At 31.8% G+C, this 144,179-nt stretch overlaps 2 protein-coding genes and 1 long non-coding RNA gene across 4 annotated transcripts; all 3 read left to right on the forward strand.

The window, feature by feature from the left end:
* Positions 1 to 18,207: 18,207 nt before the first annotated feature.
* On the forward strand, positions 18,208 to 69,534 carry LOC132746476 (uncharacterized). Of its 2 annotated transcripts, none has more exons than XR_009627984.1 (3): positions 18,208 to 21,866; positions 56,333 to 56,502; positions 69,452 to 69,534. It is a non-coding gene; the product is annotated as an uncharacterized LOC132746476 (long non-coding RNA). The 2 variants fall into 2 exon arrangements; XR_009627985.1 differs by lacking the exon at positions 18,208 to 21,866 and adding an exon at positions 55,864 to 56,000.
* Positions 69,535 to 106,226: 36,692 nt separating this feature from the next.
* LOC132746478 (uncharacterized) lies at positions 106,227 to 117,204 on the forward strand. Its single transcript, XM_060735653.1, has 2 exons — positions 106,227 to 109,070; positions 114,264 to 117,204. The coding sequence occupies exons 1-2, from the start codon at positions 106,466 to 106,468 to the stop codon at positions 116,846 to 116,848; spliced, it is 5,190 nt and encodes a 1,729-aa protein (XP_060591636.1). The 5' UTR covers positions 106,227 to 106,465; the 3' UTR covers positions 116,849 to 117,204.
* A 12,875-nt stretch (positions 117,205 to 130,079) lies between these two features.
* On the forward strand, positions 130,080 to 137,338 carry LOC132746477 (toll-like receptor 4). Its single transcript, XM_060735652.1, has 2 exons — positions 130,080 to 130,248; positions 131,393 to 137,338. The coding sequence occupies exon 2, from the start codon at positions 131,406 to 131,408 to the stop codon at positions 134,010 to 134,012; it is 2,607 nt and encodes an 868-aa protein (XP_060591635.1). The 5' UTR covers positions 130,080 to 130,248; positions 131,393 to 131,405; the 3' UTR covers positions 134,013 to 137,338.
* Positions 137,339 to 144,179: the final 6,841 nt, after the last annotated feature.

Here is a 144,179-nt window from a genome sequence, read left to right on the forward strand (position 1 = left end):
AAGTGGATAGGAAGGAATTTTTTTAGATTTTTTAAGTTTTTTAGTGCTTGCCTATAATACAAAACATTGACAGTTAAGGGCCATAATTCAAATAAAATCTTTGACAGAATTACCTTCTCCTGGACATGTTTGGGAATCATGATTGTAAACAAGTATTCCAACTTTCAAATTAATATCTCAAACAGTTCAGTCAAAAAGTGGACTGGTACTAAAAACTTAACCAAGATTCTAAGTCGATAAAAGGCCTTAATTTTTAAAACAAATCCTTGACAGAGTTACCTTCTCTTGCGTACAGATGGGGGTAATGATGTGAAATAGCATTAAAAGTTTCAAAGCAATATCTCAAAGGGTTAAGGCAAATAAGTGGATTTTACCCATATTCAATGTATTTTCTAAGTCAAAAAGGGGCATAATTCTGTCAAAAACCTTGACAGAGTTATGTCCTCTTGTCTGTTGATGAAGGTCGTGATGGTAAACAAGTATGGTCAGTTTCAAAGCAATACCTCCAATGGTTTTGAAATAAAGTGAGGTGGTACAAAAAACTTAACCAAGCTCAATACACTTTCTAAGTCAAAAAAGGGCCATAATTCTGTCAAAAACCTTGACAGAGTTATGTACTCTTGTCTGTAGATGGAGGTTATGATGGTGAACAAGTATGGTAAGTTTCAAAGCCATACTTGTAATACTTCTGAAATAAAGTGGGGTGGTACGAAAAACTTAACCAAGGTGTGACGCCAACGCAGACGCCGACGCCGACGCCGGGGCGAGTAGGATAGCTCCCCTTTTCATAGAAAAGTCGAGCTAAAAAGGCATAATTATCATGTTGGATTACGCCCCGTTCATTTATTGATGTGAAACAAGGATGTAACCTCGGAGTGACTTGAAACCTTACAACCTAAAACTGACAGTGCCACATCAGAAACATTATCTGAATCAGTACAAGTGAAATTATATGAGAAACATGCACCTTAACATTAAGTGAATTAATAATTTGCGAATATGATTTGTTTTGATATAATGACATTTGTTTTATAAATTTACGAAATTTATGCAGATTGCAAAAACAGATAAAATACTCTGATTTTAATCTATACTGAATGATGAATCTTCCCATCTTCTGTGAATATCTTTATAATACATATGACTTTCAATATGGGTAACCTCTTGGTTAAATAAACATATTTATTTTAGTTTGAATGTGATGCAAACTTGAAGCAGCTACTGAAGATCGCTTTTGTAACTAACCAGCACTGGCGTCAATTTTAAGGGAGCATGGTCATGACCACTGGCAGTAAGGGCTAAAATCATTGATCCTGGTTCAAGGGTTGAGAGGTAAAGACCTGAACCAGTCACGCTCACTGCTCCCATATGTATGTTATTTTAATATTTCAGCCATGTACTTGTATGGTAGAACATGAGTACTAACATTACTACATCTTGCAACTGTCAACTTTTGAATGGTCATTAGCAATTATGACAACAAATGGTGATTTTCTACCAAAATGTCAATAGAAAGCTAAAAATTTTAATATGACCTACCAATTTAGACTTATAATTTATGAATATTCAAATGAAGGAATTCATTGCATTATGCATTGGCTATTGCCAAAAGCTTAAAAAGAGGAGAGAAAAAAACAACAACAAAAAACCTAATTTATACATAAAAACATCATTTTCTTTGTACTATGGGAAAAAGGAATTTCTCCCACTATTAACTGAAAGAGGATACGATTATCTTCAAGTGTAATAATGAGAATGGGAAATAAGTACTTTGATGAAGTATTCATGAATATATCGCAGCAATGTGATCTTGAATACTGATGAGCTTTAATCATTGTATACAACATGTCCAGGAATAAATATCAATGATTTCTATTTATAGTGATACCTAAAACTCAATTCACATTCCTCTTGTACAGAAAATCTTGTGCACATAGCAGATATATTGGACGTTCAGGTTTGAAGATTTGATAAGATTTAACTTGTGTGATACAATTAAACAGTCCTCAACCAAACAATTATGTGGAAATGTTGTTAGGACTGGTGTAGAATCTTAAAAAAGAACTGATTTATTAAGTTCAACAGCCTGAAAATGTATGAATCAAATACTTCAACATTTTTATGGGCTTAACCGGCCATGCAATGGTAAATATAACTATCCTTCAACAACAACAACAACAACACCACCAGAATCATTACCACTATGCACTTGAATAACTTTCTAATATTAGTAATGAATTTCATAAATATAATACACAATCATTTTCAAGATTTTGAAATGAAAATACATATACTATATACATGTATAAATCCAATTTATAATAATCTCTATATCTAAGACACTCCAGTCAACTGCATGAAAATGCAAACTACAACTTTTTCACATCAATATTAAAATCCACTCCAATCATTATCTTATGTCACATATAAAAACTTTTCAATATCTTTTTTGGATTTTCCCCCACACGATAAATAAGTAAACGTAAACAAGTATCTCTCATTTAATACCAAAAATAGGCCAGTGTTCATCCAATAAAACAAGCTCTCAATGACTTGGAGTATACCAGTATACACAATTCAGTAAGTAGTAAACATAAAATATATAAACATTATAAACATATCCATTCATTTGTTGCACTTACAACGACATGTGTTACAAACAATTTGCTATAGCAATCCAAATAATACCATTATTACGAAACTCTGTAGTTTGCAATCCATGACCAAAATCGTTAATTTCCGTTTTCGAAGAGCTCCAATAAAAGATTTTCGTTAAAATATTTAATTCATTTCATTCATGTGCTGAATTAAATAAGACTGATATGTGTGACTTAATAAATATATGTACAAATTTCTATATTTCTGTTTAATTATATATTCAAGGATTCTTAAGATGTTATGTGTTACACGAGTTCAATAACCAACACTGTCACTGAATTTCTTGAATGCAAAGTGATAATTTAACCTTGGTCATCAGTATAAAGCCTGACAAACTTTACATTTTCATCTTGATATCCCCAAAATTGATAATGGAAAGTTCCAAATACTGAAGCTAGACAAGTCCATTTAAGAAATCCAGCAAGTTTATAAAGCATCCACGCCGACTGACAATGATCTGCATAGTTCACTTAAATCTAAGTCAGTAAATATTTTGAAAATTTTCCCTTAAAATAATGAATGGTTTAAGTCCATATTGAAAGAGATGGACTTGACTCACTATCTCTCACTGTATCTGATCATAATAGAAGAAAACTTTATAGAAATTAACCTCACAAAAGCATAATGCTCTAATGCACATTTATCTAAAAGATCATATTTTTATTACCACATGTTGCCTTGAACAATTCACATGAACAATTCGGAAACCATAGCGACAGCAATAAGAATATTTTTCCTTAAATAAATTTCTGTTTGTTTTTGTTTTTTTTTCCCTGCACGTCTTGGTACAAAATAAAATCGTAACTCGCATTTGTTTCAAAAGTGTATTGTCATTAACTTACAATATAACATTTGTAAATAGAAAATTATATAACAGAAATAATTGTACAGTACCTTAAGCACGCACTGATCTTAAGTTAAACCTCGCCTTAATTCCCGATGATATGTTTCTATATTTAGACACAAACTTTTTTTTTTCCTTTTAAAGTTTAAAATTTCTATTTGTTTGAAGCTCTGTACCCCTATTACAGGAAATCATAATGACAGGCCTATTATCAAAGGATGTGCGTATGTGGGGGCTGAACAAATTACAGTCATATTCCTCATATGTAATTACACCTCAAAATAAGAGAAAATAATTAATATATACAGCACTTTTCTTGTGACAGACAGTAATAGATTTGACATTTTACTTTCACTATCCAAGTACATAAAAACAACTAGTTTCAAGCATTAATAGCAAAGTCGGACACTTTAGTGTTAGTTAGTGCTATTTTATTTTTTTCTACAGAAAAAATTGAAACAATAAATTTTTAATGCAATTAATTACCATTACATGTCTGCCATGATTTTTTTCAAAAACATGTAAGGCCAATTTTTTTAGAAATTATTTTCAATACAATAAAAATAAACGTACCGTATTGTGTCCATGACCTTGGTTATTGGATAAACCTAGGAATCATGAGTCAGATACATCTAATTCAAAGAAATTTGAGACTGTAACTTCAAATTTATTATGCTCTAAAATAACTATATTTTATTGGCATTATTCCTTTATCTTTGTCATAAACTGCAAAAGCCAATGATTTCGTGAGCAATTTAAGTAAAGAGTTAGATTGTATAAATTTATAGCTATTTTAAGGTTCATCATTTAGCTTGCTCTAACCCTATAAACCAGCAAAGAACAAGATCAGCCTGCAGTACATGATCGGCAAGTGTAGTGTTTGCTCTTCAGTCAGTACTAAATATTTTGCATTTTTCCCTTAAAGGAACTTAAAGTACCAGTGTATGAAAATAATGTGACTCAATCTCTATTAATAATTGTTAAATTCAAGTTTTACTTGTTGTTTTTGTATTTTTTAGTTGGGTTACCCCTGTGAAATAGTGTTCTTGAAATCATGAACTTTTCAATACATTTAAGAACAGTTCATGAACTGGTCCTAAACAGTTCATAATGATTGTTCAAGAACTTATGTTCATGAACAGTTCTTCAAGCTTGTTCATGAACTGTTCATTGACATAAAAAGAACAAAACCGAATTCTTTAAAGGTTCATGAACTTAGGATCATGAATTATTGAAGAACTTTTGATGAAAACCATGGGTTCATGATTTGTCCTTTAATAATGTCACAAACTATTGAAGAACTTTTCATGAAAACCATGAGTTCATGATTTGTCCTTTAATAATTGCTGAAATAGAAATGATTACTGCTCAAGAACACTTGATGACCTAAATACATTGGTTAATGAATTTCTGAAGAACTTTTGATGAAGACCATGTGTTCATGATTTAATTGTTATTAAATAACTACAGAAATAGAATGATAACTGGTCAAGAAAAGATATAGACCTGGGTAGATTAGCACAGGCCCAAAACATTTTTTTGCATAAAATAAAGACATCAGTATTTTTTTTTTATTGCTTGACCATGGAAATTCAATCAGTCACTTCTTTAATAAAATTCCCCATTTTTTACTCAACCAACTCATCTATCTATATATTGGATACTTATACTGACGTAGCAACACAAATTTTTTGGAAACTATGGTAGCTTTGTTTGAAATTCAAGTGCCTGTTGGGCTTAAAATAATAGGTTTGTGAAATAAAATTTGTAGGCCTCAATGTTTTAATTGTAATTATTCAGTCATTGTCATACATGCCATAACGTCCCGTGTGTCCGGGACAATCCCGGAAATAAGGTGTCTGTCCCGGAGATGATTTATGTCCCGGTAAAAAATCTAAAATAATCTACATTGAAACAAGAAATTTTACTTTTTTATATAATTTTATTGTGAAGTTTTTGTAAACTTATCTAGAACCCTAATAAGGAATGATTATCCCCTAAGTGGCCTAACAGCTTTGCAATGGTGACACTTATCCTTTGATTGGTATATCAACGGTCCCCTTCCAAATAACAATTATCGGCAATAATTTTGATCAAATAAAAGATTAATTACCCCAGTGAAGGTGTCATACACTGGCCAACTGGCCATTATAAATAAAATTTTATTAGTGGTCAAACACCGTGAAAAATACGCGCTAAATATGAGGTGATAAAAGGGCCTGTCTAAAACGCGGACGCCTTAAGCGGACAATATAAACATATAGGGAAAACGCTGACAATATAGACAAAGAGGAAAAAAGCGGACGATATAGATATATAGTGTTGACTAATTGGTGATGATTTTGGGCATTGATGAAGTTTATAAAAATGATGTGTAATTGGATTTATGCTTTAATATATATAAAAATATAATAAATTAGCAAATTGGGAGAAATATTAAAGTAATTTATGATTGAATGTCAATGAATTTTATATTATATTTATATGACACATTTTCGGAATTTCTAAATATTAAAAACTAATATATGAAACAAATGGATCAAATGAATGTCTTTAGAATTATAATGATGGTACTAAATTGGCAACAGCTGATATGTAATTAAGGATATGTATTTCATTTTAGCATTGTTTTTGTCTGTCTTTATGTGCAGTAGGCGGACAAAATTTTTGTTCGCAAAATAAAAAAAAGCCTTGATTTTTCAAAATCAAAAGTTTGTAAGAGTAATTTTTAATCATAAATTATTGATATAAATAAGTAATGACAGGCTGTTGTTTTTTTTATTGATACAATATAAGCAAAAGCGTGCTGCAAATTAACGGTAATTATATAAGTGTGAACAACACGCTACTGATTAATCGTGTCGGCACTTAGCTAGAGATAACATGATACGCATTTTGCGGACAACATAGATATATAGGGAAAACGCTGACGATATAGATATAGAGGAAAAAAGCGGACGATATAGAAATTTAGAGTAGACTTATTGATGATGAGGTGGGAATCGATGAACTTTATAGAAATGCTGTATAATAGAATAATATATTCATATACGTAAAACATAATGGCAAATAAGATAATATATTTTTTTCAAATTACGAATGATACTAAATTGACCACATTAAAAAAAATAAGGATAAAAGCTTTCATTCACATTTGTACAATGATTTTTGGACAAAAACACGCTTATTTATAAATTCATGTTTTTAAGGTAATTTTAAAGTTTAATGGTTGTTGATAAAAAGAAAAAGGCATGCACGTATACTGTTGTGACGGACACGTGTTGCAAATTAACGACAAGTGTCAATAACATGCTACCTAATTGAACCTGTCCGCTCTTTGCCATATTTTGCGGACAATATAAATATATAGAGAAAAAGCGGACGATATAGATATAGAGGGAAAAAGCGGGCGCTATAGATATAGTGTAGAATGATGTGTGAGATAAAATTATAATAAAACAGATAATGATAGTGTATAGTAATATTGTGGAGTAATAAAAACGAAGATAAAGGATGAACTTCATTGCAATTTTATTTAAGCAATATAACACATTCGTTACATGAATTTATTTTACACATACAAATAATAATATCAATGTAACAACTTAATATATGTATATAGCTATAAAGAATATAACAATCACATATTTTAACAAAATCCCTTACTTAAGACAACAATATTAAATAGACAATGTAATACACGTTTATAGGAAAAACGATGGCAATATATACAAAGCGGAAAAAATGCTGTCCAAAAATATATTACATTTAATTTATAATAAGTATTGTTTTAAAATAATAACTATAATTAAATTAATATTTTTTTAATTAAAAATTATAAAATCAAAAATTGTATTTTCAGACTGCAAATCACATTGATCTTAAAGTGAATCTTAATAAATGTAAAATGTATTATCAAAAAGTTCGTTTTTCCTTTAAGAACATAAAGAAATCAAGTTTCTTTCTTTGATTTTTAATCTTCTACCTTTCTTACATACAACTATTGTTATATACAATTTTCCGAATTAACAATATTTTATCAATTTTATCAGTTAACATCTGAAGTATATACCTTGGTGAGCTTTGATGAATTTTACGACACAATTGTTCTATATCTTTGGCAAAACACAATGGTGATCTACACCCAATGACGTTGGCTCCAACAACCAGGACCACAGTCTGCAAAAAAAAATTTTTTATTTACTTAATGTAAAAAATATAAATAAAACTAAAAAATATTATGAATTAAAGTAAGTTAATTGATATAAATTAATTATATACATGGTAGAAGCCAGATATTTTTTTATTCATAACAGTTTCTATTCTCCCGTTCTATACATTTATTTCGTCAGCGTTTTCCTTCTATATCTATATCGTCCGCTTTTTCACTATATGTCTATACTGTCCGCATTTTCTGTAGCCACTTTATTAATTGTACAAGGGTGAGATGTATGATTACTTGAAATATACAAGTGTCGGTGCGTGATTAAGTCAAATACACAGGTGACACGTGGATACTTTAATTAGTTGATTGGTATTTATAGCAGAAAGTTTCTTTTATTAACTTAATGGATAAAATATAAATAAAACTAAAAATATTATGAATTAAAGAAAGTTAATTGATATAAATCAATTATATACATGGTAGAAGCCAGATATTTTTTATTCATAATAGTTTTCTATTCTCCCGTTCTATACATTTATTTCGTCAGCGTTTTCCCTCTATATCTATATCGTCCGCTTTTTCACTATATGTCTATATTGTCCGCGTTTTCTATTTCGACTTGATGAAATATGGTATAAAGTATCATGTGTATGATTAAATTAAACACGTGCAGGATTATATCAAATATACAAGTGACACGTGGACACTTTATTTAAATAAAAAAACTGGAATCAGTATATACATAAATATATAATTTATACATTTCTTACTGTTTTATTGTCTGGTAGAACATAACATGATTGTTCAAGAAAATTCATATCTTATTCAGGTTGATAAAGATTACAATGGGGAATATCATTGATATGAACTTACCGAAAAATATGGAGCAACTTCAAAAATGTCCTCTTCGAAACAAAACTGGCGTGTTTTATATGTCAATTAATGTGCAATATAGAAACAAAAGTAAATTACAAATCATAGTAAATTGTATATTTTGAAAAGAATGTCAATCTACACTATATATCTATATCGTCCGCTTTTTTCCTCTATGTCTATATTGTCAGCGTTTTCCCTATATGTTTATCATGTCCGCGAATTGCGTATGCAAAGTGTTCAAATATATTCAAACTTATTTCTTGTGCCCTTATTTAGTTTTCCGCACGTGACTGTTGCATATTTTGTACTGGTTAATTAAAAGTTATTAAGTCAATTAACATGAACAAATAAAAAACATAAATTTAAGAATTTGAACAAATAAATAAACTAAAGTCTTTTTTAATTATTATAATAATTACACCTTTCAGATATTACTTTATAAAAGCCAATTATTAGCCTTTAATATGAATTTAACTATGCTCAGTCATTTTACACTATATATCTATATCGTCCGCTTTTTTCCTCTTTGTCTATATTGTCAGCGTTTTCCCTATATGTTTATATTGTCCGCTTAAGGCGTCCGCGTTTTAGACGGCGCCGTGATAAAATCTACAAGATTCAGTGAATGTTTCAGGTAAACGACATGGCTAATTGTCATTACTTAACATATCTTTATTCTATTCTGTGTCTGATTGAATTAACGATGCCTAAATACTTTAAAAGATAGAAAAACTGTTAATAATTATTGACATTCTGACTTTGTTTATGGTGTTATTAAATTTGCAAGTTGTAATTACCGGTAATAGGGCCTATAGGTTGTATGCCACTATGTAAATTAAAAAAAAATACGTTTGCTGATCAATGCCCCACCTTCAAATGAAAAGTGTCTCGGAAATGAGTCTAAAAATTATGGCATGTATGGTCATTGTATTGACGGCAAAAACAACGGAATTACACGAAATTATGAGAATCGAGCACATGTTGCTGACGTAGTACACAGGTTTATTGCGTAGTAAACAGGTTTATTACGTAGTACACAGGTCTATTAAGCGCGCAATATTCAATATTCAAAGACGGCAAAAACTTCGTCTCATATCTGATATCATCTCCCCAATAAAGACATACAACGAGGAAAGTGAAATTGCTCAAGCATATTATCAGAAGAAGACCTTCAAAGCTGCAATCGGTGAAATTCACTGTGAGTATTATCATAAATGCACCCGTTGATTTTTTTTCAAACAGAGCCGGCGTGTTTATGACTCCTCCAAGAAAAAAATGAAGAGTCTATAATTATTTTAATGAACTTTCTTCACTTCTAAAAGCATTATTTTGTAACAATTTGCCGACTGTAACAATAGAAATAATAATTGTATTTCCAGCTCATTCTTAGTTACAGTTTAGATACTTCAACCTTACTGGAAATATTGCGTAAACGGACATTTGTCACATATTTTCGCGACTCGTTTTTATTTATTTCTTTATTGTTGAACAGGATCAATATAAAATGAATAAAAAACAAAGCATCGTTGAAGATTGAACATGGTTCGATCTGCTTCCCTGCAGGAACTTATTTGCTAATGCCTTCTAAAAGATAGAATCTAGTTTAAAATAGTTTTTTGAAAAATGCATGGCAACAAGTCTTTTTTATCCATAGACAGTTCAACACCCTGGTATGCTGACAGTTCACAACCTTAGCCAATTTTCCTTTATATCAGAAAAAAGTTTTTCATAAAGAGACAATATTTTCATATCACCATTATTTATGTAGTTTTATAATGGAATATGATCAACAAGGAAAATAACACATGACTGACTGTATTTTTAAAGCAAATAAGATACATCCAAAATTTTAATTGGAACAGAAATCACGTTTTCTGTTGTTGTTGTTTTTTTTTGTTGTTTTTTTTGGGGTGTGTTGGATTTAATCTCTCTATATATATAATATTATAGGTCCTGCTGACAGTGTCAAATGTGAAAGTGCATCGAAAATGCAGGAACTGCTGGGGGTTGTGTGGTTGAGGCTAGATCTGACGGGTAAGCAATATAGTTGAGGTTACAAGGACCCAATTTTACAATTGTCTACAGTAGAACCAGATATTTTTGCATGGCAAAATTCCTAGAATTTTAATTCAGTCTAATTTCACTAGTATTAAAATTCGCATAATTAGCATTTTCTACTTAAATATTAATGAAAAACTTATATACCCTGATATCGGGGTATAAAAATAGGTTTGAAGGGTACTATGGAAACGCATTTTTTCGTAACATTTGTGTGATGTTTAAAACTGTCATTTCAAACACAAGACGTTATATTGTTGTTTTTTTTGTTGTTATTTTCAAACTAGATGGGAGGATGAGTGCAGAAGCCTGCGTAGAAAGATTCGACACATGGAGGAGCCAATTACTGCTTTAGAGAGTCAGAATACAAAAGTGGAGGACCCTGAATTATAAGCTGTGGAACACCTTAGTGATACTCAAGAAGTCTTGGTTACAATAGCAAAGCCTATCTTCACTGTGGAGGAACTTAGAACCCACTCTAGGACTGGAAAGATGACCAATAAGTGTAAGGATTCCCGGAGACCACCACTTGAACCCTCGAAACTCAGCAATCTTGAAAGACTAGTGAGGAGGAAAACCGGTGTATCAAAAGAAGTATTTAATAAAAAACTAGAGACTTTGCGAAAGGTCATCAGAAGGAAATAAATCACAAAATAAGTGAAACATTGGAAACTGTTCTAATTTCAAGTTCTTGATTTTTGCACTTTTGAAAATCAGCAAGCTGTATTGAAGAAACTATTTCTTAGTTCTTGTTAAACAAAGATGTGTAGTTTTTAAATTTTACAAGCAGTTTTACATGTTTGTGGTTTACTTTTGAACAATATAACTTAGAGCTTATGTTGAGTACATATTGTTTAGACTTGTTAGTCCACAAATTGATAGGTATCATCTGTCTGCTCTGTTCTTGCATTTTTCATGAATGTGAAATATATAAATGTAGTTTAGGAACTGTTCATGAACTGAAGTTCTTGAACTGTTCTTGTACTTTTCGTGAAGATAAAATGGCACAATGAATTTGCACTGGAAAAAGTGCTAGAAAAGTTCATGTAGAGGTAAAATTCATGAACAGTTCATAATTAACTGTAAGTGAACAGTTCATGAGCATTTCATTGCATTTTGTTCAAGAACAGTTCATGAAATGTTCATGTTTTATTGAGTCATGAACTGATCAAGAACATGGGACAGTTCAAGAACTAGGTGTCCTTTGAACTTTTCAAGAATTTGTGCCATTTTGTCTTCATGTACATCCCATGAACTATTCATGAATCTAGGTCATGAACTAGAATGAATACTTCATGAATTATTCATGAACTGTAAGCATTCATTTCACAGGGGTATGTTGCACCATCACAGTATACAGGTCAGGTGGCAACAAAAATTCCAGCTTTACTTATGTTGAGGAAGATCTAAAGTGTCCTTTTGTGCCTTGTTTTAGGCACAAAGCCAGCTGAGTAGAACTACTGATGTTGCATAAGCTAACTCGCAGCATAGCTAAATTCTTACATGAAAGAATTTGAAGATGCTCGTGTGGCTCAAAACAACAGTGGTGAGAGGAAAGTGGTTTGAGGACAAAGACCTATGAATGCCCCAAATTGTAAGTTTGATTAAACCCTATAAGCCCTAAAGTAGCAATTATAATGAAATCATATATTGCATAAATGGAATATAATCATGTCAGCCAGAACTTCTTTGCAATCTCGGAACAACTCTCTGCCTCCATTTTCATAATGAAATGAACCTAGCAATAAAATAAAACTGTGGTATTTCAAACAGTGGCTATCATTGCAATCTACTGTAATGAATATCTTACATAAAAACTTCCGCAATAAACTATAACATATAATGTCCTTTCTACCAGTTGTTGTTGCCAATATTTGGCTCTAGGACTATTTGGCAAGACGTTCAAAATCATTTATCTGGATGGATAATTACTATCTAGTCTTATATAAGTTGGAGTTAGCATGGTGCTGGAAATATAAAATCATTATAAGACACCTGCTGTCTATAAGTACAAAATCTGTTAACTATATTCTTCTTACTTCTCACTATTGTTAATGACTTAGTATGCATGTGGTTTTGCATGTGTTTTTTTTCCAGGTACTTCAGTCTATAATATTACCCCAGCAAACACCATCCTATTACGAAAGAAAGGTTTATCAATAGAACCTGGAACTCGAAACTCGGCAAATGTGGGTTTTTCCCAGCTAATCTGTAAGTAACACTACCTGTCACTAGTCAACCTGTTGCGCTTATTTTCGAAGCTTAACTGTAAGTTTATTTGTACCTACAGATCAGCCAGGAAAAACCCAAAATATTCAAATATTCTTTATTCCGGAGTAAGTCTATTTCCATGCATTATCTTAAAATTACATGCACTATATACAAATATAGGTTCATCTCGTTATAATCAAAATAAGTTACTTAACTTAACAATATCAATAATGTCTTATGATGATTTGTATAACCTGCTTTTCCTGCTAAAAATTGAATATCTAAATAAAAGTGGACTTCAGTTTCTCGAAAGGTTAAATATGTTATTTTATGACAAATCATTTCATTATGATTTTCAAATAAAAAGAATTAAGGTGTAAAATAAAATTTGCCAACAATAAAATACATAACCAATAAAGAAACCCCTCCATACCTCAAAATTTACCAGTCTGCTCAATTTCTATACTTAAGTAAGTGATCGAGGCGAACAATTTGTTTCCCAATCTTCTATTTTTAGAAACGAAAGTCACACACACGTTATAAATAGCTCTCGGGACGGTGTTTTGAAGAAGGCTTATAAGTGATAAGATGCACTTTTCCAAGATAAAATTACAGAAATACTTTATTTTGAAACAACATAGAATTGTTTTTCCAACAGAAAATAAAAGCTGAAGGCCGCTTTAATAGATATCAATTTATGATAAACAACCTCAAATTTAAACTCTGATGGATAATATCATTAAAATTTATTTTTCTTGTATGGTTAAATGACTTGTATTAAAGAACACTGACCTTTAATTTTCAAATCTTTTAACAAGTTGGTAAATCATTTGTGAACATTAGACATAACAGTTTATTGAATATTAAAACATTAACTTAACACATAATAAACATATATTTATTGAAATAACAATTGGTATAAAGATTAAGGCAGGTTTGTAGTTAAATCTATAATTAGGAAGCCTTTAAATTATCAATAAAATCAATCATTCTATTAAAGACCTGATCAATAGGAAAATCAATTGCTGATCAATGCCTGGAGGTGATATTACCATAGACAAGCATTTTCTAATTTCAAAACACAAATACAAGACCTTTTATCAATTTCCTCACATCCTGTGCAGGTAATAATTTATTAGACAATCAATCAAGCAACAGTTTTGTGTTATCAAGATAAAATCAAAAATTACATTTTCAAAGGCACCCTCAGAGGTTTTTTATAAGCATTTTTTGTACAGATGCGTCCTTAACTTTGGAAATATTTATATTGTTAAGTGTCGAAACCCACTCTAATGTCCGAATTTCATTACTTTGTAAATATGTAATGTAAATAAAGTATAATAAGATTCAATTTACAAATATTTTAAAGTTTTGATCCCCTCTCTTAGCTGCTATACAGTATGACAACGGAATGATAAAAGATAAATTTCAATTTGAGAGAAGACTGCTCACATAGATTTGGCAATCGTGAAATGTCTGCAATACAAAACTTGACAATATCAAAGTCTCTGAGGAATTTAGAAAATAAATGAAGTTCTCTTGAACATGGATGGGTAAGAATGTTAATGAATAATATATCTTTGCCTCTTTCTCAATATAAATTTTGGCTGAGTTGGCTTGAATTTGAATTTGGCTAAAATTGTCTGAAATTGGCTTTTAAAGAAAAGACCGAAACTATTTTTGATGTTATATGGTCTGGACAAATCTTTCAGATCAAAACGATCCTCAATTTGACTCTGAGTATATTTCTTTATTTAATTTCAAGTGTTCATAATTTTTTAACTTTTGCATATTTTTCAAATAGCTATGTGTCCCAGTTGATCTATAGACAACAAGTAATGTTTTTTCAAGGCATAACGGCATGCACATGAGACTTCTAAATTTCACAAAAATTTAATGAAACAAATGAATTTTCATAATCTGAAACTGATAAATTTATATCCCGTAGAAATGATTTCATGTCATAAAGTACATTCATTTCTCAAAATACGTTAATTAACAACCAATTATCATTACACTACCATCATATCATTTAATGGAATTTATCTTTAATTCCAGCATATTAAATCTAAACTGTTTTAAATGCATTTTAATGACCATTATTCGATCATTATCTATTTAATTTCCTATAAAACCCAAAGAATATAAATCAGTAATCAATGTTTAAAATGTCATTTAATTAAATGCGCTGCATTGCCAAAGATGTAAAATGTTAAAGATAAATCAGTAAACATGTAATATATATGCATATAGATCTGAGAAATCAATCACTTTCTTAACCCTTTCCCCCATGAACATATTGTGAAAAATGGCCATTTTCACTGAAAAGCCTCCTCTTACAAGTTCAAACTGCTATGAAACTATGAAAAATGCTTCAATACTAATCAAACTTGGCACAAATGTTGACTGGACCATTGCCTTTGTAAGGACATGATCAGTCTTAAATTTCCTGTAACCATGGCAATGAGGGGACATCACAAAATTGCCAAAAATCACTATTTTGCCTCAATTTTTTCCATCAAAATTTATTTCAAAGTGCTGCAACTTCTCAAGGGATTGAGATAGAGTCAAAGGCTTTTCAGCGTTGGTTACACGTTACCTTATGATCGACCTGGGGTCATTTTAAGCCTCTCACAAGTCCAAAATTTTCTTGGCGATGAAGGGGACTCTGCCCCCTTCTGGCAACCCCCCAAACAGAAGGGGGCACATCCCCCTTCTGGCAACCCCCTGATGTATCTTTTGGATGGGGGGCGGCGCCGAAAAAGTGCTCACTTTTTTTAGCAACATTTCTCAAACGAAAACATGTGTTTGGGGCCCAAATAGGACATTTTTTCACTATTTCAGGCCGAAAAAAGGTGGGGGGGGGGGGGGGGGGGTAGTCGAAAGTGCGTTGTTTCGCGTATATGAGGAAAAGGGTTAAGAGAAATTAATTTAAGGCCAGGAATAAAAACCAGACTTAGGAGCTGAGAAAGGTATGTAACTCAATGTTGCATTTATTCTTCTCGCTCTCTCTCATTTGTTATAAACAGACACAATTTCTCTGAATTTTCTAATATTAACTTGAATTAAAATATCAACAGACTTATAATAACTAAGCCTTTACAAATCAAGTATTGTTTTAAGTCAGAGGTTCTGTTTACTTATTTTTAACTAGTACTTTTCTAATTAGGAAATTTTAATATGGTAAACATTAAACAAAATTGTGAAAATATGACAATCGTTTTTAAATGTTTACTTTTTTTCCAGAAGATATTAAACAGTGTTGTCAATAATCTTAGAAAAGGCCGATATTTGTGTCTATTTAATAAAAATGATCATATTGCAATTCCGGGTCTCAGCAAAACAAAGAGTTATGTGCATCACATGTGATTTGAAACACATCAAAGCTCCCATGATCTTACTTATTGAGAACTACTTGTAAATGCTGTCTAATCAAGAGCTACATTAAAAGTTATTTATCATTATAAGTATCTCAAACAATGCAGTTCATGCAATTACGAATATTTTCAGAACTAATTTTTATCCAATTACAAACTGATTTCTTAATTTTATAAATATTTAAAGCTTATTTCTATCTCAATTAATTTATGATTGTTTTGCCAGCACCATATCTTAATTAGAATTCTTGATTATTTTTTTGTCAATTGCAAAGACACATTGAAACTGAAGACTAAAATTCCAGTTTATTCCTTAGATGACAAACACCTTAGATGCTTTTTTTTCGCTGTGCAATATTTCAGAAAAGAGCACAATAAAAATGTATAGCTTCCAAGATTAAACTTGCTGATATGAAATAACAATTCAATTTCCATTAAAGGAGTCAAAAAAAAGCCCACTGTCAACCATGACGGCCAACTGGAGTTTCACCTTAGCCACAGATATATCCTCAATATTCTGGATAGAACACCTTTCCAATAAAGTTATGAGTCAAAGACCTCTAAAAACTAGCAAACTTCATTCTCTTCAATCTAAACTCAATTACAATGCTTAATATAATTTAGCTGGGATGAGATGATGGTACCTATAAATAATTGATTGAAATTTCTAAGAAACAGTTATGAATCAGCAACCACAAGCAACTGTTTTAAACTCCTTACACACACACACACAACTGGCAGGTCTTAGAATCTAAACAATTGATGATAAACTTCTCAACTATTTTCTAAGATAAATGAAATTTATTTTTTTATCAAATTGAAAAATTCAAAATCACTGAAATTTTGAAGTGGAAAAATTTGGCACCAGATAAATTTACAGTATGTACCAACTGCAAGATCATCATAACAAAAGCACTTCTTTGTGAATATTTGCTAATTTTTGTATTTTCAATTAATAGAAATAAAAGGGCCGTTAAACTCTATTAACATTAAATCTGGAGACATTAAATGTAGAAATAAATGTACGTGAGAAAATACAATCTGATACCCCAGATGATGAATTTGAAATAACTGAAAGACAATTTGCATACAGTTCTTCCCTCATAAAATTATCAACTAACAATAATTATATTATGAATGCCATCAAATGTATATGATTCACTTAAGTGCAAGCATTTATAGTAGCAGTCCAAATTACTGACCAATAAAAATTAAGTGCTCAATATTAGAAATATACATATAAGAAACTTAAGCCCAAAAAAACCCCACTCATTTTCATCCCAAAACATATAAGGATGCTTTGAAATGTAATATTGAAGAAAAAAAATCAAAAATTGGAAATACATCAATCACGTCTAAAAGTGGACTGGTTTATGACAATTCCTAGATTCCGTCTAGACCTGTCTTTAATCAAAATGTTTTATGGTCACATAATTCCACACACACTCACATAGAATACTGAAATTCCAGCTAATTTTCTGCTTTCCAAAAAAGTAGAAACAAGAAGTGATTAAAACAGACAAGTTTAATCCTGAAAGAAAGACATTTATGTTTTCTGGCACTATCACAAATATTTTTAATATCTTACAGTTGTCGGTCTTTTTTATATTCTAATCACTATTTCTGTACTTCAAGCAAAGTATGAAATAGACATCTATGATTACAATTTCTCTAAAAGCATCATACACGAATATCTACTTTAATACTTCTTATAATAACACTTAAAGAAACCAAATGCAATTGGACTATCAACTTCAGTTACTTTAAATTCAAATGTTTGTATGATTATTAAATATAATATAAAATATGAGCTATAAAAAAAACAATTTAAATATCCAAGATGATGCATTATGTCTCACATTCCTTAAGAATTCACTTAAGGCAGATTCAATAAGATTCCTTATTAAACTATGAATTGATATACTGACATTTATAATAGCCTATAAATTTAACCTGCAGTAACATTTCCTTTAAATAAACATAGCTAATATGAATTCCATATGAAATTGTAAATTAACTGAAATTTCCCCAAGTGATAATAATCTGATACTCTCTAATATATTAAAACACCAACATTCTCTATGAATTGATACACAATACATGCCCTATGAATTGATACATTAACATTCCCTATGAATTGATAAACAGACATTCCCTATGAACTGATACACAGATATTCCATATAAATTGATACAGTGACATTCCCTATGAACTTATACACAAACATTCCCTATTAACTGATAGTCAACAACATTCCCTATTAATGGATGCATCAACATTCCCTATTAACATATACACTGACATATACAGATATTCCCTATGAATTGATACACCAACATTCTCTATGAATTGATACAATGACATCCCTATAAATTGATACAACGACATTCCTTATGAATCAGTACACTGACATTCTTTATCAACTGAAACACCAACTTCCCTATGAACTGATACACTGAGAGTCCCTTTGAAATGATACACAAACATTCCCAATGAATTGATACACAGATATTTCCTATGATTTGATGCAATGGCATTTCTTATAAATCAGTATACTGACATTCTTTAACAAGTGAAACAGCAAGATTCCCTATGAATTGACATTATCAACATTCCTTATGAATTGATACAATGATATTCCCTATGAATAGATGCACTGGCATTCCCTATGAATTGATACAATGACATCTCCCATGAATTGACACAATAACATTCCCTATGAATAGATCACTGACATTTTTTATCAATTGATACAATGATATCTCTATTAATTGATACTCCAACATTCACTATTAACTGATACAGTGACATTCCCTATGAAAAGATACACTGACATTTCCTACCAATTGATTCACCAATTTCTCCTATGAATTTATACACCAACATTCCCTATGAATGGTTACATTTGTAGTGTATGAAATGATCTAATGATCCAATAAAATGAAACATTATTTTACGTAATCTATAAATTTAAACAATTACTTTCCTGAAATTTCAAATGTAATTTTGACCCTGAAAATTCATTAAAGTACTATATACATAATACATTTTCAAACAATAACTGACTTTTATTAAACTTTGCTATAATTAGCATTAACTTATTTCATTATGACCTTTACTCTTAACTGACCCCTAGAACTTTTATCTTCACTAACAAAAAACTTTCATTTCCAAGAAACTTTGGCTTGAAGAGTCACCTTCAGAGATACTGAATTTCAATCTTAATTTGACCTGCATTTGACCTTTAAAACCATTGCTATAAATAGTCTTAATTTTGACCTTTACAACCATTACTTAACTTATAAATAATCGTTAATCTATTTAAACACCTTTTCAGGATGATCAAAACGAAAGTTATAAATACACCTGACCTAAATCATACCCTTGCGTGTTGTCACACATATATCTCACAATCTTCAATAGCTGATATAAATGCAAAGCCACTAATCTATCAATGAATAAATCAAATTACAATATCTGAAAATGATCTGATAGTAAAAACACCATTAAACACACAAAATTCCATTCATAACACATTTTTTGTTTATCCAATGCTGCTAAATATACCTGCCACAGAAAACAAACAGGTATGTTACTATTCTTACATAAAAACTATGGAGTATATACTTGATTCCTATATAAACACAGTGTTTATGTTTGCCAATAATGCGTACATCCCACTTTCATTAATAGAAATAAGTCCATCTACTTAATGACGTAAAATATTCATAAAATATTCAACTACTACTATTCACTGAATCGTATCCCTTTTATAAAAGATCTTTCTTTTTTTTAACTATTCATATGAATCCCTGACTTTTACAATTAAAGTAAATCGGTGGCGATACTCTTTATTGATATAAATTTACTCTACCCTATATAAATTTTTTTTTAAATCAGTCCAATCTGGAATAAATATCAGATATTTTTCCACAATTTGTAATTATGCATGTCCGATGGGATAAATCATCTTGATTAACAGAAGCTTGGATCACCTATACTTCTCCGTTAGATTTTGCACTGTTAACGGGAACTTTTTTTTTAAGTAGACAACACTTTGATACATCCGACAATAATCCTCGGGAGCTCAATAGAGAATCTCAGATTGACGTATCTCTAATGAAATAATATAGTAACTCTTGTTATGTCCTCGAGTTCGCACGTTCAAACTGAGCGAGCTGACAGTATCCTATCCAAATCAGGAGGACAGATTTTCTTGATATTACTTTCGCTACTCTGTGCCAAAACCTCCAACATTGAAGAGTATTATGGAATGTATTGCTTTTTCGCTAAAATACGGAAATGGAACCGCTGTATGTGACGACATGTGATTAATATAAGATTCTGGAAAAATTATTGAAGTACTATGTTGTCTAAATTAACTATCAGTGAATTTTGAAAAAAATGTACATCTAAAAGGATTAAATATGGCAGTACCAAGAGAAGAATATATATATCTAGCCACATTCATAATGGTAAGCAATTTGAAATTATCTACATTATATAGTTATAGTTGAATAAGATGAAGTTTTCTTACTCGTTTCCTTGGCGATTTATCATGATTTATATAAGGTGCAATGTGAAGTTTTTTACTCTCTGTGGAAACCACTTTGTCTATAATAATGCATTTTAAATAGTTCTGACAATTTCCCTGAAGTGTTCATACATTATCTAACATCATCTATAATATTCTGGCACTTTCGAAAGCTAAAGCTTTTAGTCTAATTAAGTCAATCAATAACATCACTGACAAAATACATATAGCATATGAAAACGATGTCCTATTATAATGCTTTATCAAAATGATAACAAAGTTGTCAGTGATTGGGCACTATCTGAGAAAAGTGCCGATAAAAATTTTCCGTAAATTTCCAATCATTTCAGGCAATTACATTGTAATGTTTCTTAAGCCCCTTGCAATGTCAAGCTTTAACACAATCTAACTAAAAGATATTGGATTTTAAATCCTCTTTAAATGAGGAAAAATCTTTCTGAAATCCCGTCAAGCAAGGAAAAAAATAACAATAACAAATACATTGTTATGACTACTTTATTCCTGGATGCTTTTAATGTGCGAGTTATGGTCAAATCCAATGATTGTCACAAAGTCAATATATCTAATCATTTGCAATACTTTCTCCTTTCACTGGAAAAAATAATTACACCTTATTCAATACACACCAACAAGACAAAATTAGATCCAAGAAAATAAGATCACGATCCAAGTCATCCAGAAGAACTGTATTATAGCAAATGCAAGCTTCCAAATCACACAGATTCAATAATTCCATACATAATCCATGGGCAAAAAATTGCAACAATTATAATGCACCTTTATAAATGTCCTTAGCATATTAATTACATAAATGATTACAGGTGGAAAACGAAAATGAAAAAAAAAACAACAACACGAATATCTACAAAATAGACCAAATCCAAGACACTGAAAATAACAGTTGAATCTTCAGTAATGTGTTGGCATTCAGTAAGTGAATGTTCAGTACAATACATTGTTATAGAGATACCTAGTTACCGAGAAATCTTGTTATTGCGATTATTCTTAGGATAACTTACATTCAGGAAAATCTACGCTGAACACACACTTGCGGAAAAAAAAATAATCAAGAAACCTGCGATGATTAACAAATTTACTGATACTGTTTTTTTAATCAAACAGGTAAGTACATTGTAATTACATCTTTTTATTTTCTCTGATTTTTTTTTCTTAAAAATTTCTTTTTAAACCTTGGTGTAATTTTAGCCAATGAGAAATAAAAACCAAATAATGAATTAAATTGATTTATTTAACCTTATTTCAAACAGAAAGATTTTGTTTATAATTTTAAAATATCTATAAATCAAAGTAACAATAAAATTATATAATTATATTTAGCAGAAAATTCATGTTAAAAGATCCATTATAAGCCTCTAGTTATTTATATTAATAATATTAATTAGAAATTAAATTTCAGAAATAAAATTTCTTCTTTGCTACTTTAACTGTAACTGAACTGCTCAATTTTTATAATGGACATAACTTGCTTAAGAATTGAAACAGTTCCTTAGATAGATGCTTTTCATAAAGCATTATTACCACCCCTGGCCGTCCAGCCATTTTGTGGGTCATTCCCAATATGTCATATGCTTAAGATAAGATAAAAGTCTCTGATAATTCTATCATCTTTATGAAAACTGATACAAATTTTAAACATATTTGTGTTATAATATTTTCCTTCATAAGTATAAAAGAATCTGACAATTCACCAAAATCAACTGTTTATATTGATTTTTTCGTATTTTGTCAATTATATTATACATAAGAATATTGACCACCAAAATTGCTTCCACTTTTGGCACAGGAGGTAAATACTGTAAAATTCCTCAACTGAATTGAAATTGTAAAATTGATTTGTATCATAGTTTACAAATCATCGTATACATATACATGCACAGTGCATTAAATGGAGTGCAGTTATTAGATACCCACACTCCAGAGCATATGCGGTCATTTTTGCTTGGGTTTACTTTTTGGGATGGCAGAGAAAGGGAAAGCAATAGAAATATCATATTCAGATGCTCATTCATTGGTTACTTTTTTTTTCTGGAGTTTCATGTTGTGACAACAGGGAACATGTTTATATGTTTGACTATGATACAAAAGAGGAAGGACATCAAAATACTTGGCTACACCCCTCGTACAAATCAGATAGCCTCGTGTTTCGATATTCTTTCTATTATATAGACATCACTTTCTTCACATTGCTTTTTTTTTTTTAATTATACATTAAGCATCATAATTAAATGAAAGAACTTAACCTAAAATGCTAGAAAGTATTAAACTTAACATTATTAAAGCATCATAATTAAATGATAGAACTTAACCTAAAATGCTAGAAAGTATTAAACTTAACATTAAGCATCATAATTAAATGATAGAACTTAACCTAAAATGCTAGAATTAAAGTATTAAACTTAACATTAAAAGTGAAAAAAAAAATTTACTAAATAATTTTATTTGTGTTGGCAGTGGTTTTTGTACTGATCAGGGGAAGTAACTGATGTGAAGCATTTGTGCAATGATGTTTTAAGGCTGGCCGGACTCAAAGTTGCTCAGCAGCTGACTTAGATCTAGCTTTTATTATCTAAATTTACAAGTATGACAATATGTAAGAAATTATCTCCCCTACATTAGATAGTACATTTTATTATCTCCCTTGCTGTTTACTGTCGGTAAATTTGGCTGTATACTAATATGATTTCTATTATATAAAAATCTAATCACATGAGACAATCAACAAAGACAATCCTGTCTATACGTAATTTCCAACACAGGAAGGAAATATCAGAAGTAAATCAGGGGCTAAAATAATGCAGAACTGTGGTAACAACCTTATGCAATACAAGTAAGTTAACACAGTATTGCTTACTTTTTCTCAACATAATATGCATTTTACGACATTCTTTTCAAAAAAAATTATCTTGTACATATTGCAATAAGTATTAAATGTAAAATTTCTTCATGAATAGTGAATAAATGTTACTTTTTTTGTTCGTCATTTTTTTCACTAGAAAAACGATACAAATACTTTCAATATATATATCAACAAAAGGTAACTATATTATTTAAGACATTTTATGAAACCTTCTTAAATAAAAACTCACGTTTCCTTTTTACTGAAAAAAGAACACTTCAAATTTTAACTAAAGGTCATTATAAGTTATATTAAATCTCAGATACCTTTAAGATTTAAAGCTACCATCACTTAAAGGAAAGATGGTTATTGTATGATCAATATATAAAGTCTATAATATATATATTACATATTATATACATGTATATTATATATTATATATGTACATTAAGCTGAAAAATGTATTTTTTCATAACACAAAATGACATTTAGTTCAGCATCTAGCCAAGAATACCACATAAATCTCTCTACAAAGGATGTACATGCATTCCAACAAGGTAAAGATCCTTGTTTCACATTCTACTACCATCTTCTGCAGACACCAGCTATTATACAAAATGTACTTTCCAAGGTTACTGGACCAACACATTATCTTATTAAGTTTTCTTTCTGTAACGTTATTGTACTGTTTTTAATTTCAAATTGGTTCATTTTTGGCTTAAAAGATGGCACATCCGTTAAAAGAGTATCAATTTAGCAACCGTCACTGTTGTCTTGCCAAACTTGGCTGATACCGCACATTAATTTCTCAATTGCCTCTGATACCAGACCAAGAATTACTTCACAACACACAGACTTACTTGCTCCCCTTCAGAGCTGATAAATGTGATAAGCAGGCTCCGTGTCTAACTTTTTTATTATTAATATTGGCATAGGTTTGCCATTGATGTCCCCTTCACAAATGACGTAAAGGCTATCTTGGTTGACTCTGTAACAAAGGCATTATTTCGTGTAATGTCCCCTTCAAAACTGATATGCATGCTCCTTGCCTAACTTTTTAGTACTGGCATAGTTTTGCCATTATTATCCCCTTCACAAATGGCGTTTGCCCTTCTCTGTAACAATGGCATAAGTCTGCCATTGATGTCCCCCTTCATTACTCAGATATACTGTCTTTAACCTGAATCTTTAATGATGGCATAGGTCTTCCAATAATGTCCCCCTGAACAACTGATATACAGGCTAATTGCCTTGCCTGACACTAACAATGGGGCTGGCATGCCATTATTGTCACAATTACCACAGATATACCGGTCTTATTACCTCGCAATGGCTCAACATTGATGGCACTGTGGTCTACCAATATTGAACAACCAACGATAACACATTATGATAACACAGGTATAAGTATGGATACATCATGTTAAAATATTACCTGATATTTTTATGGAACAATAAAAGAAGTAATAAAACCGGCTCAGTAGATCTTTTCTTATTATCTTTCCTTATCATTACATTGATGTTCTAAGACCAAAAAGGTATCCATAAAACTGAAAATAATTAGGCACATGTTTTTTTTTTTGTTTCAAAAGATCCCTGTTTGCATCATTTTTTTCTTCACTCTTTGAACATTGCATCTAAAATCAAATTTAGTTCACTACCATTTTAAAAAGGAATAGGTACATCAGAGAGATAAAGGGGGATGCCCTTATTAATACAAAGGGTGTTCAGTGAGGTTATTTGATATGACAGGATTAGAAATATTTTCCTGACATTAATTGTACATGTATACCATTTGATGACGGTCTGAACCTAAACTTGTGTGCAAATTTTCTGATCACTCCCTAACTCTTTTTTTTAGTACAAAATGACCCAAAAAGTGTCATGCTGACACCTACACTAGGGAGAACATGTACATGTAGGGTACTGAGCCCAACTATTCTTTAAAAAGTCTAGCTAAAAATGTATGAATTTTGTGCTCTTTTACAACAGGCTTTTGACACTTTCTAAACAAAGGAAACATGACAGTCTGATGATTAAATAGTCTTTAAGATTCAAAGAAAACTGAGCAAATGTTTTGAAGTTTTACATCTCATAAACAACAAAAATAACACAAGAAGCTTTTTGAACATGGTTACACCATGGTCAGTAACCTTAATGACCATGGTCACACCATGGTCAGAAACCATGTTTGTGGCCATTTAACATAACATGGTCAACCATGGCTTAACCATGACCTGTGAGCCATGTTAGTTCATGTTATTTCATGATAAAACATGATACATTTCACCTGGGTTAAGCACTTTCTGCATGCAATATTATAATTATTTGCCAATGGCATCAAATCAGTTCATATCAGTCCTTGTTAAATTTAACCTTTCACTAAGTTAAAGTGTTCATTTACAGACTTATAATTACGAAAATGTCAACAAAAGAGGTCAAATCATACTGTGATAAGAAAATGGCAAAAAAAAGCATATTTTATTATTATTACAATGTTTTGTCCAAAATTTTCACAGATTTCACAGTTCCCTTGAGACTTTCTAGAACTTCTTGTTATAGCATGAAAATGCTAATTGCCCCTGTCAAGAAGTACTTATCAGGAAATATTGCTGCAATTAGCACCCTCTGATATTTCAATATTGGAAAACTCATTAACAGGGTCTATCCTGTCAACAAGAAACTTTCATGATGGAAAATCAAAATAGAGAGTACTTTTTCACAACTGAATGCCAAGAACACCCCTTTCTTTTATTGCTCTTAATTCATTTTTTATAAGTTAAGTTTCTTTAGAATGATTGCAGTTAAAGTAAGTTACGCATGCAATTATATAAAAATAGTGCAAGCCAAATGTTCCTCCCCTTTTGTGACATATTGATTTATACCCTCTCAGTCTTTTTCCTCCCGAAATATGCAAATAATTTCCAGTTGACACCATCACTAATTTGTTCACTTGTCAAGACTGCCAGGGCTCCTATCATTAAAGAGGAACAGCTTTCCTAACATCCTAACAAGATTTATTCTTGAAAATAAACATTCTTGGTCATGAAGAAAACCAATTTATCCTATAATAAAGGAATTACTTCTATATTAAGAAACCAATCTTAAATAAATGTAACGATTAGACATTGAATATAAAAGACATGGCTAGTAGATTATAGGGTTAAATGAGTTCCATATTGTTTTAAGTAGTATATAAGTTATGAGATTGTAATTTTGTGACTTCCTAGATTTTCATTTTGTGGTAGGAAGGACACCAAGTTTTATTTGGAGTTTTCTAAATCAATATTTTAGATACCAGTATTTTATATTTTACTGTAGCAATTTAACTAATTTTAAATTTCATAGAATTTCATTTTATTTGTTAAAATATCTCATATGTTTTGAGAATATATTATTGTTTGTTTTATGGAATTGTATGGCTGTTAATTTTATTTTAGTTTATATCACTGTGTACAATGTCATTGAATATATTTATAAAATAAGCCATCATTGCTATTGTTAATTTACCAAACACATCTTGTTCATCAGTATAATAGATGCAGTTTGTCCCGATGAAGATGTTTTTTACTTTCCCAGGTGCAATGTTCCCATAATTTCCCAAGATCAATGATCTTATTGCAGAATACATTACAACAATTGTCTGCATGTCTGTTTTTTGTCTTTAAATTTATGTTCTTTTAATACCTTATGGTAGCGCAATTCCTGGTCATACAGCCAAATTTGATTGGGAAACCAATTACAAGTTTGGATGCAAATGAATATTTTTGTTGAAAAAAGACACTATGTTATTTTAAGTTATCATAGTGTTTTGATGCAGATGAATATTTTTTTTGTTGAAAATTTAGGATGCTATGTAGCTATATCATATTACAGTCAAGTGTCCAATATATAGTAATGATGGTGGGGGGAATTATAGAGCAGTGACATTACAGTGATACTGGCCAAAACTATATTAAGTAGATGCAATTATTATAACTTTATCGCTCACATAAATTAAATAAATATAGCTTTGTTCCATCTTTTAACAATTTCGTTAAAAACTTTAAATCATCAAGAGTTTTGTCAAGATCATTCAGTAAATTTTTAAGGGGTTTTCATTTAGTGTTTTAGAAAAATGTCATTTTCAAGGGTTTTTCAAGACAGTCATGAAATCCAAGGGTTTTTCATAAGTTTGTGAAACATAATAAAGTGTATGTCAACTTCTCCACAAATGATATGAAACACTGTGAAAGAATAGTATAATAGCTTAACACACACTCACAGTGAAGCAGGAGCCTCACAGAATCAAGAAGTTAATGGACCCAACAAATTACAAAGGCGTAATTATAATATTATTTAAAGAATGTTATTCTATAATGCTAATTTTACTATGTTTAAAAAATAGCTTTATAAAATACATGTATGGCTGTAGATTCTGTAAGGTATGTGCATGGTGATCAATCCCTGATTTCAATAATAAAGAGAAATTAAAATACCACTTAAAACTCAATCTTACTTTATGTTGTCATTCTCTTTGATATACTCTCTCAGATAAATACACATTTATATGGCTTTTGTATTGAAGATGAGCATAGCGTAAATTAACATGCATGTATTTCAATCAATACATCTCCTTTCTGTTTGAATAAATTTTTATCTATCAATGTTTAGATATTAAATATAAGTATAATCTACCCTTTACAAACTCAAATTCATCTTTAAAAGCCCTCTTGTAGGTAATCACTATGTAAACAACTTAATATAAAATTCAATTGCTAAATAAAATATTTTAACATTGTTGGCAACATCTCATACATCTGGGCCATAATCTAATTATAATAAAGTCTAAATTTTATTCATGAATTAAGTATTCATTTTAAATTACAACTTGCAAGCCAGTAAACAAATTAAAGCAATTCTCTTTGTTATTTTCTAAAATTTGTTGAATAATTTATTAAAAGTGTAAAATGATTGTTTAGAAATCTGTCACAAGCGTAATTGTATTTTTTTTAAACATTCAATACCTGGTGAGGCTTTATCAGAATAAAAAAATAGCCCCCCCCCCAAAATAATTTAAGAGTTCTGACAGTTATTTAAAATAATTAATCTAAAATATTGGAGCTTGTTCCATAATTGGAAGAATTTGATACTAAAACCACTCATTCAAGTGCTAATTTTAAATAAAATCAATTAAGAACCTGAGAAACTCATGAATATATAATGACAGGAAATTCAAAACATTAATTAATGTTTTAATGTTCCACCCCCCTTTCCCCGCCCCAAACATCATTAATTTATAAAGGTGCCTCTATTAGAAGTAATTATGAACAAAAATACAAACAAATCTTCTACTTTATACAGTCAAACCTGGCCATTAGGTGGACCAGTCTTTGGATATTAAGGAAGAAAACATCTTGGCTTACAGGTGCTCTTTTAATTAAAATTGTACCAGCTATTGTTACCCCTTAAATTTATTGTAGTATTTCTAACATAGATTAGACTTAACATAGAATAACATTTTAGATGGTCAGAACAACACAAATTGGTCAGACTAACATTGATAATCAGACCAACAGATGGTCAGACTCACATAGACGGACAGACTAACATTGACGATCAGACTTACAAAGATGGTCAGACTAACTAATGATCAGACTCACATAGTCGGTCAGACTCATATAGATGGTCAGACTAACTAATGATCAGACTCACATAGTCGGTCAGACTCACATAGATGGTCAGACTAACTAATGATCAGACTCACATAGTCGGTCAGACTCACATAGATGGTCAGACTAACTAATGATCAGACTCACATAGTCGGTCAGACTCACATAGATGGTCAGACTAACTGATGTTCAGGTCTAACAACTTCATACTAAGCTAAATGTTGATGGCTAAATTTGCATTTCCAGTTCCAGCACTGTAAGGTTAAATTGCAAAATGAAAAGGTGCCCTTCAGTTACAGGTATTCTGTATTCTAAGGTAATTTTCACAAATTTGACTGTATTTCCTATCAATTCTATAAACACATTCTTATTGGTTGCTAAAGTGTTACATTACTTAATAAGAACATACATACTATACAGCTTCAATAATTTGAAAAATTGAAACTTTACACCTTATCAATATCCTGACAAATGCAGAACAGTGCAACAATTAACACCTGGAAATCATTTATTATCTCAAATAAGTTATATGAATACCCTAATTTAAATATTATGTTTCTGATTTTAAAAAAACAGAGAATGTTTGTTTTCTATAGACATAATGTATCAATCACTTGTAAATCACTTGTGAATAGTAAACAAGGCATGTCAGATGTCAATTTATTTGAACCAATTCCAGCATTTTCTGTATTTATACACATCCTCATGTCTCACTTTCACATGCAGTTGTAATGTTGTATAAAAACCTAACCATTGTGTATATCATGTTGTACAAAGGTAACTAAAACTGTTTACCCTGATGATTTGATGATGTCTTTTTTTTCTTTTTCCTTCATCTCGACATTCCCAACTATTTTTCCTTATTACTGCTATTTTCACTTTACTGAAACATCAAATTTTTTTCCAGAGACATTTTTGCCTTAAATTCAATATGCAAGCATGTAGGTGATACTTTTCGTAAATATATAACAGAATTCTTTCAATAGCTTCACAAAAAATATAAAATTGTATAGCAAATAATTGCCTCTCTTTCTTTATTTAGTTGAGCATCATTTTACCTAACTTATTATCCCAATAAACATTTTTCTCAATCTTGGTGGAAAAGAAGTACCAATGGGTAAAAATAAGCCAAAAGGGCTGTTGCTTTTATGTCTACCTAAATGTCCTGTGGCTATCTTTTTATTGATCAAATGAGACAGACTCTTCTTACAACATGTTCCCACTTTAACAATCAATCTTCTTCAGGTGATAACAAATTTATAAGAGAATTTTGCAAATCATTTTAAATAAAATACATGGAATGATGTATAATATTTTTGGCATTTTTTATTGTTTGCATCCCTTTTTACTTATTGAAGCATTTTGTTTCCGAATATGTGGGTATATCATAGTCAGATCTGCAATATTATAGCTTCAAATTATTATCTTGAAAACAGGATAGATTTATAATGCCAAATGATAACTGCACAAATATCAGAATTGAATTGATTTAATTATTTCTGATTTGATCAATACGAAAATACATCACAAGATTATTTCCCAAAGTTGATCATGCAATAACTACATTGACAACCCATTGTTTTTGTAATTATACAATGTTAGATAACATGAACAACTACTAATGATCAATTAAAGTTTGTTTATCAAAGACAACTACAGTCTCTGAGTAATTATAAAAATTCAATAATCAATCAATTGATCAATCAATCAATATTTCATTTTGGCATCTCATTCATTGACCAAGAGCTTGAGTAAAGAAAGGTAATTGTGACTTGATAAACTAAAGTATTTATAGACTGTTCATCAACACAGTTTGGTTTCATTAACTGTTAATGAATAATATTTATGGTCTTGAGCCACTAAAATTTGCCAGTTGTAATTGAACACTGTACATAAAACCTAATGGCAAATATGGGTGGCTAATAAAAGGCAGAAGATGGCACTTGAGCATTATCAAACCGCTGCAAAAGCAATACAATGACAGGGACATAATGTGACTACAATGGATGCAATATGAGTACAGGGACGTAAATTTTCATCTAGTACAGGGACGTAAATTTTCATCAATCTCCAATGATCTAAGAAAATTTTGTTTGTTTTTTGTTTTTTTGTTTTTTTTAAGAAAATTGTCAATTGCTTCCCAAAAGAGGACCATTACTGGGATGATAAACAACATAAAATCATAGTCAGAATTTATTATTACAGTTTTCCTCATCCAATCAATACAAGCTCTATTACGCTTTCTTATCAATTTATGCTGGGTTCGTGGGGGTAAAGCATTTTCCTTCGAGCTCAAAGATAATTAGATACTGTCGCCATCACATGAAAATATTGTAACTGCATGTGAATAAAACAAGAAGATAGATTAATCTTATGCTGACATTTTTTCAACATACGTGATTGAACGAAACTCTCAGCATGTGAGACATCAGACAGTCTGATTACAAGAAATTGATCACCAGAAATGGATCACAAAGTCAGTTATCTCCTTACCATTTACCAAGAAAATTAAAGACTATAAAGACATTGATCATTCACTGATTTCTCTCTCTGGAATACATTTATTAATATTAAACAAATCATCATGACTTGAACTTTTATAAAATATTGTGATATCAGCAGTCTAAGAAAGGTTATAAATATTGACTCTCTTTTAAAATTAAAATACAAGTGACATGGTGAAAGTTTTTACAAAATTGGTTTGTGACCCCATATTGCACAAGCATGTTGTAAAATTTTAACAGATAATATCTCGATTCTAAGAAATAATAATTGAGCCGCGTCACGACAAAACCAACATAATGGGTTTGCGACCAGCATGGATCCAGACCGCAAAAAAACTGCGCATCCGCGCAATCTGATCAGGATTCATGCTGTTCGCTTACAAACCCTATAACAAGTAGAGAAACTGTGATAGCTAACAGCATGGATCCTGATCAGACTGCACGGATGCAAACCCATTATGTTGGTTTTGTCTTGGCACGGCTCATATTAATCCTTTAATTTCATTTAAATATAGCTGAGATTGAAACAAAACAGGGTATACTCTGGACATGAAATACTAACAGTAACACAAATAATAGTCACATAAATATCTCGTAAATAGAGACATTTTTCCATATACAGTAATTAAAGAAATGCAAAATAATAGTCATATAACAACAACCACAAATGTTGTTATTGTTGTTTTTTCACCATCATAATTGATAGGCTTCTCAGAAACTATTACAGTTTTACACATCAGAAATAGGAAACTTTTTAATTGCACCAATTTCTTCTCCCTAAGCACAGTAACTATATTACAAATAATTACATAATTGCTGGAAAATGATCAATTAATGGAGAAAAAAAAAAGGAAATAACTGAACACCCCCTTTCATATGTTGATTACTGGCAAAGTTATCATGAGCCTGCTATGCTAAATTACTTTCCAAAAATGTTATTATTTATAAGCTTCTGCAATATTATGCCATAATGGCAAAATTACCCTGCAGAAAAAGGAATTACAGATGCCATTAGTTATCGGTGAAACAATATACCATTTACGGATTTTGTTTATATATATGTGTATTGATTCTTAAGCTTAAGCTTTAAAGTCTATAATCAGGTAAATTAGAGCTACTCAAAGGTCTCAAAGGTTATAATTGTACAAAAAATGTCTTACCTTACAGGAAAAAAAATTTGTGATTCCTTTTTTTGTTGCCTTTTGATGTTTGTTGGGTTTTTTTAAAGGCATAATAACAAACTGTCATGATATGTTACTATTTCAGGGATATCTATGTATTATATTATACATACCTATGTTCTTGTAAATAATGTTTCACGATTGTGCAGGACAAAAAATATTGGTCATTTATACACCTGAGCTGGAAAGCTCTTTTGCAGTGGTTTTTCTCACTTTATATGTAAGAGTTATTAGCCTTCTGATTTTGGGAAAATATTATCACTAAAATTACTTATTTGGGAATTAAAAAAGCTGGTGTAAGTTGAGATTTTTGGGGGAAAATTTCATGATTTTAAAGAAAATAAATTTTCATTGGGAACAAGAAAAATTCACTGACAGCTTACTCTCAAACACACAGGTTTTCATTGCTTAACAAATTGTTTCATTTTTGCCTTCTGACACACTAAGCCAAAGGTACACCACTATATATTTCTTTATTTCAAAACTCTTGTAACAGTTGTTTCCCTTTATACAAATGCTGCATTTCCCTACTTAACTTTATGGATTCATTTAATTTAAATTGCTCTTCCTAAATCATGAAATTCTAAACTAATAAATACCTATCAATTTAATTATTTTCTACATGTACACTGTTGCTGAAAATTCTCATCTTGAAAGTAATTTAAACATCATTTTTTAAAGGAACTCCATTGTGGAAACATTTCTATCATAAATCAATAGGAACTATATAAATGCTTTTTACTTTTGGGTCAATTTTCACAATTATATTTATTATTCTGGCAAAAAAATAGTGACCAAATGATTTGAAAATTTACACCCATTTACTAAATCATGAAATTCTAAATTTCTTTTTATTGATCCATTCGTAAAATACTAGTAGTATATAAACCTCAAAAAAATATTTCCAGTCCCTTGTATGTCAAAAAACCTCAATGGAGTTCCTTTAAATGTAAATCTTAGATTATCTTCTCTTCATCATCTATTCAATCATGAACTGGTTTCACTTCCAACTCAATCTGGCTTATATCTTATGAAACATACATTAGATCTTGCCTTTAGAAAAAAGAAAGACTTTAATGTCAAGATTGGATAGAAACTTACCTCCAGAACTGTAACTGTCATTTGAAGCATCTGATGATGATCTACCTCTTAAACGTGTAGCTCTATTTGGCATCAAATTTAACTTTATATCCTGAAAATACAGAAAAATATCTGGTGTAATCAATATGTATCGCTGTTAAAGGTAAGGGAAGGAACTGGAACTGACTATCTGTACATCATTCCTCTTCAAGTTATGTCCCCTGATATGAATATTTTGATAACCAAGGGAAGTAATACCTTTCCATAGTTTCTCCAATACATGTCTATTTACAAAGGTAATCAACTCTGCTCTAATATTTCACACAAGCTCACAGCCAGTTGTCCCCCTTTTAACCTAACATTAGAGATGCATTCTTACCTGCAGAAACTGGTGTTTACATGATCTAACTACTGATATGTCAAGTGCATTGTGTACTAAATGACTGTAGCTTAAACCAGAATGGCAACTAAAAGATCTTTTGTAGATAAGCTGAAAAAGGAAAATCATATCTTTAAATAAATAAATCTTTCAATATTTACAATCCTACAAAATGTCTGGGCCTTGGTTTTACGTTTTTATCAGCCATTCCTTACTTTTTCTTATCAGTCAGTTCATTGTAAATAAGAATATATATGCACTTTTATTTTGTATACTATCAACAGAAAACATGTAATATTTTAAATACACTAATATATATCTAGACTGTTCGCGTTACTTTCCTGCCTGCGGCAAGATTATGTTGCTATAAAACTTATGTCAAACCATCAGACTTAATCCACTCTATCACGTTAAAAACATTCACTTCCTGTAAACATCAAAATATAAACATTGTATTGTGCCAGCTTGCAATGAATAATACAGTGATTGGAATTGTACTCCCAATAACCCACACACATTGAACTGTATACTTAGCTTGCAATAAATGATATAAACTATGTGGATGCACTCTATGATGAAGACCAAGCACTGATACAGGAATTTTAACAGAGGAGGTCTCAAACATCCAATATCGGGTAATGCATATTCAAAATGAGAAGGGGGGGCGGGGTCATTTTACTAATTTTCCAGAGGGGGTCATGAGTAAAAAATTTTACTGATATTCACAAGTTTTTGCATGATTTTCACTAAAAAAATGGTTATTAACTTGGTTGATATCCAAATCTCAGAGGTGTTCCAAATACTAGCCAATATACCAGGGGAGGTCATCACCCTCTAACCCTTCACCTGCTTCTGGTCTGCACACATATAGATCATATCCATATCATTCTTGCCTGCATCCATTTACTGATCTTATCAGCAACTATATAAGTATGACAGAATCATCAAACGACCTTTTAATTAACACACTGCACTATAAATGCCTATACATAGGTACACAACACAGTGCAAAACCTTTATAATAAACGTTTCAGCAAAAACAATATGTCATCTTTCATTTTACACTAATCATATTGTTAATTTATAGCTTAAAGATAAATGATCACATATAAATTACTATATCTCACATATCTTACTCTCTATACTCATACTATATACATCCCTTATATATTCTCTCTCTATACTAATTATAATCTCCATCACACATAAAAATAAATGCTATTTCTAATGTCACTATATACTCATACTCACACACACTATACTCTACTCTACTACCTCTATCCTCACACTAATGTCATTTATACATAATCCTTCATCATCTTCACTCCTTCCGATTATATCTCTCACCACATACTGTCTGTAACATTCTTAATTCTCTTCCCGATATCTATTAATATATCTAATACATCCAATAAGTGTTATACTTACATATATATATAAAATCATCACCTATTATATCTCAATCATCAAACATCCCACACTTTTTAAGTTCAGGCCCCGTTGCCATGTTTTGTTCTTATTATATATATCAACATTATTGGAATCTTATATGTTGTTCGTTTTTTATATGTTTACTTTATTGTTATGTATATACCCCTTTTAAAATAACATGTTTTTTTAAAGAATTCATGTTTAAAATTAAAACGGATTAAAATCAATAAATGTCTTTTCAATGCCGTAAAACACACTACAAATCTGTTCCATTAAAATATACTGCAAAAATAAAGAAAGAGTACTAAAACAATGGCAACAGTAAGGATAGAACCACAAACCTCTCAATTATCAGGCATTCTCTTTACCGACTGTCCTATTGTGAATTAACGAAAACCTTCACATTCAGCTGGCGTGACTTTCAATCCATGACTAATATACTCCAAATTAATTCTCGTAAACTACACGGACCAAACCGAAGTGGAATCGAATATTTAAATGAACCCTTTAATGTATTCATAATTGACAGGTCAATAAAATCACACTATACTCTGTTTAATTTAAGGGTCGTCAAAGAGTGGTCTCTTTCTTACAGAGTGATCATAATATTTAGAGGTGTTCTTTAACATGGATTTTACTGTATATCAATCTTTTACATTTTACACATGATAGCTTTTATCTTACCAAAAACAAATCATGACCTGAATTTAGTTAAAATAAGAACCTATGTGCTATAGATATATTATAACACTATAGCATTATTAATTATATTCTTAGTCATATAATTATGTATTTTACCATATACATAAGACAAATGAAACAGAAATCAATTTCATTTATCATCAGACTCTTTCATCTCTGTCTACAGAGAGATCTGTGATGTGAATTGCAGAATTTAACAGCACAACCTACTGCTTAACATTACGATAAAATAATACTAAAACTGCAACATATGCAGCAGTCCCTTTTTCTCATATAGCTAGGGGCAATAACCTATAGTATGATTTTTCAAAATAATTATCTCCCTTGTATGTATATACCATGGGAATACATTTCACAGTTCTGTCTTGAAAGTTTGATAAATGATAATAATAGAAGGGTTACTACAATATAAGTAAACATTAATGTAGACAACTTTTGGTTTAATATGTCACGGGTCTGATGTCGAGGTCCAATAAAATGTTGCAGCCTGACTAAGACTCAAACCCAGGCCAACAATTCTATAACTCTACCACCTGAGATACTTGGCCAAAATTGTAAAAATACCTTTCTAAATTGAAGACAAACAAATGAAGATTGCAAAACAGGGACAGTTCAGAAAAACTTCTTACTTTATAGACATTAAAACTCAACCAAAATTAAAAACATTTTAAACCATAAATTATGTACCTTTAGTATGGTACCAAACTTAAAGTAACATTGTCTTATCTGTATAAATGAAACCTTACTACTTACAAGTTATAACACATCTACACCTGACCTATATATGCATCAAACTTTCTTACTTTCTACAATAAAAGCCTGACCTAGTAAAATGACAAATGACAGGAAATCCTTATAAAATATATTCAAATTTATTCTTCAATCTACTGAACCAAGTCTCCGGATTTTGCACAATTGTCTTTGGGGTAGTTCAGAATGGAATGAAACTTGATGATAAGACAGGATGTGGACAGTCTATGTATTTATCTCCTATATTGTAATTCATATATCATCTTTCAGACATCATTTACATACCATATCCTGTGCTTGAAATAATTATATTAAGTCTGATATTTCAATTTTTTATATTTTACAGTTTTTACTGTGTGCATTTATCTTGGTATCCTACAAAAGTTAAAATTTGCTGAATATGAAGATATGGAAGTCTAAGCTTGAGATTTTTCTGCTTTTTTAGTTTTTAAAACTATGAATGATTAATTTACTAAATGTAGCCTTGATGTAAATGTACGAATATTCAAGTATGAAGTCACTCATTTGTGAATAATGTTAAGTTGTATTGTATTATAATTATACATGTATAAAATCTTAATCTTTAAAGACTTTATTACAAGCTCTATACATTATTATTTCATGTCCTGTATATCATCCTTACATACAGAGGCTTAACTTGCCATTACTTTTCACTCCTTGAAAAACACAAAACAGAAAGAGCAAAAGACATGGCCATCTTTCAATCTGGACACAACCATTCATTTTCAAATTTCAAAATAATGACTGACTGTATAGTGAACTGAGCAGACCATGATCAGATGGCACTGATCTGCCACCATGATCAGATGGCACTGATCTGCCACCATGATCTGATGGCACTGATCTGCCACCATGATCTGATGGCACTGATCTGCCACCATGATCTGATGGCACTGATCTGCCACCATGATCTGATGGCACAGATCTGCCACCATGATCTAATGGCACTGATCTGCCACCATGATCAGATGGCACTGATCTGCCACCATGATCTGAAGGGTTAGAGAATAACAGTTACTAATAAATCAGCATTGAGCAGTAATGTTCCAAATTCAAATCAGACAACATCCAAAAGCACAATTAACAGTTAAAAGAAAAGTTGGAGATCAGCTAAACTAGCTGCAGTCAATAAAAGGTGTCAAGTGAGTCTCCTTGTAAAATATATCACAGGGATAAAACATGTGCACTTCTAGTTCTTGATCTATATTTACTAACCAATTTTTGCACTAAATTTCAAGAAAGCCATAAATATATAGATTAAAATTGATCAAAGTTTCAAATGAAATATGGTTCTGTTTTGACACTTTTATACTGCCAAGTTCAATTTATAGCTGAATAAAGTTTTGCCATCCAAAACTGGCTGTCTGCAATAGATGTCTCTTTTTTTTCCTCAATTATGACACTTTAACGGCAATCTCTGTGTTTTCCATTTTACTTATATTGCAATTGTAAAACAAAACATGGCACATATGAATTTGAAATACATGTCTTGGAGAGATCATTTTACAAAGTATAGGAAAAGTGATGTGTCCATCTTTACTTTTATTTATCATAATTCCAACCAGCTGCTGGTATTGGTGTTAATGTAATGTTTTTTGAAATAGTTCATGGAGTAACAATTGGTTTCTCACTCACTCAGCTTAACATTTACTATGGCCTATGATCTCTTAAAAAATCTTACAAAAGGGGAAAGGAAATCATGAAAATCTAGCTGAATATATATTGCACATGAGATAAATTTCTATCTTTATATATACATTATCTTGTCACAGACTCCACCAAGTAATTACAAAAATATCTTTGCCACAAAACTTTAAAATGTTTAGAATGAAACATTTATTTGATTGCTGACTCGGCACTTTTCACAAAGCTTCAACAATATATCATTATTAAGCTATAATTCTAGAAATCAATGCTGCAAATGAATTTAACATTCTAATTCAATGTGAACATGTCGTGCACATCATTCTTTACAGTGTTTAAACCAAACTTTAAATCTGTACTACAGAACTTGAATTCCCAGCTATTAACCCTAAAATAACCTGCTGAATTTCTTAAATTGACTTGTCTTAAGCTCTCATTTGTAGAACAAAGTCCATTATTGTTTTTGGAAATATTAAGATGAAAATTTAAAGTAAGTTTTGTTTGTTTGTTTGTTTCATTTCACGCCTTTTCCCAACAGTATTTCAGTCATATAGGCGGGTAGTTTCCTAACCCAGTCCTACGCATAAACCCTTCCAGCCTGCTGAATCTCAGTAAGGGCTTATCAGCTAGTAAATCACTATTAACTGTATATCTCCCATTAACACGTCCACCGAGAGTCTTGTCATCATTAATTGGTCCTCTGTATTTTTATCTAACGGCCCTAACGTAATAATCATCTTAATAATAAAATTTAATAAAGTTCCATAGTTAAGTATCTCTGTTACTCACGTTACTGAATACAACCACCAACCCCCACACCCCCCTCAACCCCCCCCCCAAAAAAAAACAAAAAAAAAACACTGTTTACAGATACACGTTTTTACCGTAAAGTCTTAATTAAATGACAAGGTAAGTGATATTTTCATTATTAGCTAGACTATATTAAGTATATGGAGAGATGTCCTACTCGCTTCGGTTTCTAAGTCGGCGTCAGCATCCGTACTTTAAATAAATGTTTATATGCAGTTACTTTTTTATCTGTATTTTTTTATATTTCTTAAGGTATGAATTTCAAACATATATTCCTTATCATCATCCACATCATGTGATAAGGTTCAAAATCTTAAACTAGTATTTCCAGAATTATATCTCCTTGAACCTATAATTTTGCTTAAAATAATATTTTTACTCTAACATCTTTATTTCAAATTAAGGACTTCAAACATGTTTTTCTTATCATCAACTACATCATATGACAATGTTTATAACTCTAGCACCAATTCTTCCAGAATTATCGCATGAACATACATTTTTTTCCTCAAATTTTTTTTTTTCTTACTTCTTTATTACTTAAGGTATCTTCCCTCTAACTTAAACATAGTTCCTTATCATGGTGACAAGTTTTCATAACTCTAGCTTTGAATATTTCCAGAATTATTTCCCCTTGAACTTGATTTTTTTTGCAAAAAATTTAAATTTTTTTTTTTGCCCTAATTTCTTTTTTTTTTCTCCCTTAGAAACAAATTTTGCTAAAGGGAAAATGAGTTTTTGTCATCACTTTTGCCCCCGTCTTTGCTTTCCTTTCCGTGCCCTTTAAAAAAAAATGGCTTTAAAATTTTTCCCAAAACAACTTTCTCCCCCCCAAACCCAAAAAAATGGCCAATTTTTGAAACCCCAAAACTTTACGGGGAAATAAATTCCTTAGGTGACCCCTTTCAAAGTTTTTTTAAAAAATTTTAAAAATTCCTTTTTAAAAAAACTTTTGGTTCCTTTGGAAACCCAATAGGAAAAACTTTGTTCAAATAAAAAGCCCCTGGGGTCAAAACTGGCCCCGCACAGGGGTGTCATTGGTTTTTAACTTATATATGTGTATAGTAAAACTTTAAAAAAAATCTTGCTTTTAAAAAAAACCCTTAGAGCTAAGAGCTAAAGATAATTTGGCATGAAAACATTTCTTCTAATCGAGTGTCCTAGCCAAAAGTTTGTTCAAATCAAAGCCCTTGGGTCAAAATTGTGCCCCGCCTCAGGGGGTCATTGATTTTCCCTATATGCATATACTAGTAAAAAACTTAAAAAATCTTTCTTTTAAAGAGCTCAAAGAGCTAGAGCTAAAGATATTTAGCATGAAAACATGTTCTAATGGGTGTCCTACCAAGTTTGTTCAAATAAAAGCCCTGGGGTTTCAAAATTGGCCCCGCCCGGGGGGTCATAGAATTTTACTTTTATGTGTATAGCAAAACCTTAAAAATATTTTTTGAAAAAACCCAAATAGCTGGAGTTTAGATATTAAGCCATGAAAGCATCCTTCTAGTGAGTGTCTAACCAAGTTTGTTCCAAATAAAAGCCCTGGGGTCAAAATTGCGGGCCCGCCCCGGGTCTTTGATTTTTTTCCCTATATGCATATAGTAAACTTAAAAATTCTTCTTTTAAAGAACCCAAAGAGCTAGAGCTAAGATACTTTTAGCATGAAACATCTTTCTGAGTGTCTACCAAGTTTAGTTTCAAAATTTTGGCCCCGCCCCAGCGCGCGTCATTGGATTTCCCTGAATGCACATAGTTAAAAACTTAAAAAAATCTTCTTTTTCAAAGGCTAGAGCCTAGATATTAGCATGAAACATGTTCTATTGAGGTGCTCTTACCAATTTGTTCAAATAAAAGCCCTGTGGTCAAAATTGGCCCCGCCTCCCAGGTTCATTTGATTTTCCTTATACGTTATAGGGAAAAACTTTAAAAAATCGTTTTTTAAAAAAAACCCAAATTTGCTGGGGTTTTAAAAATTTTAAACATGGAAAAATTTTTCTTAAATGAGTTCTACAAAGTTTTTTCAAAATTAAAAACCCCTTTGGGCAAAAAATGGGGGGCCCCTCAAAGGGTTTATTTTTTAAAATTATTTTTTGTATAGTAAAAAATTAAAAAATCTTTTTTTTTAAAATACCCAATTACTTGACTTTTGTGATTAGCATGAAACCCTTTCTAAGGGGTGTCTAAACCAAGGTTTTTTTCAAAAATAAACCCTGGGGTCAAAATTTGGGCCCCCCCCCGGGGGGGGGTAATTTTCCTTTTTAGGGGAAAAGCAAAAACTTTTAAAAAAAACTTTTTTAAAAAACCCAAATTACTGAAGTTTAATATTAACATGAAAAAAATCTTCTTTTTGATTTCCAAAAAAAATTTTTTTCAAAAAAAAACCCTGGGGGCAAAACTGGCCCCGCCCCAAGGGGTCATTTTTTTAACTATATTGGGGGTTTTTAGTAAAAACTTAAAAAAATTTTTTTTAAAAAAAACCCATGACTTGAGCTTAGATGTTTTGCATGAAACATCTTCTTTTTGGGTCAAACCCAAATTTGTTCAAATAAAAAGCCCCCATTAAAAATTTGCCCTGGGGTTGGGGGGGGGAGATTATTGTTTTTTATTAATGTGTGTAAAAAAAATTAACAAAATTTTGGGAAAAAATCTTCTAATGGCTGTCTTTTAAAATTTTGATCAAATAAAAGCCCCAGGGGTTTTAAACCCGGCCCCCCCTGGGGGCCTTTTTAAAAAGGGGAGCGACCTCAGGGCCATCATGGGCCCCCTTTTTTATTAAAGAAATTTTCTTCTAACTTTAAAAAATAACATAACAAGCTTCAAAATCTTTGCATCATATCTTTTAAATCACCCCTTTATACTATTTTTAATTTTAGAAATTTTAAAAAATTCTAATAACGAAAAGAAAAATTTTTTGTATCTTATCATAAATTTATTTTGTCACAGTTTTTTTCTTTTCCGGGTCCAGCATTTTTTAAAAAGTCCAGCATGCTGTTTGTCCCTTATGGGGTTTCCCTTTAAATAACTTTTAAAAGGGAACAAATTTATCTTTCTTTTGTTCTTTTGGAAAATTTTGGGATATTTGTTAAATTTTTTTTTGTATTAAGTTAAAAAACTTTTTGGTTTTTTATTTTTTACCCTTTTTCATTTTTTTTTTGTACAAATAAATGATAAGCCCTAAACAATTTCTTTTTTTAATCCATTAAAATTTTACTTAAAAATATTTTCCTCCTCCAAAAAGGAAAAAAAAATTTAAAACCTTTAGCACAATATCCTTTAAATGAAATTTTAAATTTCATAAATATTTTATTTGAGTTGTAATGATTAAAAATTTTTTTTAAAAGAATTGTCTTTTTTTTTCTTTTTAACCCTTTTTAAAAAGACTTATGGGAAAAATTTTGTTTTTCCTTTTTTTCTAAAATTTTAATTTTCCTTTATTTCAAAAAAGTTTCTAATCACCCATTTTTTTACACGATACATTTTAAAACATGAAGGGGTCATAAAACATTCAGGGTCTGATATCGTATACGGAAAACCAGTAATTAAATTAAATGCTCACATGGTCGAGATGGGAAAATTTTTGGGGGGAAAACGGGAAATCGGGGTTTATGCGTGGGGACTAAACCACGTTCCTAAGAGTTACCTGAGAAAATAAGGGCAATAATAATAATACGCTGTCAGACCCCCGTTTATCACTAGGCCAAAGCCCGGGCAGTTCAATCAAACCAAGGCATTAAAGGGTAAATTAGTTTATTTGGACTTTATATAAAGCTCTGCAAGCTACTGAAACATTAAATTACTGGTGTTTGAAATTAATAATCAAACTTGTACTTAACTACCAATCTTAACATAAGAAAAGAAAACCGCAAACTTTACAGTGAAGGAAAGAGACTACTAGTAATTTGCTGAACGGGAAAACAGAAAATCAGGCCAAAGATATGTTACGTAATAGCCCCTTCAAAAGTCAAGACACGTAATATGCACCAACTGAAAACCAACATTTCCCCGTAAAAGTTATTTACCGTACATAAATTTAAACAACCCCAGTATGGCCGTGTGCTCAACATCTAAACTCCCTTAGGCAAGTATTGCTGCATTGTACTCATGAAAAAACCCATGAACACTTAATTTAAATTTGTCTTAATGTGGACAATGGTTTCTAACTTTGTCAATGTGTATAATGAAAGCAATAAAGATTTTTACATTAGCCTTCAGGATAATGTGTTAATTAACAGAAGAAAAAAACCTTCTAACACATCCAGTTAAGGATAATGTTCATTAAGTTAAAAATGTTGCAGAAAATGGTGATTCCATTCTATAATAGATTTATCAATGAATCAGCTTACAGATTAAGTAGAAAAAAGAAGAGAAGATATTTTTAGTTTCATTATACCAAATTATGTCTCAGTCATCAGCTCAATCTAAAAACTTGAACAAAAATAAAACACACATACATACACACACACACACACACAGTGTGATATGGACCCTCAACCTTGTACATTTTTGTGTGCAGAAGTTGCTTGTCTGCAATACAATTTTCAATAATAAAGATATATGAATTATCAACAATCAAGAAATAAACAAGAACGTGTTTGTTAAACACAAATGCCCCCCCCCCCCCCGCCCCCGGCTCCGATTCTTGTCAGTAATGCAAATTTCAAAAAATGCTTTACCCATTCACTTCAGTTTGGACAAGAAACATTGTCAAAAAATTGTAAACACAGGTTAATATAGCTTGAATATCAACTTATATGCAAATCATATATAAATGTAAGAAATCAAATATATACTTGGCACCCTTGACTTGACCCACTGACACCTATAGAATATCATGCATGTTATCTTCCTACCAAATATGAAATACACCTGTCAATAAATAAAGGCTATTATGGGCAAAAATATTAAAATCTATTTTGAGCATTGATGACCTTGATCAAACTGACCCCTAACTCCATTCAAAGGAAGAATACTGTGCAAGTTATCTTCCAACCAAATATGAAATAAATCTGTCAATAAATAAAGGCTGTATGGGCAAAAGTGTAAAAATCTATTTTTAACACTTGTGACCTTGACCCAACTGACCCCTAACTCCATCCAAAGTAAGAATAACATGCAAGTTAATCTTTCTACCAAATATGAAATATATCTGTCAATAAATAAAGGCTGTATGGGCAAAAGTGTAAAATTCTATTTTTTAGCACTAGTGACCTTGACACACTGATCCCTAACTCAATCAAAAGGAAGAATACCATGCAAGTTATCTTCCTATCAAATATGAAATACACCTGTCAATAAATAAAGCCTGTATGGGCAAAAGTGTAAAAATCTATTTTCTTGACCCACTGATCCCTACCCCAATCAAAAAGATGAATACCATGCAAGTTATCGTTATCTTCCTACCAAATATGAAATATATCTGTCAATAAATAAAGGCTGTATGAGCAAAAGTGTAAAAATCTATTTTTAGCACTGGTGACCTTGACCCAACTGACCACTAACTCCATCAAATTTTATGTTCCTATCAATTATAAATGACATCTGTCTATAGAATATGGTTAATACACCTGTAAAAATCTATTTTTAACATTGGTGACCTTGACATTGGTGACATTGACCTTGACCCAAATGACCCCTTACTATATCCAAAGAAGGAGGACCTCCCTTGGCATATTTGTATTAAACATGAAAGACATCAACTAAAAAATAAAGGCTGTATGAGCAAAAATGTTTATATTTATTTTCTAAACAAGTGACCTTAACCTTGACCCTAGAGACCACTTACTCCACAAAAAATTAGAGGACCATCAAAGGTATCCACCTACTAAATATGAAAGATATCATGAAATAAATTAAGCAATTAAGGGAGAAATTTAAGATAAATCCAACTTGCCGGAATAGGTTAACCAGACAAGCCCTATTTTCAAAGTGAAAAAAGGGAAATAACTGGGGAAAATATGGATTGACACAGTTATATAACTTGGCAATATCATGTACTTTGTATTGATAAGTGTAAGTGTGGAAATTATGAAGCCATTAGTATAGATAGAACTTAAGATATTTCCAACTTGCCGCTTTTAGGTTAACCATTATTCATTTTTCTAAGTGCTGAAAAGGGCAATAACTTGGTAAAATATGGAAGCCATAATTATGTAACTTGACCAGATCAAGTTACTTTGTATTGATTAGTAAGTGTGTAAACTAAGAAGCTATTGGTACAGGTAGAACTTAAGAAAAATCCAACTTGCCGTTCTAGGTAACCTCGTACAGACAGGCGGAACGGACGGACAGACGGTTCAATTACTAATGCCCGGGGGCAAAAAAAATATACAAAAAGGTAAATAACAGCAACTTTTCGTGGCATTATCTTAAACTGATTCACTTGAAAACTTGAAAATGTCTCAAGGTCAGAACACTGCTCTTAAAAAATAATCTGTTAGGATTCACCTCCCTTTCAATGAATTACACCAGTTTGCTGATTATTGAGAGGAATCTTTTTTTAAAGGTACCATTATTTCACTATTGTGAATTTTCAACACAGTGAGTGACTGTCAATTAAATTCAATCATATGAATTGTAGATTTCCTGCTGTTATATTGGTCTACCTCTAATACTTTCTATCATCTTTTACCTTTCATATTAGTATTATAAATCAGCATGACTTTTGCAAGTATATTGGCTGCATTCATTATATAAAAGGAATGGGAAGTTTGTATTGTTTTTTTGTCTTTTTCATTTGCTGAAAACATAAATCTATCTGCACCACAGATGGAAAAAGAGGAAGAAAGTCTCTTTAACAGTTTATACAAACATTCGTCTAACTTCTTATTCCCTCATACTAAAAATTAAAAATTTGGTAAAAAATTACTTATCAGCAAAACAAAGGGCCGGGGAAAATTTTGTAAATGATCAAGGTCACAAAATTAGATAATAAATTGTTTAAATAGAATATTTATCAATTTTATCAGTTTAAAGACAAAATCTAAAAAAATTTTGTGAAAAATTGCAAAAGCCCTGAACCACAGTTTAAAAATCCCTGGAAATAAAAAAATTAAAATTTGTGTGTATACATAATTAAACCAATGAAATAAATATAACAGAAAAAATACTAAACATTTCAGTACATAATTAAGTTTTTCAAAATTTTGGTAATATTTTCCCAATAACCTTTTAAATCTGAAAATTAAAAAAATTGCTGTTGGCAACTTTCTATTTTTCATGCAACCAGGGGAAGACCATATCATTTTTTGCCCATTTTTCCATCTGATATGGTTTAAAGGGTTGCTATTAAATATAACATATTTAAATTTCCCCTAAATTTTTTTAAATGTAAAAACTTTTCTTACAGTCTGAAGGGATCCCAATCCTTTAAAATTTTTAGGGGGTAAGTGCCCATTGTCAAATCTAAATGACGACCAAAAACATACATGGTTTTAGTCGGGTAAACTCATTTAATGCCAGACTTCGTTTGGGGTTTAATACGGGGTAAAAAAGAAAAAATTATGTCAAAAAAACAGCTCCCCAAACAATATTTTTAAATTTTTTTATGAAAATATAAATTTTTCCTTAAATCTCAACTTTTCATTAATATAGTGCAAACTATGAACTTTTCTTCTCCATGTAATTTTCAAACTGTGGAATAATGAATACACAACTTAATTGTTTTTTAATTAAGACTGCAATCTTAGTAATTTGGCATGCAATGCAATTTATCCATATATCTAAATTACCGTCATTCAGAATGTTTAATCAAATGCTGTACAATTTACAGTTACATCCTCTTATTTGTTTGTTCTGATATTTTTTATAGAAATGTAACAATCCAGGTCAGATGGTTCTAAATATATACGTTAAATGATCTTATTCATATCTTAGGAAAATCTCCATATATTCTTTAACTATCAGTATTTGGTACCCTTGCCACTATACTTACAAGATTTCAGAGAGCCAATTACAGTGATGAGCAGTTACAAGGTGACAAGATAATTACAACAAAAGCTAATTAGGATTGGATTAACTTGGAAGTAACACTATGACAATTGCAGACTTCTCACGATCATGATTACTCCATATAACTAGAAGCTTGTTCTTGCTATTTTTTTGAAACTTATTTTCTTTGAATTCCATATCAGTTACAAATTATTTATCATTTTAGTGATAAACCTGTCCATGCTCTGTATTGTTCCCTATCCTGTTTTTGTTTGGGGTCCGCCTGGGCTCCTTGCCACTGGTTCTTGTATCTGGGTTGTATGGGGGTTGCGTTCATTGAACGCCACCTTTCCTTGTTGATCGTGTTTATCATATTTTTTTACTATAAATGTAACTGAGCAATTTTGATGAACATATAAACCATAAGCCTATTGGAACAGAACATGATAAACCTTTGCCAACATTATAGTCAGATCAGTCTGTAAACCACTATAATCTGACCAAGCTCTTTACTGTTCCTAGCTGTCCAAATGAAAATTTCTATCTTGATATACAAGTCCAATGAAATGCCCATTGAAAAAGAACACAATGGGATTTTTTTCAACAGTAGATTACATGTACAGGCAAATTTCTAACAATATATTGCTTTGACAAAGTACAAAATTCATGAAGTTTTGAATACTTACAACTAAAAAGTTGCTTAGGGTGCCAACCAATGGTTACCAGAGGATAAACAAACCCATTATGACAAGTATGAAGATAAATTGAACATGTCGAAAAATAAATTTTTGTTTTCAGTATATTCAAAATACATTTTCTGAATGACTTTTCTGGTATAACATTGGTATTTATTTTTAGTTTAATTTTTAGTATCTTTAAATGTACAATGAATATTTTTACACACTGAAATTATTTTAAACAAAAATTACAGAATTTTGCTACTGAAAAGATTTCAATGTTTCAAGGTGACATTGGTTATTTTCATCTTCAAAATTAAAACATAGCATAGATAATAACAGTATTCTCAATGGGGATTTCTGACATACTGTCATGAAATGTGTCTGATGTTTCAATAATTCTAGCTGTGAATCATACATTGTGTGTAATTTCACAAAATTACAGTGCAATGTGTGGTTGCATCGAATTATTTGAAAGTTCCCCACTTCTGACATTTGGACATAAATTGTACATGTATATCGTGTACTACATCATGATAGTCACTGTGAATAATTAATTCTGACAAGGTTTATTATTTATTACATTTATAAATCTTGTACAGAAGTGTTGCCTTAAGAAGTCAATAATAATTCTGGTAAAAACAAATGATGGTGCCCTTATTTAGAAGTCAATAAATACTGCATACACATTCTCTTAGGAGACAATAAATACTGGCTTGAAAACAAGTGGGTGGTGCCTTAAAATGTCCATATACACAAAATAAACTTAGAATTAACTTAAAGTTTAAACCGAAACAAAGAAGTGTCATTTTAGGATTAATCATTATGAAAACATCCCAGTTGCTGACAGCCTGCAATAACTAATCAACTTTGCTTTAGGCATAAAATTTTCTCAGCTGCCAAATACACCCAGAGACTATATATATAATGCAGATGCTCAATCTCAAAAGCTAGAACATGAGAGTAACATAACCATATAGTGAATGTACCAATTGGAGCAAAACAAAACAGAAAGTATCTTTTTGTTCAATTATGATCTAATATTCTTATGCAGAGCTATATTGAACAACTGACGTGATCTGACCAGCCAATGACCATACAATTATTGTATTGTAAAGCATCCTATTGATTCTCCTATCTCCAGTAATAATTAAACAATTTCTCAAACTAATCTCTTGCACTGAGCTCATTTTTCTCTCTTGGGGGTAATATGATTACATTTATGAGTTAATACAAATGAAGTAACTTCTATTTACTACAAACAGTGAAAGGATCAGAGTTTCTGGAATTGAAAGATCACTTTGTTTTCTTTGACTTTTATGAAAAGCAAATTCTCCTCTAAATGCAATCTTCACATGCAAATACATATTTTTGGAGACTAAACCAAATAAGAATTACAAATGACAACATAAACTATCACTCAATAATACCAACAAAGCATGACATGAACATCCAGACCCTATTGTCCATGTACAAGGATTATCAAATATTAATGTGATATGCATTTATTTAAAGTTGCCACCATGCAGAAACCAATTGGTTAGGCTTATAAAGTTTAATAGATAAAAGAAAACTTAATCTTTTTAGGAGAAATCCAATGGTCAGAGTGCCTGGTGCAAATGAATCATGATTTTCCATGAAAAAACATGGATTTTTATTGTCCATAGGACATGATTATCCCATTTTGTTAAATGACTGGACACATGATCACATTTCATGATGGTAACATGGTAATGATCGTCATAAGTTAACCTTGGTTTACCAATATATTCACAATGGCTGTTGTGTCACATATTTTCGCGACCTATTTCTTTTTCTATTTTAATTTAATAATCAAGTCAGTAAGACATAATTTCCTATTAACAAATATGAAGTCATGTTCATGTTCTGCTTGATAATTTGTAAAGAAACTTGTTTTATTCTTCTAATTTAACCCAATGTTGATTTGTCACACTTTTTCGCGACTTGTTATATTTCTTTGTATCTTAAAAAATGAATTTTGATCTGCTAAATGGCATTTACTCATTATTTCCATTCAATTCAATGCATGAAGTCAAAGTTCATGCATATTTCTGCTAGACAACTTGACAAGGAATTTGTTACATCCTTCTTATTTTACCATAATTTTGTTGTCACGCATTTTCGCGACTTTTTTTATATTTCGTTGTTACTTACTAAAAGTCCATTTAGATCTACTAAGTGACTTGTAGTCATTTCCATTTCTCTTCTAAGCATGACTAGTCCATGTTCATGCATATTTCTGCCAGATCATAAACTTTGTCCAGACACTTTTATTTTTTTTATCCTTCTTATTTGATAATATACAATCAGCCTCATTGTCTACAGCAAATATGCCTGTCATTCTTAATTAATTTGTCTGAAATTTCTACAGTGGCAACCATCAAAGGTGGACTTTTTTCGAAAATTGTATAACTTTACTTTTTCTTATGAGAAACCATGTTTCAATCTATAAAATGAAAATTTGAAATTATGTTAACTTTTGTATTTTTTGTGATATCATGTATATTTCTCTTGTTTTAGATAAGAGACATTAATGTTCTTATTGACCAGCTTTACCATGATTAACCTCAGTAAAATATATGGTTAACAGCTAGCTCTTAATAAAACCCTTATTTTCATGGATTTGTCCTGAGGTTGTTTGTTAATAAAATAAGAAAAGTTTCAACCCTGAATCTGCTGAATTTCTGAAATAAACTTCAATGTCCATCTTTCTTTCACAAAGCCATTCATCTTTTTTTTTTTAAGGCAAAATTTCAAAATATGTACTGACTTAATAGCAAACAGTGCAGACCATGACCAGATGGCATGAAATATGCTGGCTGAACTTGGTCTGCACTGGTCGCATGTACAGAATCTGTTGCTGATGACAAGAGCTATAAGTGGCAGAAAGGTTTGTCAGACTGACTGCCAAGTGCAGATAATCAGTGGCTTGGCTCTCAGGCAAGCCATTAATCACACCTAAGCATTCAAATGATTAACCCTCTACGCTGCGGACTTGTCTAGCTTCCATTTTTGAGACTGTCAATTACCAATACTGGAGATGACAAGGTGAAAATTTAAAGTTAGTTAGCCAGCTGATAAGTAGGGCCTGGTCTGCAAACTGCAAGGTAGTGCAGACTGGCTATACTGGTGGCAAAGGGTTAAGGACAATTGGACATTTAAGTCACTGTGTGACAATTAATGCCATTGTCCATTAATGCCCATAATTTCTTTCAAAGTTAAAATGATTATTAAATGGAACATGTTTTATGCGTTAATACATCTTAATTCTCCAGTCTAGAGATGTTGTTAACATGATTTAAGATGCTTCATCAAGAGCTAACACCTGACTTTGCATAATTTCACTCTTTAAAAAAAATTTACACTATATCAAACATTTTACTTATTCAATGGGCTTTGCTGTACATTTTTTTTACTCATAGCCAACAAGAATGCATTCAGTGACAAATACCTGTGGTAATAACTTACTTTTGTATGTAATAAAACAAACTGGCATATTTATATATCTCATAAATTAACAGATTTATTGTATCCTAATATAGACATAACAAAGTAAAACTGAGTAAAAGTAGGTATTTTAAGATCATTTATTTCAGTTATAAAACTAAAATTATTTTTATGACCAATCAATCAATGGATATAAAAACGCTGATAATTTCTCAAACAAATAAGTCCGTTCAGACCTGCATTTTCAAAAATATACAAATTCAATATTCAAAATAAACTTAAGACTGGCCACAAAGTTCAATTTATTAAAACAATGCCAAAATTCTGATACAGTCAAATGTTTTTTTTTTCTGTAAAGACAACCACTGAATAGAAGGAAAAAAACTTCTTGGTTCAAAATATTTGTCTTTGGTAATTATACCATTTAAGGACTGGTAGTCAATGAGGTTTTTATATATCTTATACAGGTTTATCTGACTGACATAATGAATTTCTAGTACAAATCAACTGAATTATATAATGGCCTTAATTTTAAAGTCATTTGTTTTCCATTTGTTTGTCTTGTCTTTTTTTCTTTGAAGACATCATTTACTAAGTAAAATCTCTGTTCTAGTAAAAATCAATAAGTACGTACTGTAATTTGAAAATATTGCATGTGAAATCTCATCAAAATGTAAACTCTGTTACCTAATATCTCAAAATCTATTAATTGATAAGTCTGAGACATTCATTATACTCTTGAGCAAGTTTGCTTTCAAAAAATCATCATCCTTGTTAAGAGAATGGATGAAAATCCAATATGAACAAAATCAAGTATAAGAGGCAGCCTGATCTTGGTCTGCACCGGATGTACTGATGGAATCAGTTGCCCCCCTGCAGGCCCATTGGATTAAAGAATCACTTAAATCAGCATTTAATAGTTCTGTTCTATATTCAAAACAGACTTAAAGGAAAATAAAGTCATCATGCAAAAAGGGGTCTGTTTGTTTGTTTGGTTTTACAGTGCACAAACACTATTTAGGTCATATCGCACCAAAACAGGAAAGATGATTTTGGCTAACGTCGGTTGTTCTAAAATAAAAACACAATGCTATACCCATGACCATTTAAATATTGGTTACAGACTACATAGTACACAAAGGAAACAAAATATCTCTGGCCTTCCATATTTGTAAGGTGGCAAGAAGACAATATCACAATTACTGACTACTGCCAGGACACTATAGTGACTAACTAAAGCACCGATACAGTCTTAATTAACCAATAAATAAAAGAAGGGCGACAGGCCTATCAATTTTGCAATTTTCATATTATATTCTTTTCACAAAATGCAATCTAAAGCAAGTTTTACAAAGTTTCCAGTAATTTCCATATTAACATACATGTAATAATTATCTTTGAATGAAAGTGTGACTGAATGAGAAAGTAGCCAAGGAATAATAACTAAATGTAATTCAGTCATTCTCTTTATATCAGAAATCAGTTGATTTATACAAATCATACAATCATCTGCATGTTGCCACGCATTTGACTCATTTTAATGATCAATCAACCTTTAACAAAATGACAGGTGCGAAATCAATGAAACTTTTAACCACATTTAATTTCTCCCATCAAATTAATTTGCTGTAAATAATGTACTATTTAATGTAATAGTGTAATCTACCTCATAAATAGAAAATAAAGTTTAATGGCTGGATTTGTTTTAGATGAAATGGTTAATCTTGCATACAAGACAAAAAAACATCAATAATTAGGTTTAGGTCTTCCACAAACACTACAGACTACATATCCTATATATTCAGTTTCAACAACCAATTAACTAGTGGCCTTTATATACAGGTCATCAATACTCAATAGTCATACATTTTTAGAATGACGATTTTATGAAAGTCATAAACAATCAATGACACAGAGTATATTTTATATACAGGTAATTAAAGTTATTCACTTTTTTCAGTGACCTTGATAATTATAAAGGTCATCAACAGTCAATTAAACTGTGGCCTTCACATACAGGTCTTCAACAATAAATTCAACTGTGACCTTTACATAGTCATTAACAATGAATTAAACAGTGACCCTCATATACAGGTGATAAAAATACATTGAACAGTGACATTCAACTAAACAGTGACCATTATATTAAGGTTAAAAACAATCAATTACAACAGTCATCAACAATCAGTTTAACGATGACCCTCATATAAAGGCCAATACAATTAATTACAAAATGAGCTCAATACATATCAACAATAATCGGTTTAACAATGCCCTTCATATAAAGGTCATAAACAATCAGATTCAGAGTGGCCTTATATTACAAGTCATCAAGATGAACATTACATATAACTATTACATATAACTCATCAATTAAACAGTAACCTTTATATTCAGGTAATGAATGAGTAATCACAAACTTGCTAGTTATCACCATTCACCAACCACCCAGGCTTTTAACCTGCCAAATTTGTGGTATGAAATTGTCTTCTGTTAATTAAAAGTGATGCAACAGTCAACAGTCAATCAAATGAAACTTTATAGATGCATATATTGGTGACCTCCTAAAGGCCTAACTTTTTCAAAGGCAACAAAACAAGTATTATTGGCTCATCAAACATGTCAGTAATACTTGAAATGAGATAAAACTGTGCATGGCAACTGAATGATTTTTTTAACCAGTGACCTTCACATACATTTGCCAGTTCTATCACAGAATGCATATTGAACATAATCAAGGGAAGTAATCTGTGAACATCATCAAGGGGAGTAATCCTAACTCTGACATAATCTTAATGTCCAAATTTCTTTGCAACAGAAACCTTTATATGAAAACTTTTAATGCATTTGAAAAGATATATTGTAGACAAATGTAAATGCAAAGAAAACTTGCATTTCTTAAGTTTCATTTAAAAGGTACCAGAATATTACTGTACTAAATAACATATCATAATACTGTGTAAAACAAACTATATATCAAACTGACAAAGTGTCATTGACTAAAGCTACTAATATATCATCTAGTCTGTGGGCTAACAGGGCTATTGGTTGCTTAATACATGTAGTAATGCCCCTAGACAATTTGACATTAAAGTTCATAATGATTAAAAATGAATTTCAGCAGCAGTAGATCAAAGTCTATCTATTAAATTCTTAAACAAAACTTTACTCATTTACTACATGCACATGAATTTTAAAAAAGAATTAAAAAAATTAAAAAAGTGCCAATAATTTAACTTTATAATATCAAATTATTAAGAAAAACAGCATGATTCAACAAGCTGTCAATCAATATCATAAAAATCAACAATGATCAATCAGTTAAAAAAAATCAATGAAAACTATCCTGTTATCAATCAGTCAAAATATCATTATAGAAAGATCAATAATAGATGTCCTTCCTCTCAAAGAAGTAACAAAAAAAGTTCAATAAAACTTTTTTTAACATTTGTGTTACCTTGTCATTATATATAATATTATGTCAAGAAAAAAATCATTACAACTATTAAACTACATGTACTTTTTTCTATTTTGCCTCTGTGTCTGCCTGCATTAAATCAGTCAATCCAAAAAAAATCAATACAAGATTTAAACTTTTTACCTTGCCTGCCCGTAGAGCTGCGAAGTCGGCTTCCACCACAGCCGCGGAGGGTCTTCGCCCTCTAGAGAGCATAGGCTGCATTTGTAAATTCGAGGAGGAAGACATTGCTGCTGAACTGCTACTCCGTTTGTTTAAATCTGGCGAGGTCTCGTACACAGTCTCTAAACCTGGTGTCTTAGCGGAAGCCAGCTTGTCAAATATTCTATGACTGTCAATGACAGTCACTGTGTTAAGATGTCAAACACAACCTTACAAGATTTAAAACACCTAATAAAGTTATACTAAATCCTGATAGGTGGACTGTGACAGATAGATCACTCCCAGCTACTTGTCACTCGCATAAAAACATTTTCAAAGCAAGTATACCATAAATTAAAACGTCAACGAAATATAATATCCAAACTATCACTGTTTCACTTCACAAGGATACTACTTTGTTCTTTAATTTAAACGACAGAATAGGTTTTAATATAATTCACAACAAACATTGATTTTCTTTCGTCTTTTGTTTCTTTTCGTTTTAAATTTCACTCGACACTATTTAACACAATGCTCATTTGGAGTGTTACATATAAATGCGGTAAGAAAGTTTAACATTATATATCTGAGGTCATAACTAATCTATGCACAAGTAAATATATCAATCCTCGAGCCTTAGGCTATAACCTCTAAGCAACCACACTATGTATGTTTGGTATGATAAAAGACTCAAAAATATTGGGGACTTTGAAACAATGTAAAAGATTAGATAAGTTCTATTGGCTATTAACGGAACACAATTACCGTACTTTACTACAATAATTATTGTAGTAAATGGAATACAAAAGCGATCATTTCTCTACCAAGCCGTTACTAGCAGTGAAAATATTATTGATACTCTTTTTGTGAGTGACTTTAACATTTTTATTACAGGCTATCTTATGCAGTTAAAGAATGAAATAATGGAGAATTATGAGGAGAAATTTCTGGCAATTGCTACATGATAAAGTGACAGACACTGGACATCAAAGTCACCAGTACAAATATATATATTTCAAACTGCAATGTTCAAACTCCAATGTATAAGGACTGAACTTATTCAGGTAGGTCAAACATTTTCATTTTCATTTACATTAATTGTATCATATTTTGCACTATTCCATCACACTTTGTTCATTTTTTTTAAATTCATAAAAAAAAGTTTTAATATAATTTTTTTTTTATTATAGATATTTAATTTATCATTATAATTATCACATAATAACACAAATGATTTCCATAATTCCAATTTGCAGGAAATTGCTTATAATTATATCCATCAATGCATGTATAAGCCTAATGCACATTTATGTAATTTATTTTAGTATTATTTCATTCTTGTTTGGAATTATTATAAATTAAATATATATCCAAATCTATTTTTTTTAACCTAAAGCAGTTTGGGAGTGATTCAATCAGCATTTCACATATTACATGTATCTATAAGTAAAAAAAAATATTCTTAACAAGAAGAAAAAAAATTGCACAATATCATACATAATAATCCAAATACAGAGCTGTTTTTCAGTTGTATTTAACTCTACCGCTGCTCCATTACAAGAGAACACACCAATTATAAGGCTCCGAACAAATGTCAATTTTTATCTTAGATCTTTTGGAGAATGAAAAAAATGACCCAAAAAATGAAATCAGAATGTCAATTACAGTAAATTTACACAGATTTTGTACGGAATTTTCACAAGGGAGGACACTGTTATCTATCAGTGATGGACAATGAGCACACAAATGGCTAGTTTAGACATATAATTTGTGAAAGGACATCTCCTACAGCCATAATTTTCTACCATTTTTTTTTTATCAAAATGTAGCATTAACTAACAAAACAGAATCATAGAATAATCTGTTCTGGGAATCCAAAGATACAGACGTTCCTTACAAAAGTCTAGACTTTTTCATTTCACATAAGACTGCCGATCTGAAACCTTTACAATATATTAGGAGAGAAATTATTATTTTTATTGATGACACTCCGTAAGGACACTCATTCTCTGGCAATTTTTCTAGGGGGCCAAATTTAACAATCATTCAGCTATTTTTCTCATGGTTCTTTTCCTTTTTTCGTACAAAAAATTTCTCCTCAGAGATTTTGGCAGAATAAAACACTGAACATGCATGTTACAGTAACTATTACATTTAAAATAAAAGCAAGGCAGTCTATGGGACTGCTATATCTACTGCTGCAAGAGATAAATGTGAATTTCTTAACCTTACACAGATCTTGACCTTAACGAATAACCCAGCTGTTGTGCTGTGCGGCGCTAAGCACATCTTGCATTGTCAGCAAAATCTTGCACTGTGCAGGGCTCTGCATATTTTCCACTGTGCAGCCCTAAGCACATCTTGCACTGTGCAGCCCTAAGCACATCTTGCACTGTGCAGCCCTAAGCACATCTTGAACTGTGCAGCCCTAAGCACATCTTGAACTGTGCAGGCCTAAGCACATCTTGCACTGTGCAGCCCTAAGCACATCTTGCACTGTGCAGCCCTAAGCACATCTTGAACTGTGCAGCCCTAAGCACATCTTGAACTGTGCAGCCCTAAGCACATCTTGAACTGTGCAGCCCTAAGCACATCTTGCACTGTGCAGCCCTAAGCACATCTTGAACTGTGCAGCCCTAAGCACATCTTGAACTGTGCAGCGCTAAGCACATCTTGCATTGTGCAGCGCTTAGCACATCTTGCACTGTGCAGCCCTAAGCACATCTTGAACTGTGCAGCCCTAAAGCACATCTTGCATTGTGCAGCCCTAAGCACATCTTGCACTGTGCAGCCCTAAGCACATCTTGCACTGTGCAGCCCTAAGAACATCTTGAACTGTGCAGCGCTAAGCACATCTTGCACTGTGCAGACCTAAGCACATCTTGCACTGTGCAGCCCTAAGCACATCTTGAACTGTGCAGCCCTAAGCACATCTTGAACTGTGCAGCGCTAAGCACATCTTGCACTGTGCATAACTAAGCACATCTTGCACTGTGCAGCACTATGCACATCTTGCACTGTGCAGCCCTAAGCACATCTTGCACTGTGCAGCCCTAAGCACATCTTGCACTGTGCAGCCCTAAGCACATCTTGAACTGTGCAGCGCTAAGCAGATCTTGCACTATGCACATCTTGAACTGTGCAGCCCTAAGCACATCTTGCACTGTGCAGCCCTAAGCACATCTTGCACTGTGCAGCCCTAAGCACATATTGAACTGTGCAGCGCTAAGCACATCTTGCATTGTGCAGCGCTTAGCACATCTTGCACTGTGCAGGGCTCTGCACATTTTCCACTGTGCAGCCCTAAGCACATCTTGCACTGTGCAGCGCTACATCTTGCTGCACATTTTCCAATGTGCAACGCTAAGCACATCTTGAACTGTGCATAACTAAGCACATCTTGCACTGTGCAGCACTATGCACATCTTGCACTGTGCAGGGCTAAGCACATCTTGCAGTGTGCAGGGCTCTGCACATTTTCCACTGTGCTGTGCTAAGCACATCTTGAACTGTGCGGCGCTAAGCACATCTTGAACTGTGCAGCGCTTAGCACATCTTGCACTGTGTAAGGCTATGCAGATCTTGCACTATGCACATCTTGCACTGTGCAGCACTATGCACATTTTGCACTGTGCAGCACTAAGCACATCTTGCACTGTGCAGCGCTAAGCACATCTTGCACTGTGCAGCAGTATGCACATCTTGCACTTTGCAGCACTATGCACATCGTAAGCATATCAAGTAATGGTGACTGGTGATTCGCAGGTCCAAATCATCCAAGAAGTCAAAAAGTTCACTTGTGGATCAGAACATTTTATCTCTATGTATGTTTTTAACCTTGGAAGTAGCAACCTAGATGATGTGCTCTGCACACCATGTCATGGTGGTGAACATTTGTGCCAAATAATTTTACAACTTTCCAGATGGTATATATGTTATGGAGTGGATATAGAAAATGGACTTTTTAATATTTGCATGACTTTGTTTGATCTTGACCCTTGGAGGAAACAACCTGGCATTGCGATGCTTTTCACTCAAATAGGGCTAAGAATCATATAAAAATCAATATTTTATTTAATTTAGAGCATTATTTATTGCTATATTATCCTTTGCAGATTTTTCAATTTTAAGTACAACACTTGATCTATATAAGAATTTCAAATTTTATGTTTTAGGCTTCTTTACCTCTAAAGCATGTTAAGCTGTTATTTTTTAATGATGTTTACCTACTTACTTCCCTTTAATTTTTCTAGTCATAAACTTTATCTCCCTTTAGGTTGCCTGATTCTATTATTCCATTCTAAATGTTTTACATTCAATGAAACGGAATAACAAAATCAGTTTTATAAGGATGATAAATGCACTACCACTGTATCTTAGTTAGAACTCACTTAATGCCAACAAAACGTAATGAATTTAAATAATTAAAGACTTTTCCCTGTGATATTTCACTGCATCCAATAGCAAACTGTAATTTCTCATGAACTTGATCAATATATAACTGTTGAATATCTCTAAAGTTAGAGTTGTTAAAATTTACAATTTAATTAATCTCTTACTCCTGTTGCAGTATTTGACAATTCTGAACACCAGCTTAGCTTTGATAAAGAAATTCAAGTAATGCCAGTGCACAGTTTCTACTTTTGTTTATGCTGCCGAGTTGGAGTTCGGTTCAAGTTTGGTTCAAAATAAAAAGTTTTTAAACATCTAAACAAGATAACATTATAAAAGAACGTGATATATCACAACAATCTTACAGTTTCCTCTAGAATAAGAGGTCTTTAAATACAGGTATACAGACACTTGTTTGACGAGAATAAAAACAAAAACCCCCTATAACTCTTGCAACTGTTCTAATTACAAGAGGTGGTCATAAAAGGTTTCACTGTAACAATCTGCTACTGTATAATGATATAATGATATACTGACTCTATCAGGCTGTCTCTAATTTAGTGTATGTTGTAATGGGAAGATAAAAGGAATATTACTGTTATTATTTGCTTAAAAAGATAAATATCAAAGTCTGAATGTACAAATTAAATGATCAAAGCCAGCCAAATGTTTGTATAGTGTATTTACAATATGATTTTTTAACTTCCAATGTCACCAGGGAGACTGAAAGCAGGGAGAAAATGATTGAGATATGAGTATATTATGGTAAATAATCAATATTTGTTTTACAGACAGTAATAGTTCTATGAAAACGTTTTTTGCAAGGAGACTATGGTTATATATTAGTCATATCTCAAAACTCAAAAAATTTGGCTGGTTTTATATCATAGAATGAAGCTTGTCATATTTGTAACAGCATGACTCTAGAACAATCTGGTAAATAATCAATATTGTTTTTACAACAGCATGACTCTAGAACAATCTGGTAAATAATCAATATTGTTTTTACAACAGCATGACTCTAGAACAATCTGGTAAATAATCAATATTGTTTTTACAACAGCATGACTCTAGAACAATCTGGTAAATAATCAATATTGTTTTTACAACAGCATGACTCTAGAACAATCTGGTAAATAATCAATATTGTTTTTACAACAGCATGACTCTAGAACAATCTGGTAAATAATCAATATTGTTTTTACAACAGCATGACTCTAGAACAATCTGGTAAATAATCAATATTGTTTTTACAACAGCATGACTCTAGAACAATCTGGTAAATAATCAATATTGTTTTTACAACAGCATGCCTATAGAACAATTTGGTAAATAATCAATATTGTTTTTACAACAGCATGACTCTAGAACAATCTGGTAAATAATCAATATTGTTTTTACAACAGCATGACTCTAGAACAATTTGGTAAATAATCAATATTGTTTTTACAACAGCATGACTATAGTCTAACAATCTGGTAAATAATCAATATTCTTTTTAAATCATTGGATATAATACAATTAGTAAATAATCAATATTGTTTTTACAACAGCATGCCTATAGAACAATTTGGTAAATAATCAATATTGTTTTTACAACAGCCTGGTTCTGAACAATCTGGTAAATAATCAATATTGTTTCTACAACAGCATGACTCTAGAACAATCTGGTAAATAATCAATATTGTTTTTACAACAGCATGCCTATAGAACAATTTGGTAAATAATCAATATTGTTTTTACAACAGCATGACTCTAGAACAATTTGGTAAATAATCAATATTGTTTTTACAACAGCATGACTCTAGAACAATTTGGTAAATAATCAATATTGTTTTTACAACAGCATGACGCTAGAACAATCTGGTAAATAATCAATATTGTTTCTACAACAGCATGCCTCTAGAACAATCTGGTAAATAATGAATTTTGTTTTTACAACAGCATGACTCTAGAACAATCTGGTAAATAATCAATATTGTTTTTACAACAGCCTGGTTCTGAACAATCTGGTAAATAATCAATATTGTTTCTACAACAGCATGACTCTAGAACAATCTGGTAAATAATCAATATTGTTTTTACAACAGCATGACTCTAGAACAATAATCAATATTGTTTTTACAACAGCATGACTCTAGAACAATTTGGTAAATAATCAATATTGTTTTTACAACAGCATGACTCTAGTCTAACAATCTGGTAAATAATCAATATTCTTTTTAAATCATTGGATAGAATACAATTAATTTATCAATATTTTTCTATGAAAAGTCTAGAAAAATAAAGTAATTAATCATTGTCATTGTTATGGACAAAGTCCTTTGAGAACAAGTTTCAAGTTTTATTGAATATATATCCCAGTTTGCATTACAATATACAAAAACATGAGACAAAATCATGGAATTCAAAATAAACAATTATAATAACATTTATGAACAGCAAGGTTCTAGACAAATTGACATAGATGAAGATGTCTGTTTGTTATAAGATCTTCAAATTATGAAATATTTGTACATGTTATAATAAAATTTGCTCCTTTTATTTAAAAAGTGAAACAATATTTCAGTAAATAATATTTTTTTAAACAAAGATTTTTATTGTAGACAAGCTAAAAGTTTGTGTTAATTGACACTTTAAAGCTGCATGCCTCCAGATGAGCGAAAATATTTCAATGTCATCAAACTTGAGGAAAAATTTACTAAGATTTTAGGACAAGTAAAGATATTCAAGATTCAAGTAATAATATACATGTAATGTGCGATAAATGACTGATTTTTCAGTATTTATAACTATATTTCCACTGCATTACTAACGCAGTAAGGGCTATTTTTGCGTATTTTGTCCTCTTTTTACTAATTTACGTGGGTTGTTAGTGCCATTGATAATGTGTTAATTTGTTCCTTTTGGTTTTTTCACTAAATAATACTTTTAAACACATTTACAAAATTTTCATGAAAATAAGCATTAATCTGGAGGCGTGCTGCTTGAACTCACAATTCAACTCACATTGGCAGATTTCTAATTATTATTATCTTATGATGAGAATGCCAGGCTGCTTTAAATTGTACTTAAAACATTATGGACAGTATTGTTCCAGACCAACGTAATAACAAATTAATTAATAATACTATTTTATGAATAAGAGCAACATTATGGCAAACAATCAATATTAATTTTTATGGACAGTATTTGTTCTGACACATTGACAGGTGATCATGCAGTCTTTTCACAGATTAGGCAACAGTATGAAGTCTTGTAAGCTAGTTGCTATGTCTTTATAACTATCTATTTTAATCATATTGGCAGATTTTATATAAAAATGGCAGACAAACTTGTCAAGAAAAACGGGAATTATTGTGACAGATACATAATTATTGAAGATTGTTAAAAGAATATAAAGACAAGACAGGAAAACAAACAAGAATCCTGGTACAATTTCCAAAATCACAAGTAATATTGATGTCTCCTAAATGATTTAAAAGTAAAAGTTCAGAATAAAACATAATTAAAAAGTCAAAAGATGTTTCAATTAGTTAAAAGTAGGCCATGTCCATTTCACAAACAACTACTAAGCAAAGGGTTAAATGAATTCAAATGATTTCCTGGTGTATTATAAAAAATCTATCTTTGTTCTAGCAAATGTCATAAATTATCAATACAAAATTCTTGGGCAACCTCTGGGCATTATAAAATCAATCAGTTTCAATTTGTCTCAATACCCATTGACATTTGTTTTGTTTTTTTTAACAAAACTGTTAACATGTTCTGCAATGGCACAGAAAAAAGCATTTAAAACATAATTATCATATTATAAGCTTTGAATCAAAATTTTTGAAAGCTTTAAAATATAAAGGGCCATAACTCTACTGAAAGAAGTAAATAAATATCTTCACCTTGATTCAGTAATGGTTTAACTTCTAATGAAATGATATAAGGAGTAAACCCATCACTGTACTAAGGTGACAATACTAGCATCTGCACAAAACTACATAAAATGTTGAAAATTGTCATTGTATGGTTGTATATATAAATACAAAAAATTTCATAAGGCACTGAGACAGACTCTTAATATGTAAAACTCATGTTCATAAAAGTTCATTGAGTAAATTTATGTTTTACTTATCCAGTCAGAGACAGAAATTGCAAATGAACAGACAGCAGCCTAAGGGTAATATTATTAAATTAATATCTCCTTTATTAGCATAAAAATAACATCATTCAGATAAAAAATACACTATATTATACTTGATTAGGACATGTCTATACAACACATCTATGGGCTTTATGCTTGCAATAATTGAACATCTATGGACCTTATGCTTGAAATAATTGAACATCTATCGACTTTTAATAATGCTTGAAATAATTGAATGTCCACAGTCAAGGTCTTGAAAATTTCACAGACAAATTTAATAAATAACTTATTAAAACCAAACTTTATTACAACAACCTTAAATATTCAGAGTCAATTTATATTTAGTGCCAACAAACCCTAAAATTGATTATCTATCCATAATAAATATGGTTGATGCTATAAAAATCTGTACTATGTAATTATTTTTAAAAAAAACAATGTTCTGAGACTATAATGCTTTGGCTAAAGCATTTGCCCTGGAATGTTGAAGTTGCTTGACCACTTAACAAATCTTGTTATCATTTTAATAAGCATCATTAAACCATCAAAAGACATTGTGACATGATGTAAATTACATGTGACCCAAAGTAACCAAAGTGACGGAATTGAAAAGCATTAACTCAGAACTTTATCATTTTACCACTTTTAGCTGCTGTCCAAAGGAAACTCACTTCCAGTTTAGTTTAACAGCTAGTAATTATCACCAATTAAAGGCCAAAATTATTCATTGACCAATTAAAGGCCAAAATTATTCATTGACCATACAGCATGGTCATCATTTTTGTTGCCATTTCCTAAATGACAATATCAATCCGTCAATTTTCAGCAGTTGGCAGATTACATTTTTTTGGTTCATTATTTAACACCTTCAAAAGTCCTGAACACCCAAACATAACCTCTCCAAGTGATCATTTGACATTCTATCTGCACAGTCCACACTGAATGAATTATGTTACAAAATTTATATACCTGTACAAGTAATGATCATAAAATGTCAAAATGTCATTTGATATTCCTTAAATATCAAACTTTTTACAGTGTAATATAAACTAATAGTCCAGATTATAATTATCTAAAGTGAATATAAATATTTCTTTTTTATTTCCTTTAAATTGTCTCTAATCACAATTAACACAACATACTGTTCAGACACAAGTTAATTCATCAAGTATTCAGGTAATAGCTTTTTTTCTAATATACAATAGCATAATATTGAAAGTATATTTGTACTTAAATAACTAATTTAAAGTATTTTTTTACACACAGTTTTAAAGTAACCTTGTAATATAATCTGCAATAAGAAATGGGCCACAAATTATACAAAATTCCTTATCATAACACTAAAAAGTGTATTGGCCTATTTTCAATTAGTTTATCATAATTTCAAAAATTTTCCTTTGTGAAATCACTACATATTTACATATATCAGATCTGGCCAGCAAGCTTCAAAGGTAAGCCAATTTGCTATACTCTTGTTTCTCCTAGGAAACCCTTGAATATGTTTCAATATTGTAGTGTTACACTATAGTTTCTTAATATCCCTAATCCTTTGGGCTTTCATTCATTTCATTTTTTAATATTTACCTGTTATTTGAATTTAAGATTTTAGCACTTTTCATAGCAGATGAACCCCTGTTTGTTGCTAAACTTCAGAAAAGGTTCAACCATGTACAAAACTGACTTTAAATTTTCATAATGATACAGTTGAGGTACAGTCAAAACTGTGGCAATGACCACATTCAGCTAATACTGTGATAATGTATTCAGCAGTCCTTATACAAACTGACCATCCCCATAGGGCTTATAGCCATCAGTAGAGGGGGAAGACAATGTCCATCATGCAAAATAGCACAATACCTCAATGCCTAGAATGATTAGTTGGACTTAAACATCCTTTAATTAGTTGGACCAATGGAGGTTTGATAATAAAATAAGTCAGAGTCCTAGCTGATACCCAGGGTGAAAGATGGGTTCAATTGACATGTGCAAATATACCACAGTCATGTGACATGAATTTACAAAACTTTTAAATATCATAAATTATGATCTTTAAAATAAAAGTCATGTTATTAAGAACAAACAAAATAATGTGTAAAATTTTCAGAGAACTTCAGGTTCACATGCTTATAATTATAATTAAAATAGAATAAAAACACACTTACAACAATTTCTAAATGGTCAAACATACTGGATCAAATCCTACCCCACACAGCATTTGTTTTCATCATTTTACTCCATCACAAAATGTAAAATTTCAGGTAAAATGTAAATTTGAATTAATTCAATGACTAGCCCTTCAAATCTCAATAATTACCAACAGGTGTGAGGCAGATATAGCACATGTTGAATCTTATAATTGCTTTATTGGCATCACAGAATATAATGCTCCTTTGACTTTTTTTTCAAACATGAATGTTTTCGAAGAACAAGAAAAAAAATAAAAGGATGCAGCAAAAAAATATGTTGATCAACTAAACAATTGAGTTATTTTTTTCAAAAACAACTTTCCTTTATCTCTAAAGATTTCTTTACAAAAGCAGAATCCATTGGAAAAAATGCATTTGTAATTAACTTTACATTTAAATCTTTCATTCAAAAATTCATCAGTAAAACAAAGGTCACATAATAGAGCAATTATATTTCATATTGACCAATCACATTTTTAACATTTTTATATGGAGCAATCATGTTTTTATTTGGAGCAATCATGTTTTTATATGGAGCAATCATGTTTTTATATGATAGAGCAATCATGTTTTTATATGGAGCAATCATGTTTTTATTTGGAACAGTCACGTTTCTATATGGAGCAATCACAATTTTGTGGCACTATGGAGTCCTGTCTGAGCATTAGCACCAATCTCACCTCCCCCTATGTAGATTTGGGGTAGATATGATTAGTAAAAGCCCTGGCCATTGATCAATAACTCATTTAGGGTGAGACTTTTACAAATGACACTTTTCTACAATAAGTGATTTAAAAAAAAAATCAACAAAAAGTATGGTAAAATATTGTCAGTTTTCAGTAACTTGTTTGAAGTTTCAAAGTAATCCGGTAAAATGCCCAAGGGAAACTTGTGCCTCAAGAAGTAATTCAAATAATATTTTAAAAGCTTTCCCCATAAATCATGGATACTCCCAACAACACTTGGCAAAGAGCATGCAGCTTTCAATCAACTTTATTAAACCCATTTGGGATATGAGGTTTTGTGAACTGAGCTAAAATCAGTTACAATAGCCCTTTTGAAGATAGGTTGTTTCATCTGTATTAACTTCATCTGTATTAACTTTTAAAAGAACAATGCTTGTATCAAATTATTTCAGTCACATATACTCTTTAAAAATCTGGCTGAACAAGTTTCCTGCTTTTGAATGATTTCAGATGAATTTGGACAATTTAAAAAAAATCATGGCAAGACAAAATATTATGTATTCTGATTCTTTTTTCTTTAAATACAGGTATATTGTAAATGTATAATTACCCTATACAGCATGAATCATGAATACATAAAACACCATAATTCATTAAAGATAAAAGTTGATTAAAGATATTTCTGAGAATTTAAAAAGGCACAATTTCTTCCCTGTCCTTGAAAATTTCAGAGTCATTAAAGGACAAATTTCAATTGTTTTGCCATTAATTAGAACAAGATGCAATTTAACTTCCATTTTTGGGGGCCATAAAATCTAGACAAAACCATTCATCATTTTCAGGGAAAAATTCAAAATTAGAGATTAAATAGCAAATAGTGGAGACCATGATCAGACGGCACAATTGTGCCAGCTGATCCTGATCTGCATTGGTGGCATCTTACTGAGCATGGGTAGATTCAGTTGCCACAAGTACTGAGGCTATGGGTTAAAGTCCCACATTTTCTTCAGCTAATAAAGAACACATATTCTGTCATCTTAGTGCAATAACTAATAAACTCCTATTAAAATTAAGACTTTTTCTGTTACTGAACTAAGGTGACAATTAAAGGCCAGCGTGAAAATGACTTTCTAACCTAATCCAGATACGACTTCAAATGAACACCACTCTAAAATTTTCTAATTGTATCTTAAGCCTCTAAGGAAATAAGACAGATCTGCAGGAAACAGAAACAAATCATATTAAATGTCAATATGTATTAAACAAACCTACAGTGAATGAGTGACAGGAAAACTACATTTTGAAGCAAAAATAGTGACCCTACCATACACCAGATATCAAAATTGATACGGAACACATCCTTCACAATGTATACTATTATAGACAAATATGTCTTTATTTCTCCACGGAGAGCCAACATCTGACAGGCCACGGAATTAACCTAAGAAAGCAACAATTCTCTATGGAATAAATTCAACCGAAACTGAAAAATATTATATATTAAACACCAAAGGCTAATACTAGTTCTATAATATGTTTCTTATATTTGAATGTATACCAAGAAAACAATATGATCTGCTGGGATCTTTACTCTATTACTCTTTCCTATTCTTAAGAAACAGCAAAAGAAGCCACATTATTTACTAATATTTAGATCATATCATAATGATGACTTCATGGCTACTATCATGAAGGAAGACGATTTGTTGCACATAAAACCCTGAAGGCTTCAAATTATTTCTGGTACTAAAAGGGGATTGTCAGCAATAATTCTGGCACAAAAGGCCATGTCCTTTTGAAGGTGACTAGCCAATATTTACTTTATAAGGAGCCAATTGGGTTCTTCCCCTCTATATATGATGGTGACCCATACTATGCTAAATTGTTTAAATGAATTGCCCATCTTTCAGTCTATATAAAAAAAACTTACATTTTCTTTTCTAGAAAATTAAAAACTATAAACTGCATGACTGAAAAGCTAAATGGCACGATCTTGGTCAGCACTGGTCACATGGGTAGAATCAGTTGCCACTAGCAGACTAAGGGTTTGTGAATGTTCTACTTACTGGGCACCAATATAATAACTAATAGACTATGTCTACATGTACACAAAATGTAAACCAATCTGTTCAATTATAACTTTCTCTTTAATATTATATACTTAATCAAGGCTTCTGTAGGGCAAAAACATTAGTTTTACGACTGTACAAAAGCTTCATACATGATTGTCCAGACAAGTAAATTGAACAATAGGTTTATTTCCCTGCAAGGAATTTAGTGCTTCCTTATTTACTTAATACTGGTATAAAAATACCAGGAGGGAAAAAGAAAGGAACATACTGTATAGCTTTAACTGCTGTTATTGTCAAGACAAGGGACAACTTCAATAATTATGACCTTCGTGGGAATGGTAGAAGTTACATTTTTATTGCCCAAACATTTTCATTGCTCAAAAATTTTGAAATTGTATATTTCTCTGTATTTTCTGACATAACTAGGGACAACTTCAAGGCATGGAAAAGTTAGAAAGTACATTTTTATTCTAAAGTTGCTTTCCTGTAATTAAAACACTGCTCAAAATTTAAAATTCTATATTTCTTTATACTTTCAGACATGCACCAGCTGACAAAATATACACAAGCATTGACTAACGGCCTACGGGCTATGTCATCTGAGGACAAAAGGTACTTCTAATCATCTTTAGACTTGTATATGGTATCTGGGTTTCCTAGACGAATAGACAAAGTTAAAAACATGCTTCCCAAAATGCACCAGCAGAGAAAAACCTGCAGTACAAAACTTCAGAACAAAAGAACAGTAACAGTTACAGAAGTACCAAATTTCAAATATGAATTCAATGTGCCAAATGCCAGCATTGGATCCTGATTCAGGACCCAAAGTGAAGGAAGGAGGTAACATGAAGAACATACTAGTAGTTACTAGTAGTAAACAAGTTCAATGCATATTAGATAAACCAGGTGATCAACATTTGAGGTTAAGAGGTTAGTAAATGCCCTTTGACTTTTCTGTCATAAATTTGTCTTACTTACTGATAATAAGTTGATATTGTCAACAACACTGGTGTCACTGACACATAATAACTAGTGAGTTCAAGCAGTAGATTTCAACTATTTATATATTTATCTACTTGCTTGTTTTATACTCATTCATTCACTAATTTGTTCAAAACTGACAGCTTAAAAATAACCCTTAATAATAACATTGGACTACAGCAGGACTAGTCTTTTTGATCATTCTTTCCAAATCCTTTAACAAATTATACTTTTTCTTCCTTTTTTTCATTTTTTTTTCCATTCACTCTTTCTTTCTTTGCACTACAATAATGCAGCCCTGCATTGCACACCATGACATGCCACACCAAACATTCAGTGTTAAGATGCAAAACTCAATCTTACTTAAATGTAACTAAATGTTATAACAATGTAAACAAGAGAACCATGATTGCCCTAGGTCACTCACCTCAAGAAAATCACTAAAAAAGGTCAAAATAAGGTGAGCTATTTTAAAACTCCAGCTGCATCATAAATTTATGAAATATTTTAAAGGTCTACTATGAAATGCTACTTGCCAAAAATCTAAGTTCTGTGCATTGTGTGTTTTCCTGTATAATTAAGTCTAAATAAACTAAGTTACACCCCACTCCCCTGTTTGGGATCAGTTTTGACCCATTGGGAAGGATTTGTTTAAAATTTATAGAGGACCATAAGCTGATGCTTGATGCCAGGGAAACCCCCAGGGTGATAATATTTTAGACTATAAGGCATGATTTACACAATCTGACTAAAGTTCAGATCTACTTATTTCTTGTAGATCTGATGACGACCTTCGCCTTCTTTATTATTCAAATTTCCTGTCAGAAAGCTATTTTTAGCCATGCAATCAAACCGTTTTTTACAGATAGGCATTATTAGAAGTATCAAAATACTGTTATCTGTGGAAATTAAACAAACTGTTGATTTTTATTAGAAAAAAAATGTTTGAAGTAATTTTTAACAAATTAACTTTAAATAATAGTCCATTTTTAATGGGCAAGGTTGTTTTGCCAAATTACCAATCTGATAAATGGACGCCATGTTTGTTCTCGAAATCGTGAAAATTACCTACTCATGCAGTATTGGTTTTCCCAGAGTTAAAATTAGAAACCGCATCTCTTTCAAAATTATGAAAGCTCACCGAAGATTGGCTGTGTGAAAGGTCACCAGAAATGACTTTGTATTTGGTCACGGTCAGATCTATAAATAGAGCCGATTTTAATCAGTTTTGATTAACTAGTATACAACTTTTGTAGATGCCTTAAGGTGATGTTATGTAAACTATCTAAGCTAAAAGTATTGCAGTTTCTGAGAAGAAGATTTTTAATAATGTCATTTTTTTAAGGCATTTTTTAACTCTTGTAACCTACCTATCCATCAGAGTGGAACTGTTTATGTACCTTTAGTAGAGAGCCACCAAAGGATCATTCCTGTGAAATTCTGGCCATATCCACTTTGTGGTTTTTAAGGAGATGTTCTTTAAAGAAACTTTGGATAAGGAAAGACACATCATGCAATCATAAAAGCTCCCCTCTGATTACTGTGTGCACAGGTGAGCTAAAACTGCTTACAAGTTACAGCTAGAGGGAAAATTTATTCTTATAAAAAATAATTTGTCATACAATACCTATATGGTAATTATTTATTCATATGACAAAAATGAATTAATGATAAATGAAAGGATATACCATAATGTCATATGTAAATTAATTCAAACATCAAGACATTTATTACAGTAGAAAAATGGCTGCTTTGTAATAGTTGCTTGAAATCATTAGTATTCAAGTTTCTCCGTTTATCATTTGAATGCTTGAAGCCATAATGTATTGTCTTAAAATTAAGGCACTATAGTGTAGAACCAGGCCAGCCTGAACCCTCCATGCAGTCCAGTCCAAGAGGCTCTAATACTAATGGCTGCATAAATATCATAACCCCTAATATTTCCACTGGACCAGTACCTGTACCAGTCCTGTAAGAAGTAGAATCTTCCAGTCAGTTTTTTTGCAGGTAAAGGCAGAAAAAATATATAATATTTTAAGGGGGGAATGCTGCCTATCTTAAGCACCAAAATTCATGAATCATGGGCCCTGACAAAAGACAGTTTCATATTCATTAACAGTACTAGTCCATTAAATATGTAGAAAGTCAACAATGTTAAGATTAAGCAAATGTTCTTCTTTCAGATTCTATGCATACATTCAGTTCAGACCATGATCAGCAGTCACATCCCTGCCATTAGATCATGGTCGCCACTGTGAGTATTCAGTTAATAAATATTTTCAAATTTTACCTAAAATGATAAATGGTTTTATCCAAATTAAAAGATGGACAAGTCCATTTAAGCATGGTAAGGTTTAAAATTTACAATTTTTCATATAAAAACATTTTTGTTTAATTATAATGTAAAATCAAAATTCAAATAGAATAATTTTAAAATCATTTCATCACAAGGGGAACTTTTGTGTTACTCAACTTAAGCCAGCATAACAAAACTTCAAATACTTGTATTTTCAACAACCTGCAAAAAGCCTTGGGCAAAAAGTACATTTACGTGAAGTTAAAGAGTCTCAGGCATATTGTACCTTGTGACAGCTTCATTAAAATTCATGTCTACAAAATGTAACATCGCATGACGGAAATAGCAAAGACTAAATATTTCCTGTTCTTTGTTAGTTAATACTATTTTTTATAAATGAAACTTGAGGAGAGTGATACTTTCATGATGGTTTTAAAAATATATGTTTAAATAAAACATGAATTAATTACTATATTGTAAATTATACAGGTCAGTGTAGAATCAAATTTCAAAGGGAAGTAACTTGCCAGAACAAATCTGATACTTTTCTTCCACATGCTAGTAAAGAGTAGTTTCCCTTGAAAACATTCAAAAATAACTCCAGATGGACTGAAAATATTTAACAACATTTTAAACAATTCTGCATTCTAATAGTAATGACAAGCCAAAGGAAAAATAGCCAACTGGAGTCGAAATGACATTATGTGCATTATTATATCATTTTTAATTGTACAATGTGCAATAATGAACAATTTACCATGACATAACAAATTGTTTATTTCAATCTAAAGACACATAGAGTATTATAATATATTAGTTTACCAAGCCCCTGTACCATGCAACTGACAGAATCAATTAAGTTAAGGTATATGACAGCATCAATTACATGTACACTGTAAGTCACCAATCAGTTGGTCATTTATAATGATTATGGCCGTTTATTACGCTAATGTCATAAACATAAACCTATCTGACCATAAATAACAAATAAATCATATAACCAGACTTCTGACAGCTACCACGACTTGTCCCTAACACAATAAATTTCTATGGGATGTTACTGTCCTCAGAAATACAAACTGACTTCAATACCAGAAAAAAAGCACAATAGTTTGATACTGATCACTATAAATCTTGTTTTATCTTGTAACAATATCAACTGTAACCATTTCATCTTGCAACAAGATCACAAGTTAAGCCATTTCATGATCTTGCAACAAGTTCACATTAAGCCATTTCATCTATCAACAAGATCAACCGTAACCATTTCATCTTGCAACAAGATCACAAGTTAAGCCATTTCATTTTGAAACAAGATCACAAGTTAAGCCATTTCATCTTGTTACAAGATTAACCATAACCATTTCAACTTGCTGTTAGGTGTACTATTGCTGAAAGTGCAGTTACAGCTGTAAATCAAAAGATCTCTCAAAGACTTAAGGCAATTTCTGATACTAATTTACAATAATGAGTAATAATGACTTATATGAAATGCATCAGCCAGTGTATTGCCACCTAGAGTCCATGCATCATAATCCATATATTAAACTTCAGACTTGAGTCAGTATCCCATACATTATAAGAGTTTATATATAACATATTACTTCAATATATCATTGTTAGAACATGTATCATATCACTATCAATGGCTGTAGTACAATCTGTCATATTGTATATTATAGTGCTATAATTCATAGATCCTTATAAAACTCAATAAGGATTGTTTGACTAACCATAAAGTTAATTCTAGTGGCTGGAGGAAATTCATCAAGCATGGTGTGGCATAGTTCTGTCCTTGAATTTGGAGCTGATCATTGTTAGTTTGTAGCTGTACATTGTTAGTTCAAAGCTGTTCTTTGTTAGTTTGTAGCTGTACATTGTTAGTTCAGAGCTGTTCATTGTTAGTTCAAAGCTGTTCTTTGTTAGTTTGTAGCTGTACATTGTTAGTTCAGAGCTGTTCATTGTTAGTTCAGAGCTGTTCATTGTTAGTTTGTAGCTGTACATTGTAAGTTAAGAGCTGTTCATTGTTAGTTAAAAGCTGTTCATTGAAAGTCCACAGCTGTTCATTGTTAGTCCAGAGTTGTTCATTGTTAGTCCAGAGTTGTTCTAGTTCAGAGCTGTCAAGTTCAGAGCTGATCATTGTTATTTCAGAGCTGTTCATTGTGAGTTAAGAGCTTGTTAATAAGTTTCGAGCTGTTCATTGTAAGTTAATAACTGTTCATTGCAAGTTCAGAGTGGTTCATTGTTAGTCCAGAGTTGTTCATTTTTATGCCCCCACAATGTGGGAGCATATAGCGTTGCACTTGTCCGTCCGTCCGTCCATCTGTCAGTCCGTCCGTCAGTCCGTACGTCCCGAAATCTTGTGAACGCAACTCCTCTTAAACCGGATGGCAGATTTTGCTTAAACTTACAGGGATGAACAACCTTAATGTGTAGATGGTAGTAAAGGAAGGAATTTTTGCTGCGACCAAATTTTACAGAATTATGGCCCTTTGCTGATTTTTTCACTAGATACGCAACTCCTCTTAAACCGGATGGCAGATTTTGCTTAAAACTTACAGGGATGAACAACCTTAATGTGTAGATGGTAGTAAAGGAAGGAATTTTTTGCTGCGACCAAATTAACAGAATTATGGCCCTTTGTTGAGTTTTTTCACTCTATACTATGTAGAAATTTTGGTGAAAGCAACTCCTCTTAAACCGGATGGCAGATTTTGCTTAAAACTTACAGGGATGAACAACCTTCAGGTATAATGGTAGGAGAGGAAGGAATTTTTGCTGCGCCAAATTTTACAAGAATTATGGCCCTTTTTTTTTTGAACTTTTTCACTATATACTATGTAGAAATTTTGTGAATGCAACTCCTCTTAGAACTCGGATGGCAGATTTTGCTTAAACTTCCAGGGATGAAACAACCTTAATGTGTAGAGGGTAGTAAAGAAAGGAATTTTTGCTGCAATTAAATTTAACAGAATTATGGCCCTTTTTTGATTTTTTCATTATTTACTATGTAGAGAATTTTGTGAACGCAACTCCTCTTAAACCGGATTGCAGATTTTGCTTAAACTTCCAGGGATTAACAACCTTAATGTGTAGATGGTAGTAAAGGAAGGACTTTTTTGCTGCGACCAAATTTAACAGAATTATGGCCCTTTGTTGATTTTTAGTTTTCAACTTGTGGCACATGTAGTCCAAAAAATATTTGACCTAGAGTCATAAGATTGACAGAACAGTGGCGTGTGGGGGCATCCGTGTCCTATGGACACATTTCTAGTTAGTTCAGAGCTGTTCATTGAAAGTTAAAAACTGTTCATTGTTAGTTCAGAGCTGTTCATTGTAAGTTCAGAGCTGATCATTGGAAGTTCAGAGCTGTTCATTGTTAGTTCTGAGCTGTTTATTGTTAGTTCAGAGCTGTTCATTGGAAGTTCAGAGCTGATCATTGGAAGTTCAGAGCTGTTCATTGTTTATTTTTAGAGCTGTTCATTCTTAGTTCAGAGCTGTTCATTGTTTATTTTTAGAGCTGTTCATTCTTAGTTTAGAGCTGTTCATTATAAGTTCAGAGTTGTTCATTCTTAGTTCAGACCTGTTCATTGGAAGTTCAGAGCTGTTCATTATTAGTTCTGAGCTGTTCATTGGAAGTTCAGAGCTGTTCATTGTTAGTTCAGAGCTGTTCATTGTTTATTTTCAGAGCTGTTCATTCTTAGTTCAGAGTTGTTCATTCTTAGTTCAGACCTGTTCATTGTTAGTTCAGAGTTGTTCATTGTTAGTTCAGAGCTGTTCATTGGAAGTTCAGAGCTGTTCATTGTTAGTTCAGAGCTGTTCATTGTTTATTTTCAGAGCTGTTCATTCTTAGTTCAGAGCTGTTCATTACTAGTTCAGACCTGTTCATTGTAAGTTCAGAACTGTTCATTATTAGTTCTGAGCTGTTTATTGTTAGTTCAGAGCTGTTCATTGTTAGTTCAGAGCTGTTCATTGTTAGTTCAGAGCCGTTCATTGTAAGTTCAGAGCTGTTCATTGTTAGTTCACAGCTGTCCATTGTTAGTTTGTAGCTGTTCATTGAAAGTTCAGAGCTGTTCATTGTAAGTTCAGAGCTGTTCATTATTAGTTCAGAGCTGTTCATTGTTAGTTCATAGCTGTTCATCATATGTTCAGAGCTGTTCATTCTTAGTTCAGAGCTGTTCATTATTAGTTCAGACCTGTTCATTGTAAGTTCAGAGATGTTCATTGTAAGTTCAGAGCTGTTCATTATCAGTTTGTAGCTGTACATTGTTAGTTCATAGCTTTTCATTATTAGTTTGTAGCTGTACATTGTTTATTGTTATCTGTCTATTGTTAGTTCAGAGATCTTCATTGGTAGTTTTGGATATGTACAGTTTAGCTAAATAATAGCAGTTCATAGGTTCAGAGCTGTACATTGCTAGTTTAAGCTATTCATCGTAAGTTCGGAGCCATATATTATTAGGTTTTTTCTAAATCAACATTATTAGATGTTCAGTCATCAGACAGGCTGGTCTGTCTGTATATACAATTTATATTTGTGTTGGGGACAAGTTATTTTCAAGGCCAGTACTCTTACTGTTACCTTAATTGAGTTATATTAATGTTACTTATAATGACTTGAAATGTAAATGAAGATTTTATTATATGTGACTGAAAAGAACAATCTTACAACATAGAATGGTAATCCTTCAAAGAAAATATACTGGATTGTTATAGCTAGTGAATTAACTTTTCTACCATTTACTTTTATATTGTTTATCACTCAATGTGAATTATTGTTTCAAGTAATTAATTGTATCAATTAACAAATGCGTTTTATTATTGTGCTTATTAATAAATTAAAATTAGGTTAAACTTTCTTGGAAATAAATTTTATAATTATATGAATTCAAAATGCATTTTATATTCTTGAAAATAACTTGATATCTCACATTCCTTAGTTTGATATATTCTATACTTACTCTATAACAAGCAACTATCCTTCTGGCTCAATGATTTCAACAATCATATGTTTATTGTCCTTATTATTTCAGACACTATATATGGAGGTCACACACCAATTTTCAGACGTCAAGGAAAGTGGGGTGGATATGTTAATAATGAAACATGTAACTGCTTCACAAAGGCTAATATTGTGACTACAGAAAACAATAAGGTAATATTTTAAATTTTAACTACTGAAATTGTGTAAATGTTATGGTTTATTAACTTTCATTACCTTGTAAAAATATCTCATTATTTTTTATCACTTATGTCAAAAAATTGTTTAACCCTTTACCTCATATATACGCGAAACAACGCACTTTCGACCCCCCCCCCCTTTTTTTAAGCCTGAAATAGTGTAAAAATGTTCTATTTGGGCCCCAAACACATGTTTTCGTTTGAGAATTGTTGCTAAAAAAAGTGAGCAACTTTTTCTGCGCCGCCCCCATCCAAAAGATAGCATCAGGGGCTTGCCAGAAGGGGGATGTGCCCCTTCTGTTTGGGGGGTTTAAAGGGGGGGCGGAGAGTCCCCCTCATCGCCAAGAAAAACTTTGGACTTGTGAGAGGCTTAAAATGACCCCAGGTCGATCATAAGGTAAGATGTAACCAACACTGAAAACCTTTGACTCTATCTCAATCCCTTGAGAAGTTTGCAGCACTTTGAAATAAATTTTTGAATGGAAAAAAATCGAGGCAAATAGTGATTTTTGGCAATTTTGAGATGTCTCCTCGTTGCCATGGTAACGGAAATTTTAAGACTGAGCATGTCATTACAAAGGCGAGTGGTCCAGTCAACATTTGTGCCAAGTTTGATTATGTATTGAAGCATTTTTCATAGCAGTTTGAACTCTGTTAAGAGGTGGCTAAAATTTTCAGGTGAAAGTTGGTCCATCTTGGTGTCAGGACCATATGTTCTGATGGGCCTGAAAGAGGGTTTACGAACTCGCGGACCTTCGGCTACACTTAAGCAAAAATTAATATAACTCGGTCACTGCGCGGTTCAATCTTTGGACCGTTGTACCGAAGTAAACTGTACTTATGTATGCGAGTATGTATAGCTGAACACCAGGTGAGCGTATCATGTAATATATTTTAAAATACTGGACAGAAAGAGGTGTTTCATCATTCGATATAAATCTCTTTAGTGTCAATATTTCTTCATATTCGCCACACTCGTACTTAAATACTGCATCTGTATATGATTACATTATCTTTTATCTATATTTACTGCATACCTGAGTTAGTCACAATGCCAGAGGAGCACAATACTTGAATCGTTATTATGTTATAAATCATTACACATAAAAGTTTAGAACAAGGAGATGAGGTTTAAAGTACATAGTTACTAAAACTAATGTATTCTTCCAGAGGTATGCCAGGTCATAACAACAAAATTACAGAAGAGATAGCTATCAAAAAAACATAAAGCTAGTATTATATTTAATGCTTTAAACTTCTCAAAAATTTAGGAGACTTCACAGATTTAAATAAGAAATTTCAAGAAGCTATTATCTAATTATAATATAAAATTTACATAAACAAAAATTACGAACAAATTCTATAGTGTTCAATACATAGTGTATCTTTCAAATAGATTATTATCTTGAGCTGTAATATATAGGAATCTATAATATAGGTGCTAAGTTTTGTCATTGGAAATCAATGGAAGGAATATTAATCTCGTTTGCGGTTAGAAATTCTTTTGGCGACTTCGTTTGATTCTATGCTAGGTACTCTGACCTCATGCGCTGTTGTCGCTATAGATATTTTTATGCATACAACTTTCGGATCTTCTTACACAACATTCACAAAGGCGAGGAGAGGGACGGAAAGAAGAAGTATCCGCAGAGATGGCTATAGGGTGGAATGATAGAAGTTTAATTTTCATACCATGTTAGGTATAAAAGCATTAATATAGCGATGCTCTTTACAATAAGGGGGCTATCAATTAGGGAAAAAAAATCTAATGAAAAGGATTCCTTTCCAAGCTGTCAGACACTTGTTTATTCTATCATAGATTTTATAATACAGAAAATAATCAGTTATAACTGAAGATAAAAGGCAAATACTTTCAGAAATCATCAGATGAATTTCATGATGAGGATAACAGAGCAGAAATAGTGGAATATACTTAATAACAACTCTTTAAATGCTATCTGCAATAAGGATTAAATCTGGTCCATAGGTGAATTATTATCAATAACCAAGAAGATTAGACATGGCTTACAGTCATGAACACAATACAAACTATGATAATAAAAGACTTATTAAACCTAGGAAAATTAACAGATTTTATAATCCTATATCTAATACAGGTTGCCTTTTTCTCTTTCTGTAGCAGGGAGTAATTTACAAGAAAAAACTTTAAAATAAAGCAATTTTGCCCAAAAATTTAATTTACATTGGGTTTGTTCTTTTCTTTTTCAGAAAATACAATTTTGTTTTCTCTTTACTTAAAGGGAAGGCCAGGGACCTATTCCCCTCCCTGTCAAAAAAGATGAAACTTTGTGATTTAATTATGCACAGAGTTATTGGTCAGTGACCTACAATCATCAGACTTCAAAAAAAAATGTGTATATTCCAAGTGATATATTATACAGTCTCACAGATAATTAATCTTTGGAATTCATATTACCTATTAAGTTTATTATACTTATTATAGTGATTCTTAATGTACGTGTATACAATAAAGAAAATGAAAGGGACTATCCTGACAGTGCACTTACCATATCGTATTTTTTCGACCTTACCATAGCTACTAATATCCAAGGATTATATACTAAAAGCTCACCTCGTCCTTTAATTCTGGTAGAAATAATTTACGGAAAAAATGTAAGGAACATTATTGATAACAAGGAACCTTAGTAGTACTGCCTGACAGTTATAGACAATCCACCAGCTGACAGAAAGAATGATTTAAGCATCGGAGTAAACTGTCTCGCTTTGTCGTCAATGGATGTCGCGAAAAACAAATCATTAACAGATTTTGGAATAAAATAATCGGCCAAGGTACAATGACAATTAAAATGGTGCACCTTCTGTCTTAATGGTTTTATAATTTTGCGAGTGCCACTGAATCTAATAGAGTCTCAGTTTACTTGCAGTTCAGACTGTGACTATGAATAGAGCGAGAGTTAACACACAATACAATGGCACTTGAAAGCTATCAGCACCGTTAACGCGTGATATGGGGTTAGTTCTTCGTAGAGGGATCCAGGACAAGCGGGTTGGCACTAATAGAGTCCGCGGGGGAGCGATTCATGGTTTGCCCACCATTTCAATGAAAATTTTAATCATGGTTATTTTCGTATCACATACGAATTGCGCCCGTGAAACAAAGGTGCATCATCTAGGACACATAATTCTAATTAAGTTTTCATCAACATTATATTTATTAAGTAAATATTAAGGGCTAAATTATTTTTACACCAGCTTTATATTTACAACTGTTTTATATATTGGGGTATTGAATAACTAATGATTCTTTAATGTGATCTTTTTTCCTGTGTAAATTAGGGGACAATCGAACATTTACTTTTCTGGGATCAAGAATTAATAGGTGTGCCTATTAGGCATCATTTACTGATTAACGCACAATCACCGAAACATTATAAAAATATATTAACTTTACAATGTTTAGAGAATTGGGCCTGGGCCTCGCAAATGTAGTTATTTGTATTTAACTTTCTATGTTATTTGAGGCACTTAAATCTTGTCTCACTATTGAGATTAATAAAGACATACACAAATAATCAAAACTAATTAACCAGACTCATACACCTATTGTTACATAATACAATGATTATCTTTCTTGTGAGAATTGAAGCTTTGTTCACGTTGTTATATATGCTTGTTAAATAGAAATTAGGGGCAATGAAAATCTATAAGGATTCTTTGGGTGAACTGAATTAAATGACGTTTGGAATGAGGAAGGTAGTACCACATTAGTCTGTTATTATAGCCTGTTATTTCTGGCATCAATCTGTGTTTAGATGACCAATAGAATCCATCACAGATTCAGACTACTTATGATTTACAAAATACATTCTACCATGAAATATGTTCGTAATAAATAGTAAACATATTAAGTGACATTATTAACATGAATTCAAGAAGTGTATGTGTAGAAATTTGTGCTAATACATGCTGAACAATAGACCTGTATACTAAGAAGCAATACAAACATATGCTTAGAAGCATAATACGTAAGACAAGACTTGACCTTTGAGACTTGATCCTTTGGTTTTGCATAGTTCATATCAGTTCAATGTTGCCAGACATTTATGCTAAATTAATATTTCAAAAATCAATCCATATATGACAGATTCATAGATCAGACACAACTATCTATTTTACAACCAATATCATTACTTTGAGACATAGAGTGTGACCTTGACCTTTGAGGTGAAGGCCTGATTCTTGTGCACAACATTATATTACAAGTCCAAAGTTGTTTTAAAATATATTTCAGAATTGACCAAACTGAGCCTTGCATGGAGCAAACCTTCTAAAGGTGCTATTCAATTGTGCAAAATCATTACAAATCCATCCATGATTATGTGGCCCGGACAAAAAGGGTACGGACAGAAAGAAGGACAATACAAAAACTATGCTATCTGTGCCCCCCCCCATGCACCCCGTCATTTTTTGTTAATTTATCATCATGCATTATCTTTCACTAAGCTGCAATCAGCATAATTAACATAACCTGAAGCCCATCCCACTGTTATAGAGCCAATCCAACATGCACTTTTGTCCAGTCTAGGAATAGGTTCTCGCTGTTGGCTGACCTTTTTCCTCAATAGTGATAAATGAACAGTTCCAAAAATGGAAGCTGGACTAGTCCATTTAAGAAATTAAACTTTTAAATTCTTTGTAGTTTTGATCTTGAAGCATAAAAGTATGCCATTTCTTTGTCTTGAAAGGTATTCACTTCATGTCTTCCTTAGAATTTCTTTCATGATAATTAAGTAATCAAACTAGATCAATCAATAAAATTGTTTCATAGTTTATAACCATTTGGTTTCCCCTGACATTTACAGAAATGTGGAAAACATATAATTAATAACTTCAACATCCTTTCAGTTAACAATTAGCCCTGGTAATTTATTGTATAACAATGGGTACTCTTCATTTTCTTGAAGACAATATTTACATAACTTTTTTTCAGAAGTCAATAAAAGCATTAGAGCTTGGCAATCAATCAAAGTAAGAGATAATTATGCTAAAAAAAGCTGCAGTGCAGAGTAACATTAAGTTGAACTTACCACCTGTTCTAACTTTGGAGAACTATTTTGTCTATATTGCTGAAGGCATTAGCCCAGTAAATATCAATCATACATCAATACAATAGCTTTTCAAATTGTCTACATAGTTAAAAGAGAAAATACAATTAGGAGAAATACCAAAAACATTCTGTCAGAGTAAAAGTTGTCATAATTAGAAAAACTTAAATGAGCCGCATCACGACAAAACCAAAATAATGGGTTGCATCCGCGCAGTCTGATCAGGATCCATGCTGTTCGCTTACCAACTCTATTACAAGTAGAGAGAGTGATAGTGAACAGCATGGATCCTGATCAGACTGCGGGGATGCGCAGGCTGGTCTGGATCCATGCTGGTCGCAAACGCACTATGTTGGTTTTGTCATGACGCGGCTCAAATATAAGTTTAGTTGAACTGAATTGAAATGACTGAAGAATACACTGATAAGATACATAATAAGAAACACAATCTTAATGAGCCTCTCAACAAAGCCTATTATATTTAAAGAATTATTTCAAAAGGTGACCATTGCCATTATGATCCAACAATATTTAGGTAAACAAACTAGGTAAACAGACATACTCCTCCCTTTCAATAAAAAACACCCCCACTCCCATCCCTTATCCACAGTTCATTGTCTTCCAGTAATGCAAGATTATGGTGGGTGGGATACAAATTTTAAGTAAAATGCAATTTAACCCTTACCCTTGCGGATCTCCTTTGCCAGTATTATAAGCGCCAGGCCAGCCTGAACATTTATGCAGTTTGACTAGGCTTATACTGTTTGTAGCTCAATTTTTTTGTACTTTGATATCAAAACCCCTTACACATTGAATGGATTGTTCCAAATTAAAAGCAGGGAAAGTCCATTACACAAATTCAGCGGGTTAAAGGTTAAAAGCATGTGACTGCTTCCCTGCTTCCTTTTTGACATTCGGAGAATCAACGTTTCCCAGCTATATACAATGTAATATCGGTTCAGCGTCAAATTCTGTGAAGTTTGAAAGTTTTGCAGCTGCTACTAAATTAAATGCACACAATATATCAAATATATAATATTACAAAAAAGTCTTAAAAATGTCAAAATTACACCATGCAGAAAATTTGAATAAACAATTATATCCTTTATTGTTTTTGTCAAGATGAATTTTTTTTGATAAATTCACATTTTGTAAATAAACTTCAACCGGATCTTTCAAGCAAAAACACTGAGAAGCAATCTTTTTTACAAAACATATTAATATTCAATAAAACTGATTATGGACCACACTTCGCGAAAAAAAAAAGGGGGAACATGTTCAGGTAAACTGATTACATGAACACACTTATGTAAACTGATTCAAGAACACATTCAGGGAAACTGATATGAAGATTTAGGCAAATAGAATACTGGAACACATTTAAGTAAACTGATTTAAAGAACACGTTCAGGGCATTTGATTTCAGGAGAACACATTCAGAAAATCTGATTTAGGACACTGACTGTTCCAACGTATAGAATTTTAAATTCAGCAGGTACAGGATTATTAAGAAGAGGCACTTAAAGCAATAAACCCTGCTCACAACAAACTCTTAAATTTTTACAGTTTCTAGTATGAAGCCTGGCAACTAAGAATAGAATGTTTATAAGTTCTATATCAGATCAAAAGTTCAGAACAATATGAGTTCACAGATTTTGAATAAACTATTTGCAGCAGCTAACTGCTTGTCTACACTTAAGGTTACTTACCCTAATAACTTCTAGCTAATATTCATACCAGCATGTAAAGTTCAATGCAAGGATATGATTCTAAATAAATATTCTCATCATTTTGAAAATATTTTTTTTCTGCTTTTATCCACATTAACACTGCTAAATTTGTATGCTCCTGACTTTAAAGTTTAAAGGAGTTCAGTATGAAGAAATACTACAATTCAATACACTTAGAGGAAACAGTCTGCTCAGACTCTGGCCTTGCTCTTCAATGGTGGGCATTAATCTTATTAAGGCCATCAATGAGCCTGTATGGTTTAAGTGAGCAAACCCAGTTTGAAGAAAATCCTTCAAGGGGTATAGGTCACAAAATTGCCAAAGCCTTGACCTTCATGAGTGACCTTGACCCTGAACCTGCACAATGGTGGGATTGGAAAATCCTTCAAGGGATATAGGATTTATGAAGCTTTGACCATCATGTGTGACCTTGAGCTTGCACAATGGTGGCATTGGTTCTGCATGTTGCCTTGCCGATGTGACCATTTGAACCAAGCTTCAGTGAAATCCTTCAAGGGGTATAGGATTTATAGAGTCAAATGGCACCTAGCATACATGCATGCTCATTTAAGCGTTGCTATATAATGATGACATGTATATATGTATTTATCACTGACATAAATAACATGTAATTAACATTAAAAGCATTCAGATACTTGCCAAAACTTTTCTTTCTGCATTGACTTATTATCAATCATTAAACATTATGACTTTAAAAGTTTTTATCAAAATTTCTTCATTAATTTACTTTCGATTTGGTTATAATACTGGTAGATATTTTGTAATCAGTTGATATCTAAAAGGATATACTGGCTTATTATTTCAATCTCTTGTGAATGTTTAGGTAAGCTTTAATATCACACTTGACTAGGTGAGAATATGAGATAAAGCAAATGGTTAATTAATTAAACAAGTACATGTATCTTGATTCTACGTCACGAATTTCACACTCACAGAAACAATATCTCGCAGCAGAACTATTGTAATTCACATAAAAGCAATGAATGTGTTACGATCATTTTGCATACATAATATATCAAAGCTGCCGAGTTTAAAATAGGTTTTATGGGTGCTTAATTCTTGTATTTTGACAGAAAAGATTTTCCCTAACTGAAAAAAAAATCGAGACAATTGCTATAAAGCACAGCAAGTAGCAGACGCCAACCACTAATCAATAGCTTGTCTGCCGGGTCCTATATTAGGCTGGTTTCAGGCAGACATATATACACCATGTTTATTGAGTTATATTCCACTAATTTGTGGTCGGAAAACATCTCAAGAAAATATACAAGAACATGAGCACCTGCATGCTTTCTATATAAAGAAACATTATGAAAACTAAGTTCTTGTCTGTGGTTATTCTTGTCTGTAATGATATTTTATGTGTGGTTTACTTAACCTTTAGATAACCAACCTTCCATTTTTGAAACAGACCATTTTCAATGTTGGGGACATCAAACATTTAAATTTGGTCTGTTAACAGAATCAAGTCTGGTCAAACTGCATGGGTGAGCAGTCTGGCCAGGCTCCCAGAACAACTAGACCTATCACTGAAGGTGATAAATAACCCCCACCAGCAACTTTGACTTTTGTATAAATAAGTGGTCTTTAGAAAAATTTAAACTCAACCTAAAGTAAACTAGAACACCTAAATTTTTAAAAAACCTGGGAAATGGGGAATTTCTAGTAACAGCATACCTTAAAAGGATGAATAGATTTATGGGGGGGGAAATTTAAAGATATGTGGTTCTAGTATGTTGCATTCCTTGGGGAATGTGGTTGCCCATCTTTTGAATTCTGTGTAAAAAGCCCAAAAAAGTTAGTTCTTGGCACTGCACTTCCTTCATTGGTTTGCCATTGAATAGTTTTATTAAATTCTAAAATTTATTTTTTAATTAAAATACCTGAGAGGGAAAGGGAACAAGACAATAACTTTTAAAAAACTAAAGATGGGGTAGGGGTTTTGTCATTTTCCTCTCTTTGCACTTTTATTGATAAATTTGTACTAATTCCAATCTCTTTTAAAAGTTATGAGGACAAAAAAGTAAAAAGGAATAATGTAATTAGTAAAAAATTAGGTTTGTGCACTGCACTTTATCTCACTGCCATTGAACCATTGTATGAAAGTTTCTTTGAATTCCAACCATTAATTTTCAAGTTATGAACTGGACAAAAAAAGTAACAAAGGGTTACAAAAGTTAAAAACTTTTAAATGAGTTAAAAAGAGTTATGGTTCTCTGTGCACTGCGCTTCTCTTCAATATACTTGACCATTGTATGAAATTTGAATTGAATTCCAAATTATGCTTCTGGACCAAAAAAAGCAATGGAAAAAGTAACAAAAGGCAATAACTTTATAAATTACTCTGGACAGAGTTATGGTTCTTGTGCACTGCACTTCTCTCAATGTGCTGACCATTGTATGAAGTTGTATTGAATTCCAACCAATAGTCTTCAAGTTATGCTCCAGACAAAGAAAATGCAACAGACGGCTGGTCAGACCGACCAACCAACCGACCACCAAGTGACACCTATATACCCAAACTTCGTTAAATCATAAAACTGTGGGTTTCTTAGTGAAAGACATTTCTGGTGACAATAAATCTTTACGAGAGTATTTGTAACTTATGGATTTCATAGTTTAATATCAGATTTAATGGAAATGTTTAAAATGTGGTTTATTTCCGCAAGATTCCATGACAAACAAATTTTACGACCTTTAAAATATGTTTTTTAAAACAGTTGTATTTCAAATTCTAAATGAACGCAGTTATAAGAAAGTCACCACAGGCTCAATCCCATTTGAAAGCTATTTCAATGCAAACAATTTATTGGTGGAATCTTTAAATTATAGAGAAAATATTTCAGTTTGAATATTGGGAAAGTATTTCAATGCAAAGAACTATTTCAGTACAAGAAAGAAACTATTTCAGTACAAAAATGGAGAAAACTATTTCAGCGTAAAAAGGGAGAAAAATATTTCAGCATAAAAAGGGAGAAAATATTTCAGAAAAGAAGAGAGAAACCTATTTTAATACAAAAAGGGAGAAAACTATTTCAGTATAAAAAGGGAGAAAACTATTTCAGTACAAGAAGGGATAAACTATTTCAGTACAAAAAGGGAGAAAACTATTTCAACAAGAAGGAAGAAAACTATTTTCAGTACAAGAAGGGAAAACTCTATTTCAATTAATACAAAAAGATAGAAAACTATTTCAATACAAAAGGGGAGAATTCAGTACAAGAAGGGAGAAACATATTGCAATACAAAAAGGGAGAAAACTATTTCAGTACAAAAAGGGAGAAAACCATTTCAGTACAAGAAGGGAGAAAACTATTTCAGTATTAAATAGAAGAAATCTATGTATTACTATTGTACAAAAAGAGGGAAAACTGAGAAAGCATAACAATGGGAAAAAATTTTGAAACACTAATGAAAAAAATTTTGCAAGCATCAACTTAAAGCATCTTTAAACATATTGAAGCTTTTAAAGTAAATTAATATATAATTAAATTTGTTAGACTTTATTAGATATTTATTCTAATTCATGCAAGTTTTTTATTCATATAAATACATAGAACAGCAAAAAAATAACATCAGTCTATTAATTTACGATTTACAAAATTATTTCAGTTTCTTTATCAGATGATCTAGTAAATTGCAGCAAGTTTTTTAATTCATTCAAAAAATTACAACAAAAAATAATAAATAATCATATTGAAATACAAAATAAACAACCCGAGCTGTTTATATATAAACATTCAACATGTGTCACATTTTAGTTTAAAAAAGTTATTTTTCATTGTATAGTAAGCTTTAGCTTAAAAGACAAATTCTCGAGAATTTTTTAAATGTCAGCTTTTCATTTACATGGATCTATATATTAATATATGTAACCTGTTTATTTATGTAAATGATATAAGTATATACACACACATTACTTATCGATACATATAAATCTAATCTTTATTTATTCATGTAAACACTGATCATATATTTATGTAAATACACATATACATGTATATAGAACTACAGTTTTACTAAGTAGGTCTAGATCAATTATCTTGTAGCAACAATCAATACTCCTGACAATACCTCTAAATAATAAACAATTTAACCTAATATTTCTGTATGATTATGGCCATTAATGAATCACTACATCATTTTCTGCCATCATTTTATATGAAGTACTGACATATTTCTGATAAACAGCATTAAATGAACTTGAAAACAAAATGCACGATGACAGAACACTCATCATTTAAGTTTCTTTGGGTTAATAGGACAAGTTTTGCTTATTTGTAAGCACAGAATGTATCTATACAAGTAGTCTTTGGTTCAATTTGGATCTTACCTGTTTTTCTGTAACTGCAAAACTGACTTAGCACAATAATTCACTTTAATCAGTTGTAGAACTAGATCAACAACTTGGAACAGATATCAAAGAAATCTTACCAAATGAGACAGAAATTAGATGTGAACCCAATAACTCCACTTTCTGACCAAATTTCTATCATATCAGTCATTAAATGAAGGTTCTTTAAAAACAAAATTGATAGTACAAGACAAACCAGAAAACTATATTCTTTACAAAATCATTATTTCAAATAGCATAAAACATGCAATTTTTTAAAGTTACACGATCGGGGTTTCCCCAGTTCACTGCAAAAAATTCTAGTATTTTAAACCCGGGCCTCACCAGAAACTAGAACAATTTTTTATGCAATTTTATTCTGAAAAAATCTTAAATAGAAAAAACCGGGCCAGTTTTCCCACATTTCCCCCGACTGGCAAACCCTTTTTTTTGGTAGCTAAGTTTAATTCTTAACTTTTTTTCAAAAACCCCCTTAAAAACAATTTTAACAGACAGTTCCAAATTCAAATCTGGGTTCCAAATCAATTATACAAAATTTCAAATATGTAAAGTGTTAATAACTTAATTTTAAACTAAGTGCGGTTTTCACAAGTATCAGCTATATCAATTCATTTCTTTAAATCAAGTTCCCCGCATTTGACAATATTTTAATTTCAAATACCATACCTTTTGCAAATGCATCTTTGTTCCCTGAAGGGCTTGTCAAAATATCTGAAATCAAAAAACAAGGACAGATGCTGGCAGTCCATTTATTTAGTTTCATTATCTATAAAGTCAGAGGAAAGTAAGAAGAAAGACTCTTTTTTATATATATTTAATGAACCCTTAACCTACATTTGTGTAATGGATTTGCCCTGATCCGCTTTCACTTAAAGTTTAAAATATTTCAATATCAAAATACAAAAGTGGACTAAAAAAATGTTGAGAATTTTAGTATGATATTTACACAACTGTACAATAATGTGTCTTAGAGACAAATCTAAATCAGTTGAAATACATGTTTTTTTCTAAGTTACATTCTGAAATATATTTTACTAACTGCATTTATTCTGCTATGATACAGAATTCATGCAAAAATGTTTGCCAGAAAAAAAGTTTTCTTCAAAATTTGAGAAAAAGCCCACTGGCTAGAATCATGCATAATTTTTTTGCCAGAAAAAAGTTTTCTTCAAAATTTGAGGAAAAGCCCGCCAGCTAGAATGAGCACAGAGTGTTTTTTAATAAATTTGAGCATTTTAATATTGATATCCTCTAAATTCACGGCTCATAGAATACTGGACAAGTTCATATCACAATTCTGTAGGGGGTACAGGTTAATACATTATTACAATATTCCAAGAAAGGATAGCCTTTGCCACCAGAATAGCCAGGTCTGCCTGCACAATTATTTCATGCAGTCTAACTAGGCTCTCTGATTCTTGACTGGCTAACTTTGTACTAACTTGATAATGGACTGTTCCAAAAAAGGAAGTGGGATAAATCCATTTTCAGAAATTCTGCAGTTTAAGGGTTTTGTACTCTAAATTTATTTACAGGTTTGACATATTACCCACAATGCAATTACAATTCACTGAACATGAAACAAGGAAGTTTACCTTTGTCAAAATTTTAATCTTCCTTTTTAAATGTTTCACAAAAAATAGAAATTTGTAATAAAGAGAATTAATCTAATAAATTCATCAATAATTTTAAAATTATTTGTTTAATTAACATGGGGCAAGATAAATTTTGTTTTGTTAAGATATCTAATTTAATACTAAAACTTATAAAAACTTATAAAATAGGTAAAATTGTAAACCAGTTCTTAATTCATAGGTGACGGCAACTATTGCAGGTTACCTCGGGTGTAAATTTTCTCTTAGAATGCCTTCTTCTACCCATTGCAAGTCAACAAGTGCAGACAAAGATCAGCCATTATGGTCTGCACTTTTCACTATTCAGTCAGTACATATTTCAAATTTTCATAAAACAATGAATGATTTTGTCCAAATTCAAAAATCGACAAGTTCATATAAGATATTTAGCACGGTAAGGTTTAAGGCATATAATATATTAGAAAAGTTAAGGACATGATTGTGTCCTGTCAGTCAAATCTGCGTCATCCATAATATTCATCTTGCAATAAACTGATATGACAGGCCACTTATTTTGTCAAAAAAGCATTAATACTGATTACATTTCTACTCACACTCTACAGAAAACACCATCCCACAAATCCAAACCTACTTGAGTACTTCATACTGTTATATCTTAGTTTCTTTAACAAATTCATAATATCTTCTTAACATTCAATAGGCTGTGATCATAGCTTTCTTTGCATTTTTCTACCAAATCTAAATTCAATAAAATTGTCATGGAAATTGCCAATGGCACTTTTAATCTGCATAAAAATACTTAAGCTTAATAACCAAAGAAATACTGCCAGTTCTAGTGTCAACTGATGTATAACATGTAAAAAATTTCACTTGGTTAGGCATTATTTATGAATAACTGTATGTTTACTAAAATGCAATGTTAACAATTCTAGGATAAAACTATTTCTTCTTAATGTTTTGTAGTACAAGAATGTTAAAATAATGATAAATGTCAACAATTTGGCTATTGAGAAAAACAGTTGCCTGTATTCTAGATGTAACTGGTACATTTCACTTTATTTATAATATCAGTATTGTTTTAACTGGTTTACATTTCAATTTTGTATTTGTGACACACATGTTGTCATTGTTATATTTTATATCAGTACACCTGACCTGATTATTGTATATTGTGACATAACTAAAGTGATTGGATTCAGTATTTAAGACATACTTGATGTGACTGGACTCAGTATTTAAGACTGAACTCAGTATTTGTGACACACCTGATGTGACTTGACTAGACAGTGTTTGTGGCATATGTTATGTCACTGGACTCAGTATTTGTGACACATCTTATGTGACTGGACTCAATATTTGTGACAAATCTTATGTGACTGAAAACTGTATTTGGGACACACCTGATGTGACTGGACTCAGTATTTGTGACACATGTTATGTGTCTGGACTCAGTATTTGTGACACATGTTATGTGTCTGGACTCAGTATTTGTGACACATTTAATGTGACTTGACTCAGTATTTGTGACACATTTAATGTGACTTGACTCAGTATTTGTGACACATCTAATGTGACTTGACTCAGTATTTGTGATACATTTAATGTGACTTGACTCAGTATTTGTGATACATCTAATGTGACTTGACTCAGTATTTGTGACACATTTAATGTGACTTGACTCAGTATTTGTGATACATCTAATGTGACTTGACTCAGTATTTGTGATACATCTAATGTGACTTGACTCAGTATTTGTGACACATCTTATGTGACTGGACTCAGTATTTGTGACACATCTAATGTGACTTGACTCAGTATTTGTGACACATCTAATGTGACTTGACTCAGTATTTGTGACACATCTAATGTGACTTGACTCAGTATTTGTGATACATTTAATGTGACTTGACTCAGTATTTGTGATACATCTAATGTGACTTGACTCAGTATTTGTGACACATTTAATGTGACTTGACTCAGTATTTGTGACACATCTAATGTGACTTGACTTAGTATTTGTGATACATCTAATGTGACTTGACTCAGTATTTGTGATACATCTTATGTGACTTGACTCAGTATTTGTGATACATCTAATTTGACTTGACTCAGTATTTGTGACACATTTAATGTGACTAACTCAGTGTTTGTGATACATCTAATGTGACTTGACTCAGTATTTGTGATACATCTAATGTGACTTGACTCAGTATTTGTGACACATTTAATGTGACTTGACTCAGTATTTGTGATACATCTAATGTGACTTGACTCAGTATTTGTGACACATTTAATGTGACTTGACTCAGTGTTTGTGACATCTAATGTGACTTGACTCAGTATTTGTGACACATGTTATGTGACTTGACTCAGTATTTGTGATACATCTAATGTGACTTGACTCAGTATTTATGATACATCTAATGTGACTTGACTCAGTATTTGTGACACAATTCTAATGTGACTTGACTCAGTATTTGTGATACATCTAATGTGACTTGACTCAGTGTTTGTGATACATCTAATGTGACTTGACTCAGTATTTGTGACACATTTAATGTGACTTGACTCAGTGTTTGTGATACATCTAATGTGACTTGACTCAGTATTTGTGACACATCTTAATATGTGACTTGATTCAGTATTTGTGACACATTTAATGTGACTTGACTCAGTATTTGTGATACATCTAATGTGACTTGACTCAGTATTTGTGACACATTTAATGTGACTTGACTCAGTATTTGTGATACATCTAATGTGACTTGACTCAGTATTTGTGACACATTTAATGTGACTTGACTCAGTATTTGTGATACATCTAATGTGACTTGACTCAGTATTTGTGATACATCTAATGTGACTTGACTCAGTATTTGTGATACATCTAATGTGACTTGACTCAGTATTTCTGATACATCTAATGTGACTTGACTCAGTATTTGTGACACATTTAATGTGACTTGACTCAGTGTTTGTGACACATCTAATGTGACTTGACTCAGTATTTGTGACACATCTAATGTGACTTGACTCAGTATTTGTGATACATCTTAATGTGACTTGATTCAGTATTTGTGACACATCTTATGTGCCTATATGGACAAAGTATTTGTGACATACCTCATGTGACTGGACTCAGTATTTGTGACACATCTAATGTGACTTGACTCAGTATTTGTGATACATCTAATGTGACTTGACTCAGTATTTGTGACACATCCAATGTGACTTGACTCAGTATTTGTGATACATCCAATGATTATGTGTTAGTTTTGTGGCACAATCAGAGCTGCATTACTGGTACTGGTACTGGTACTGCAGTATGTACTGCAGCGATTTTGCAAGTACTGGTACTGATACTGAATTACTCTTACAAAATTTTGCTACTACTGGTACTGGTACTGCATTACTGTCTCAAAAAGTGGTACTGGTACTGCATTACCCAGTACTTTTAAAATATAAAAACTTATAAAAATAACATCAACTTTTCTCATAAAATAAAGCTGTAAATTACATTAACTATATTTTATTTTTGTGAAAAAGTTAGTTATCAAATCTAAAGATAATTTGCTGCAATATTCCTTCAAATGTTAACATAGTATTCATCATAAAAAGCACCAAAGACTTTAAGTAATAATTAAATTAAGATAAACAGACTCAATAACTCTTTACCCTTAAATATCTTTATTAAAATATTTTATTACTTTGTATTTACTAGTAAAAGAGCAAAATAAACACTAATTAATTTCTTCTATTCTAAATAATCCCATTACAAAAAAGTGATATTGTTAGCACTATAAAAAGTTGTTATTTACTTTGGTATAAATTGAACAGAGGTGTGAAGGTGTGAAAAGCAACAAAAGACTGTTGTTTTTTAAATTAAAGATGATTGCATTGTATTTATACAGTTGACTGGTTACTTAACAATTACATATGACATTTATATATGTTGTAAATATTGTTTGTAAAAAGTGTGTTAAAACTATAAAGTTGTAAATATGTTATGTTAACTTTAAAGTAAATTATGATTTTATTTCTTTGCTGTCAGAATAATATTTGCAATTATTTGTTTGACATTGTATTTATTCAAACTTTGATGAATATAGAAAAGTAATGGTACTGATACTTAATTACTTCACCAAAAAAAGGACTGGTACTGCAGTACGGAGCTAAAATCTAGTACTGGTACTGGTAATGGTACTGCATAATTTGCCAAGTACTGGTACTGGTACTTAAGTACTACACCCTTTGTACTGATGCAGCTCTGGGCACAATTGACAGACATAAATCCTGTCAGTATGTGTGACATGATGTAACCTATGCTTAATCAAGAGATCATATATTACATTACTACATTACACTTGCAACATGGCCAGTTTTCCTTATTTTCAAAAATGAACTAAAACCTACAAAGAAAAGTATCACTCCCTTATCCTTCATAAATTCTTAAGAAAAAATAATTTAACAGCCTTTTTCTATTCATATAAAATGGGCTCTGATTTCCTTACAAGAATTTTTTCCTACTTTTTCTAGCAATCTTAGCCAAATATTTACAATTAAAAACAATTATTTAAGCACTAAATGTGCTTATAGCTTCCTACTATTAACATTCATTGCCATTCTTTATGTTACAATAATTGCCACTTCTTGCTGATATCTCATACATAAACATACACATTTCCTACACTGATCTACATAATTAATTTGTTAATTTGTAAGTGCATTCCAATAAATATTCTAATATTATACAAAGAAACACACTTTTTTCTAAGAATCTGTATGGTGCCAAGGTGCTTATAGATAAACAGGGAAACTGTGGATGAATACTAGGTCAAAACAAGTTTGTAGATGGTTGTTTCCATTAAAATGTGAACATTGTAAACATTTATGCTTCAAGAAATAATGTTTAACAAAACATGTTTTATTTTTCCTTCATCTCACCAGAGCAGTCAAATAATATGTGAGATAAAATATAAGATCTTTGCTAAGATAACCTGAAAATAAATACATTGTACATTATATAGAAAACTTCCAGCCAGTTTTTAACCCTGAACATGCTGAATAGTTTAAATATTTACGACTGTCCATTATCAATTTAAGGAATATAAATTTCAATATTTACAGTTAGTCAGCCAACAGTAAAGAGTCTGGTCAGACTGCACGAATGTGCAGGCTGGCCTGGCTCTATACTGGTGGCAAAGGCTTAACACTTTCGGTTCCAGCACTTAAAAGGTTTAGACACAAGTTTTACTGTATAAAGTGCACCTTTTAATATGATATTGACAATAGAAATGTTTAAAACAGTCAAACCTGTGTAATAAGAATATAGTTTTCTGTGCTCATGATTACTGCATGACAAACAACAGATCAAAATTAAGGATATTTTTTCTTTCCCCTTTTATTCCTCTAAGTTACTTAACCCCTTTATTATTCCCCTAAAGTACTGTTATCATTACAAAAGATTTTCTACTTTATATTAAAGCTGCATGCCTCCAGATGTGACAAAATATTTCAAGAAAATCAAACCTGATTAAAGTGTTCTAACATTTCAAGAAAAGTAAAAAGAGTCAAGATTCAAGTAATGATTTACATGTTGCGTCAAAAAATAAAATGTAAATTTTAACTGATTTTGCAGTATTGATCACCATATTTCTACTGTGTAACCAACGCAGTAAGGGTTAATTTAATTTGCATATTTTCACCTACTTTTGGTTATTTACATGGACTGTAAGTGCTGTTTGTAATACATGTAATTAAATTACTTTGTTCACTTCACAACATTTTAACTTTTCAAACTTTTCATGACAATTAGCATAAATTTGGATGCATTCAGCTTTAAAATACAATTGAAGTTCAGTTGTACTATTTTGTTGCTGACTGATTTACAAAGTTTTATTTTAACCACCATCAATTTCAAGAGAGTGAACCACTCATACTTAATCAACTGTAAAAATAAAGTATTTACATTCCATTTATAGGATGCATCTGTATTTTTAACAAAACAACAACAACCAATACAACTGGAGGACATTTGTACTTATAAAATCTCCCTAGCAACACAACACTGCCTCAAGGACAGGACTTCAATCAGACTGAAAGAACGAGATATCACTATATAATTTGTTACACTATCTGCCAGCTAAACATTTAAGGAGTTCATATTTGAATACAGATAACCATTATCAGTTTAACTTTTCTGAGTATTTCTGTCATTTCCTGGTTATTTCCTAGTGGGAGTTTAAATCAATCCATTTCAAAGTTACTCATATCAAACAGACAGAAACACTTTATTCAGCCAAAAATGCCATTTTCCATATCAAACAATTTAGCCAACATACCATTGCCATTTTCCATATATATATATATATAAGAACATTAGGTTACAATTATTGCCTATCGACTTTCATTTAGACTAACATGTCACACTATAGGTCCTTTAATAACCTTCATGCATTTTTCTTGCAGAAAGTGACAAGGTGCTTCTGTACAAGGTCAGCAACTGGATAACCATACTCAGCAACTGGATAACCCTTGTCAGCAACTGAATAACTCTGGAATGCAACTGGATAACCCTGCTCAGTGACTGCATAACTCTCAATAGCAACTGCATAATTATACAATACCTGGTCAGCAACTGAAAAACCCTGGTCAACAACTTGATAATCCTGGTCAGCCACTGGATAACCCTAGTCAGCAATTGGATAACCCTAAGATCTCAAACAACTGACCTTTTTATAATTCAGCTGAATGGTATGGCATTTCTTCTCTTTCTGTATGACATCTATTTGTAAAGTATGTCAACAGCTTGTTCAATTGCCTTGTATTAATGAGGATATATCACAAATTACATATGGCAAAAGATATCAGCAGAGCTCTAAAATCCATAACAATAAATCCCTTGATGGGTTATTAACAATGCAAGCGAGGTAATAAATCTGTACTAGATTTCTCGGTGAACCATTGCTTGATAATGGCATGTTTTTGTAGAAACAATTGAAATGTTGGAAAAATTCCACAGTTCAACTCCATTTAAAGAAAATATGCTACAAAGTAACAGTTATTTCATAATAAGGATCAATAAGGACTGGTAGTTGCTCTATATATAAAAAACAACAAAAAAAACAAAAAACACAGAAATATTTTTATAAAGTTGCATAAATGTCACACCAGTGCACAGCAGTTTGATAGAAAAGTAAACAAATGCATGATGGGAAATAGGTTAAAAAGAAATGGGTTAGTGCATCAAGAAGGTTTATTCAAAGTTGAAAACAAATTGTCACAAGAAATGCAAATATTACATAGAAACACCCTATCTCTACAAAATGCTCCCTGTTAAAATGGTTTACTTTAACTTGGGACATCAGACAGGTTTTATATTGCAAAAATACAGTATATTTTCAGCAGTTTAAGCCATTATGACATAAGAATGAGCAAGGTCAGACTGCCAATCCATCAATCTGGCCAGACTGTTGGCCACCTAAATTAAGACCATTTGATATTCATTACTCAAATACCTTAAATCAATAAAAGAACACTTCCAAAATACACAGCAAGCAAGCTCAAAATTTGTAAAAAAAAGAGTAATAAATTACATGTCTTTAAGAGTAGTTCTGAAACAATTTTGTATTATAATTCAATTTCATTAACAGCATGCAAGTATGTTAACTGTTAGTGTACATGACATTCAACATCCATTTTTTGTATTTTAAATCCATCAGTCAAAAAAAATCTTTGACTGAAAAATTAGCAACTGTATTCTCATTACATCAAAATATGTGTTATACAACTTTAAGACATCTTTCACATACAAATACATCATCATTTGCATAACTATATTCTTCTTTGATACTGACTAAAAATTGCATAAAAATTTCATTTAGAAATCATGCATTCAGTTCATGATGCATTAAATCGGGATATAAATTCACGAGCGTGTGTCTATGACGTATTTTCTGCATTAAAAAACAAGTTTTGTCAGGCAAATGAGGTTCAAACTTCTATATGATGTATCCAAGTTCTTGATCCTGTAACAGACAGGCATTTTTTGATGTGATAAAAATGAAAGTTTCAGTATCTGTACAGGTATTCAGTGATTTGTTTATCATGCATTCTGGTGGAATGGGAATATAAAAAAAACACCATTCTCCATGCTGTATATGTTGTTAGGAGCATAACTTTCAGAAGAAAACAGAAATCCTAAACTTTCAATTTACAAAGTACCTGTGAACTTCATTTTAAAAATAAAACAATAACAACAAATATTAGGTAAAAAAGTAACTAAATATAACTGGTTATAAACATTTAAACAGTGAATACTTTGAGACATTGACTGTTAAAGTGTTTGCCTCTCCATACAAGGAATATAGGTTCAAGGCTTAAAATATGTTACTGTGTTTGCCTCTCCATACAAGGAATATAGGTTCAAGGCTTAAAATATGTTACTGTGTTTGCCTCTCCATACAAGGAATATAGGTTCAAGGCTTAAAATATGTTACTGTGTTTTCCTCTCTATACAAGGAATATAGGTTCAAGGCTTTCAAATATTTTTTCATCATATTGCTGTAATGTTACATACACAGTAACAGATAAGAAGGCAATCTGCTCTAATGTGGAAGAATGCCCATCAGAGAAGAGCAATCAAATGTGAAGTTACTTCACACAAAATAATTAATTATCCCTAACAAGGTTAGAACCAATAGCTGACAAATAGGTGAATTTTATAGATTAAAGACAAAGAAGATGTATCTAATAAATCACACTTTTGAAAGATATTACAAACAAAACAAACATTAACAAGAACAAGTTCATTTAAATATTTCAATATACATGTTAACTGAACTTGGGCGGCATAACTTGACCAAATGACCTTTATTTAAGATATAACTGACACAAAAAACATGCCTTGAAGACATTGCCTATTCAGTTAGTTCAGTGTAGTTAATAGACAGCTGGCCAGAATAAGATCACCCAGTCAGTTAAACAAAAATCAAACACACCACACAAAATCCAATTACACAGCAGTATAACTGAAAATATTGTTAGAATGTCTGATTTCATAACCCCTTTTACCCCTATACATATTGCAAAAGAAATTTTGATAATAAACTTTTGAACAATTTCACTTTATGCATAATATAACCATTTATTGTGACTTGTATAACTAAATTGGTTTAATTCTCTATAATGTAAGTATGTTGTCACTGGTTGAAAAAAAAATCTCTTGTCTGACCAAGACTTTAACCCAGGATCCTTAGAGGACTGTTCCGCTACTATATTGACTGAGCTATCCGACTTCTTTGCACTCCATCTCCCTTCATCCTTAAATTTCTGATAAATACAATTTCCTATGACTCCAAGCTTTAAACTGTCAGTATGTTGGAAGCGAAGTGTCAAAGGATCAGAAACCAGGCCATTTATAGGGTTTTATTATTAACAGATTGGTGAGCCATATCATAGGTTAAAATGCTGTTAAAATTGGTTGTATTTTCAGCCTGTATAATAAAGTATCACCATATTGAACCTTGGCCAAATATGTTGTTTCTTTGGCGCATCTGTTGCCCTAGTTGACAATGAAAACCCTGCATTTAAACATGTTCTCCCCTATTAATGATTGGTTCTATACTCACAGGTATATAAATCATTTCAATGTGGTCAACACCTGGTATTTATTATTAATTAATGTCATGTTAAGGATAAGTTTATGGTTATTATATCATTTATATGCATTATAAGTATTATGTAAAAGTATGAAAATGCACACAGTAAGCAATGGTGGATAAGCAAAATGGTAGTTAAAACTTGTTCAGTTCTTTAAAAATCATGAAATAAATTTTGTAAAATAGTACCCTTAAATTAAAATATCTAACAATTTTAATTCTTCTGACACTCCAAACATCACAAAATCTAAACATATATTTAGGGCCATGAATCCCCTAAATCATGAAAAAGGGACAAAGACCAAATCTTATACTTGATTTAAGATAAGACATCTTCAAGGCAAACGCTAAATTTAATATTTTCTATGAATTGGTATATATTGCAATAGTAAAAAATATATATATGAATTGAAAATTCTGGGATTATCTAAAAATTCAATTCTAGGCAACCTTTGTTATATTTTTTTTTTATTGGAGAATGATTGTAAAACCACAGTTTAAAATTCATTTTAGACTAATTTATCAAATTAAACAAACATACATGTATCAAGATTATTTGAATTTTTCTTCATTACCATAATCATTGGTTCAGACCCTTTAATAATTGAATAAAGCTAATTTTATGTTTCATAAATGGGATAAAATATGAACAAAGTAAAAGGTAAAGAGTATTTTTTTGTGAAATCACTTGTTGATTATGTATTCTGTTTCACAGCTTATCAATCTATGTCATTTTTTCAGCCAAGCCCCTGACTTACTGTTCATGAGGATGAAGTTTAAAATATATAAAGTATGGGTTTGTTAAATTTAAGTTTGGCAAGCCCAACCTCTAAAAGATAATACTATAGCAAAAAATACAAATAATAAAAAATGTCTAATATTTTGATTTTAAAGATTTAATCAATAGTTTATCATGTACTTGTTAAATTGTAAGCACATTAACTTCCAAAAATAAATATCTAACTGCATATTAAATGATTTTAGATAAAACATTAACATCGGTCTACCATGGCCTAACAGCCATTTAAGCCATTTACATTTTTCGATTTGCTTTGTATTTATCCAAAAATATTGTTTGTTAGGACAACCCATTTAAATGCTTGCAACCAAATCACAAAATTGCTGTTTGTTTGAAAAATCAAAACATTATTTTCAGGCGTGACAGTAAATTATCTTATTAAAAGGTAATACATTCTTTGTTCATGAACAACTTTTGGTTTTAAAGTCTTAATAATATGATTATTTTGCAAGAAATCTTGAGGAACATGCTATGGCTTTATGTTTAAGAGCATAAATACAATGATCGATGATATTGAAAGAAATCTTGAGGAACATGCTATGAGTTTATAAAGTATAAAGGATGTTGCTTTGCCAAGAAGTAAAAATATCACACAGCAAATATCGCTGCAATGTCATATTTTTAAGAGTAATTAGGATTTTGACAGATATTGTGTCAATCCATTCATTGAAATAAATTAATAGGCTAAGCAACTATCAACTAGATAATTGGTTTCCATCAAAAAAATAAAAATAAAATGTGCCTGACTGGATGTTAAGTAAATATGGCACTAGAAAGTGTTAATGTGGATTAAATTAAAAAGATGACAAACATTAAAGATTATGATATGTACATTAAAAACAGTAGAAAATTATTCTATTATAGTTGCACAATATTCAACATGGGCACTAAAGTTAGAACTTTGTTTAAAATTTTAGAAATTCTGCTGTGCTCACAGGGACACACATTAATTTAACTAAATAATCTCACACCCTAAAAACATGTTTAACTATTTTTAGCAATATTTGTAGCAGTAACAATCATAAAACAACACAGTGTTTTCATTCATGTAAACCATGAGGGCCATGTAGTCAACTGTAGATAAGCATGTAACGAAAAAAGATGAATTTGGCATAGTTAAAAACATTCATGATTTAAAATTTTACGGTATATCAATTATTACAATATATATAATTACCCGAGTTGATCTTTCGGTGTCTGATAACTTCTTTTCAAATTTCAGACCAATATTTGGCCTCTGAGACTGTGACAACAATGCGTCTGCATCCGACATTTTGTCTAGTTGAAAAATCACGTGACACTCGTTTCCGTCAACGAGATCAATTACCAACCGCAATGCTGATTGGACAGTGTGTACAGCGCACCTGCGCGTGTAATGGTCTCACAACACTAAATGGTTGTCCACTAAGACAAGCAGAGTTGTCCTTCTTTATTCATATGTTGCATGATATGAAAACCCGTTTTCTGAGCTTGATGTTGAATATCATTTTGAAATTAATTCAACACTTATATGGTCAGGTAGTTAATCCATTTAAGGAAAATCCGCTAATTCTGCCAGGATATAAAATCAGCCGGTTAGAATAGTGGCAGAAAACAAAATATTTATCAGTGATAAGCTTGTCTGTGAGTCTCAGACATCACTCTCAAAATTACTTTTTTTTTGAAGTTGCAGTTCCTGCTTATCTCAATAGGGACAGCACCGGATTTGTAACTCAGGGGTAGCTGATTGGACGAGTGACAAATGATCTCTAACGTTGTGTCTAATGACTATTTGTCTCTCACCGCAGATGCATAAAATCATGCTGGCTTAGTAGTAAAGTCATTTGCGGAGAAAATGGTAGTTACTGAAATTACCATCTAGCAAAGCGGTAACAACTGAGTATGACAAAAATTTTCGTAAATACAAAATTTACTCATATATTTCACATATATTTGTTTATTTGGGAACCATATGCCGATTTCCATGGATAGGCACAGAATATATAATGCCAAGAATTATGTTCAATGGTCGCCGCAGTACGAAAACATCTGCATATATTGCAAAGTTCTTATAATAAATGAAACGCAATTTTGAGTTTTGGTTGTTAGGGGTATAGATCGTAGCTTGCATCTACAAATATTGTTCATTAAAGCCGCCCTTTTCTGGCAATGAAAAGTAAAGGATGAAGTAAAGTCATGCATGAAGGTATCGTTGCACCAGTGACTATTAGATGACATAGATGTAACACTCACCAAGACAAGTTACAATTAGTTGATGTATTAACCTCAAATTTAGGCATTGCCTTATAAAGGAATATGGTGATACTTTAATGACATCTTTCTTTAGGCATGTCTGGAGGAAAGGTCATTTGCAGCTTTTACTTTTAAGAACTGGAATCGGCGCACCTAGAGACAGATGAAATATAGACACACATGGCTTCATCGGTTCTGCTGGAATCGACTGGATCTACGGACACTTGGATATACCGGCACTGTTTCTTGAGACTAAAGAAATCAAAATATCTTAGACTAATTTCACTAATTTGTCATCAAAAATCGATATTATTGACCAAAATAAAGCAGAAAATGCACGTATTTAGTATGAACTTCAATTTGAATCGCTGGTCCTGATCAAATTTGGAATGCCTTTAAACAGACCAAAGTAAGAAAACACTTTGATACCAATCCCGGCCGGATCCCCTCAAGTATCCCGAGATTAATCCGACGACGGCATAAACTGTATAGTAAGGTAAATGATAAAGGTAATACTGACCCACAGTTAGTCTGTTCAATGTTCCATCCAAACACAAGGTGATTCACAGAGAGTCTGAAACAAGAAATTTTACAGCTTTTAAAACATATCCCCCCCCCCTCCAAAAAAAAAAACCAAAAAAAAAAACCCCAAAAAACAACAAACTGTTGTGTATCTCTCTGCCTATAACATTACTATAGAGGTGATTGATTTTCCTGTTTTCTGTTTTAGTTATTATTAATAAAATGGGCATTTTTAACGAAAATGTAAGCCTTATTTTAATGTGTACGTATAACATTCAATTAGGAAATGATTAACAATAAAAATATTGAAGTTCCTTTGTGTTTTATTCAATATAGAACTATTTGAAAGTAGCCATTTAAAAATTCTTTTAAATAGTGATTCCATGAAATAAAAAAAGAAAGAAAATGATTTTCACTCATTTATATTTGTATGTCTCACAGTAAGCAATGCCAAAATGAATCAGCTTCATAAATATTTGGTCAGTTTGCTGACCCTGTTACTCGTTTCATGTTACTCATTTCAGCCATATATTTGCACAAATTCGGCGTTAGTTGTTCACAATTCGAGTTATTTTTTGTACAGGAATTTCTTGGAGGAAAATATCAGCAAAGACTTGTTTGCTATTTTGACTACATTTACTCTCTCAACATGACTAAAACTTGCGAATTTAGTCCTCGGGTTTTTGAGCTAAAATTTACAATTCCTTTATTGTAAGGTTAACCTTGAAAGTGAAAGTATTTTTAGCTTGTTTATTTTAATATATGAACGATAGTCTGACTCTCATTTACAGAATGATGTTTACAAACATAAAAGACACAGAGTGATGCGCTATAAGGAGGACAACTCCAGTGATCTAGTGATTATTTGCAATGCATATTTATCTCCCTTATTTATATTACATTTTATTACAATAAACATCATGAAATGTATTTCAAAATAATTTTTAGACAAATTTTTATTTTTTTTTACAGAAATGGAGTAATAAAACTAGCAGACGTTTCGGGGCTAGAAGTTTTTATTTATCCTTGCAAATACAAAATAACACAAAGTAGTAAAATATGTTACATTCTTGTTGCGAATATAGATAATGAGTGTTGAAGGTGAAATTAGTTCTGCCTATAATAAATCGCCTTCAGTAGAGTTAATACTGTCCAACCAGTCATTTTCATACATGTATTTAACAAATATTTGTTGTACTGACCATTTTATTATCGCACATATTTTTTTCAATTTTTCGTCATTTATTTTTTATTATTTAAAGGCGGTAATGATTTACACAGTAGCATTAAATTCACATTTAATTATAAATATCTTTAAAGATTATTTAATTCCTTGATAACTCTATTTCTACCAATATTTTAAACATTATTAAATACACATGACCATATTCATCAATATCTTGAATTCCTTAATCATGTAGAAGTGTTAAACCTTTCAGTCAAGCTAACGGTATCGTCGCGCAACACTTCCATGTTCATAAACTGATCATTGCGTGTGAACGTGATATATAAAGTCTTACAGATTTCTTGTAAGATCAAGAAGCACTTTTTTTAGAAACGCAACTCGCCTGTTTTTTAACAAAACGTTCAAAAAAATGATAAGACAATCTAAATCGTACTTGATGAAGCACCAACACGACAACCTCGTTTATTCACCCCGAAATAGGTATGGTATAGGGGTACGAGTCACGCTCGCAAATACGTAACACTTATTTTATATACATAACAAATACTAATCATATGTATTTAATATTCTAAATTAACTTTTTCTATCATTTCGTATTCTGTATTATTCAAATTAACACACCCCGTACGTGCTTTGTCTTGTGCCCTGTCCCGTTTTTGTTTGGTTACCTGCTGGGCTCTTTGCAGGTGTTCCTGTGTTGCTGGGTCGTGTGGTGGATGCGTTCATTGAATGCCACCATTCCTTGTTGATCTTGTTTGCCATATTTTACCTGATCAGTCTCAGATTTGGTCTTCTAATGAACACATTAGACTTAGGAATTTTTTAAAAAGCAAATCACGAATTTTTTTATCAACATGTTTAAATAAAGAAACAATAAAGCATTCTATAATACCTGATTATGTAAATATCTTTTAAGGCTGAAAGGTGTTATTTACCCCGTTTATTCAACTCGTAATATGTATGAAGTTGTTACTGCCATCCCCATCATTACTTGTATCATTATTGTGGTGTAGTGGTTAGCATACTGAGACACGTGGTTCGAGTCCCGGCTGCTAGGTGCCAAATTTTCGTGTGATTTTTCTGTGTAAAACTTCCTGCTCATGACTTTCGCCCTTTCATATACATGTATATATAAATCGTGATCAGCATCAAAATTTGCCTTCCTGGTAGAGTTCTATATTTGGTAATTTCATCGTTTTATTGTCATGTCACACGAATATTTACGAGTAGTATTGCATTGGTTTGACTTCCTGTCTGCTGTCTGAAGCCGTTACATACTGGAGAAAAGATTTTGATGGATGAATACATAAAATATTGCACGGACAGGTAATTTTACCGTTAATATTGGAATGAAAGAATGAATCATGTTAAATGCATTAATGTAACCTTTTTCAGTTTCTCGTCGCCTTAAAAAGAAACAAACTGAAATTATTTTTTTAAATGTCAAAAACCTTGCATTGTTTTCGGATAAAACACTCGATTTCTTTTTGAATAAATATTAATACATTTATCCATAGATCGTTGACATTTGGTATATCTCGACATTATACGGGTTAACAACGACAAAAGAAAATAAAATAAAAAATAAAAAACAATCATATCTTAAATTCGGAATTATAGATAGCGGGAATATCTTTTTTACTTAATGCTCAAAATTTACTCATGATTTATTTCAGAAACATCAGTGGTGAAGTTTTCTGAAAACAGTTCCATCCGCAGTCGATACTGTCACAATAGATATATCAATTAAAAGAACTCGATACGAAAAACCACTCCATACATTCCCATAAACAAAACACGGTCAATCAAACTACGACAACAACTGATTTTTTTGTGATATAATCTGACTATCCCTTATTTTTAACTGATATATTACGGTCATTCTTGGAGAAAGAAGCAATATTATCAGGATGCAGGATCATTTGGTGCTAGGCGGAATCTATATAGTCCTGGTATGTTTTATACAAGGCCAAACGTCGGCATCAAAGCAATGTGAGTTTAAGGAACTAGACACTTTTTCTTTGGAAGAATGTGGAGACTATGGAATTGCACTGCAATGTGACAACAAAAATCTGAATGAAATACCAAGAACTTTTCCAGCTCACCAATCAGAAACGAACATATCCCGGATATGCTTACTGGATCTAAGCCACAACCAGTTGGGGGATCTTGAGGATTACACTTTCACAAACGTAACTAACCTGAACCCATTTAACATTTTGTGGTTGTTTTTACAGAATTCTTGTATCACCAATATACCATCTAAAACGTTTAGTGAACTATCAAACCTCATGTATCTTAACTTATCAGAGAATGCTTTAATTTGGCCTGACAGTTTTGGTTTTGGAGTTTTCAGACCTTTGGTAAATTTGAAAGATTTGAATTTGAAAGGAAACCCAATAAATTCTTTTCGAGGTATGGGCGAAGAATTAAGTAATGCAAACAATCTTGATTTCTTACGTGTTGAACTTTGTGCAGGCTGCACATTTGACACAGACTTTATTAATCTTTTCCGGCTGACCAAATTAAGCTTATCTGGTTGGTCAAAACAAAGTTGCAACGCTTCGATTTTGACAAAAGACATTTTTGTAGGAGTACCAAGATTAAAACACTTGTGGCTTTCAAATTGTAATATTGAAGTTATTGAGGCAGATACCTTTACTCGTTTAAACAGCAGTCTAATGTTATTAGATATTTCAAAAAATGAAAACCTCCATTTCAAAGGAATGAATAAAGCATTACATGGTCTGAGAAATTCAGAAACATTGTTAGAGTTGAACGTGAATCAGATACATTCGCCTTATGATTATGGAATACGCGTTAAAAAATCGGATATTGTAAACCTGAAGACACTTAAAGTTCTAGAAAGACTTTATTTGGATCTAAATAAGATAGAAGTATTTGACGAACGGATCTTTCACCCTGTTTTTCAACTTCCTGGAACATTAAGCCAAATATCTTTGGCGGGAAATCGACTTTCATTTGGAAAATACGTAAATGTTTGGCATAGTGCTAATAACATTACATTTCTTGATATATCTAAACAACACTTTACACATGGCCCTTTTTTTGATAACCATAATGAGCCTGATATAACTGCTGAACCAAGAACTGCACGAAAGAAAAGATTTTCAAATTCCAAATGTGCTTGCCAAGAGCCGCACGTAGTTTGTATACCTCAAAAACTGCACACGGTCATATGGCGAAGTAGTTTCATTTATGCGCCATTGAAATACAATTTGAATGTTTGTGGAGCAGAATCATTGAAGCATCTTGATCTATCATTAAATTTTTTCACAAAATGGACAACACCAGTAAAGGGTTTAAAATATTTGAAACACCTAGATATTTCTGAAAATTTCTGCGATGAAGTATCTCCGTCATTTTTCAAAAGTTTCAAAACTTTGGAGCATCTTAACGTCTCTTCTAATATTTTAGGAGAATCTCTCGATCCCGCAAAATGTAATTACTCAAATAAAATATTCAGTGAATTAACAAGACTTACAAAATTAGATTTGTCAAATAACAAGATCGAACGACTCCCTAGAGATGTATTTGAAAATCTTAACAACTTAAAATACCTCAATTTGAGCTCAAACATGTTGGTAGAATGGAATGTCACCTTTAGCAGTAATACTTCTCTAAAACGGCTTGATTTATCTGGGAATAAACTAACAACTCTTCCAATTGAACTTACAAATTATCTGGACCGACTCTGTCGAAATAAGTGCGAGTTGAGCCTCATTTTAAGTTCAAATCCTTTTCAATGCAAGTGTGATTCTTTACCATTTTATAAATGGATGCTTTCTACAAAGGTAGAAATAACTTTTTCAGATACCGACGAATGTCTTTTGAAGTCTGGCAGATTCAGTCTTAAAAAAAGTTTACAAGCCATTGCAGATTATTTGGAAAATGAAGCTTGCACTGATAGAAGTTGGATTGCCTGGGCTGTCGGAAGCGCTGTTAGTGGAATACTAGCCTGTATCATCTCTGTCGTTATATGCCGAATAGTTTACAAAAACAGGTGGAAACTTAGATACTTATATTACAGTAGAAACAGGCGTTACCGACATGAAGGATTTGGCCGATTGTTTGAAAACGACGCTTTCATCTCGTATGCAAAGAGCAAAGCATCCTTTATTAAAAGTTCAATGGTTCCATCTCTTGAAAAGCAACGAGGCCTTCGTCTCTGGGTAGCAGACCGTAATTCCATTCCAGGCACGTCTGTCGCTGAAAATATTATACATGGCATATATAACAGCCGAAAATCAGTACTTCTTATTGACAAAGACTACTTGAAAGACAATTGGTGTGACTACGAAATGAATATGGCACATTTGGAAGCTATCGAAGCAAAGAGAAAATTGATCATTCTAGTTCTCATGGAACACATTCTTCCTGAAAATCTGCCAATAAGTATAATGAACTTTCTTCGCAACGAACGCTCTCTTGAATACCCTGAGGACCACCAGGACTTGGATTTATTTTGGACAAATCTTGCTGATGAAATAATGCGTGCATAAAAGTATATATATGCATATATGCGTTAATTTTTCATCAAGTGTTTCAATTATTTATTAAAACATTCTGTTGCTTTTGAAACAGAAGAAAAACTCTTTATCTCGCTTAACCATCGCAGACATCCCAAATTATCAGCTCTAAAATTGGGAAGTTAATGGTAATTTAAAATATAACACTGATTAAATATTTATTTCATGGTCTGTTTTTTTTTAAATTAAATTCGTACAACTTTGACAAATATTCTATACCATCAGAATAAATCTTATTCTGTTTTGTTTGTGTAATTAGCTTCATTGACGTATAGGTACCACGTTATAGTGCTCAGTAAAAGCAATGTTACTACTTAATTAAAGCTGTTTATCTAGATGTAGTAATAGTCATACTTAATACTGGAAGAGATGAAAAAAAATCTGGAAGCAAAGTGATCCCTTGGAAGCATTTATCACAACAAAATTACAAGAGAATTGCAGACTCGGTTTGATTGATTCTGTACATGAGGGATAATGAATAAGTGCAACATCCCTCACGCCCCCTAGCATCGGCTTGAGCGGTACTCAATTCTCAACACTCAATAGTGCTGGCATCAGTGATCCCGAAGGACCAGAAAAATATAACAACACTGAAGTGAAGTACGGGGCAACATTTTTACAGCTGCCACACATCACTTGACACCTGCTGTTGTAAAGTATAAAAATCTGGAAGCAAAGTGATCCATCGGAAGCATTAAAACACAACAAAATTACAAGAGAATTGCAGACTCGGTTTGATTGAGTCTGTACATAAGGGATAATGAATAAGTGCAACATTCCTCACGCCCCCTAGCACCGGCTTGAGCGGTACTCAATTCTCAACACTCAATAGTGCGGCATCAATGAACCCGAAGGACCAGAAAAATATAACAACACTGAAGTGAAGTACGGGACAACTTTTTTACAGCTGCCACACAGCACTTGACACCTGCTGTTGTGAAGTATAAATTACTTAAAGTAGTTGATTCTCTTACTGCTCACAAGTGATTTAAAAACTGTTCTTGATACGTGACTAGGACTAACCCTTCTGTAATTTGGCTATAGAACGATTTTAAATGTCAAACAATCTTTAAAGTGATTGGCGAAAAGTATATATCCTAGTCAGGCTTGTCACTTAAGTGTAGAGTGTTCTTAAATCGTGCATAAACAAGTCAATATTTCTGCTAGCAGATTTAAACAATATCTCTCTTCTCATTAAAATAATTGGAAGCAATGATTTTAAACACTGAAAGAAGAAGCATCGTCAGACGTTTAAGAGTCGTCTGCACAAACTATCCAATAACCAAGTAACATACATACTTTAATGTTATGAAAGTATAAATAAAAATATTTTAATGCTTTGCCTGAAAAAATCTGATAAAATTATCGTTTATTATTTTTCTTTGTGAAGAAGAAATGAATGATATGGCATGATTTCGTTTACTTTATTGTTTATTTTCAGAATATCAAAGAGTTAATTCTAAGTATTTTTTTGTGACTTAAGACTTGAAAGCATTGTAGAACAAAAAGCGTTGGAGATAAAGTTTAGATCCATTATTTAGGAATTTAACCAGGGCTGGAAATTTCAAACGAATGTTCAAAACACCTCGGAATATTCGAACACAGAGAAATTAATACGAACATTTGAGAAAAAGAAAACTAAATAACGATTTGATAATAATTTTAAATATACATGTATATTAAAACATGTGTATTTTATTTTATATTTTTAGTTTTCCGCATGTGTTGATAAGTAGATGCTTTACTTTTATCCAGTCCCTTTCCCGACATGCTGCAATTGACTATGTATGAAGCAAATAAGAAGAAGCGTTTTAACATCTCGAGTCGATATGTATTTCGTATATATACTTCCTCGTAATCAATATAAAGTCACATGCATTTGATCTTACCGAAGGTCACCTGCATCCCACATGACATTTTTGTTGGTCCCCCGTGTTTCAAGAAGCCAAATATTCAACGCTTGCATTTCGGTAGAGTCTTTAGGGTTAGGGCACTGTTTTATTTTGAATAATGCGCAGTTGACCCGATTATGTTTATTATGTTTTAGAATTGTTTCTTAAATTTGTTTCTGTGTTGAAACATGTGCAATTACTGCATCCGAATATTTATGTTTAAGTTCAGTGTATACAATACTATACAGGAAATATTCTATACGTTTGCTATTTTTGTCTTGCCTTTTCCTATTTGATGTGTTTTCGTTTCTGCAAAATATATGCGATATATTTTCTGTGCTTATTGTTTTCCAATAAATATCTCTTTTCATGACTTAAACAGCATCGAAAAAAGTAATGTATAATATATATAACCGATGTCATCATATATAACAAGAAATATTAATTGAAACCCAGCTGTTCTAAATTTTTCTCAACTGTTCAAATGATTATCTTGTTAAACTATTTTCCTTTCTCCCTTTTTCCAACTAAAATAAGGTAGGCCGTGCTTCTAAGATGAATTTCTTATAAATGAATAAATGAATGAATGAATGAATGAATGAATGAATGAATGAATGAATGAATGAATGAATGAATGAAGTGCCACTGGTATGTTAAACAAATACATGTATATTGGTGTTTTTATATTAGTTAAAGCAATTGAATAAAAATATGTCAAGAAAGAGTTTGACAGTTTTTTTTCAGCTTATTATTGCTATAAGTTCTTAAATCTTTTAACTATATTACAAATATGGTTGACAAGGAAAAAAAACAACTTCAAGCGCTCCAAAAGTGACACTTAATACTTGAAGTTATTGTAATCAAGATGACATTACTAGCTTCCGTTTGAACATGAGCTGTTTGTATGATGAGTATAAGTTGCTATTATCTCAAGTCATGAGAAATTAATCTTAACAGTCGTCAAATGAATCACACATGTATCCAATTAGTCATCTAATTGTTGTTAAAAGTACTAAATGCCTTTAATTGTTGTAAATCTTAGTAATTGTAATGTAATTTTATGAAAGGAAATTAATACAGAATAAATATGCAACAAAAATGCATGTTTCATGGGTCTTTTATCTTTTTCAATTATGAGAATTGTTATAGAGGTGACATGATGGAAACGTTAGTAGCTTAACTAATCACATCATACAATTGTACTCGTATATGAAAGGTCACTGATTGTTTTTGAATTCTTTATTTATTCATTTTTTTTGGAATTATTTATAGTGTTCTATAAAATATGTTGAGATGAGGGATATACAATGACTGTATAAACAAGAGGCCACGATGACCCTAAATCGCTCATCTTATAACTGTTGCTAGGCAACAAGAAGGTTCATTGCTCGTGATATTTTAATTTTTGATTTTCAAAGAGATGTCCAAATATGAAGACTGCACTAATAAATATTCAAAATTGACCACTATATGCTATACTACATGCATAACTGCACCAACTCTAAACTGGAAATACAGGTCACTGGTTGAAAAAAACTACGTCTTCAAATGACCAAAATCTATTAGGCAAAATAAAGAGATTGTAAACAATAAGATTGACATTAGGTAGTGATGTATTTTAATTTACAGTGTAGAAGATTGTGTTAAATAAATAAAGCTGTATCAGTAACATCAAATAGTTGTTCTTTTTTAAATATTTTAAAAACACGTTTGAAATTTATTTAAGAATTGATTTGTCGTTTAAGGATTCAGTAGGATATTTAGCAAAATGAAGGAAAGGAACCGATATCTACTAGTCATTAAATAATACAAGTTCTTTGTAAATTTGATTACAATCACCAATCATGCAGACAAGACATTGTCAGCGGCGAAAACAATATAATACATGACAAATAAATGCTACATTGAGAAATAAAACCTTCGGTGTTCAGTCGAACAATCTATGGTGTGCTGTCAGGACTATTGCGCTGTTGCCATGAAAGCGTTGATACATTGACGTGAAATCACGACCGACTCTCAACATGAGTGTATCGGGTTAATAAGGATTTCTGTTTATGGAAAAGTAACTTCGACTATACACGACTGTCAACAACACTATTATGAATATTACAATAAAATAAATAACTATAACTATAACAATTAAAAATATTTTGTTTACCAAATAATTGTAAATGGTATTATGATCTACTAGGCAATGTTTCATGCCAAAAATCTAAGCTGTAGCCCTTGTACTATTTAAGAAATTAAAAAATGAAAACACTTTATACAAAAGGAAAACAATGCCCCCCCCCCCCCCGGGTCAGGGCAAATTTTGACCCCATGACATCTTGATAGACTTGTGTAAAATATCTATGCTCTAGGTATTGTGGTTCTAGAAAAGAAGATTTATAAGTTTTTCCCTATTATTCCTATCCCATATTTCTGCATGGAATAAAATACCTTTTGAAAAAAAAAAATCTTTTGAAGCCGTTCACCGAAGGATCAATCCTAGCAAAGGTTGAAATCAGACTTGTGATTTTTAAGAAGATTTTGTTTAGGTTCACTATATATATAATCTATAAACATGTAACAGACGAACGCCAGCATGCGCGGTGGCATAAAACAAATAACAAAAGATATCATGCTTCGACATTGTTATTTGTTTGCCATGGTTCCGATGATAAGATCGAGATTTAAACTACAAGTCAAGAATTGATTAGCTTAAATACGCAAACTTTTTTTCCGCATCGTATATTCATGTATATCTTTCGTATTCACCATTCGTCTTTATATGAACCCGAACCTGCAACATTTTCAAGTTAATTGTAGGAATGCCATTTTATCTAGTTTACGTCAAATTTCAAGATGTTGCATTTCCAGCAATATCACAGTATAGTTTTGTCTTTAATGGTACACCGTAAATTACAAATGGTAGCAATCAAAAGTGGACAGACAACGCAAAAGCAAATTAAATGCATCTCTACGCCATAGAACATAAAATCGTGACATAAACATCAATTTCGTAATATCGTATCAGTGTGATTTTAAATATTAGTACTGATTGAAAGGAAGGATTGTTATATGATTATTACAAATATAATTATTAGAATTATTGACATTAATGAAGGTAAATGAGATTAAGTTAGTTTGTTTTTATATAATGTAAAACTAAAAAAAAATAATATGAAAGAACGGAACAGTAGTATACAGTATATAGATAGTCAAGAAATAAATTTCGAACAATGTATATACATGTATTATATATATAATTCACATTTATTGCAGATAAACCCTTGATATGAGGAATATTGCGTATCTAATCGGCTCCATTTTGGTGACTGCAATCCTGTTTGTGGCAGCAGCAGTAAACAAATGTACAATTGATGATCTTACAAATAATGGTTATACCATAAATTGCAGAAATCTGTCTTTCACAAAGGTACCAAAATACTACCCAAAGTTTGAAGTAAATGGAACAGTTTATTCTCTTGATTTGAGTATGAATTCCTTTGTTCACCTTGACAATGGAACGTTTTTAAATGTCATGAATTTGAACATTTCAAGAATTGGAAATCTTAATTTAGGGTTTTCAAACATCTCGTACATATCACCAGAAGCATTTTATGGTTTGACATATTTACGATACCTAAATCTTTCGGGAAACTATCTTTCGTGCCCGGATAGATTTAAGAAAGGTGTATTCAAACCATTAATCAGTCTTAAATATCTGAATATTAAAGAAAATAAGTTAAACACATTTGCTGGCTTAGGTACAGAGCTAGGATATTTGAGGAATTTAGAAGCGCTTTCCGCTGAACTGTGTGACAATTGTTCTTTCGGTAAAGACTTTGAAAAACTTCAAAATTTGAAAAATGTAAGTTTATCTGGTCGCTCACCAGACACTTGCAATGCTACAGTCCTTCGCAACAACACATTTGAAGGTCTCACTATGGTGAAATGTCTTTGGTTGTCATCTTGTAATATTGAGAAAATAGAGGCAGACGCATTTAGACCAATGAACAGGAGTTTAACTCACCTTGATATATCTTACAACGAAAAACTTCAGTTTGATGGAATGAACAAAGCTCTTTACGGTTTACGATTTTCCGCAACTTTGTCGGTTTTAAATGTAAACCGGATTCACAACGTGCACGGACTTGGCGTGGAATTAAAGGCTTCTGATCTAGAGAATCTAAGTACGTTGAGAAATTTGTCTAAACTTTTCATGGACCTCAATAAAATAGAAATATTTGATGAAAAAGTGTTTAACCCTACCACTAAATTTCCTACTTCACTTAGGGTTTTAACAATCGCGGAAAACAGAATATCGTATGGAGAATATTTCATTTATTTCCACACCGCTAGAAGTATCACGTGTCTAGATATATCAAGACAGCATCTTTATAACGACCCTTTCATCGCGGAGCACTATGAACAAGTGACAATCGGAGAAGAATCTATAAGTATAGATGATGTTTGCTTTGGAAAAATAGATATTCTTCCAGAACAAACGTGCACATGCTTACTTAATTTTCCTCCAAATTTGCGTCGATTAAAGTGGAGAAAGAGTTTCCTCAATTTCGATTTAGATGCTGATGCTTGTGTATGTGGAGCTAAAAATCTACTGTTTTTAGATTTATCATTCAATCTTTTCACAAAGTGGAAAAGTTCGACGAAAGGACTGGAAAACCTTAAACATCTCGACCTATCAGAAAATTACTGCAGTGATATTGCTCCTGACTTTTTTGACCATTTTACAGAATTGCAATATTTAAATGTTTCAGGAAACTTTTTAGGACCAACGTTAGAAAAAACATTAACTGATAAGCCAAATGGAATATTTAGAAACTTGAATAAATTAACAGATCTTGATTTGTCACGCAATGAAATTGTACGATTTTCAGATCGTGGCTTCTTTATGGGAATAAAAAATATCCATCATCTATATTTGCATTCCAATCGTTTGATTGACTGGGACTATGACATGCCGGAATCTCTTAAGCTAATAAATTTGTCGCAAAATAAATTATCAAGTCTTTCTCCCAAAGTGAGAGATCACTTCGACAAGGTTTGCATAAGTAATATATGCAACATAACTGTTATATTGTTAAACAATTTCTTTAAATGTGACTGTGACAATTTACCGTTTTTAAACTGGATGTTGTCAACCAATGTGAATATTAAAATTGATACTTGTATATTGAACTCGGAAGAGAAGAGAATATCGAAGAAAAGTGATTTAGATACAATAGTAAATGACTTAAAAATGGATGTTTGTAACGATAAAACCTGGATTACATGGACCGTTGGAACTGTTTGTGTAGTGCTTGGAGGTCTATCTAGTATTATAACTGCATTAGGGGTTTATAGATATCGCTGGAAACTAAGATATCTATATTACAGACGAAATAGAAGATTTAACCACGAGGGATTCGAACGTCTTTTTGAAAATGACGCATTTGTATCTTATGCAAAGAGCAATGCGAGTTTTATTAAACGCTACATGGTTCCTTCTCTCGAGAAGGAGCGCGGCCTACGCCTTTGGGTGGCAGACAGGAATTCAATGCCCGGTACATCTATAGCCGAAAATATCACACATGGGATAAATATCAGTCGGAAAGCTGTTCTACTCATGGATAAGGCATACCTCAATGATAATTGGTGTAACTATGAAATGAATATGGCACACGTTGAATCGACCGAAACAAAGAGAAAAATGATCATCATTGTATTAATGGAAGATATTCCATTTAAAACACTTCCTATATGTACAATGAGGTTTCTACGAAGTGAGCGGTCCCTTGAATACCCAGCGCATGGTCAAGACTTAGAAACATTTTGGACCGATCTTGCTGACCAAATTATGAGTTAAATGAAACTTTTTGTTTCCATTCGTAAGAATAGACATGCATGGTCTCCACATCATTCATATTGAAAAATGAATATATCAAGTAGCGAAATAAATGTGCTCTTGGTCCAGGTGAAAATCTAGAAAAAGGGAGATCCTTTGAAACAAAATTAAAACAATTTCAAAATATTGAAATTTCAGAATCGGTTTGCTGATTGATTATTGGAAACATCATCAATAAGACTCATAAGACATCGCGTTAGGTATAGCGGTCCAGAGCACTTACGTTAGTACATAGAGACTTGGTTGGTACAACATATACTAACTGCTCTGTCCTTTATGTATAATTGTATAATAAACGTATAATATATTTTACAAAATATTTGCATATTCATTTAACTAAAATATTTATGTGTGCAGTTAGTCTGAATCAGAAATGTTGTTTCAAAATTTCTATGAAAGTCTGAAAGGATTTAAGAGTTATGGTGACATTTGCTTTGACGTACATAATGCTAAGTTTTAAAAACCTTTTGTAAATAATGATTAAACCTTTTGTAAATAATGATTATGTATATACCAGTATTTGTATTTCTAGAAAGGTGTTTTTGCTTTTTAATTGCTGAAGATTTAATTTTGAAGTTTCCGAAAAATCTTGTTGTAAAATAGATAAAATAGAGAATATAAGAATCCCTAAAGAAAGCCCAACACGACAAAATTGAAAATGTTGCAGGTTCGGTTTGATTGAGCCTGTTCATGGACGGTACTGTCAAGTGCAAAGTACCGTCCACGCGCCCTAGCACCGGCTTAAGCAGAATTCAACATTTAACATGAACTGGTTCAATTTTGAAACATCCGCAGATGTGTTCATATGGCAGTTATTATCATGGAATCTTCAACGTGACACTTTCGTGCCATTCCATGAAAACCGGCATATGGTCCCGAAGTAAAAAATGCGTGTGCCCTAAACGAGAAAACAATGGGCGGAACTAAATAAAATGGAATTTTGAAAGGGGATCAGAGGTTATGAAGCCTGCGTATCACAGATAAGACGTCTTGTAAAGGCCTCAACAGACGGTAGGATTTTGAAGTACAACACCAATTAAAACTAAGATGTACAGACAAATCTTAATGTGTGAAGGGTATTATTTCTTGATTTCGGAAACCTTATGTCAAGATGTAAGGGATAGGACATGTTCTATTTTGAAAATCTTGTCGTACCGATTTTTATAGACCTCCCACAATGACAAGTAACAGATAACCAAATTATCTCCTGATAATGGGTGTAATGAATGAAATTCCAGAACAATTAGGGCTAAAAGGTAAACATAGTAGTAAGATGGGGTAAAAATGATGTTGAAAAACTCTTCAGGAGACCCAAAGTTGTATTATGTTTGAATCCCAAATTATTCCGAAAATGATTATGTCACGGTATTGAATTGTTCTCTAATTAGGGGAGGGGAGGTAGTTTGTAGGCGACCAGATAGCTTAGACAGCAGAGCCGCAGTACGGTATTCCGAGGGTCCTAGGTTTGAGTCTCGGTCAGGCTTCACATTAAAAAAAAATATATATATATATTTTTTAAATGGAGGTTTTTCAATCATTACTTATGGCGAAAAAAGTATTTAGTGAGTAAAGTATGTAAAGGATCAATGTAAAGGGATCCTTTTTAGGGGAAACCTCAGATGATTCTTACAGTGTAGAATTACCGTCTGAATGCAAGTGTTGTATAGCTTTGAAAATTGTACATCTTATCTCTAATTAGCGCTTTACAGCTAAATCCTACCGTCTGTTAAGGCCTTAAACTTGGCTTGTAAGTTTACTAAGGACACAACATTTATAAAAGCTTAATAACTTGTTAACCATTCAACTATGAAAGACACACTACAAGATGTTCTTTAGCCATAAAGAGTTATTTTCGTGTACAAAAGTAATGATAATGAAATAACGGGCCTATGTATTGGTATAGTTCAGAGAGTCATTTGCATCATAGAATTATATTCTAAAGTTCCAGTATACAATCTTGAATACTGTTAAATCACCTTCAGAATATGATGCCTGCTTTCGGAAATAAATGTTTACCTAATAAAGTTCCAATCTTATTTCTTAGTTCTTACAGTTATTTTCTCGTTAACGCGTATGCATTCTTGTACACGGGGCCGCGGGCCGCTTTTTATGGGACGGCACTGCCGAAAGTAACGCATTCAAGTAAACTATTCTAGGGACTTCTAAAACATGAAAGGTGTTTTGCTAAAAACCTAGCGAAGCAATCAGTTTTTCTAGAGGGAGAGGGGGTTCAATCAATTGATGAACTGCTTAATATGTTTTTTCTTTTGTAAACAATATAAATTGTGACTTTCATTTTATTTTTAATGTTTCATCACATGTTTCAATGAACTAGTATATCAACTATTAACAAAGCACGAAAAGCGCTTTGCTATAAAACCAGCGAAACAATTAGTCGCCTTATAGCAAGAGGAGTGGGATGCTATTTATTGATGTTAACAGTTCGTTGGCGTATTGATTTGTTTAAGCAAAACTGACTAGTATATTCGAAAAAAAAAATGTTTGATATTTTGTTTTTGAATTGTTCTTAGGTCACGATGTCTCTCATATATATGAGCGGGATATTATACACAGAAAAATCACACGGAAATCGCACGCCGTTGCCGGAACCATGTGTTTCTGGCTTGCCGGTCCAGTATGTTAACTACTACACCAAAGCGATTGTTACTTTTCCTTCCTGTTATCATAAATATTCTTATGTCAAACATATGTAGATGTCTATTATTTCATAAGGTTACTACCGTCCATAAATGAATATATATGAAACGGAGAATGTCATGAGTCAGTGTTATGTAATGGTTAGCATACTGGAATGACAATCTAGAGACCCGTTGTTTGAGTCCCGGCTGCGCGCGCGCGTGTGTGTGTGTGTGTGCATGCATGCGTACAGGTTTGCGTGCGTGTGTGTGACTATCATTTAAACTATAGACAACTAAATGACTAACGCAGATTACATGGAATGTAGGAGCCGTTTGCAATGTGTAAATTACATGAACATTAACATGAATCTACAGGCATGCTGCTGTAATATATAAAATATGTAGTCAAGTACAGTTTGAACAGTTTGAACAGTTTATTGACCTTTTCGAAAACCTAGCTAAACACCGTTTTCCGGTACGTTTCGGATTTAGCTCTGGGGAATTACACCACATGAAGTGCATAACATTCTAACACGATATTTCTATTTTTATATGATAATTTTACCGTTAAAGTTGAAAAACCTTATGTGTTTGAAAATAATCAATGTTCCTTTAATATCTATTGCAAATTTTTCAAAAAAATCAATTATTTATAATAAAAAACATAAAAAATTAAAACAAACGAAGTGGCATCTTTCATGATAAATAAAGACATTTTCTGCGTAAACCTGTGTATTTACTTTATATTTTGTATGGAATAATTCATTCAATGATATTTAATTATTTTCTTATAAAAAATAACAGTTTTATTTCACTTTAATTCGAAAAAGGCCAAAAACATATAGCGTTCGTTATTACACTCCATTAGGTGAATTCCCCAGAGCTATGTACAGAAAGTACCGGAAAACGGCGTTTAGCTAGGTTTTCGAATTCGTGAATTGAAAATGTTGGGCCTCTTAGAGCCATCAGTCACATGTACATATAATATGAAATATCATAAAGAGAGTTCCACGAAATATATGGCAGATATAAATCAAAAAACGAAAGTGTTACATTATGAAAATAAGCTTAGCTATCAGTTACTTAAATGCTGATATAATTTTGTTACAGAATACTGCAAGTTTTAACAATATACTCCTATCTGTGCTATTCATAAACATAGAAAACATGATTGAATTAACATTAGTACTATACTCTCTAGTAATATATTTTTTTTCTACCAGTATTAAAGAATCGGCAATTAAATAAGTAATGATAATCATCACAAAGTGAGCTAGTATTGCATAAGTTACATACACTTAATTCTATTGGTATATTACAAAATCTACCAGACTCAATGGGCAATTTATGGTTCATACATCTAAAGCGCAATAGTACCAAAGCTAAATGAGATAGTAAAATATCTAAAAACTTTTCAAATCTGATTTCACTTTTGTACATTCTATAATTCAGACATTTACTGGATTCTGACATTTCATTATACCAATTTTGAATGAACTGGTCTTTCAGTCTATTTTAAACAATTTTCTTAAACAATGGAAGAGAAGTGGCAACATTATTAATCCAAAAGTTTGATAAACCCAGTGAATCTAATAATTTACTAACAACATGGGAGTTTCAACACATTTCTACATATCATACAAGTTATGGCTTATTGATTCTTGTTTGTTACTTAAAATCTTATTCCAAAAGCATAAAACTCTACTTTTTATATGAACAGATAAAGGTAATATCCCTAAATCTCCATAAAGCATACAATTTGGAGTACTTTGTTTTAAATTTAATATGAGTTTATAAAATTTTAATTGAAATCTATCTATGATATTCACATTTTCAATTCCCCACACTATGCTACCATATAACAATATAGGTGCTACCATGCTATCAAATAAATGAATTTGCATACTGATAGGTAGGTGCAATTTTCTAGCCTTAACTATAATTGAAAACATAGCCTTTCTTGCCTGTTCTTATAAAATGATTCTTTGTTTTAGCAAATTTACCATTATAAGAGAATTTAACACCCAGATATGAAAAATCATCAACAATCTATAGCAAATTACCTTCAAATTTAAAGGCTGGGATATTACATAAACCTCTTTTACTTTTACAAAAGCCTTTTATAAAAGCAACTTATAATAAGAATGTAAACGCGATACATAGTAACGTAAAAAGTACCAATCAAATTCAGCATCAAATCATAGACTACTTAAAGGAAAACATATGTACTGTAAAAATACGATAATGAGAACTATTATCTAAATTTCTTCAACTAATGAATCCAAAAGCATTGCATGATCGGTTCTGTGTTATTTTTACAATATTAATAGGCATACAGATGAAATCACTGATATAATGATCAGTTGATTTCAAATGCGTTGTTGCTTTAGTTGAGAATCTCCGTATACAATAATATCAATAGTAAACTCAAGTAAACTATTTTATTGAGTACGTAAAGTCCACTTGACGAAAATACTTACCATATAAAACGTAAAATGTTATATTTGAGGTTAAGTTGTTATTTATATTTCTAAGTTTCCAAAATGGATTTGGCTTGTTACAGCTAGAAACTAGTGCTAACCTATTTGATTTCTGAAATTCAGATATTTGTAAAGTACGAAAGTCTTTTAACCGATTTCGAATTTCTTTGAATTACATGTATTAAAAGTCGGACATACTTCTTGATCAGGAAGCAAGGGGATTCCCCTTCAAGGCTTCCCGATCAGGCAGAAAACGTCAAAATCCTTCCCAATGGGGAAGTTTATTGGCCTTTATTACGTAGTCCAGGAAAAATGGCCAGTGCATACTATTTTTCAATCCATTTCAATTTGATTGTCACTCACCCTTTAGTGCAGAAAAGATACATATAAAGTCCTACCCATTTATTTTCTTTTAGAATGTCTGCAGTTCAAATAATCGGAGAGTGAATGTAAGTAAAGTTTAACGATTTTACGAAGAAGTAGCTGCTTCTCGTTTTGGAAACACTGCTTCCCGATCAGGCATTATTAAAAGTTTCCCGTTTGGGAAGTTTTTTCTTTATGTTAGTACGTTCTATTCTGGAAATATTTCGTGTTGATTGAGGTTGCTTGGGACAATACCAACATATAAAGTAAGTAGTTTTTATTAATATCTGTGCAACAAATCAACAGAGTCATGATGTGAATGTTTTAAAGTCTGGTGTGTCAAGCAGTCTAGATACAAATGATAGCATCATATGTGGTGTCTTCTCAAATTTTGTAAAAACGAATATTGGTATATATTCAAACATGGAAAAAGAATATTCCAACATCAATTTCCTTATTCGTTCCCGACTCTAGTTATTTTTATCATGCCCCGCATCGCAGAAGAGTAGGTATATTGATTTGCTAATGTCGGTCGGTCTGTCTGTTTGTCTGTCTGTCGGTAGACCACATGGTTTCCAGTGATTATCTCAGCGTCTTCATATTTCACATACTGATTGGTCATAACTAGTAGATGACACCTATTGATTTAGGGGTCACTAGGTGGATGGTCATGGTCACAAGGGCCTTAAATGTTAAAAATATCTTGAAAAGTATCACAAAGTCTTCCTATATCATATGTTGATTAGTCATGTGTAGTAGATGACCCCAATTAATTTAGGGGTCACTAGTTTGAAGGTTAAGGCCTTAAATGTCAGAATGGTTTCCGGTTATTATCTTGAAAACTATCACTAAGTCTTTATATTTCATGTGTAATTGGTTATAAATAGTAGATGACTCCTATTGATTTTGAGGTCTTTAGGTCAAGGTCACAAGGACATTAAATGTCAAAATGGTGTCAATTCAGTATCTTCAAAATCATTTGTTATCGATTTTTTGTGTTTCACATTTTTATTGATCATCACTAGTAGATGACCCCTATTGATTTTGAGGTTATAGGTCAAAGGTCAAGTTCACATTAACCTTGAATGTTATAATGGTCAGAGAAGATGCTCATAGATACATTTATATGATGATATATATTTTATTACAGCTACCCTCCAACTTGTATAACTTACTAATGATAGCTTTTTTGGTATTTTGTGATATATTCGGTTCGAATTTGTCATACGTCTGACATATTCGGTCGGATATGGCACACTTTTCAGTCGGAAATAGAACATAAAATGTGCCATTTTCGGTTTGAATGAGTTTTCTATGCACACCAAAACGTATTTATCACTAACCAAAAATGCGCATAAAATTGAAAATACCAACGTATATGTCACATGTGCATTTCTTTGTACCGAAATAAGTCCGTTTTTGCACAATACCGGTTATTAAAAACAAAAAATAGAAAATGAAAAAAAATATATCCTAATGACGGAATCGTAAATACCACAACCATCATCATCATCATCAGCAGCAGCAGCAGCAGCAGAAGCAGCAGTAGAAGTAGCAGGATTATCACCATAACAAGTGTATAATAAACAAATATTTCACCAAATCTTTAAAAGTATGTAATAGACAAATATTTCACCGATTTCTTAAAGTGTATAATAAAAAAATATTTCACCGAATTTTTTAAAAGTGTGTATAATTAACAAATATTTCACCGATTTTTTAAAATTACTTTAAAGTATATAATAGACAATATATTTCACCGATTTCTTAAAGTGTATAATAAACAAATATTTCACCAAATAAGCGCAAAAAATGTTTGGTGAGTATCGTACTGCAATATCCCTGTAAACAAGAATATATTTTCGTCTTGCACTAAAATATGTTTTGTATATTTCTTGATGCTTGGACAAAATGATTTCAGGGCCCTTAATAAATCTACAAGCTATTAGTATAAACATATTCATTTATGCTCGATCGCGAAACATGCTCTATCAGCTTATATTAATCACATTAGTGTCCGCTTCCTGGAACTAACCAGTGCTTGTGTCAAATGGGGAAACATTGTCGCGAACCCACAATCCTGGGATTAAGAGGCAAACATCTTAGCCATTAGGCGACCACTACCCCTTATCATTGAATCATCCACACTTTGTGATTCATCAGGAAAAATCTTGCTAGAGCTTTATGGCAACCATGCAAAAAGCAAATGAGCCGTGTCATGACAAAACCAACATAATGGGTTTGCGACCAGCATGGATCCAGACCAGCCTGCGCATCCGCGCAGTCTGATCAGGATCCATGCTGTTCGCTATCAGTTTCTCTACTTGTAATAGACTTGGTAAGCGAACAGCATGGATCCTGATCAGACTGCGCGGAAGCGCAGGCTGGTCTGGATCCATGCTGGTCGCAAACCCATTAAGTTGGTTTTGTCATGACACGGCTCAAATTTAGAATGCATGTCAAACAGTCGTTTGAAACAACTGTGACACGTTCGGTAGTCATTTCGAAAATGACCTTGATGGTTTTAGGCATAACATAACTTTTAAGTTATAAATGTGGAGTGTGAACAGAACGCCATTCCTAAAATCTCCTCTCGTGCGCACCACTGAAAAATTATACATTTTGGTTTGCAGCGTGAAGAAAATGATTTATAAAAATGCTCAAAAATCGTTTTCCTCGTGATTATAAAAGTTTGAATTTTGCTTATATCTAAGTCACGGCGTAAAAGAATTAATTTCATTTAGTGGTTGCATGGGTTGAATGGTTTCATTTGTAATATCAAAATCACGTTTTTTGCGCGTAAGATAAACTTACACGTTTCATGACAATGCAAATACACGTGTGACATATACGTTCCGTAATATACGCGGTTCGACATAGCTTTCTCATATATTGGTCACTTTTTACCATAACTGAACACTTCCATGTACCCATTTATTGCATATTTCTATAATAAAATTACCAATAGTATGAGTCAATGGCTAGAAAGGAAGTCATATATTTCGACATTTCTTGCTTTATTTATCAATTTTATTATATATTTTTCCAGATTTTTAAAAAAATAAAAGTGGCTTAATTTTCAGAAAACAGAAATATGACACAGTCACTTCAAAAACATGTAGTATGCAAACACGTCTTGAGATATAGCCAAACAAGTATTAATATTTATCAAAACCATTTCCTTCATATATCAACCTCCAAGTTTCCCCAGTTAAATTATTTGAGCTGAATGGTAATTCTTTTGAGAAATTACACTTTGTGCAATGTTGTTGAACATGTGCTTTACAATCTTAACGGTATGAAACTTTGTATTGTAATGATGATTTTTGTACTGTCCGTCAAGTATAGCTAAAGTTTTGATACATAGGTATATTACGCCTTACAAGAACACAAACTTCACCAGATATATTCCACTCGTCGTGTTTGAATTGTGTGCCACATGCCTTTAAAACTGACTAGGCTTTGCAATTTCTTTTTAAGAATTTGCAAACTTCTAAAATATAATGTTTTTTTTAGATTGGGAAGCAGTGTATCTTAAATGAAACTTTTAATGATGGACATTTTGCTAGATGCCTGATCAGGAAGCAACGTTTCCAAAACGGGAAGTGGCTAGTTTAAAACTTTGCTGAAGTTCACTTTCAGATTATTTTAATTTTAGACATTTTAAAGCTGCATGCCTCCAGATGAGTCGAGAAATATTTCAATAAAATCAAACTTGAGAAATATGCACTACGATTTTCGGAAAAGTTAAATGATTCAAGATTCAAGTAATATTTCACATGTTATGTGCGGTAATTTTTCAGTATTTACAATTATATTTCTACTGCGTTACTAACGCAGTGAGGGCTATCTATGCATATTTTGTCAACGTTTGTGGTAATTTACATAATTTACGTGGATTGTAAGTGCCATTGATCATGAGTAAGTTGCTTCCTTTTGGCTTTTTCAAAATATCATACATTCAAATACATTTTCAAAATGTTCATGAAAATTAGCGTGAATCTGGAGGCGTGCTGCTTTAATAGAAAATATCTTTTCTGAACAAAAGGTTGATATTTATATTGAAGTGGGTTGAATACTTCCTGATTGTGAAGAATTTCGACGTTTGCTGCCTGACCGTGAAACCTTGAAGGGGAATCCCCTTGTTTCCCGATCAGGAAGTATGCCCCACTGATTAATAATAAGACAGATATCGATTTACTTAATCTAAACGTACGAAGTGTAGCATATTTCTGTACATCTTTCGAAACTTTTAAGCATGCACTACAGAAGAAATATAGTCGACACGTCTGTAGTCTATGTTTAATGTGTGTCCATCTGCACGTTACGGCAGAAAAAGGAGCTTTCGCAGTCGAGTACGGACCTGACATGCCTTTAAAAGTTATTTTGAAGCACAGAGTGGTGACAATTTACCTCCATGCAATTGTCAAGAAATTTATTAATTTTGAGCCATATTTAGGCCACCGTACGGCTGCCAATAAAAACCTACATGTACGAGGGGTTATCCAAAACTTCATTGGCTTTCTTCGTTGCGTGAAATACATTTGAGATATTGATTTGAAAAACTTACACTGCTTAGAAGAATTAAAATAAACACAGAAAAAAGTCATATATCCCTGACCTTCTAGTCCCCTTCCCCAACACCTCTTTACGCTTGTAAGTCTATAAGTTGTCGTCTCTTAAATTTCCTTGCAGGTTTCTATTATTTCCTATTGTGTATTATCATAGTAATCTCCCCGTCCGTGCTTTGGCTTGTGCCCTGTACTGTTTTTATTTGGGGTCCTGCTGGACTCCATGGCGGTGGTTCTGTGCTGTTATGTCGTGTGGAGTTGCGTTTATTGAACGCCACCCTTCCTTGTTGATCTTCTTCTTCATATTTACATGGCACGAGGTACATTGCTGATAATGGTGATTATTTCTTGAGTTTGCATGAACATCTGCTTGTATCGGAGAATTAATGTCTTCCATGTTATTTCAAGGTTAATTAATGTGCGGGCCTATTTTGGAAAGAAGATGACAAAGGGTTGTTCGTATATCAGTAGTCAAAAAATCGAATTCATCTTGCACAGTTGGTCCAATATTTTAACACAGAAATGTTAATTTACATTTGAGAGAATTAGTCCTCAGTTTTTGGTTATATTATTTATTAGTAATTTGACGTTTCACTTCATTTTTGTAGTTATTTCGATTCATTATCAAGACTTCTTAGATTTGTCAGCATTTTTATAGTAATATTCTATTCTATTCGTGTTTCTTTTGTAACGATAATTCATATTTAGAACTGATACTTAAATGCTTATTCTAGTTTTTACTTTTGTAGGATTAATTAGAAAATAACATTTGTATAAAATCTAAAATTCATCTCTAAATAAAGATAAAGTTTTATTTTTGTATTCATCTTGTTGTAAATGTTCATGTTCTAACTCCTTTAGGTGAAATGCCTATTACCTGCACTCCTTGCCAGAATATTGCAGTTGAGTCAATATCACCTGTATCAGAAAAGGGAAATAGATACATATTAACTGTAGTTAATTATGCTACTCGTCACCCAAAAGCTGTTCTTTACTAAGAATTGAAACTGAAAATATAGCCGAAGCATAGTTGGATATTTTGCAAGAGTATGTTTCCCATCGGAAATAATTAGCAAAGTATTCTTTTTTACTTTCTCTTGTATTAAATTTAAAATCAAATCTTTGATACAGTCATGCGAATTAGTTTAGGACAAAACGTCAGTCCTTTTCTAAACAGAATCTTCGTTTGTGAGATCTTTTGAAGACAAATTTAAATTGGTCTCTCTCGATTCCGTGTTTTCTCTATGCCTTTTATTTGGACCACGAATGATTAGTTGACCTTTCTTGTATACGTTCTTGTTGCTGAAACAAGCTGCGCCACTGTTATTTCCTGCTATGTAATGTTTCCTCTCCCTCCCCTCGTAACTATTGGTGCATGTGGCGCTTATGTTTCATTATTTATCTGTGGAACACGTATTACATATAGGGAAATATTTGTTTGATTGTTGAGATTTGAAATTATTTTTACAATGAGCCAGTTTCTTCTTCCGCGATACTCGCTGCGATACATTAATGACTCACGAGTTTTTTTTGTTTCATACGTTGAAATTAAATTTCGTCGCTTGGGACTTGATTTTGAGTGTTTATAGACTTGATTTTCTTGTCATGCCTATATGATGGTTCTTGGTTGTTTTTTGGTGGGTTTTTTTTGGTGTTTTTTTTTCCGAATATTTCTTTATCAAGTTGATATAGAATTTCAGGTAAATGAATTTTCATTCTAAATCAAACTTTATGTAATACTTTTTAGCATATCTTAACTGACTATTCATAACATGTTCACAAATGTCAGCACTTACTATTTATTAAGCAGTCATCTACTGATGTCTGAAAATCTTATCATCATCAACAACAACTCAAACATTAAGTTTAAGTCGAAATTTTTTCGGAATAACATATTTTTCTTTACGCCGTTAAAGGAAGCTTGTGTGGGTTATACTTTTTATATGGTTTTTTTTACCAATTTTGTTAAATGTCTTTTACGTGGATCTTGAGATGTAATTATTGTTGAAAAAGATGATAAACATTGATTGAAATTAAAAAAACAACACTTAATTTCTTCAAAATTTTCGGTTAATAGCCTCATCAGAATAATAATGCATAACGTACAGACGTGGTGCCAAGTAGAGAACGTAACGCGGCAAAATTATTGCATTTTTTCATCTTTTCATTTTCACAAAGTGAAGATTTAAATGTAGCAAAACAACTAAGAGGAAGTTATGGATACCGCATATTTTAATATACATCTGTGTTATCAGTTAAACAATTAATACACTCTTGACTTCTACCTATTTGACAATGAGAAAACATATGTATGCATTGTTACAATTAATGCTGACACGAGGAAGCGAAATAAACTTGAATGTCTTATATAATTATTGTATATCCATCACTGATGTATTTTCATTTTCATTTTTCATTCCTTGTTTATTATGTTAGATATTCTTTCCAATAATTTAAGTTGACATAATCAACGGATATACATCAATATGAAAAATCCCTTCAGCAATGCTCCATCTATATTTTGTCTTATCAATTTATCCGATATTCACCCCCGTATTCAGTGGATCATATTCGATGTGTGTACAGATTCAAAACGAAATTTCATCGAGAAGCAGGTATGTACGGCTGTCCCGCGCCTGAAAGATTTGTTTCGTGTTAACAAAACAATATCGAGACACTCCATGTATAACGTGTTACTGGACCGGCAACCCAGAGACCCGTGGTTCGAGTCCGGCTGCGGCGTGCCAATATTTTGTGTATGATTTCCTGTCCATGACTTTCTTATTTTCAAATTCACAAAGTTTAACTCTTTAGCGCTATAACATAACAAAATAAAGAGTCATGAGTCAGAAATTATACATAGAAAATCACCTGTAAATCGATCGAATCTCCAAGGGTCTAATTAGCAAAGTCGTTTATAAAATTCTCAACAAAATGATTTGTCATGTTGATCATCAAAATGTTTAAGATGTTTGTTTTACGTCATTTTCTTTCAATTTGACCTTTATAAAGAAGTATCAATCAATTGTATTTCGGTCGGTAATGCAAGGGAAATTTTGCGAATAAAACTATACAATAATGCTTTAAACTATATATATATAATTATTCAAGCAAGGATAAATCGCTTAACTACCACTTCTTTAAACTCTTGACATGAAGGTCAAACCAAAGTAAAAAACTCGTCTAGGAAGATATAAACTTATCAGTGATATCTTATCAGTGTGAATAAAATTAAACGAATACAAAGATAATATTGGATTTCAGGACTTTATATCATCTGTTTAAACAAAAAGTTGGTATAAAATAGGGTAAATACATTCAATAATATCTGTTTAACTTTTACATTTTTTTCATTTCAATGCGCCCGAAAAAATCGGCGTATGTTAATATGCTACTGGCAGTCTGTCCGCTCGTCTGTCTGTCCGACCGACAAATTGTAAGCAATTTTGTATCTGCTCTATATCTTTTAAAACGATATAAATAAATTGACACTACTTGATAGAAATTTTAACCACAATGAGACAATCTGCAGAGTGAAGGTTTGACCTTCTTCTGGTCAAGAAGAAAGTAACTCGGGTTTTATGTATAAATTTCATTTAGTTGTGAATCGTATATTACATGTAAATTATTACTTGTATCTTTTAAAGAAAGTTTATTTGAGTGTTATTCTGTGAAACTACTATGTCTAGAGCTTAGATATACGGCATTTAGCAATATCTTGTGGACCCCCACAACACCGATTTTAGTCATGCCTCTAAGATATGTATCTCGTCTCTGGTGTTACCTGATTTATAAAGACTTATTTAGGAAAAAGACATTTAAGTTTTATAATGTATAACTAACGAAACGAAAATACCCAGATCTTAGATATTTATTACGTAACAATGCTTAGATTACCTCTACAGAAGTAACATAAATTATGAACCTGGGGTGAAGATTAGCACTTCAGAGGGGTCACGCAATTTATGTAGACTTATAAACATATTTCAAAATAATGAACTCCAAAACTATAAAAGTCCAGAACTTTGTAGTCTTCTACAAAAGTTATATTCACCATGATCCTGGGTTCAAAATAAGCCCTGACCTTGGAGTCACATGTCCAATGTAGATTGGTATATAAGAAATCATGTCGAACTTCTTTGTAAAAACTACAGTGCTAAGAGCGAATACACTGGACATCTATCATTGGCTAGTACACTTCTATAACACTTTCATAAATCATGCAGCAAGAGGGTTATTTAGTATTAAATTAATTACCAAGAGTTTGATCAAATTTCGTGAATGGTTTTCTTCCATAATTAAAAGATTATGGTATGATCACTTAAACAAATAATTCGCGAGTGTTTTGTCTCGTCTTAGCAGTGTCCACGTTTCAATACTTTTTTATTAATTCAATGAACATATGAGTGTCAAAGAAATTATGAATACTGTATATATTTATTTATATTACAGACAAGGTTTAAATATGGAAAACAGTGCGTATCTTTTTGGCACCATTTTGATGACTGCTAACCTATTTGTGGCGGCAATAAACGGCTGTGAAATTGATGAAATCAAGACATACAACCTGTGTTCCCCAAATATGAATTTCACCATGAACTGCAGAAATCTATCTTTGACTGAGGTACCTAAATCGTATCCAAATCAAAAGCCTGAACTCTATGATAAGGTTTGTGCTATTGATTTGAGTCTGAATTCATTTTCCGACCTCAAAAATGGAACGTTTCTAAACGTCAGTAATTTGAATACTTCAACAATTCGAATTCTTAATTTCAGTTTTTCAAATATCTCGTACATATCAACAGAAGCATTTCAAGGTTTAAAATATTTACAATATCTAAATCTTTCGGGAAACTCCCTTTCGTGTCCGGATGGATTTGGAAAAGGTGTATTTGAATTTCTGATCAATCTTAGATATCTGAATATTAAAGAAAACAATTTTGACACATTCGATTGCTTAGGTAAAGAGCTGGGATATTTGAGGAATTTAGAAGGACTGTATGCTGAACTTTGTGAAAACTGTGCGTTTGGTAAAGACTTTGAAAAACTTCTAAATTTGAAAAATGTAAGTTTATCTGGTCGCTCCTCAGGCACTTGCAATGCTAAAGTCCTTCATAACTACACATTTGAAGGTCTCACTATGGTGAAAGGTCTTTGGTTGTCATCTTGTAATATTTCTGAAATAGAGGCAAACACATTCAGACCAATGAACAAGAGTTTAACTCATCTTGATATATCTTATAACGAAAAAATTCAATTTCATGGAATGAACAAAGGTCTTTACGGACTAAGATTTTCTTCCGCTTTGTCGGCTTTAAATGTAAACCGGATTCACAATGTACACGAAATCGGCGTGAAAATAAAGGCTTCTGACCTAGAGAATCTTAGTACGTTACAAAATTTGTCTAAACTTTTCATGGATCTCAATAAAATAGAAATCTTTGATGAAGAAGTCTTTTTTCCTACAAGTAAATTTCCTACTTCGCTAAGGGTTCTTACTATTGCAGGAAATAGAATATCTTTTGGAAAATATATAGCTTTTATTCACACTGCTGCCAATATCACGTGCCTAGATATATCAAGACAACATCTTTATTACGACCCTTTTATAAATGAGCACTACGGACGCGAGGTAATGAATGAAGAATCTCTAAGTGTTGATGATGTTTGCTTCAAAAAATCAAACAGTTTTCAAGTGTACACCTTTCCAAGAAACTGCTCGCTGTTTATTCCTCCAAATTTGCGTCGGGTAAAGTGGAGGAAGAGTTTCCTCAATTTCGATTTAAACGATAAAGTTTATCATATCTGTGGAGCAACAAATCTTCTCTCATTGGATTTATCATTTAATCTTTTCTCGAAATGGGTAAGTCCGATAAAAGGACTGGAAAATCTAAAACATCTTGACCTATCAGAAAACTACTGCAATGAGGTTGCGCCTAACTTTTTCGATCATTTCACAGAATTACAGCGTTTGAATATATCCCGAAACTATTTAGGAACCACTTTCGAGAAAACATTAACGTATGAGCACGGTGGAATATTTAGGAACTTGACACAATTAATAGATCTTGATTTGTCACACAATGAGATTGTACGATTTTTAGATCGTGGCTTACTCAAGGGGCTGACAAATATTCACCATTTATATTTACATTCCAACCGTTTAATTGAATGGGACTATGACATGCCGAACTCTCTTAAGCTCATAGATTTGTCGCAAAATAAACTATCAAATCTCTCTTCCAAAGTAAGAGATCACTTCGACAAGGTTTGTAATAAATGTACTTGCAACATGACTCTCATATTGTTAAACAATTTCTTTAAATGTGACTGTGACAATCTACCGTTTTTAACTTGGATGTTGTCTACCAATGTGAATATCAAAATTGATACATGTATATTGAACTCTGAAGAGAAGGGAATTTCGAAGAAAAGTGATTTAAAGAAAATAATTCATGACTTAAAAATGGATATCTGTAACGATAAAACCTGGATTACATGGACCGTTGGAACTGTTTGTGTAGTGTTTGGAAGTTTAGTTAGTATTGTGGCTAGCTTAATGGTTTATAGATATCGTTGGAAACTAAGATATCTATATTACAGACGAAATAGACGATTTAACCACGAGGGATTTGAACGTCTTTTTGAAAATGACGCATTTGTATCTTATGCAAAGAGCAATGCGAGTTTTATCAAACGCTACATGGTTCCTTCTCTTGAAAAGGAGCGCGGCTTACGCCTTTGGGTGGCAGACAGGAATTCAATGCCCGGTACATCTATAGCTGAAAATATCACACATGGGATAAATATCAGTCGGAAATCAGTTCTACTCATAGACAAGGCATACCTTAAAGAAAGTTGGTGTAATTATGAAATGAACATGGCACATGTTGAATCAACTGAGACAAAGAGAAAACTAATTATCATTGTGTTAATGAATGACATTCCATTGAAAAAGCTTCCTATATGTATTATGCGATTTCTACGAAGTGAGCAGACCCTTGAATACCCAAAGCATAAGCAAGATTTAGACACGTTTTGGACTGATCTTGCTGACCAAATTATGAGTTAAATAAATTTTTTTGCAACGAAAACGAATTCCAAATTACAAACTCGGTTTAACATTCCAGTTGACTCCATTAGACGTTACGTCAGGTCAATGCAGTCCAGGACAATTGCGTGAGGCGCGATTGGTTAAACGGATTCTAATTGCCTTGTACTTTTTAATTTGCTTCGCAAAAATCTTTTGAACGTTTTACAGAATTCGAGACTTTCAAAAAATAATTAAAACACACTTGTTTAAACTTGCATACAAATCATAACCAGACAAGGATCATAGTGAAACATAAAGACATAAGTATGTACGAGTATATATTTTATGTGTGTTTTAATTAATCTTAAACGACATTTGCATTTTAGTTTCATTAATGTAGGCTATGTTCTCTTTACATAAGATGTATGAGTCTTCTTTTCATTTTTAGTTTGTTTCTTAATATGTATTGTTTGTTAAATTGATCATTATTGTACAGTGCCTTTGTTCGTATGAAAAGTTTAGTACATGTATGATAATTATTTGAAGTAAAATTGTAGGCCATAAATACATGGAAATGTATAATATATTTTACAATATGAGTGCATATTCACTTAGCCTAAATATTATATCTGAATCAGAAAATATGAGTTTCAAAATTTCTATGGAAGTCTGAAGGATTAATATTGATGGTGACATTTGCTTTGACGTACAGAATGCTAAGTTGTATACACCTTATTTGCATAATGTTCGTGCATATACCAATAAAGGTATTTATTATACTGGAGTTTTTTTGATGGAGAGTGTAAAAATTTGAAACAGAATTATTATAGATGTTTAAATATGTTCAGAAATTATTCATGTGATGAAAACAGGGTAGCTATGGTAAAGGCCAGGGGTGAATATAAAAAACTTGTTAGAAAAAAGAAATTTCTTTATGTCAAAGATCAGTCTAAAAAACTTGAAAATGAACGTGTTTTGAATGCTAAAGCATACTGGAAGATGCTCAGAGGTACTGTTGTAGATAAATGCAATAATTGTAGTTTGTCATCAAATGATTTTCAACGTTATTTTAAAGCTATAAATGATCCTGATTCAGTTTTTTATCAACCAGATGAAGATGTTTTATATTTTAATATAAATACTTGGATGGTGAATTAAGTATTATATTTTCTGAGTTAAATATACCATTTAGTAAACCGTAAATAATAAAAGCTTGTAAAAACTTAAACTCTGGGAAATCAGCAGGTTCCGACTACTTATTAAATGAATTGTTTAAATACGGTTCTTGTTCAACTCATTTTGTTAATATTCTAAATAATCTTTTTAATAAAATATTTGATTTAGGTTACTTTCCGGTACAATGGACCGAAGGCTTTAGAGTACTGCTTAATAAAAAGGGTGACATTAATGACCCAAGTAATTATAGAGGAATAACTTTACTAAGTTCTTTTGGTAAATTATTTACAAACAATATGGTTTAAATTAATTAAATATAATGTAAGAGTTAAAATGTAACACGTTATTAAATCAGTGTACGAAAGGGTAAGGTCCAGAATAAAATATCAAAATGTTTTGAGTGAAGAATTTTCATGTGTGTTAGGCGCCCCACAAGGAGAGTCTTTATCACCTTTTTGGTTCGCCATGTATCTTTATGACATAGAAGAGTATTTTATTATGGATGAATTTGAAGGAATTAAATTAGGTTTCTTAAAATTGCTGTTACTTTTATATGCAGATTATATCGTTATTCTATCTGAAACAGAAGAAGGCTTACTTAAAGGTTTATTGTTATTGGAGAATTATTGTGATAAGTGGAGATTAACTGTTCATATTAAGAAAACTAAAATAATGATTTTCAGAAAAGGCAGACTAAGACAAAACATTTCATTCGTATATAAAGGAGAAAATGTAGAAATTGCCGAAAAATTTACTTATTTAGGATTAGTCTTACAACTGGTGGATCTTTAAATACTTCTTTTGAAACACTATCTTGTCAGGCTTTAAAGGCATTAATATATAAATTACAACTAGATTTGATTAAATTCCCATGTTTAACTGTGAAACATAAACTAGACATTTTTGATAAATTGATCTCACCAATTTTGAACTATGCTTCAGAGATAAGCGATATATATGATTGTTGTAAATTAGAAAAAGTGCATTTAATTTTTTGTAAAACAAATTTTATTTATGGAGAACAAGGTAGAACAAATTTGAAATGCAGAAGAATTGTAAGTGTAATAAAATACTGGCTTAAAATTATACAGCTTGAAGATATAAAATATGTTAAAATAGTTAATGATTTATTTTACAGAGAGTTACAGGTAAGACCAAACAAAAACATGGTTTAGAAGTGTAAGAGATTTAGTACAGCCGCTCTTGGTTTTAATGATGTATGGTTATCTCAAGGCGTAGGCAATGTAGATGTATTTATTAGTTTAGTAAAACATAGGATAAATGATGTTTTTATCCAAAATTGGTTTTCAGAAATAAATAACTCAACTAGAGCTCGTACATATGTTATATTTGCAGATTTTAAATTGAAAAAGTATTTAAACTGTCTTAATATTGAAAAATTTAGAATTGCTCTGTCCCGGCTAAGAGTTCCTTCACATAGCCTCGAGATTGAAACTGGCAGCTGGAAAAAAACTAGTGCTATACCTTTTGATGATAGGAAATGTATAAAATTGTTTTATTTTGGAAGATGAATTTCACTTTATTTTAGAATGTTCCCTATATAATGAATTACGAAAAAAATATATGGAAAAGACCAAATATACCTAAATTTGTAACATTGATGAATTCAGAAAATGAAATAGAAATTAGAAACTTGTCAATGTATATATTTAAAGCTTTCGATGTTCGAAACACTATTCTTTACAGTTAATCAAAAGTTTGTCCCAAGCGCTGTACATACACTTATTTTCGTTTTGTTTTGTGATTTACTTCCTTATTGTTATGATGGTATCCATTTTTTTAACAGAAATATAAATTGAGACGCGTGATAGTATATTCTATTATCAGTTAACGTTTTCTGATTGCTAATAATACTGTGTAACTTAATGATATATGTTTTATAAAGTAGTGACATTGACCATTTGATTGTATTGTATATTTTGTTATATGTACTGTGTATGCATGGGCATATTGCCCAAATGTACTTTGAAACTCTTGTATTGTATCCCAAGGTTTGTAACTTACAAGGTGGTAGTACAAAGTTTCAATAATATGGCCACATAATCCAACCAGAACAACTGGACCTAGCATTGTTTCTGTATTTCAGAATTTTATATTAATAATTGTCATTGTAAGTACATGTAATACTTAATACTGCTAGTGTACGAAAATAAAGATTAAAAGTCAAACAACACAAAACTATATCTTCAAAATCTATCAACGCCTTTCGTACCATAGCTTCTTAGAATAATTACACATAACGAATGTGACGTCCTTTGATCAGATTTAAAAAAAATAATTTGGTACCAAAAATTAACCCTTATACTTAGTACTAATGGCCTGTTAGTTTCATTTGTTATATTTTGACCAAACGTTACAGAAAAGAGCCTGAGGTGGTGGTGGTGTAGTGTGTTGGAAGTTTTCACTCCGGATCATGACTGTAAGCCATATTGAATTGAATAGAGCACAGTTCAGCCGCTGCATCGTTCTTGGGCAGGCTGCCAAGCAGTTTATCAGTACCAGATGCATTCACTTTCGCAGAGAACCGATAACTTCTGTCATGCCAGAGCAGAGGTATAGTGCAAATGACCGTAGAAAGGACTGTATGATCGATCTCAATGAAAGTGACTTGCACCGTCAGGGAATCGAACTAGGATCGCCTGATTCACAGTCTAACACTCTAGGGGTCACTTAGTGTACATAGATTTGTATAGAAATTTTTTTCAGTCTTTTTTTCTGAAACTACAATGGCAAGAACTTAGATACTTGACCTGAGCATTGCTTAGTGGATATCTACATACGCTATATGGGGGTAAAAATTCGCCCGCCCTGGGGGTCCAATTGTTTGTTTGTTTGATTTTACGCCTTTTCCAAACAGTATTTCAGTCATATAGGCGGGAAGTTTCTTAACCATCGTTCCTGGAGAGTTACACAAGTACTAGACTACCTTCCTCCACGCTAAACTACCAAAGCATCATCTGGGGATCGAACCCAAGCCAGAGAGGTAACTGGATTAGAAGTCATCGACTCTAACCCCTCGACCACGGAGGTCCATTTGTTAACATAAACTAAAATAATTATAATAAATAGATAATAGATATTTTTCTTTGCACAATCGGTTCATTTTTACTTTTACGACATCGATAAGAAATAAAAAGAAATTATATATATAATTACCAGTATAATCTAAATGCGTTGCTTCTTCAGTTGGAATATGATTGTCTACAAAATTAATAATAGTCAAGTCAACGTTTAATTGAGTAAATAAAATCCATCGGTCCAGAATATATTTCATACAAAATATAAGAGGAAAATGGAGACACATCAACACCAGAGCTAGTTTAGGCTATCTATTTTTTTTACAGGTTTCTGTTCTATCGAACCTTCAGGTCAAAATTGTTAATAGTCAAGTCAAGTATTTTATTGTGTAGGTTGAAAATACATATCATACAAAAGTTTAACATTTAAAGGTTGTGTCGCTATTCATATAACAATTTCTTATAACACATAATCATCTACTCTGTTACAGGGGTCAAGAGATAGTTAATTTAAGCAGAAACTTCCTCATTCAAAATTACTTTTGATGTAAAAACAATCGAGTGAAATAAAGATTTCACGAGTGGCAGTAGCCTTGAGTGAGTGAAGTATGATACTTGTCATATCACAAGATGAAAATAAATCTTGTATTTAAAGAAAATAAAACTTTAATTTTCTGTTTAATGTATACTTGTTCCCTTTTTTAACTTAAAATTTGAGATATCTCCCATTAAATTTTATGTATTGGTTTAATGTAGTTGAAAATAGTCATTTTATTTAATCAATTCATTTATATGTATATAATTAATACAAGTACATGTAATTTAATTCAATTTCAGAATTAAACCAATTTAGTAAATAGTTATTCCTTATTTCAGAATATTGTCTTCAATGAAAAAGCATGGTATTCACAGTCATTATAAAAAGTGAAACGATTTTCAATAAAAAAGTTCAAAAACGTTCTTGAAAAGGTATAAGTAAATGCCTACTATTAACATAGCCTACCTTTTTCAACAAGTTTATTATTTGAACGCCGAACTTTGCATGTGCCCTTTCCTTGTTATAAAATATAACGTTCTACATGCTGTTTGTCCTAAATATAAATGGAACATTATTGCACACATATTTTCATTTTAATGAACATATAGTTTGAATGACTGAATAGATGTCAGGTGATAGAATATCAAATTATACAATACAAATATTGAATATAGAACAAAAATTTAATTTATTGAATTTTGCAACGTTTAACATGTCATCTTGCATTATTAATTTTATACTGCGAATGTTCGGTACAACAATTTTATTAAGCGTTGCCCTAAAACAGATTAAAAAATCGAGACATAGCCATATTAATAACAGTATCAAAGTATCGCATTTTGCGTCATTAAAGATAACGACACGATGACATAATAGTTTACACCAATAGCGGAGGCCAGTTTAATGTAAAAAGGTAAAAACAGTTGAGTTTTTCCTAACCACCGTGTACATTAGGTAAATCTTTACAAAGCACATTGTAAAACAGAGATTTTTTTTCGTTGGATTGAATTCATTTCCATTGAATCTGTGATCTAAAAAAAAGAATTTTTAGTTGATCATTGTATGTAACTACATTTGTATTTCATTTATGAGCAACTTAGCAAAAAGGTTTTTCGTTAACCCTGGGTGGCAAAAAAGTGCTCTTTGGGCCTTGTAAAACCAGTTAGCTAATGATAAGTGTGGTGTAAACAACAAGCCAATATATCTATGAACAAACAGAAGTGGTTTTTATTTTGTTGACCACAGAGTGAAAAAAGATTTAAGACCTTCACTGAGGTTCCTAAATTCATAAATACATAACATTTGAATTTCGTACATTGATCAACTGGGACACTTAAAACAGAAAAAAATATGAAAGAAAAACAATAAAGAAATCTACTCAGAAATAAGTTTGACAATTATCGTTATTTGTGCTCTACTTTAGTTCCGATTTGAGTGAAAAAACGTGCGTTGCAACGCTTTTTTTAATTTTTGTGTTTATTTGCACAATTTAAAATAATTATTCAGGGAAAAGGCGGAGTGAGTAAACGATATAAATTCTTGCCTTTAAGTGATTGCTTTAGACCTAATCAAATGGAAGATTAATCTTGAAAATTAATTTTATGTTAAAAAAAACCCTCTATGATGTCCTTTTAATAGATACGGAGGCGACCTCCATTACTAAATAAAATTATTCTCTGTATCTGTTCAAGATTAATTAACATACATGTATCAGTATTTAAGCAAAATTGATCAAGAACATGAAATTGTTGCTTCGGTTTTGCAGTTGTTTCAGCACAATTTTGGGACATCGACGTTAGGACCAGCAAATTACTGACACTTTGTCATGCGACAAACCTTCGAAATCTCTAGACCATTCTGTATTCGATATACTAGGAATCAGACATACTTTAGGATAGTCTCTGATAAAATGGTGCAAATTTTTTTATTCTTCAGATACTTGCATTTGTGAAACACGAAAGTCTTTGAAACCTTTTTTTTTTCGATCATCTTTGTTTATTCTTAAGTCAGATATTATGTTACTTAATCTAAAACGAATTGCAACCATACTGTTTGCTTTTAACTAATCATATGTTTAACTAAACCATGGAGAGTAAAAAAACTCTTTAAGTACACACTGTCCAGCAGCATCTTTGTATTTAATACAGGTCGATCGCAGAATTATTGTTAATTTATGCTCGTACAATGTAGTTTTGAAGCAAGTAATCTGTAGTTGCAGAAATACGCCATTTATATTTATCAAAATCGTTCGATAAAATAGGTCCTTTCTTCTATTGACACTTATTCGTCCCCATACTATGAGAGGACCCTCAGTCGTATCAGTCGTGTTCCCGATATGCAAGCAGGTCGAACACGTTCATTGTTTTTTGTCTACGCTCTGATGCGTCTATCTGTGAAGTATACCTAACATCTAGACACATCTTTAGAAAAAACAAAGAGTCCAATTGTGGATTTCTCTGGACGTATGAGTTCTATGACGTGATTATTCGTCAAGGAAACACGGATGGCGGAACACCTTGCCACTTATATCAATATCATGCAATATGTTCTTTAATGTCTGGGTATATTCCAGCACATTTACTGCGTTCTGAAATTGTTTCTTATTCGAAACGAACTGGAAACGGCGGCTGCACCGGGGGCCTGAACAGTAACATAACGGTTTTTCTGCATGTTTTGCACAACTTGAACTCACACCAACATTCCTTCGATCTTAAAATGATTTGACATTCGTTTGAAAAACAACACTAAGGGGGAAACACACAATGTGCGGGAAACCTACACCTGCCTCCCAGACATGCTTGGCTGCAGCATACCACCATTATATATTTACCTCATCTCTTCTAAGATAAAGAATTATTATTCTGAATACTTACACAAACGCTGAATTGTTAATTTTAAACAAAAACAAAAATACACTCGGAATTTATGCCGTCCGTCGCAATCTTGATTGTTGTTGATCACGAAGTCCTCGAGCTTCATTTGTAGTTATGTACAATAAATCCATTGAATTGCTATAACGCAAAGGCTATAAATTTTATTTGGATTTACATTGATGTCTTTGCTCAGGTTATTGGTGAGGCTGTCATCAGTGGCCCTTTTCAAATTTTCATCAGTATATATGACACCATTAGACTTGCAATAAGTATTGTGATATCACATTAGACATAACTTCTGTGATATATCAACCTTCCGTTTTCTTATACCCCAACCATGTCTCCTTCTCATTAAATTGTAAATTTTATAACGGATATTGAAATAATTCTGGGTCTCTCTTTTCTTCGCCCTTGTGACCGCTACCGTTTCTGGTTCTGGGTACCGTGTCAGCGCGGCTTTGTTACAGCAGGTGCTGTGTTCTTTTATAATCAACATGTTGTAAATTTTCAATGTTCTTCTAAATTAAAAGTTTGTTATCTTTCTCTTCTACTAACTTTAAACAATCTTCAAAACAGTTTGGTGCAATTTATGACAGTAACTGACAAAACATCAGCCGTTTTGAAGCTCTATTGAAGACAAATTTTTAATTTGCCTTTTTCACTCGTTTTAATGTTTTCGATTCTGCGTTTAAGTTTTCTTTATGCCTTCTTATTTGGACCACGGATGAATTTCTTGTTTGTGCTTTTGTTGCGGAAACAAGCTGAAGGCCGCCCGTTCTATTTATGGGTTGTAATGCTTCCTTCGACCCTTCTCGTAGCTTCTACTGCCTCGACGCATTTATGTTTTTTTAATCTCCCTTTAGATTTTTGTATTCAATGTTAATTTAATATTCAACCACAAAGTTTGTTACTGCTATTTATTCCCTGTCTTAAACATGGTTGTGCATATGTGTCGCTCATTTATTTTTTTAGGTTTGAAATTATCATTTTAATGACAAAATTTCTTTTTTTCGCAATATTTGCTACAGTGCATTTGATGACTTCCGTTGTTTTTCTGTTTCATAAGTTGACTTGAATTCGAATCATAATAAAACTTGATATTCTTGTCATGTTTAACTTCTTCTAGAATTCTCGTAGTTCCTGTTGCTGTTACATTCCTCACTCTTAATTAATTAGTTAATTAATAAAACACTAAGAAGACATTATGTAAAGTTAAAACACATTATGTAAAGTTACAACAAAGTTAACCTTAATACTGACACAAGGAAGCAAAGTTTAATATAAACTGGAGCGTCTTATATTGTGATATTGTATAACTATCAGTGATGTTTTTTACTTTATGTCATAAAATTATTGTTCCATTTCGTTTGATATACTTTACACAAAGTTACGTGAACATAACAATTAGTATGATATCAAAATTTCTATCAATATGAGAAAATCCTTCAGCAATACACCCGTTTAGTGGATGAAATTACATTGTATAATTTGTCCAAATTCTTTGGTACCATTATTTTGTTTAATCGCACCACCTGAAATAATTGTCATTAAATTCATCCACATAATTATCGTATCCTACTCTCTGTGAATAAAGATTCAAAACAAAATTTCATTGACTAAGTGGGCTTTAAATCTGTTTTTCCTGCTTATATATATAGTACCTCGGTACCAGAGTGCCGCGAACGTACTTCACTTCAGTGTTGTTATATTTTTCTGGTCCTTCGGGATCATTGATGCCAGCACTATTAAGTGTTGAGAATTGAGTTCCGCTCATGCCGGTGCTAGGGGACGTGAGGGATGTTGCACGTATTCATTATCTCTCATGTACAGACTCAATCAAACCAAGTCTGCAATTCTCTTGTAATTTTGTTGTGATTATTGCTTCCGAGGGATCACTTTGTTTCCAGATTTTTTACCTCATAAATGACTTAAATTTGACCTTCAAAGTCAAATTGTTGAAATTTGATATAATTGGCTTAAACCTTATTATTCATAAATTGATTATCTTCAGACCAACTTGATTATGACTCTTATTTGTTAATGACATTGACCATGAAGGTCAATTGTTAAATTTTGTTCTTTGCTACAACTGGCTAAAAGTTTGCAAATAATTAAAGGAATGTAGTAATCATACTTGGGCACAACAATATCTAGGACAAGACATTAAAGAAAATTTAATTAAACTAGACCTTGACCTTAATTTGATTTGACATTGGCAATAAAGGTCAAATAAGTGAATTTTTCCAAGACCATATCTTTGCTATTTATCTATGAGTTTGATTTATTCTTGGGCTAAAGGTCACTTATAACATAAATGGCAAGTTTAATAATTCAATATGACTTTGATCTACGAGTATAAATGACCTTAACAATCAAGGCTAACCATTGATTTTAGCTTTGATTGACATAACTTTGTGATTTGATAAATACTGGGACAAAAGGACCCAGATACCACAAAACCGACATGTTGAACAGTTTTTTTTAAAAATGACCTTGACCTTTATTTGACCTTTGCCATCAAGGGTTAACTACCGAAATTTGCTTAAATTATCATTACTTTGTTATTTATTTACCGATATGA

Source organism: Ruditapes philippinarum, unplaced genomic scaffold (genome assembly GCF_026571515.1).
Source record: "Ruditapes philippinarum isolate M1 unplaced genomic scaffold, ASM2657151v2 ctg5193_1_1_1_1, whole genome shotgun sequence".
In the NCBI taxonomy this organism is placed as follows: Eukaryota; Metazoa; Mollusca; class Bivalvia; order Venerida; family Veneridae; genus Ruditapes; species Ruditapes philippinarum.

Excerpts from the sequence above, each read along its gene's own strand:
- LOC132746478 (XM_060735653.1), top strand. The coding sequence starts at position 106,466 with ATGCAGGATCATTTGGTGCTAGGCGGAATCTATATAGTCCTGGTATGT. Across the intron at positions 109,071-114,263 it reads TCTTGCTGATGAAATAATGC|AAACCCTTGATATGAGGAAT; the intron begins GTGCATAAAAGT and ends TTTATTGCAGAT.
- LOC132746477 (XM_060735652.1), top strand. The coding sequence starts at position 131,406 with ATGGAAAACAGTGCGTATCTTTTTGGCACCATTTTGATGACTGCTAAC.